General features: G+C 44.7%; 6 protein-coding genes across 11 annotated transcripts in view; 4 read left to right on the top strand and 2 right to left on the bottom strand.

Moving 5' to 3' along the window:
* The window catches only part of dnajc13 (DnaJ heat shock protein family (Hsp40) member C13), a 26,998-nt gene extending 25,584 nt beyond the window's left edge, over positions 1-1,414 (bottom strand). For all 5 annotated transcript variants that reach the window (XM_076080208.1, XM_076080207.1, XM_076080209.1 and 2 more), the window contains exon 1: positions 1,253-1,414. The gene's annotated coding sequence lies outside the window, so the exon portion shown is untranslated. The remainder of the gene's footprint in view (positions 1-1,252) is intronic.
* A 2,466-nt stretch (positions 1,415-3,880) lies between these two features.
* lztfl1 (leucine zipper transcription factor-like 1) lies at positions 3,881-9,604 on the top strand. Its single transcript, XM_076080485.1, has 10 exons — positions 3,881-4,126; positions 4,423-4,547; positions 4,717-4,911; positions 6,839-6,896; positions 7,330-7,401; positions 7,498-7,563; positions 7,663-7,740; positions 8,024-8,200; positions 8,363-8,466; positions 8,635-9,604. Exons 1-10 carry the CDS (start codon positions 4,124-4,126, stop codon positions 8,651-8,653), a joined length of 897 nt encoding a protein of 298 aa, XP_075936600.1. The 5' UTR covers positions 3,881-4,123; the 3' UTR covers positions 8,654-9,604.
* Positions 9,605-12,350: 2,746 nt separating this feature from the next.
* Positions 12,351-18,289, top strand: LOC142937669 (C-C chemokine receptor type 9-like). Its single transcript, XM_076080718.1, has 3 exons — positions 12,351-15,211; positions 15,335-15,405; positions 16,884-18,289. Exons 1-3 carry the CDS (start codon positions 15,208-15,210, stop codon positions 17,934-17,936), a joined length of 1,128 nt encoding a protein of 375 aa, XP_075936833.1. The 5' UTR covers positions 12,351-15,207; the 3' UTR covers positions 17,937-18,289.
* Positions 18,290-45,848: 27,559 nt separating this feature from the next.
* Positions 45,849-114,804, top strand: gli3 (GLI family zinc finger 3). Its single transcript, XM_076080425.1, has 14 exons — positions 45,849-45,981; positions 62,166-62,405; positions 76,436-76,541; positions 92,740-92,945; positions 96,098-96,259; positions 99,598-99,799; positions 101,185-101,404; positions 102,424-102,537; positions 103,543-103,683; positions 109,546-109,695; positions 109,821-109,985; positions 110,101-110,388; positions 111,469-111,862; positions 112,418-114,804. The coding sequence occupies exons 1-14, from the start codon at positions 45,849-45,851 to the stop codon at positions 114,802-114,804; spliced, it is 4,908 nt and encodes a 1,635-aa protein (XP_075936540.1).
* Positions 114,805-117,537: 2,733 nt separating this feature from the next.
* Positions 117,538-125,398, bottom strand: prpf4bb (pre-mRNA processing factor 4Bb). Of its 2 annotated transcripts, none has more exons than XM_076080378.1 (16): positions 125,247-125,398; positions 124,026-124,110; positions 122,492-123,621; positions 122,228-122,404; positions 121,860-122,018; positions 121,625-121,706; positions 121,313-121,514; positions 120,464-120,537; positions 120,261-120,351; positions 120,015-120,162; positions 119,757-119,894; positions 119,496-119,649; positions 119,298-119,412; positions 119,063-119,214; positions 118,857-118,943; positions 117,538-118,744 (listed from the first exon to the last, which is right to left on the bottom strand). In XM_076080378.1, the coding sequence occupies exons 1-16, from the start codon at positions 125,303-125,305 to the stop codon at positions 118,541-118,543; spliced, it is 3,057 nt and encodes a 1,018-aa protein (XP_075936493.1). In that variant the 5' UTR covers positions 125,306-125,398; the 3' UTR covers positions 117,538-118,540. The 2 variants fall into 2 exon arrangements, with proteins under 2 accessions (XP_075936493.1, XP_075936494.1); XM_076080379.1 differs by having other exon boundaries at positions 122,492-123,624; positions 125,247-125,395.
* A 7,891-nt stretch (positions 125,399-133,289) lies between these two features.
* pxdc1b (PX domain containing 1b) lies at positions 133,290-140,745 on the top strand. Its single transcript, XM_076080720.1, has 5 exons — positions 133,290-134,006; positions 139,641-139,732; positions 139,865-139,982; positions 140,073-140,184; positions 140,602-140,745. Exons 1-5 carry the CDS (start codon positions 133,751-133,753, stop codon positions 140,723-140,725), a joined length of 702 nt encoding a protein of 233 aa, XP_075936835.1. The 5' UTR covers positions 133,290-133,750; the 3' UTR covers positions 140,726-140,745.
* The last annotated feature ends 2,139 nt before the right edge of the window (positions 140,746-142,884 follow it).

The raw sequence follows: 142,884 nt of genomic DNA, 5'->3' as shown, positions 1-142,884 counted from the left end.
AGGACAATGAAGACAATGTAAATGAAACCAGGCCCAAAGCAAACGCACACATTTACATAATAACTTGCTCCAGACAGGTCTCACAACTTTTCATAAACTTTAACAGCTTTGATAGGGTTGTGTGAAACCTCTAAATAGGATATATCTGAACAAATGAAAACAAACTGTCAACTGCACATTACTGGTTAGGTACTGACTAACTAGATTACAGCCACAGGTTATATACTGGAAGTAGTGTCGCGACAGTTCACTCTTGATACCGTGTGAAGAGCTCTTTTGCCTATTTATGTCCATCCTGTTTTTCCACCGCTGCTGGGAAAAAAATAGTTGAATCACCTGATTCCTTTTGAAAAAGAACAATATAAAGAATATGAAAACTGCTCAAGCATCAGTGTGGGTACAAGGGTCAAAGGATCATCTGCCATTACATCATTTTATGGTCCCAACCATTTTATACATCAGTTAAAATGATCTTGAACATAAAGCTGTGACCACAGTAAAAGCACATGATCATCTACAGGGGCTGACAAGGGCAGCTCTGGATGAATGACATATTAATCAGATATTCTATAGAGATTGAACATAGTCAGGAACATGGATGTTTTCTGCAATGTGGTTTTCCTCTTGCAAGCCTTGTCTGCACTTAAGACGTGTTGCAATGCCCCCTCTGTATTTGCCAATTACATGAAGCAATCTCTCTGGCCACCTTAAAGTCGGGCACTGACTCTACATTTTTCATGGCTCTGTCATGAACCACCTGCTTGCAAAATATAATAAACCTGCAGCTTTTTGACAAGAGATGTTAAATATAGATGTTGCACGAAATGGGTGAAACGTAAATCCTTTTGAGGATGCACGCGAGGTACCGATCTGTCAAGTAAATCCACCACGAGCAGTATTACCTGGATCTCAAGCGCTTAGCCAAATTCTGCTTGATTGCAGCGGGCCTACACGGTTTAACCGAGGCTAAAAACAAGCACGACAGCACCGCTTTTAGCAATGTCGACACTGCCGCTGCTCCTCCTAACTAGAACACCAGATAGCACAGACACGTATGTTAGCAGCGTTTGTTTGCCCGATGCAAAAAAAAGGGGCTGTGGCAGGCTAACGTTGGGGTTAGCCACAAGCTAACAAATCACTCAGGTTCCTGTGGAGGAGCTAGCTAGCTGCTAGCATTAGCAGCGGGGTTCAATCAAGCAAACATGGAGAAGATGGCTTCAAGGCAGTGGCAGGTGGTAACGGCTGCATTTACCTGTAAACTTGCTAACGGGTGTTAGTCGTAGCCGTCCCGCAGGCCCCCACCCTCCTCTGAGTGCGGTTGGGTGCTTCTCAGTTTCTCCCACTCTGATGCTGAAGGTGCTCAGTTACGCCGTATTCCCCCCAACAGGGCTCAGGACGTTGCCATATTCCTCATACCAAAGAAGTGTGCTACTGCGCATGCGTGAGGCCCTGCCTGTCATGCGGCTGTCAGCTGATTGTTTTTTGTCGGAACGCGGAATTGTCGAGATGCCGACCCGAGATCAGATTTTCATCATTTTTCATCGGTGTTTGTAATTGATACAGACAGCCAAAACTGACCTCGGAACAGCTGATGCTGACGGTTATATAGTAGAATCTTTTGTTTCCATTTGACAGTTTAAAAACTAGGCAGATTACACCAAATAAACGTCCATACACATCAATAATTTATCACATTATTATAATGAACTTTCTTAGTAATCTCTGTGAATTGATCTGATGAAATGGAAACTGAATTGCACTATTTCTACCTCTGCATAGTTTGCTTCTTGATATCTTGAGGTTGTAAAAACAGTTAATTCAACCTCAATTATTATCATTATTATAAGCATGACTATTATTATGGCTAACATTATTGTTCATTTGTTCTTTATATTTTATCATTTTACTTTTGCAGGTTTCCAGGTATCAGTAGCTTGCTAAGTATCTATCTATCTATCTATCTATCTATCTATCTAGGTAACAAAGAGGCACCTGGGGAAAGAAAGATTATTGTGCCCTCTAGGGGCACTGTCCCAACAATGCAGCAATATCTGTGCTATAATAGCAGTTTACACCAGTTGGGCCTACATGAAGACTGAGACCAGGACAAATATTAACTGGCCACACATACAGTTCTATACAGGCACATACACACATTTGTTCTATCACAGTGGCAAACAAAAGGGATTAAAATGATAGAAAAAGTAAATATATATATATTAACTATCGTGTTTTCCTGTTATGTCCTTCCTACTGTACTACAACAGCTTAGTTAAAATACATCAACTGCTCATGTTTGTGCAAGCCCACAATGTTTTATTGTAATGCTTTTCTTTTTTGTTTATTATACATGTTTATGCTCTCATTCAATTGTTTGCTTTGCATACTTTTACTCTCTTGCAATGACCCACATTCTTCTACGATCTAATAACTTTGACAGTTTGCTATAGTTGTTCACAGACCAGCTGTAGACATGACATCAACTAATCAACTAATTTTGGATCTGCCACAAGAGCTACGCAAATAATAAAAGTAACCACCATAGTCTAATTGACCACTGTAGAACATCCGCACCAACATATGGGATTATAACAAAAACTAAGAAGGGTAATCTATTACTTGAGCCCTCCAGAGTCTGGTGTCTAACATTATAAGTCACTCACCGCGATTGAAGGTAAAGGGGAAACATCTTGGTCTCTGTGGCTGACTGATGTTGCACAGTGAATTTGAGCGGGGCAGCACCGAGTGGTCACATTTTGAGGCATCTGATTAGGTGACCGACCATGTGCTGCCTGTTAGTCTAATTTAATTACAGCTAGAGACATGAGGGGAAACAACTTTTCCTTCTTTTTTCTGAGGAACTTCCTTAACAAAATGGATAGTGATGTCTTTTTGGCTTCAGTGACATGTTACAAGCAGACAATGCAACAGAATCTCTGTGAAGTTTTTATTCAGCTCTCGTGCAGTCATATTGGTTTTAACCGATGAAGAAGCAGCCACGATGAGTCCAATCAGTTAATCAATTGAATCATGTATTATAGCTGGGTGATTGTATTGTAAATATGCAAATAACAAAACTGCCACATGCTTAAAATAGTTTACCAAACTGCTGGCAGAGGCTTAATCAACCAATAGTAATTTGGAGCAATATGCTACATGATCAAACAATCTAAATCTTTTCTGTGGAAGTATTAAATCATTCTAGGGCTGGTTGCTAAAGTATATAAGTTAATGAGCTCTACATGCAAGGGCCTCAGGTAAAAAGGCACATGAAGAGTGTATTCTCTCAGTGTAGACTGCTGATGAGGAGCAGAGGTCTACGCCCAAATCTTCTCAGGACCTCTCACACTTCTAGCTCAATACTGCCATCTACTGCTTAATACAATACAAGCATATTTGCAGTTTAGTTACACGTGAATACACGTTGTGCATTTAAATAGATAGATAGAGAGAGAGAGAGAGAGAGAGAGAGAGAGAGAGAGAGAGAGAGAGAGAGAGAGAGAGAGATGAAATAGTAAGACTTGGTGGCCATCATACGTTGACAAAAATTAAAAATGCACCTTTTTATGAATGAGCCCTTTAATAACTGTATATATTTCTCAAGAAACAAACAGCTTCATGAACAGAGTGTGAACAGAGTTGCATTTTATACAATTTATTAAAGCCTATGATAACAATTACATGTCTGTGTATATTTATATGCAACTTGGTTACAATGACAATGTTGTTTCAACAACATATCTTATATTTTAGCAGCCATTCGACAACATAACTAGTTGTTTCATAATGTCCGTAGCGCCGCTGAACGCACCCCCAGTAACCTAGGCAATGACGCTATTCTCCGTTACCAAGGCATTCTCAAGGCAAACACTAGCTGATAGCTATGCTAGCCAACCAGATAATCTTATAGCTATGATATAACCTCCATGTAGCCTCTTCACCGAGCTGAACTAAACTCACAAATAGTTTACTAAAACCCTCGACTCCAGCATATTACCATTAGCTTCTTGTCTGTTCGCTGCGTGGCCTAAATTAGAGGCTGAAACACCCTTTTTTGCCCCCTTTTAGATCATCTCAGGCTACAAGCTAGCTTAGTAACGTTGACGTTAGCTGCACAGCCACCATGGTAAGTAGCTGCGATCATCTGCTGTTTTTTCTTTGGTAGCCAGGCCACCTGTTTGCTTTCAGAAGTTAGCATGCTAATCATCTCACTCAGTTTCATATAAAGACAAGAAGGCAGATAGCAGTCATCCCCACATATAGCACCTTGTTTGTGCAAGCTCATGTGAATAGGCCGTCACACATTAGCAGGGGGAAATCCTCTTCAAGTTAGCTCATAAGCTAGTCGTGGTTTCCATTACAGCCTCTCTCTCTCTGTCCATCTTTAACCTTACTCTTTTCTCTCTTCTTGTCTCCATGTAGGCTGAATTTGGGTTTAATGAACATCATCAGAATGAAGTCATCAATTACATGCGATTTGCACGTTCAAAGATGGTCCTGAGACTTAAGACCATTGACTCATGCTTTGAAGAACTCAAAGATAGCAGGTGACTGGTCATACTTACGTTTTTGTTATTCTTTTGTATGTAAATTCAACTTTTACTCACTTACCTCGAGACTCATATTCAATAGAGGGGGAATATATCATACAACGATGAAGGGCTTTTCGGTTGAGATGGAGCTGTAATGTTCATGCATGTATGTTTCTCTCTGAAGGCTGGTGGAGGAAACCTTCACAGTGGACGAGGTGAAGGAGATGCTGGACGGGCTGCAGGCGGTGGTGCGTGGGGAGGTGGAGATGGAGCTCATCAACACAGCTCACACCAACGTGCTGCTGCTCAGGCAGCTCTTCTCACAGGCTGAGAAGTTTTACCTTCGACTGCAGAGCGATATCTCGGAGCTGGAGAACAGGTGAGCATCGAGGAAGGAAGCAGATTCAGGCGTTCCTGCTAATTGTTTGGTTAATACACCTAAAAACACAAAGCAAACATTTGAAACACACGAAAGGCGACCTGGTCAGGTTTGCTGCCACATGAGTACATCACGTTCTAATTCAGATATTATACAGCGCCTCTTTATATTAAATTTGTATTTAGTGTACACAAATATATATATCTTGTTGCACCTGTGTGCAAAAAAAACATGAAATAAGCTGTAAAAACATTTCCAAATAAAATGATTTAAAATGATGTGATGTGAGTTCAAGGTCAAACAGAGTGCCACACCAAAGTAAGGAGTGCGCTAGGCCTCTAAACACACGATACCCCTTCATGTTCATGAGAATAACTCCTCCACTTTGTGCCACTTCCTCCTCAGGGCTGTTTAGGTTTAGATCTCGTGCATGTCACAGTATGTGTGCAAGGCAACAAGGTCATTGCCAAGCCACATAGGCAATGACAATCTAACCCTTTTTTCCATTACAATGGTTTCCTATTTGCAGTGACGTTGATTTAGCTCGAAAACCACAACTGCTGCCACATTGTTGTTTACATTTTAATGTCAGTTCACCCAAATTACAAAAATATCATACTTTGAGACTTCATACTAATACAATAGAGGTGAGTAGAGTGGTGAATGTTGATGAAACCCAAAAACTGAATTTAAAGAACAGAATAGCAATGTAACGCCCCACAATGTATCATCTTGAGAAACAAGGACATTGTTTGTATTTCTCAAATGAAATATTTGTTTTCGCCTCACAAAAAAATGTCTTTTATAGTTTGAGTGACATAACTCTTTAATCCTTAAACAAAATTTAATTTGCAATTTCAATATTACATATTTTTACACATTTACAATCATTTAAAAAAATGAAATTTCAAAAAAGTACATTTTTATTAGCTGGTGAAATGGTGAAGTCGTACAAAGTTTTGGGGCCAGATGTGATGAAACAGAATTACCTAAAAGGACTTTCTTGCTGTTGTTACCAAGCAAGGGGGCCAAGAGTGCCTCTTCATATTACAAGCCACCACATGCACGCATGTATATGTGAAACCAGTAATAAAGATAAATCACATTTGAACTGTTGTCAGGGGGTACATTGCACTCTTGGCATTTTGGTAAAGCATGTATTAAGGCTTTTTTGGCACAAATATAGTCAGTGTTTAAGAGCATAGAGGTTGTGATGTAGATGAAAAATGTCATAAAATGTGCACTTTGCAGCTAAATGTTCTTCACACGTTATGAACTAATACCTTTGGCCGGTATGATCATTGGAAAGCTCTTTGTTTGAATGTACTTCTATGATATTCAGGTGAACTTCACGCAACTTCTGACCTCCGTAACCTTTCACCTTGTTAAAACACTCAACTTGTTTTGGAGACGTTCTTTTTTGTAATATGCACGTAGTGGGTGGATAAAGAAGCCCTAAAGTGTGTGTTTTTTCTCTCACAGGGCTCAGCCCTACGTGACTGACATGGCGTACAAAGCAAGGAATACGCCCCATGTCACAGTCTACGTGTGTTCGGCTGCTTTTTAAAAACCACATATAAGCTTTCCAGAGAGCACTTCTGTTCACCACAAGCATAACACTTATATCATAAGTGCTAAACTGTCATCTAGAAAAAGGGCTGTTTACTCCTTGCCAAAGATACATAACTGCCAAATAGCGTTTTTTATTTTTGTAACATACAAAAAAAAACATTGTGGTGGCAAGCTGACAGTTGTGTGAGAAGATAATCACATCGTTCATATTATCAGATCAGTTCAAATCTGTGGCTCACAAAAATATTGACAATATTACCTTTACATACTTTGTATTTTATAGACAAATAGTTCAAGCTTTTCATAACTCCTTGCCTGTAATTTGATTAATTATTTTGCTTTTTTACCCATATAGGGAGCTGTTGGAACAAGTGGCTGAATTTGAGAAGACTGACTTTAAAACCACTAATAAGGTGAGTGTACTGTAGAGCTTTCCACGGCACAGTCAATAGCCATTAATCATGTGTTCAAAGGATATTTACACCCACATGGAATTCAGTAGCTAGAGTGCAATTGAAGTTGTCTTACATGTCGGGCCCCCTGCCCGTTCACGAGTAGCCGTGCGGTTAAGAAGTCACACTTCACTGAGGTTGGCGTGTGGTTTCGCGACGCACTGTTAAAGGAAAACAAATCAACTTTGTAATACTATATGCTGCTCTTTCATGGGTTTGACTATTCACATCTTACTTCTCAAAAGGTACACACTAGTCATCTTCACATTTATAAGGATATAAAAGCTTTATTTTTACCATTACATCTTACATACAGTAATATGACGGTATAAACAACATGTTTTAAGACTGTTCTGTCATTGTTTCAGTTGTAAAGTGTTTCCTTTATTCCCAGATAAACCAGGAAACAAGCAAAGTCAAGCTAGCACCGCTGAATGAAGGCGGGGTGTCTGAACTTCTTAACAAGGTAAAGAAATACATCACATGAATTACATATTGAGTAATTGTTGTAAAAGTTATATTTATACACTCCTTCACATCAATCTTAAATATTCTTTTCCAGGAGATAGTGAGACTACAGGAGGAAAATGACAAACTGAAAGCCAGGATGCGGACTTTAGAATCACAGGTATAACAATAAGCCGTGCATTTCTAAACACAGCCACTTTTCTTCTGATTCGTGCACCAGTTTACGTTGTAAACTCTCTGCTCTGATTCATTTTCTGAGGCAATGAGTGCTCTGGATGAGAGAACCAAAGCAGAGAGAGCCCTGAAAGACGTTCAGACGGTGCATGGTGACCAGCAGGTACTGTTTGGAGTTTGGCGTGGCAAAGTAGCGTCATCTTCATTTTGACTTTTTAAGTTTGCTCCCCATTCTACTACTTTTTTCTTCATTTTGTTGCATCTGAACATTTGCTGTCATTTGGTTTCACCTGCTAACTTGGACCTCGAATGGTACGTACCCAGCTGACCAAAGTGTTGCTTTGGTCTCTCCCTGTGAATAGGAATAGGGTGTAGATTCTGTAGTAACAGCAATGATTGCCGTTCATTCCTTCTGAACTTCTACGCTGTTTCTTTTTTCCTTCAAGCTGGCTGCTCAATCCCAGGAGATCAGCAGTCTCGAGGGCACGGTGGCGGCTCTGAGGGGTGACTATGAAAGGTCTCTTAGCGCCAACTCGGCCTCCCAGAAGGGTCTGCAGGAGAACCTGATCTCTGCCAAACATGATCTTCTGCGAGTGCAGGAGCAGCTGTCCTTGGCAGAGAAGGTGGGTCACTGTGGTTTTTACCTGCAACGGAGAGTAACCAGCATCTGAAGTTAACACACGTTATACTGTTAATCAAACATGTTTATAGAAACAGCTGGTATTGGTGCGTTCAGCTTCTGTTGCAGGTACTTTCATGTGTTTATGTATGTGTGGGGTGTGCAGGAGTTGGACAAGAAGTTCCAGCAAACTGCGGCGTACCGCAACATGAAGGAGATCCTGACCAAGAAAAATGAGCAGATCAAAGACATTAGAAAACGATTGCAGAGGTGAGCTTTAAGTGTAAAACATCGCTGGAGGAATGTTTTGTAAAACTAGCAGACACACCAGTATGGCCCTTCAAGTTCAGGCACTTTTGTGCTTGAAAAATTGGCTTTCATACAGAGATATTTGTCTAATTTCAGGTTGTTGACGCTGTTGTTGCTCGTCTGTTTCAGATACGAGCCCAATGAATGAGTTCTACCCAAGACAACAGGTGTCCAGAGGGTTAGACAGGAACGAGAAACCACCGGTTCCACTGCTGCAAGACAAGAGAGACAGAAAACAGCACTTCTCCGAGGAATTGTTTATTCATGCTTTATCTGGCATCTTCAGTAATTATCGGCTTTAGTAAAGAGTGCGAGCAGAGCGGGGGGGGTCGTCGGTACGCACCGCTGAGCACACTGATGAAGTAGTGACAAACGATAGCCTTCTCCAGCTGTGCTTTTTTTTTTTCTACGTCCCAGTTGTGGAGCTGACTTACTGTAGCTAGCAGACTTCCCTCAGTGCTCTATGCAATTACTATCACGTCCCCGTTTAAAGAGGCCTTGTGCATTTGCTGAACTGGACAGATACGCACTGTCTGCCTGAAGCATTGCAGTCGTATCTATCAGATGGTTATAGGTGATATTTAGCTTTCTAGCACCGGGTAGTTGATCGTTGATATTTTGCTGATCAGTCTTAATTTTAGCAGTTGAGTTAGACCCAAGCCGGTGTGTTTATTAATAGTGAACAGCTTCAAAGTAATGTTTACCGACCTTCTGAGGTCAACCCCGCTTTAATTTGTTTCCCGAAAAATTGTATTGCATTTCACACAAAGAATATTTCCAATGATGTGACATTCTGTGAAAGTCTGATCATCGAAAATATACCAAAACTTCTCGCATTTAGTTTTTTCTGCTCTTGCTTTATTGAATGACGTTGATGGTGATCTGGAATGACTTCCCTACACAAAGGGCATAGAGTATTTTTGTCTGGAATCTTTAACTGTGTACTTTTCGTATTGCTGTGGGTGATGGAGTGTAAGAGAAAAAAAAAAATGAATATATACATGATGTTCATGAAGTAATGCTCTTGTAGAGTATGATACATCTACCTTATATTACACTAGATGTTTGTATCGTGCAAAGTATGGGGTAATAAAAGCTGTTGACAAATAAACGTGTGGTCATTCTTAGTAATTGTTTTTTCACTTTAAGGTGTATTTAATCATATAAACACCAAGTACATTCACTGAAGACTGAAGCTTTCAGACCTAGGATGTTATTCTAATATGTTCTGGCTATGAAAATATCAGATCATAAATATGCCCTGTGAAAAACATGCCCAGGTTGGCTCTCTTCTCTGACCCACTGCATGCTGGGACACTGGCAATAAACAAACAACAAAAAGTTTGAAGAATAAATAGGACATAATGGATTGATTGTCTCGACTGACAACAAGGGGGCGCCAGACTGCAAAAATGCACATAATCTTAAAAGCCTCTCTGCATAAAGCATGACAAGCTGTGTACATGGGGATGTGTGATCTTAGTGGCTAAATGTGGCCTGAATTCAGAAGAAGATTACGATGAGCTCCAGGATGCCCCTGATACCTCGATCAGCATGATAAAGGTGGATGCAGACAGTGGGGAGTACAGTATGAACGGTGACTTCAGCAACAAAGAGAAAGACATTTGTAAAAGATGGGAGATATCTTTAATGGAGTTTTTTTCTCCTTTTTATTGGATTATATTAGGAGAGAGAGAGAGAGAGAAAATACAATAAGACAAAAAACCCTCCCCCTCTTGAACCGATTCAACTTCAAGAAACCACAGAGGGCCACACGCGATTGTGAAATACATCCTATCAAAACTCTAAATTAGCCAACCGTTTTATCAACTGCACTTGTTAGTGTAATTCTACACATTAGTTACTTCATCTGCTTCCTTAGCTGTTTGAAGTGCCAAGAGAAAGAGCTCATTGTTTTTGCATTGGTTGTTTTAACCAGAGTGGATAGAGATAGTGGTCACCAGCCCCCCCTGTTGTTTTCAGTGAAACTCTTCAAGCCACAGTCTGTCCTGAATTAAACTTGTGTTGGTCTTGCATCATGTGCAGGAGTTGTATGCATGGTGTAAAAAGGGGAGGAGGTGAAAGAAAACACATGTGGTAGGTATACAACACTAATGACAATATTCTTTAAAAACCTGTTTGCTCATAAAAGATGAATGCATGAAAAGATGTAGAATTTCTTATCAACCTGTTTATTGCATTTGTGTGCTTGTACGTGTGAATTTACATTTGCGTGCGTGCATCTGTTTTTTATTAGTAGCATCAAAAGGAGAGACCGTCATGGGAAAGTTGCTCATAATTTCAGATACGGATGCAAATGCTGAACAGTTGTCTATCGGTGCATGAAATAAATCACAGCGAGCAGGTACACAGGAAGCGGTGACTTGTGTCTCTCGGTACCGAACTCAATCTGTCGCGCTGCTGACAGCTGTGACAGTGACAATAATTTCCCACAATACGGGCCAACTGTTAATACATGTGAGAGCAGTGTACCCATTCACTGCAGCTTCCTGCAGGCATCAAAGGGCTTTTCTCAGTTTCACTAGCAAGACGAAAGCTTCTGTTTAGTTTTTCTCCAGAATCACCGAGTAAACTTTTTGCTTGAGGAGAAATAGTTTCTGAATTCAAGGTGATGTCTAGAGTGATGTATGGTGTTAAAAAACAATGGTGGTGTGGTAGCTTTAACCTTTCGGTCCTTCGGTAGAAATCCATATTGTGTGGCCAAAAAGCCGCTGTCTTCTTGGGTTTGAATATTTCCCTAAATATCAGTATCACAGAGCTTTATAAAGAAAGCGGAGACAGACTGTACAGTATATTGTGTCTTCACTTCCTTAAAGTGAGACCATGTACGTTTTGGAAAGAAATACCGCTTTCTTCCCCTTACAAATGTGACGTTGAATTCTTAGGTAATACTAGAAAAGCGCACTCTGTAAAGTACAGATTCCCGACCACTGCTTTAATGTGTCATTGAATAAACACAAACCATAATTGTTTTACTAAATCTAGAGAGGATCAGTTCCTAATCCCGAGCAGAAACAGGATTCCAAACTGAAGCATTTGTTGATCACTTGCGGCTCTTACCGGTTGGTTAAGTGGAGTGAGGAGTCAGCAGTCAATATCGGTATAAAACGGTCAATAAAATATGTTTTTCAAAAATTGTGAATCCCCACAACAGCAAGAAGTCCTGGAGCATACAGTCATATATGTGCACAACAAATATCAGGCTGATGGATCCAGCGGCAAGATTAGCTGTTGACAGACAGACAGATACACGTACACACACGACCTAACGCATGATCCCCTCATGGTTTACGCCTGGTGGAGATAATAAAATGTACCCTTGTGGTGTCTAAAGTTTGCAAACTTAAAATACATTTAGCTATATAACATACTTGATGCCTCTTCTCTACGCGTGCAGTTGTTACACTATGTCTAACCATTTACCACTGTTGTGTAATTGTAAATTGGGTTCACCGTGCCATGCAAAGTTATAGAGTCTCCAGTGACCCCAGTACCAGTATAGTACCATTTATACCTCTATATTTTCAAAAGGAGAAGTTCTGCGACAAGTATTCCAAGGTCAAGGATAAACTGCAAAGAACACATAGATATAATATTTGTGGTTTATTTTCCCCACAGATATTCTGTGATTGCCTCCATCTCTGTGACTCAGCCACTGGCTCCTCAGCTGTACCTCCCGACCACAAGGCCGTGGCTATATCCACGTGTGTTGTGACAGAGGCCCGTGCCAGTCAGGAGGCATGTTATTAAGGCTATAAAAGGTTATGCGAGTTCTCAGCTACCAGGAGCTCAATATCTTTTGATAATCTAAGTGTGCAACTTGCAGAAAATGTGGCACAGATCAGATTAACAGATATCAGATATTTCAGTCACCTCTGAGAATTGTTGCTCAATGTTTTGTGTTGTTGATCGATACTTTTCCATGAAATAGCATATCTACAGCATACCGTATACATTGAGTTCAGCAAATGACTCAACACTCTGAAGCTGGCTTCTGTATCATTTTATTTCTATGATGCTATGATTCAGAACTACGTGTGATTAGCATGTGATACCCGATGAAAAACTGCTGAATGAGTTGTGCGGGCTGCTGTTTGTGGGCACATGAAGATACAACTGGAGAGGTGTCATCATTTTCAACATCATTCGTGACCCAGTATCTCAAATAAGGACTGTACTATGTGATCAGTTTGTGAGTGTCGATCGTACCGATTTCAGGTTTGAGTCAGCATATACTCACCTCAGAGACATCAATTCATGCAGAGCACGTCGAGAAAACCTCTCACATTCTATGAAACCTAAAACAGGGAACTTATTATCTGTGAAACTTATTGACGTGCCTTTTTAAAAAGAGATGACGCTATAGCTGAAAATGCAACATACAGACTGCTGCACTAATTAGACGGAAGGTTTTCCCCTTTTGTCATCCTGCACTGCAACCTGTCAAGTAGCTAAAACCATACTGCTTGCATCGTCCCATACTGGTGACCAATTCATGGCTTCTCAACTTTTTCTCACCTGTGGAACTAATTTAGGCCCGAAAATGTTCACTACCCCAGCATTTAGAGAACTGTCAGGTCATACGAATTGACTGAAAACATGTATATCAGGAGGCATGTCAAAATTAAAGTTATATTATGTAGAATATGACAACAGTAGAGGTTGATCTGATGAAGAATTGCCCCTTTTTCTGTCATTGTGACTCTGTAACAGAGGCAATAAAGGCTTGTCTTATTCACACGTGACCGTGAGATCATAAGTGCTTAGTCAAATCCAATTGTTGACACAATTTTTCTCTCCATATATAAAAAGTTATACCAAAGACAGACCATGAAATATCTCAGTCAGAATAAGCAGTTCAAATCAGTTCCCAACAATAACTGTCTCTTTGCAAAGATTAAAATGCCTTATTGTGTTTCTATAATCTTCAACTTGGGACCTGAAGCTGCATCGTCATTTGTTTCTGCAAGGGAACGAAGTTGTGATTGTACTGTATTGTCTCACGCTGTGTTTTATGTGCTCACAGATCAGAATAATGAGGTCAATTAGCTGCGCTTCTGCAGTTAGCGATGCCCTGTGAGTGAAACCTCTCAGTCTACCACTTTCTTCAAACAGCTTGTTTCCAGAAGGAAAACGCTCATCTGATCATGACACAGCCGTTTCCCTCTGCCTCACTGTGAGCAAAACCGAGAAACGCAGCCGGCATTTGGTAAAAATCTGAAGAGCTGATGGCGCACACGCTTCGCATCTCCATCTTCACAATATGCTAAAAGCTATATCAGGCCAGGAAGTGAAACCGAGAAGATATCACCACACTCCAGTCCTTCACAAGGGCCAAAGCAGCCCCCCAAGAGAAACAGACACTCACAGGAAACAACCAGAAAAGTCATTTAAGCTCTTCTCTTGACTAATACAGACTTTAAAACCATGTTATCACTTTGTAAAGTCAGCTTTGTTTGGGCTTCAGGTTATGCAGTTGGTATGACGGGGACTTTCTACCTTGCCATGTTTTGAAGTGTGGTCAGCAATGTGACTACTTGTCATGATATTAATTTCCCTTGGCCTTTACTCTTTCAACACCAATGAACTTTGCATTTCCCTATCTTCACACAAAGTTCTTCTTTTTTTAAAACATGTCACATGAATGCAATTGTAACTTGGCAGCAATAGATACGTGATATTAGGCTATTGTATGTGTTGGTTTTGCAGTGCCTATATGCTACTGTATGAACCGGACTTTAATTTGACTTGGACGGAACAAACTCAAATCCAGGTTAAAGGCATAGTTTGACATTTTGGGAAATGGTTCCAGATTCATATTTACTCTGCAGACAGAGGATCGATCTTTTCATCCAACTCTCAGCAAGACAGAAAATAATTTACCAAAAGGTTGATTTGTTCCTTTAAATTAACTTTAACAAGTTGGGCACTTGATCTCATGATAAAAGGGGATGTTGTTTCGTCACCGCTGACTTGAAATAGAAATTACCCAGAAAATTGAAACGTCTCAAAAAGACTTCCCTCACACCGTTGACACATCTATTGAGTAAGACATTTCAAAGGAAAGATAACTGTTGCTTGGACAGTCGTTTTAGGCCACACTGTCTGAGCTGTAAGTGCTATGTAACTATGGCGCTGACAACATCTCAACATTGACTACCTCCTCCAGATGTGATCTTTAATCACACCTCATGGTTTTCAGTTTCATGCATCACTCATCTGTGGTGTTAAGTGCTCCACCTGTGTACACACAGTGTGTCAAAAACAGGCTTTGACTTGATAAAACTTAAAATCGGCTGTGGAAGGAATGTGGGTGTATTGTTTTGGTTCTAGTTTGATGGACATGGCTCAATGGGTTGAGTCTAAAAGTCACAGCTTCCCCATGAAAATCTGGCACAATGTTCAAAGATCGTATTTGGAAACAAGTTGCCTTTTAATTCAATGCATATTTTATATATAGCCGTGTTTAGGGTAAGAAATCTAGAGCACAAAGGGTCGTGTGTGGTTTTTTGTCTGCAGATGGAGATGGAGTGATATGATTCAGCACATGATCCATGTGGTTAAAGGGAAACCATATAAGCAAGTGAAGATGTGTCTGTATGTCAAAGTTACCAGTTGTACTATCCAGACAAAAAAAACAGAACTGTGACTGAGAGGCTCCTCCCTTCGTCTCATCACTCAATGGGTAAGTTATTTGTCGCACTACTACACAACAGTAGAGGACGAAGAGAGCATTTTCCATTTAACCATTAATATTATATTTCATTTTTACAAGTGTGTTGTACTAATATCCTGCTGTTCTTTGTAGATAACATGGAAGAGACATTTACAGCTTATATGACCACAGGAACTGTTTCTACTGGAACTGATCATGGAACTGTAAGTATTAATTTAAGATAATTTTCTGTCGCCACGACACAACAATGAACCAGTGGTATAGTAGATTTTGGTGTCTGATTTGTTTTGACTGCTCACAAATAGAGAAACAAACTTGCATGTGTGTTTGTTTGTACTGTAGTATTTACAGTATGCTTTTAAAGAACACCATATGGTAAAGGTTAATCTTCAGGTTGCTGTGTGCTGTTTATTAAATATGATATATTAGATACTTTTTATTATCTATAAATCACATGCTCCAGGTACACACAGGGGGAAAAAAGAATACAAGGTGTTATGATTGATTGTAATAATTAAAAAGTATCTGCCATGTGAAAAGTCTTGGAAAGATTTCGTGAAATAAGATGGAATATTTAGGCATTTCAAATTAAAAACAGATCTTGAAATTAGCTGGGGAAACTCATATTGAGCGATATTTCACTAGTATTAGGAAGAGCCATATCTTAAGCCTATAATGCCAAAAAGTCTCAAGTGTTTTTTCAAGATGCACCTCCTAAAACAAGTCTTGTCTCACTGCAATGTTACTTGTTCGGTGATTGTGTCTCATATGAAGTGTTTTGAGATATTTTGACTAGTAATTAGGCAAAAATACTTGGTAAGATTGCGTTTTTGCAGTGCAGTAGATGTACAGTATCTACAGCACACATCTGTAGGATACTCAAATGCCACATTCACAGCCGCATCAGCGTCAAATGTTCCGTTGTTTGAGAAAACCTAAGTCTCAGCTTCACTCGCTGTTTATCTTTGCCCTAAATCTAAACTCGATGCTTCTGGGGTACCGAGTTCTGCTGCGCGCCCCTTTCTGGAGCCCCTCAAGATCGGTTACCCTCACCCTCCCTCCCCAGGCTTGGATAGCAGCAGGAAGTTGTGCAGTGGTGTTGTGGTTTCTCCTGCAAAGACACAACACCTGCACTGAGAGCAATTTTTTTTGCACGCTCTGGTTAGCACGTACGTCACTGACTGCTTTTGATGTCATATCACTGTGTCCTCACTCACTAGAAGCATGTTATGTTGAGAAACCATGACAGCAGTTTGTGAGTTGGGTAACAAGGACAGAAAATGAAAAGGGAGAAAAAAAAGACAGTACTCTGATCTTTTACTTAAGTAAAAGTAGTAGAAATATTTACATTTCTATTTATTTTTAAATATATATACTGCCATGTAGCTTGTGGATTTCAGCAATAGTTATCTTTATCCATAATAATACATTGTACTTTATTTGGTTATATTTTGTATTATTACTCAAAATATGCAAAGTAATAACCAAAGGTATCAAATACATTTACTGGAGTAAAAAGTACAATATTTGCCTCTGAGATGTAGTGGAGTAGAAGTATAAAGTAGCAGAAAGTGGAAACACTCATGTAAAGTGCAAAGTACAGTACTTGAGTAAATGTAATTAGTTTAAAAAGAACTCTTTAATATCGAATCAGCTGATAAGTTTTTGTTTTCGATTGCAGGAGGACTACTCAGACGACTACGGTTCAGACCCGACTGAAAACTCAGGCATGTGTGACAGAAGCTGGGTCAGGGATTTCCGTGGGCAGTACGAACCACCTCTCTTCTGGATCATCTTCCTCCTTGGCGCCGTGGGTAACCTGATGGTGGTTTGGATCTACACCACTGTGCGCAACCGTCTGAAAACCATGACCGACGTGTACCTGCTGAACCTGGCTGTGGCTGACCTCCTCTTCCTGTGCATGCTGCCCTTCTGGGCTGTCGATGCTATCAAGGGCTGGGACTTTGGCATCGGTCTCTGCAAAATGATGTCAGCGATCTATAAAATCAACTTCTTCAGCAGCATGCTCCTGCTCACCTGCATCAGCGTGGACCGCTACATTGCTATTGTACAAGTCATCAAGGCCCAGAACCTGAAGAAAAAGAGGCTGTTCTACAGCAAACTTGCCTGCCTGGTTGTCTGGCTTGTCTCCACTCTCCTGGCCCTCCCTGAGTTCATCTTCGCCCAGGTGAAGACGGACCGAAACGGGCAATCCCTCTGTACTCTGGTTTACTGGAACAACGCGTACAACCGCACGAAGATCCTGGTGCTGTCCCTGCAGATCTGCGTGGGCTTCTTCCTTCCTCTACTAGTTATGTTGTTTTGTTACTCAGTCATCATTCGCACACTTCTGCAGGCCAAGAGCTTTGAAAAGCACAAGGCCCTACGCGTCATCTTTGCTGTGGTGTTTGTGTTTGTTCTCTCTCAGCTGCCTCACAATAGTCTGCTGATAATGGAGGCCATGCAGGCAGCTAATACTACTATCACCAATTGTGACATTATAACTCGGTCCGATGTAGCTGGACAGATCGCCAAGAGCCTGGCGTATACTCACGCCTGCTTGAACCCATTCCTGTACGTCTTCATAGGAGTGCGGTTCAGACAAGACCTCCTGAGGATTGTGAAGATGTGTGCTGGCTGTCTGGGCAAAGGAGGGCTCAGTAAATTACAGGCAGTTCCCAAACGTCCCTCTGTCATGTCAGACACCGATACTACCCCTGCCCTTTCCATATAAAAAGGCAGATTTTCCTAAAATCCTAAACCTGAGCCTAGTTCAACATGATCATCTACTTTTCTTCATAAGCATTAGTTGCTACTAATAGAGCAACGATAAAATGTACAACTTTGAAAGAAAAATACTCTTTGGAGTTTACACTCATATTCTGACGGTCACAATTACAATTGTTCTGGAGTCACTAGTCACTGTATAAACTGTATATTCGTGTAAATACATTTTTTTTAAGTGTTTGTATTCTTACATTCTTTTCATCATGTATTTGTCGTGTGCTGCTGTAACTGATTTAAAAAAACATCAATTGTAATTTAGATTTTCACATAAAAAACATCAATTAAAAAATGACAAAAGCACGCTGCAGATTTCTTGATTGCTTTTCTGCACAAAAAAAAGGGGGGGAACTTTTAACAGTCGTTACAAGCAGATACTACAAAACGAAAGCGGTGGTAAGTGATGACATAGACGGTTCATATCTACTATACGTGGGAAAGTATTTGAGTACTTTCAGTGGGGGAACTTGAATGTGGCCTGTTCAATCCACAATGTTTTCGATCTGACTAGACGTCGTGCTGTCGACAGACTGTGCAGACACTGTTAACTGTTGAACCTTGTCTGGCTATGACTTGGCGGTTTCACAGTGGATGCCAACGGATGCCCATTCAAACTGGCATGAAAGAGGTTTCCCACAATCTCCTCACAACGGTTGTAGCACAGAGACAGACATGTGTCACTGCCTGAAAAAAACTTTCCCTGTTCAGCCACAACTTTCCAAGTGACGGATTTCAGTTTCACCAACATCAAAAAGAGGCAAACTGAATCCTTGGAGGCATTGTTTTTTTTAGCAAAAGGCACACAATCTACACGAAATTTAACGCACAAGTTAGCAGAAGTTATTACTTGTCTGACATGTGCCGGCGAACATCAAAGCCTAATGCAAGGACCCAAGATATCAGGAGAATAAACAATCATACCATTACATAGCACCAGTTAAACCTGCCTCGGTATAACCATAACAGCATCAGGGAGTTTCAACAAGGCAATGAATCCGCTAAAAGAAAAATAGATAAAGGAAAAGCTCATAATTCAATTAAAGGGCCAGTGAGTAGCATTTATTGGATCTTTTTGTAGCTTTTTAGCATCTATTTGCAGAAATGGAATATAATATGACCTTAAAATGAGCTGTTTATATCTAGGGATGGAGCTGGTCCTCTTAACAGAGTCTGCTATGTTGCACAAACCAAACACTGGCTCTAGAGAGGGCCATTTGCATTTTCACATAGGCCACCGTAGTTCCTCTGCTTGATTGGCACACGGGAGCAATATCAGTTGGTTGCAATCTGCAACCTCACCTCTAGATGCCGCCAAATCCTACACACTGGCCCTTTAAGAGAAAATGTTTAAGTTTCCAAATTCCAATTAAAATCTGGCTTAACATTTTTGACAGCGTCACCCAGCCTATGGCGCTGTTGGTAGTAAACTCAGTCATCATAGCTACTCGTTAGGACAAACATCCAACAGAATCTTTACATGCAGAATTACATTTACACTGTCACAGAAAAACAATTGCATGTAGAGCAGAATTACAGTTACAGTTGATGCTTGGGCAACACTGTTCTTGAAACTTTGAAACTTTCATTTTTATTTGTGTCCAGCGTTCCATGTCTCTCTGACGGGTGAGCTGTGGGCGATGAGCCGTGTCATATAATCACAGTTTCATGACACCACCAAACAGAAGCGGCTGGCATCAATCTGATGAAAATCTGACATTAGGCAATACAAAGCTTCAACGCTGAGATTTGAGGTTGGGATTATGGCTGGTTGTGTTATCTCCATGACATAAAAAAAAAATAAAAAACCTGTCCTGTCTTGTTATACCACAACAAAAACTTTAAGCATTTAACCCACCCAAAGCATTATGCTATGAAGCCCCCACGGACCTCGAGAGGCAATAGTGAGTATCAAATGATACTGCCTAATGTGTATTGACGCATATAAAGATGAGGGCAAAAGACAGATGGAGGAAGACAAAAGAGAGGAACATCATAAAGTACATGACAGCTACAGTCTCACACATTGACTGTAAAAAAACAAAAACCCGGTGCTATTGTGGTCACTGAGGTTAGCACCAGACTACTGCAGCCTACCTGCTGAATTCAGGTGAGACCACAGACGCACATTCTTTCATTTCCCATCCTTGTACTGCCTCTTCATCCTCTCACGACAGGAAACCCTCAGTCAAGTCAATAACAACGTGCTGCTGTGTAAGTGCTGAGGCCTGGCAGTGAATGTCCGTGGGGACCCTGGCACACGTCTTGAATGTGTCTCAGTTGTTTCAATGTTGATGGCCACGTTACCGTCTAGCACACCTTTAGCATATTCTGAATACATTTGTGTATTCCAGTGTAATCTACAAAGCTGACTTTGATTCTTGTGTGTAAACTTAATATAAGATGTATCCGTTTGAATCCACCGTGTGGTTCACATCCCTCAGTTCATCTTGAGTCCAACCAGGAGAAGTGTGTCTCGTGACTTTTTAAAAAGGAGAAACTGCAGTGTTGTGCGTCTTACCCTGTTGCAAAATGCAATTTATCTTCTTGTTTCAAAACTAATGTTGACAGTAATCAGATTAGATGTGGCCTGTTTAAAATGAGACATGATAAAATGTGGTCAACCCTAAATGCTATTGCCTCACATTTGTATCTATTGTATTAGATTGCCTTCCATATCTATTTTGTCTGATGCATCTCATTGTCTATTACTGCAGAGAAAAGATGTATTGAATCCTTAATGTTCATTTATCAGGAAATAGTGATTTGTGAAATTGTTGTTTAGGCTTGATGTCTTTTTTTCTTTTCCTCAGTCTAGGTTGTATTTACCACAATATGGACTTAGAGAAACAGAATGACTCAACGATTAATCAATCACTTTTTAGGTTTCTGGTGACTTTTGCGCATGCACCTCCTGCATCACCGTCTGTATAAAAAGCATCAATCAGACTGCGTTAGAACACACAGCGTGAGCTTTCCTTTCATTAAATCCACCACACGGTGGCGTCGCTTGCACAGCATAGTGAGCCTGATGTGGTTTAGGATTCAGTGAGCCACCAGCAAACACACAGCTTGGAAATGAAAGTAACCCCATCTAGTGGCGGTCTTGAGGCCAAGTCTGGGGGGGGAAAGCGTTGGATGTCAAAGCTTCAAGTTCAAGAAGTTTTGTCTTGTTCTCGCAACACAATCTCCTTCCCGAAGAGCTAGACAAGCAGATTGATCGTATACTGCATTACTAATATTCCATGTTCCTCATTATCCCACAACTGAAGCACCATAGTCACCACTGGGGAAAACAGTAAAAAGTCAAAACCCAGCAGGTCTGGACTTCGTTGTGAAGAATACGAAAGACTCACAAGTAGAGCAGCACCTGTGGTTTGGGAGCATCCCATCCATCTTTTCTGCACAGGGGGAATTGTGAGTGTGAGTGTGAGGGGAGGAAAAAGAGGGAGGACGTGGTGGAGTCTATGAGTAATAGGAGAGACAAAGTAAGCATATGTGACCCATTGACATTGAGCAGGGCGGTTTCAACTGGCCAATGGTCTGATTCTGTGGACCACAGAAGGTCTCGGGGATGATGGCTTATGTATCAAAAACACACACGATTTACTTCAATAGCAAGTCACAAATAAGCCCATTAGGAAAGTTAGGAGTGTGGCTCATTAGCAATTGTGAAGCGTTTTTGCAGAGAAAACAATGATGCATAAAAGAAAGGAAACGGATAAGGAACGCTTTCCTTTATCCCCAGCACACAGGATCTTCATACCACTGCTCGGTGTAAAAATAAATGTAATAGAACTTGGACCTCCACAATTCCAGCCCAAACAGGGAGCCCCTTATCAGCCGCCATCTCTCCCACAGCTAATATTTCACTTCAGCTCCCGGGCCCACAGAATGAGAGACGTTTCCATTTCATGTCAGTCATTTCCAGGCCTGTGTGTTACCTGTGTGGTGATAAGTGTTTGACTGACTGGGAGTGTCGTTAGTCACTGTCCGGCTCCGAGTGACAGCCACAGATTGATGCTGATGATGAGAGGAAGAGGAGAGGCACGGTGTGTTCAGGGACAGCAGAAAACCACGGCTGGTGTAGGGAGAGGAGTCACATCTACACATGTATATAAATATATAACAAACGCAAAGCCGTATACACACACACGCACACACACACACACACACACACACACACACACACCAACACACACACACTTCAAGGTGGATTTAAAGAGAAGGCATTCTGTCTTTGTAATGACACAATCAAGAGACATGAGGGATAACATGCCTTCCTAATTTGCAAAACTTATTACAATTAATTTCTATTACCATCTACTGTGTCTTTAATCTTAAAAGGTGAAGAATTCCCATTCTCTTACATTTGCAATAAGTCACTGCTTAATAGTATGATGATTTAACACTTGTTGGAACAATTTCCTTGAATGTTTCCAGTAAAAAAAACAATGTAATTTGTTATTAAATATAGGGACAAGAAAGACAAAAGTTTTAGGGGTTAGTAAATTGGTTGAGTTATTTCAGCAGTTGTTGATTTCCAAGGGATTTTTATGTTTTTTAATGAACCAATGCTCAATTTTAATCCCAGTAGATATGAATTAATTATTGGAAACCTTATTGTTCCCTTGAATTTAATTCTCTTTTTGTTTGTAGAAAGTTACATTTTCTAATGTTCAGCTGACGCACTGAAGTCAAGACTCTTTAGGTTACACTAACATGTAATTTGAGTTGCAATTAAACACTAGTTTCCCCAATAATTAGTAATAAATTACGCTGAACGCTGAAATTTAAAGTTAAATATCAGTTTAGTTCTAGAAAATGCTTTAAAATACAACCAAAATACTTGACCCACAAATTTAAATGCTCCCGCAATGGTTTCATGGCAATTACTTCCAAAACTGGGCCAAAACACTGGGGGATTTTTTCCCCCTTGTTTACATCACAACTTTTACATATTTTTTCATAAATCATCAGCAGATAACAATGTTAATACAAGGCTTAATCCCAATAATCACGACCTCATAACATGTGTAGAGAAGCATGCAAACCACAGCTACTGTGCCTCCAAGACATTTGAAAGCTCGTGGTGCTAAATAACACACTACAGTCCAATTCATACTATCTGTTAGCTTCTACCGTGTAGCTGGTCCTGAGAAACGATGGCCTCCACCGTGCTAAAGGTGTAACTGATGCGATCAGCAGTGTTCAGTGCCAACACCTGGGCAATGGACTTTACCAAGCGCCTGCCACAGCAACAGGGGTTCATTTTGCAAGTTTAGTGTCAGTTATTTTGTGTGTTTGTTTGCATGGTTAATATTGAGTTATTGGTATTTACTTGTCTTTATTGTAGTCATGGGTTCTGTCCTCGTTAAAACGAGGTTGTTCAAATGGTTTGGCCAGCCAGTATATATGTTTCCCTCAAGTGTTTTCTCTGTTTTCTGAGGTTAGTTTGTTGAATTAAATTACTCTTACAGTTTTATTAAACACTTGTGAACACTATACTCTATACAATGCAGAATAAACCTAGCCCATTGTTGAACCTTACTTCCTGACCCCTGGCATGACGGGATCTTTAAATGAGCGTAATTATACGAGGCAGCGAATATATTAAAACTCTAGTAATGATGATGACGCAGATAACAGCGAGGAATAAAGTTTGCAACACAATTTCAGTCTCTCAAAGACAAGTTACAACTCCCTCAGTTTGCTCTCACCATTAGTCTCACTACGGGCCAACCCGGGAAAGAAAAATAGGAAATAATACAACACTACAAGACCATGAAGTTCAATCTCTGGACATCTCTGGAACATGTTTTCACCCTCACAGTCTCTACCCTTCCTTTTTTACCTCCCTCTTCCAAAAGCGAGGCAGTAAGCCGCGAGATGGATGAGCTGAGCGTTGCAAGGTTTTCCAAAAGCGAACAGAGTCTGACTGCTGCTCTACCTGAGGAGCGAAAACAAAAGAGCCATCTCTACCTGTAGGACTGTGGGAGTCGAGGCTTTGATCTGGACCAGAAAGAGAGAGTAGTTTGATGAAATATTGATGTTCTTTTTTTTAACTGTGTCCTGTGGGAGCTCAGTCTGCTCTTAGGATGTGTGTGCTGATGCACAATACTGCTCCATGCCTCGCTAGATGAGAATGGACTTGTCTACGCGGCTCAAGGAGTCTTATCGGTCCAAATGGGCCTAATGATGACCCCCCACTCGGGGCCTGTATCGGTCAGGGACTTTTTTCTTTTTTGCTTGATCAAAAGAAGAGCTACTTTTAATCAGTCAACATCAATTGCAAAATACACACACAAGTGATGTGAGAGTCTGACAGCATCTTTACAGGATCTTCACAGCAAAGCCTGCACATGACTTAAATCTGTATTTGGTGTTGGATGAGTAATTGTTTGCCCTTGAAACAAAGGTGCAACAGCTTTCAGTGTACATGTTGTATACTTTAACATGTGCACTCATAAATGGAGAATGCCTCCCTTAAAACGCATCAGCTTGGACTTAATTTGACCTAATTTGATGGTAAAGGTTTTTTTTAAACGGGCTGACGACTTGCAAATGAAAATGTATCACCTTGAAATAACTCTAACAAATAAATAAACACTGGAAAATGTGACTCTTTTTGGCCCAGTGTATAAAAATATCAAGGCCTTGTTGAGCCCAAATCGGACCATGTAATGTGATTTCAACTGGCTGCTCGGAAACTTTGATTTGAGTTTGTATGAGTGACCCACATTCATCAAGCAACAATGATCTCCATGCCAGAAAAAAAAAAAAATCTGAATATTGATAATTGCCCAGAGTGCTTTTGTCTGAAAGTTAAGAGGCCAACACACTACAATCAAACTGGAAAATAGGTTGAAAGATGAGGGGGGGGGGGGGGGATTTATCAGCGTCCCATGCTCACGTTCATACACAGAGATAGACGGCGGGCATAATGACTTCTGCGGGGGGAAAAAGCAGAGCGATTATTTAAACTTAAAGGAGAAAGAGGCAGAGAAACGGGTCGAGGGGGGGAGGAGGGAGGGGTCTGAGGAGGAGCCAGGGGCAGGAGATAGTCTGGGAAAGGTCTCGCGTTAAAGTGGAATTAACATGCCTTTCCATTGGAGTCCATTAGATAATCATATTCATACCACACAAGGCTCCAAACCCTCTCTGTTTCATTATTCCCTTTTAATCCAGCCTGATAAGGGGGTGCAGGCACATGAAATCCCCACGGGATGTTATCACGGGGAAATTGCTTAAATAGCCCAAGTGGATACAGTTTGGCATTTATTATTTCTGACGGATTCAAAATAACTGCAAATATCCTTTTCTGATTATTGGGGGCTGAGAGTCTTATCAGTCATTCACACTAATGGGCCCACTCAAGCCACCCGATACCTCCGGCGGGGGGGGGAGGAGGGAGGGAGGGAGGGGAGTGCTGTGTTTAGTGTCCTGAATGTACAAGTGTGTACACAAGTGCGTACAGGTACAGTACATGTGAGAAGAAGGAGAGGGAGGAGGAAACACCAGCATGAACGAGGCAGAGGGAGACCTTTTGAGCTATATGTGTACAGCTTAAGGATGGATAAGAGTGGACTGCAGAGGTCACGGAAGGTCTCCTTTGTGGTGTGTTTGTTTGGTCCCAAATCTCTGGTCCTTGGCAAACAGGCCCAGTGTGAAGGTGCACTTGTAGTACTTAGATTAAGAGCAAGTAAAACACTTTGAGAGCAAGTAAAACACAAAGTGCTCCTTTGTGGGTTGAGAAATTCTCCTACGAAACCATTTAAAAACTCACTGAATTATCTGAAAATGCACATTAAAAGATGACAATTGGGAGATAAATGGTTTTCAAAGGACAGCGACTAGGACACCAGATCAAGATCAAAAAGTGTTGAAGTAAATCTTTCCTTATTTTGTTTCCACCATCTTGAACTTGGACGTGGAAATGTGGAAATATTGATATACAATGAACTGACTGCCCTATTTGATTTACATCTTAAAGGGTCGGTTCACCAGAAATACAAAAAAAAAGCTATCAAGCCATGCATGTAGATTTAGATTTTATTTGTCCAGGTTTTGAGATATACTTGATCAGGTACAGTGAGCTTTTATTCTTTGTGACATTATACTCGAGGTATTTTGTCTTTTTCTTATTAAATAGCGTGCAACATTTGCATTTAGACTTGGCCACTCAGAGTAAGATTATGAGATGCCAGTGAGAGAAAGTGACAAAGTATAATTTACTCAAAGAACTGTACGTAAGTATACGTTTGAGGTACTTCTTATTTAGTTGAGTATTCCCATTTCATGTTATTCTATATTTATATTCCACTACATTCCAGATGAAAATACACACTTGACTGCTTTAGTTACTGCAAGTCAGGATTTTACATATACAACCTTAGGGTGAAACATTCGGATAGAATAAAATCCCCAACAATATATGTGTAAGTCAAAATGATCTCCACCATGACTGCCTTATAATGCTGCTTACACATTTAGAAATGAGATATTATGTATATATGATAAACATAACACTCACAGCGACATTCTGCATAACAAGTACTGCTCCTTGTTATGCATAAAGTATGTTCTCCTGCCAATATACATTTTCAATGCAAGACAGTTATTTGCTAGGTTGTAATGAAGTGAAAGACCTCAACACCAACTGAAGACACGTCCAATGTCCCTTTATCTTAAAGCACTGCCTCTCTGCTGTGAAAGACGTAGCAGCCTCTGTCATTTCTCTGTTCCTGCAGCCAGTGCGTTTCCAGCAGTCACATCTGTGTGGATATAATATGCCTATTCTGCCGTATCCATTTCACAGTGACATCTGTCCAGCGGCGAAGAAATAAAGGCAAAAATCCAAATGCCTACACAACATTCTGCCAAGTATTGATTTACTGTTACTCGTGTAACATACGTGGACACACTGAGCACCACATATTATTTCTGTGAGATCATGGAAACACGCTCTGTCAGTTGGTCATTCTCAAAAAAAAAAAAAAAAAAAGAGCACAAGACGCAGATGTTGATCTTCAGTGCACAGCATCTATTGTTGATTGTGCTGTGAGGGAAGAGTGACATTGTGTGTGTGTGTGTGTGTGTGTGTGTGTGTGTGTGTGTGTGTGTGTGTGTGTGTGTGTGTGTGTGTGTGTGTGTGTGTGCTTGTGATTGGTTATCGTGTGTGTGTGTTTTTTGAGAGCATGCCTGAGTGAGTACACCTCCCTGTCTGTAGATCTCAGGGTCTGGAACAAACAGTAGTTCCTTCTTAATTGGGGTGAGATCTGGGGCTTAAAGGGGGCCAAGAAGGGACCCGAACCCCCTTTTTTTTCTCCTCCAGAATCGCTTTGGCAACAGAGGTGCTTTTGATGTGTGCTTTGGCTCTGCGAGCCTTACTTTGGAATATGTTCTTGGGAGACCATTGGTTACTTGCCTCCAGGCAGAATCTCAATCCCCAGGATCCTGGCCCTCTTTGATGAAATACTTTCGGGAGCCGCTAACCCTACTGATGCCCATGTGCACCCCCTCCTCCCTCCTTTACCCTTATGTTCTCCCCCACCTTACCCCCACCTCCACGTTCCTCGGATTCTCTTTGAGAGATTCATAACAAGGACTTTATCTCTGTGTAGTCCAGGCCAGATGAGCACCGCCTGACAAACTGACAGGAGAATTAGTCGTGTCTTACAGAGCACCTTTGACTGTCTCCTCTCTCGGCCCGTCTTCCTGTCGTCATGGACACATGCATTTTCATTGTATTGATACTGATTCATCTCACAGCTCATATTCCATCATTGTGCATGTGTTTTTTTGAACTTCTAACATTAAATATTACGTCTCGGTTATAAACCTTTGTGCTTTTATTTTGAGATTTTATCTGTATCTGTAGATTTATTGATGAATATAGAAACTATTTGAGTTAAAGCACTGTAATATTTAAAATGGCTCCTCAAAGACTCATCCTAGTCGTCCAATTTTTACATTGAAAATCCATCTTCATACTCGGACAAAATGTGATTAAAACATTTGGGGGTTTATTGATGACAAAGATGTTGACAGTTGTGACAGAAGATCTTAGGCTCTGATTGATTAAGGCACTAATTAGTCAATGCAGACTTTATTTGCATAATAAGCGTTAGAAAAGTGATTACAAAACATTATTTTTAAAACATTAAAAAAAATCCTTTTTACAGACTTCTTTATTTGCCGCAGCAGCTAATTGGAAGTGTGTTACAATCAGGATAAATACACTAACTGTGACTTGATGCACTTGACCTCTCGGCCACACACACACATTCAAATCTTGGTTAAGCGATTAACCGGTGATTTTCCTCTCCAAACTCCCACCTCTTCATTGATTGAAACAGCACTCTAAAGACCTTTCCTACCACATCATTTCCCTGTATATTGATTATGTATATTGATTATAACCTAACCCTACAGGAAGGCTTCCCTCTGCTTTACCGCAGCATTAGCTATCACTCTGACGGCTGAGCCCAGGAGACTATTTTAGCTCTCGTAAATCGACAGCTTCAAATATGTGAGCTCCATAATGTAAATTGGGGTTTTTAAGGTGGATATTTGAGAAAAGGGCCTGTGCAAATTTAATTTAACTACTAATATAAAACGTTACATTTCACCTTATATACACTATAATTACAAAAGAAATCCACATATCTTCATGTTACTATTCTCACAAGCAAATGAATCAAAAGAGTTGTCACGATGCAGGACTTTCAGCAATATAATAAAAAAATAGACATCATGATTTAATGCAGACATTATGCTGAATGTATTGTCACATATTAGTCTATATGGATTTATGTAAATGTGCACAGAGCAACGTATTTATTGCTCTCCTTTAAACTTTTGTGAAAAGTGGCAGTATTAATATAAAACAGAGTCCTAGAGTCTTTGATGTGATCCATTGACTACACAGTTTAATACAAACACTCATAACTAAGTTATATGGTTAGACAAGGAGAAAATAAACAGGGAGATAATGCCAAAGATTTTCAACATCTAACTTTCTTGTCAGTGTAAACACATTTTTTCCCTGAACTTGGATCAGTAAGACACTTCCAAATGTGCTACAAAGGCCCATAAGGAAGAGAGAGAGGTGGGTAAACTGAGTAATGTGGGCGTATGTACCATGAATTGTAGTGTTAGTACTAACTAGGATTAAAGTAAAAAAAAAAATATGTTGGTTTAAAGAAAGAAAGAAAGAAAGAAAGAAAGAAAGAAAGGGGTACCGAAAATAAAAAAGGAGGGAGGCAGTGAGGAAAGGAGGGAGCAATCCGAAGGGAGGAGTCAAGCGAGGGAAGGAGCAGCTGGAGTCCCACACTTCGCCCTCTCTCTTCTCCTCGAAAAAGCGCACTAAATGTAATAACAACTCTCCATGCGCTTCTCTGACGCCTATGTTGGTTTTACGCACATCTGCGGTCTGCTATCGGCAGATTGTATCGGCAGGCGGTGGTTGTACACAGAAAACTGTGAGAAGGAGGAGAAAGACGGTCAAGAGGAAAAACTCTGGCAGCGCCGCTTTGGAGTTGGAGTTGCAGCGTAAAAAAAAAAAAAGTCCCAGGCAACTCCTGAGGCACATCTGCAACTCAGGCAGACAAGAAGCCGAAGAAACAAGATAAAGCACTTTTTTTTCTCCCTGTGAAGATAAGAAAAAGTCAAGAATTAGAGGGGGAATCACCCAGAAAGAAGTAAGTAATCTATTTTACGCACAGGCGGAACATTGTTGCGCTCATGTGCCTACTTTTAAAGTTTATAGGAGCCGTTTGTGAAGCAGCAGAGGTTTCACGTTTCAAAACGATGGAACTCCATACGAGTTCAGATGTAGACATGAAAGTGGATTAACGGAGGAAACACTGGTGCGAAACACGATGAAAGCTTCGGTCTGGGATCCCCCAAAAAAAAAAACAGCCCGAAAATGCAGCACAGCAGACTTGTGTTACACTTGGCCTGGGTGTGTGATTTATGCTCTGTGAAATAAGTGTTGGTTGTTAGAAAGCCCGGATGGCACACTTTACAACTATCCGACAGACAGATGTGCATTTTAAAACTAGTTTGAAGTTGCATAAAGTTAGGCAGTTATGGAAAACTCGTTTTTTTGGATCTTCGGTGTGTTATAAGACTGAAGGAACACGTGCATATCTGTATGGAGGTTTGAACTGAAACTTTATAAACTTCTGCAGACATGTAACTTTATTGGACTTTTGCCTAAAGAAACGCGCGTGGGGTGAGAGGGGGGGGGGCAATGCATATGTATGTGCATGTGTGATCATATTTCAGGGTCTGTTATTGATTTAGTTTATTCTGTTCAGAGTCTGAAGACGCATTGAAACGTTCACATAAACATATAAAAACACATTTCTTCATCACTAGTTTTTTTTTAGTATTTTCAAAACTTAAAAGTCAAGTTGAGGCCTTTTTTTGATAAAAACAGGAAATATTTGCACTGCAAAAAAACAAAGTTTATTCTAACAACTCATTCAGTTTTGCATTGAGCTGACATTTTTGAGTGAAATTTGCAATGTGTCACTGAGGTGAAATGTGCTCTTTCATTTTATTTAAGTGTCAGTATCTGCAAACATAATCCAAACACTGAGAAATAATTATAAATTATTATGTGCTTCACTTTAAACAATAAAAAGACAAATGTGGAAGGAAACATTGTAGCGTGTTTGAAGGCATGTGCTCAGAGAAATTTAAGCCCATTGCAGGGGGGTCTGTGGCCCTGCAGGTGTCCATGTGGGGAGTTTTATGGGGCCCCGAGCTAAATTAGAAATGGTGTGAAGTCACTATGATTTAGTTTATTAGAATTCACTGGATTTATCACAATTAAGAATGGGCAAGAAGGACTAATACAATCACAGGTTTGTCACATTCAGAGACAGCCCTTCATTTAAAAACAAAATCAACACTAAAATAACAAACTCTCACATGGGCTTGTTCAGGGTGAAAAAAAGGAAGTCTATCAAACAGAAGTCTGTATTCATTTTTGGGGGTCTGGGACATGAAAACGTTTGCGAGCCCCCGAGCCTCCACATGTGCGGATATTTGTTTGAAACTTTCCCTCCTGTCCTCGCCAGCTGTTCCACATTTTATCTGCTTGTCTGCTCTCGGGTTTCATACAGACGACGAGGGTCCGAGGTGCTCAGCCATGCGGTGCAGCTCAAATCCTCCTTCTTTTTCTTTTGACACTTGGCAAATTATTAACGGAGGTCTGGCCGCCTTGAGACGGAGTAGTGATGGAACACACCTAATAAGATGTTTAACAGCACAAGTTCACACAGATAAAAATCTCCTTTTAGCTATTTTTACGAGGCGCTTCCATCATTCATCTTGGCTGTGGATTTGGCTTTGAGCAGAGGTCTTGGTTACATTTGTCTAATAAAATAAAAAAGGAACTGTCACATGAGCTGTCACTTGATATGTCCCTTATTTTATTTATGATAATAAAATAACATTTCACATAGGCCTACAAGTAGGAAGTGAATCACTGTCATGCCAATGATTCTGCTCAGTTAGCAATGAAAAGAATGAACAGACGCTTCAGGCCTCATATTTTAAGCTTAATATTTAATATTTTAAAATGACATCATGAGAATACTTTGTTATTGCAATTTTCTTTATTGCGATAAAACAAACAGGGCTGTACATTTCTGCCCTATATGTTTGGCTCTTTGTGGATTATTAATAATTTTGAAATAAAACTGATCATTAAAAATACCATATGATTGTCTCTATATCATTTTTATTTGAGGCCAAAGAATTAGGATGGCATCTCATTTTATTTGTATAAAAATACAAGATATGATACATTTTCCACGAGCCTTAAATTAAATGTAATTAAATCAAAACTCAGTGACCGACTGATGAAAGAGAAATCTGTGACGTTTTAGGATTTAATATTCAGGGGAACAACTTTAAACACAACCATGTTTAATATCCGTCTTTAGAATGTGATATATAATAAAACATAAAACAGCTTCATATTAAGGAAAAAAAAGAACAATGCTATTATTAGTATTTATGAATATTGTAGAAGAACAGAAAATGTTTTTGTACTATTACATTTTACCTCAAGGAAACTACCAGAGGGGGAGGGGGGGGGGGGGGGGGGGGGGGGGGGGGGGTACTGATTTCAAACAGGTGCACCTTTACCAAAAAAAAAGAAAAGAAAGGACGTTGTCTCATTATGATGCAGCAGCGGTGATGAATGCAGCAGTGTTTAAGATGCTAATCTGCTGGAATGAGATGCACAACTCAGAGCCACTCGCCTACTGTAGCCAGCAGAGATGCATCATAGAGCCGCTCTCTGCTTCCTCCAGCTCCGCGCGCGAGGATCTCGCTTCCCTCCGCGTGAGTCAGTCCGTCAGATAGCGGCCGCAGCACATTGGTTTATCTCAACTTGAAGCACTCCTTAAAGTAAAGTTATGCATAGCGACGCAGGCCCGGCTCACCCGTGACCTGGTGACCTGGCAGAATAAGGGGCTGCCGTGTTAATGCAGGGAGATGACATGCTATTAGCTTTTTGAGGTATGGCCCTCTCCTCTTTTTAAGGGCCTTGCATTCACAGCTTAAAGCAGGTTCTGTCCTCGGCCCTTTTTACACCCCGCAGGAATAATACCTGTTATCAGGTTTGTATGCATGAGGCCCTAATGAGGTGTGTTGTTGTGCTAATGCTGCGACATGAAGCCCTCAAAGAGGTGGCAGATGTTTTGTTAAAACGACGGTAATGTGAGGAAGTTGTTTTTTCTTCAAGATAATGAGAACTGTAGTTTATTTTTAGTGTTAGCTCGCTTGCCCTGCAGGTTTTTCTGCAGGTGTTGTGTGTTACAGGAACCGCAAAAGAGGTGTAAATACGTTTTAAAACACACAGAAATAAGTGGAAGTTTGGAGTAATTCCCTGTATAATATGATTAGCTGTTGCTTCCCTTGCATGTAACTCGCGTAGTTGAGTAGATGGACCCCAAAAGAAAATCTCTCACTTTGATGATTTAGTACTTTGATATGTTGACATTAAATGTAACAGACACAGTGGGGAAAGAAAGAGGACAAGTCAGACAGAGGTAGTGATTGAGGAAAAGAAAAGAAAAAAAGGCTGTGCATGAGAGCGGGTGGAAATGTGTGTGCGTGTGTGTGTGTGTGTGTGTGTGTGTGTGTGTGTGTGTTCGCCAGTGCGGTTTGCGAGGAGTGCTATGAAAAGTTGGGCTGAGATGGCAAACCTGAAAAGCGTCAAAATGTCTGGATGCATTTGCGTGCGAGCAGAGACAAGAAGGGGTCTTCGGGCTCGCAAGGGCTTCTCCTTGGCCTCCTAATCCCCAGGCCCAGCCATCCCTTCAGGGCATGCCTCAGATCTGGCTCTCTGGCTCTCCGCGCGGACGACCCAGCTCCGCCAGCAGATTTAATATGCTATGTGTTCCTGCTCCCCCGGCTCCCCTCCACCTCAACCATCATTGTCCCAGAGCGGGACCCCCGCTCCCCGCTTCAACGAGCCTGCTAAAGGCACCTTTCAAGCCGGGTGATGTCTTTGGATAAGGCGTACGAGGATGTGGGGAAAGTGGCGATGAAGAGGGCGTGAGACTCGAGATATCGCACAGTAATTTTAGATATGTATATTGCACACATCCAGGAATCTTAATGCACTTGGGGCTTTTGCAAACAGCATACTGACACATTCATACACCCCGCCGCACTCAAAAGTGCATGCATGTACATGTAATCTGCTGCTCATTCACACTTCTCTTTCTCTTCCTCCGTTTCTTCTTCCCTCGCTCATACACATGCGTGTTTAGAATTTATTTAGTCTTTTTTTTTCTTTTCCCCTCCCTTGTGGAAGCAACTTTTTTCTTTTTTTTTCATTTGTCTGAAGAAATACGAAATGGGAGGGAAAAAAAGTGGGAGCTCAAGTTGCCTGAGCAGAGGGCTGGGAGAAGGCTGGGTTGTTTTCCATGGCTCTGGCCTGTTGGAAACTCCAACTGGACCTGACAATTAGTCTGGTCAACTGCTCTCCCAGAGCGAGGCACCGAAAACGGCCATAAAAAAAGAGGGAAAACAGTAAAGCAAATTTGCATCAAGTGAGTTGAATTAACGATCGATTAAGTCGTGTTTGACTGCTTAACATAAGCCCCGTTGTGGGTCGTGGTCAATTTTTACTGCAAATACGCTGGTTTTGTGTGCGAGAATGCAGAGTGTGCCAGCAAGCGGCCGTGTTTTCTTTCTCACACACTTGAGGAGAAACAGGACAAGTCACGCCTGCATGTGGGCGCCGCTCATCCCCTCCTCTGTTTGCTGTAGCCGCCGTAAAAACGTCTTTAAGTCTGCGGTGTGAAGTATGACAGCAAGAGGTGAAGTGCTTTGGGTTTTGGGGCCCATTTGCTCGTGGGCTGCGCGTAAAGTTGAGCTCCTAAAGACACAGCGTGTCCCGGGGCCGGGGGCTGTTATTGCACATGTGGCATTGTGTCAGCTTTGACGGGAGCCGGTTGTGGCATCCGTGAGGGGGTCTGTGCTTTTCTCGGGCCGCGGCGCTGATTGGGGGACAGATGAACTGGCCGCTTGCTGTGAACAATGATCTGTCACTTACCCCTGCCTCTTGATGTGTGAAGCCATGAGTCAGGCTCTGTCTGCACCGAGATACACCAGTACGTACACTCTCCGTGCAAATTATCTGAACTGAAAAACGCTTTTCTGTGCATTTTTTCGAAACAAAACTCCTGCCCTCACACCAGTAATTAAGTTATGCATTGTCATGCAATAATGCTCACAATGTGCACCCCATGTGTTTGCAATCCCATGCTGCTTAGTTGTCTTTCAGTGGGAGTTATCCCTGAGTATTGCTGCATCCTGGAGCGCAGGTCAATGAGGGGGTCTATTGTTTGAATGTCAAATGTAAATCCCAAGGTTAATACCCGAAAGAAGCACATGCCCGGACATTCTCTCTCCTCTCCAAACATGTTTAGATGAGTACCTCTTCCCCCACTCTGCTCCTTCATTTCCGTCTGCTGCGGACTTGGGGCAAGTTGGAAAGGGAGTGTGTGTGTGTGTGTGTGTGTGTGTGGAGGGGGGGGGGCATACCGTATAAACCCCTCTAGTGTGTTCTTCTCAGCAATGAATGCTAACAGACCCTGGCTCTAATAATGCCTCATCTTGGAAAAACAAAAGGGGGAACTCTACTATCTGAGCAAATTTCTGTCCCAACCTGAAAGAGCCCTCCTTTTGACAGCGGAGCATTTGAAGACTAATCGTTTTTTCTCATGCAAAGCACGCTGTTTTAAGAGCCCGGGCTTCGGAAAAAAGAGAGGGGGCTGTGTTTTAACAATACTCCGCAGGGAGTGAGGAACAGGGTTCGGGGAGGGGAGGTTGGGTTGAAGGGGCGGGGGTATTCCTCTCTCCTTTGCTCCTCAGACAAAGCCCAGTTCCTTTCAGGGTTGCATGGGGGGTAGGGTGCATGAGGAAGAGGAGGGAGCATCCAAGAGTTTGAGTTCCTTGAAAGAGAAGGACTCCAGCCGGTTTTCATGACAGTTTGTCATCATGGCTCCTCCACCTTGCAGGAAAAATGTAGGTCCGGCCTTGCAGTGACAGGCCTGGAAAGAAGTGGGCCCCGAGAAAATTTATAGAGAAACAGAAATATTAACGTGTACATGGGGCCCTAAAACGGCTTTGGCTATTCCTGCCAGACTTGTGTTTTTATTAAGAGGGGTCGACATGCTTTGGAAATATATCTTATTCATGAAGAAAGCCAGGTTAGACTTCCCAAAGAATTCATTATATTCCCCCAGATGCGGCTTTGCGGGTTGCAGCCGTCCCTCGGAGGACGTGGAGCGTGGAGCGCGACATTGTAAAGCCTCCCTCAGTGGGCACGGGAGTGCGAAGGGTTCCATTTGTCAAAGGTGCTGGAGTCTTTTTCCCTCCTCAACACTTTCCCGGCTCAGTCTCAAACTCATTGTCTGAGCCAAGGCAGGACATTAGTCACCGCAACACCACGGGAGCCCGCGGGGCTAAGGACCAGCGCTCTGGAGCCCGGGCTGGGACAGAGGGGAGGAGAGAGGGGAGAGGGAAGAACGGAGGGAGGGAGGGAGCGAAGGATAAGGTGAGAGAAGGGCAGGAAAGGAGGAGGAAATGTGGGGTAGCCGGAAAGTGAGGAGGAGAGCGCAGAGTATGTGTGTGGGAGAGGGAGAAAGACCATGGGGGGGTTAGAGGGAGTGGAGTCTGTAGCTCTACCTCAGGGCTCAGTACGTAAGCCCCTGTCTACCCCCCAAAGCTGCTTTCACAAAGAGATTTACAAGACAGGTCTCCGGTGTGCTTTGCTGCACTGCATTATGACTGAGTGAGTGTGTCAACGTGTGTGTGTGTTGCTGAAATGGACCTTTTTTATTTTCAGGACTTGTTTTTGCATCATCTATGCAAGAAAGATACTCACCTAAAATTACCCATCTGGGCAGGTCAGACTCACAACAGCCCCAGTGGAGGAGTGTGAATAACCTATTCCCCCTGGTGGCAGGGTGTGTGTGTGTGTGTGTGTGCATTCATGTGTGAATGTATTTCACAGATTCACACATACAAGGGATCCTGTTAGCTTTTGGAATTATTTATAAAGCCTGGCTTTTGTGTGGCGCTCTAAGTCGCTGTCTCCTCCCATTACTGCCTATGACTCTACCTGGGCTTCCCTCAGCCAGCCTCCCAGCACAAGGAACTGAGTTTGGTGTTATATCGAAACCCTTTGCAGCCACTAGTTTCCTGAGAGACTCACTTTCTTTTCTCTCTCTCTCTCTCTCTCTCTCTCTCTCTCTCTCTCTATATATATATATATATATATATACTGGCTAAAGATCTGCTTCTCTGGAAAAATAGTGTTCTCATTTAGAAAGTCATAATCTGTGGAGACAATCTATACACTTCACAGAGACACACAAAGTTATACCGACCCATCCCATATGGCCCTGATTACCCTATAATCCAGGAAAGTTTTTTTCCCCCCTTTTTCTTGCACGGACCGAGCCGGGTGAAGGTTTTAGTGTGTTTGAGATGGTTTATGCTAATGTTGCTTTTATTGAAACAAGCTGGGATGTGATTATAGTCCTGCTCGGTGCATACGAGCGGTGAACTGCTCTAGTTTCCCTTATCTCCCTCTGGCGTAGAGATCAATGCAAACCAGCTAACGCGGGGTAATAAGCCATTAGTACACACATTGTTGGAGAGATTTACATACATCGACCGGCGAACTGATAAACTGGGTTCCGTGTCCTAGAGGTAAGAATTATTGTGTGTGTGAGTGATTAGCTGTGTGTGAACCGTCGCCGGGTGATCTCTTCCCTCCGACTGCCAGTCCTGTGTGATAGGTGCCAGATTGCGTAGCTGGGAGCCAGGTTGTCTCTGCTTGTCAGGGGAGCAGGGGTGGAGGAGGGGAGATGTGAGGGTGATTACACTGTACACTGTTCCTCTGATCTGATTCATCACTAACCGTCTCTCCTGCAAAGGCTGAACTTATTATCCCTGTCTCAACTTCCACCGTGGAGCCAGCTGCTCTCCATGCTTCCCAATTAACCCCAGGCTCCCGTCAAACGCTCCAATTAAGGCCTCCTCCTCCTCCTCCGCAAATGTATTTGCCTGCGTTAGCGGGGGCCCGACTCCGGTTGGGATGCTCGAGCGTGCGGAGAGGAGTGAGTGAGTGAGCCGGCAAGCGTTGAGCATGTTTGTTTGGTAGCTGTCCTAAGCGATGGTGTTACAGCTCCCAGATTTATTCGAGGCGGGGTTGCAAACAGCTGAAACGAGTAAATACGCCCAGATGTTTGGCTCCCTCGCGATCGAGTCGGCGGGCCTGAGGGGGGCCGCCTGTCTAATGACGGTCTTGTTTTTAGGGGGCCATTTTGTGACTGTGCTCTTTGGAGTTTATGGGAAGTTTTTTGTCAAACACTCGGCAGCGCTGTGAGGTTTATGGCATCTCATTCCAGCGCTGTGTGGCGTGCTATCGTCTCGGTATTTGAGTTGCGTGAGTCGTTTCTACTGGGAGAGTGAGTGAGTTTCTTCCCAACTCAGCCTTTCAAAATCCCCCCAAAAAACTCAGCTGCGTGTTTCTGATGAGCAACAGCATGCGTGTGTGTGTGTGTGTGTGTGTGTGTGTTTCGGAGTGTTGCTGTAGGTGTGGTACAGGTTTTGCAGCACTGGCAAATCCTCTGAGACTTCCTGTGCGTGCGTGCGTGTGTGTGTGTGTGTGTGTGTGTGGAGCCGGCGCAGAGGGATGGGGGGGCTCTGTGGCTGATATGAAAGTGAAGGGAGAGAGTTGTCTCCCGACGCTGCCGTTGGGAGAGCCGTCAGGGAGCTAGAAGTCTCCGGGACTCCCTCTGAGCTTCAGCTGTCTTTGATCTCACACCTCCGCTGCCGTATACTCCATACTACTATAGAACACACTCTCGCCAGCCGCCAATCCTGCAGCACGGACCCACGGGTCACGTGGATGGGACTCATAACTTGTATGCTCCACTTACAGACCTGCACACAGGGCCAGTGAACCCATTCAGTGCTGTGGTTTCACATGAAAGCACTACTTGCACAACGAAGATCGATGTGAACTTCAGTAACTGCAGGAAGAAGAAAATATTGAGCTGCAACAGCTGACTGCTTACATCATCAGTTAATCTGTTTCCATTAATTAGTAAATAATTGAGTGTATAAAATGTCAGAAACTAGGGAAAAGTGCCCACTTGAAGTTTCCAAAACCCACAGATGTCCAGTTTACAATTACATAAAACAGAGAAAAATAGGCAATTTTCCCTTTAGGAGCTGGAACAGCAAATGTTTTGCATTTTTCTTGATAAACGACTAATTGATTCAACTTATCAACCAAGCGTTTCAGCACTAGATAATAAAAAAGCTCTGAATAATGGGAAATCGACCATGCTGATGAAAACAGACATATTTAATCACTGTTTTTTTACAAGTGTGATTCGTTTCTCTGTTATTTTAAGACCAGCACAGCCACCTCATTAAAGGCATGCACTTTGTGTTGAGCGTACTCCCCCCCCCCCTTATACTCCTGTCCATCACTGACATGTTGAAATAAGGTTGGAGTGCTGATAGAGTGATCTTATTTTACGGTATGTTTCAACCCGCCTGATGAAAGATAAGGAAAACGCGAAGATACAATAGAATCATTTAATTTTCTTTGTATTTGTGGAATGTGTGACCCAGTGTTACCCTTCTGGATCTATTCCCATCCACACAGGAAGTCTAGCATTAAAGCAATGCCATTTCTCCCTTTTCTCTCCCTTTTCCTCTCCCCCTCTCCCTGCATTCCTCTGACTGACTGCGGCACATTTCAGGACAGCTTCATTCAGCATTCCTTTACATGCCGATTTGATTGCCCTCCCCTCTTAGTTTTTTTTCCCTCCCCAAGTCTCCCTCCGTTTAGGTCCGGCTTTATCACGCGCGAGCCAAACACCAAGACGACTCCATCTCATCCAATTTTCACCCCTTTAATTCGGTTTAAATGGCATGGCCGCGAGGGCCAGAACGGGAATTAATAAGAGCCAATAAAGCTCGCCGCTGGGGCATCGAGGCCAGTCTTTAAGTAAACATTATGACTTCTTGAGGGGGGATTCAGGGGCAGCACTTGATGAATTGTGGCGGAGCTTGGGAAGGGCTAATTTCTCACTTAGCCGTCCTGATGGGGCTAGCTAATAGGCCTTGCGTTGCCCGCCTGTTTGTCTGCCGGCTTTATTATTGTGCATTATCGCGCTGCCCCCTGGCTGTTGTTAGCGTTCGGCCCCGAAGAACGCCAGGGCCCGTCATTAATCACATAGCAGCACTGACTCACTCCGCTCCAACACTTATTCCGGTGACACAAAGGAATGAAGGAAAGGGAGACAGAAAGGAGGAGGGAAAGGGTGAGAGTAGGAGAGGGAGTATGCATGAAGTAAGTGTGAGGAGAAAGGGAACTTCCAAGTATTAGCAGGAAGGAAAGTTTCACTTTGACTCCGTAACCTGTAGCTGTACAACCTCCGGATTGTTGAGTATAGTTCATTTGCCTCAAGGACTCTTTGTTTTACGCTGTTAAGTGTGAAAACCTTCTGTCGAAGCCATACCTGCTGCCACTACACTCACACAGGACCATCCATCTGCCTGATTCTTCTCAGAGTGCACGTGTGAGGAAGAGGAAAAGGAGGAGGAGGAGGAGGAGGAGGAGGAGGAGGAGGAAGCAGAAAGAGTTGTGTGCGAGGTTTTCATCAGTAAAGGAATTTCTCATCCTCCACTCATCCCCTCCCTGGGGTCCCCTCTCTTATTTATGTTCTGCACACAGTGATCGCACTTGCCTACTGAGAGGCGTTATAGAGCACCTGGTGCATCCAGCTCCTTCCTATACACAGCGCCACGCTGCACGACTCACACACTCTCAAACACAGTCCCTCGTCCTCCCTGTGCCACGTTCACACACACACACACGCACACACACACACACACGCATGCATTACATAGGAACTGTGCTCTCAAACAACGCAGCACGCCGCATAACATGTACTCTTTCGCTGTGAAAGCACAGTGAAGGATGTTGTCGTCGCGCTCTGGTTGTGGCATCGTGCAGAGCGCTTTCTTAAAGCCTTGTAGGAAGACTGTTTTCACTGGAGATGAGAGGCCCACTGACAGGATACAGACCTCACTCTCTTTTGCTTTACAGTGGGTGCCATGTGCAGGGGCCACTCAAGTGGAAACCTTTGCTGTAGAGTCTGTGGCATGCGCTGCTGCAACAACTGATTTTATAATGAACTGAATTTGGATACAAAGTTAGAAAGTAGGGGAAAGTATTTGCAATCATGCTAATCTTAATCTCTGCATGTTCAACGCAAAAAAACTTCTGCTTGTTTTTTATTTTCCTCCCAAGGACTTTCACGCTATTTTGCTGAAGCAATAGGTTGCATTGTTTGCTCGGTCCGCCAGTAAATGGCTGAACAAGCATCTTTTCCTTCTTCTCAAGAATCAGGGAAAGTGTCCGGTCAAACAAAGGCTCTACGTTTTAGCATGGGGAGAAAAAGAATACAAGTGGAGAGCAGGGGAAACCAATACCGCCTAACTGGGCCACCAGTGCAACAAAGCCGCCTGCATTACCCATTGTCTTCACTCCTCACAGCCCCACTTGCCCTGACACAAGTGGCTCACGAACAAATGGAAAGTCAAAATAAATAAACAATCTAATAAGCAGGGGCCTGTGGGGGGAAACGCTGAAGATTTCCATTGTGGCGCGTGCTTTATTTGCCCCTTATCTACTGGGTAGCGAGCGCAAAAGAAGCATCGTGTAAGCATTACGATTACATCGTTTGGGTTTGTTACCCAGGAATGTAAGATGCACTCAGCTCATTCTGCAGTGCAACACACAGGGTCCCTCACCAGCCCTCCAAAGCATCTCAAGTGGAGGGGTCTGAGGGACCGAGACGCACGCGAGGATAATCTTATTAGCTCCGCTGAAAGCTACTGATAGGCTGTGTTGTTGTTTGTCCTTGACAAAAAAAAAATACAAACACTCCTCATTTGCACAGGCTTTTCCTATTGAAATATTGTGCAGTGCACTTGTGATAGCAGCGCAGATTGTTTGCTGATGGAACGCTATTACGATTCTGGACCTCAGGTGTGGAGATAAATTAAAGACAGGAAAGGTCCTTTGTAAAATCTTGAAGCAGAAAAAGCATGAAATACGCAGTCGTTGCTCCGTGCAGTATCCACAAGATGATTTACGGATTCAAAACACGGACCAATAAATCATCTCAATAAATGCATCAACTTTAATTTTTACAAGGTAGCAGTAAAAAGTGGGACTCACACATGATTGTGGGATGATACAGAAACATGTCGATGACTGACAACCTGAATAGGTCGGGCATGTCACACTACACAAAAGGGTGAGAAGGCCTAGCACTAAACCAGTTTGCATGTGCATATGTGTGTGTGTGTGTGTGGCGGGGTGTGACTAATTCCTGCTAAATGGCCTTTACTTGAGGGGCTGGTCCCCATCAGCTGTAGGCCAGACTTAGTGCCATCTGGGCACAATGTTAAGTTTCACTGGTGAATGGGAGCCACAACCACCAAATCGTTAGTCCCCCCCACCCCCAACAGCCTCTTCCCCTTTGCCTTCCAGGGCCAAGGGCGAGCCATAAGTGCAGTGTTGAACACAGCATGGAAACCTAAGTATGTGGTTTCCTCTGAGAGCCATTGAGTTTAAGAACACCTCCTCAGTGAACCCGCGACAGGTCCTCTAACCACCAGCGAGCCCTTCCACTGTCTCCTTAAGGGGGCCTCATCCCCGCTGCTGACCTTATCCAATGCAAACACATGCAGCCTGAGCCAGCGCATTCTGTTTTATTGCTAGATTCAGCTAATCTCGCTGAAGGGCTTCCGCTCCTCCTCCCTCTTTGCCCCTCAGTGTTTCAGTTGTTCCAGCTGTGCAGGAGCCCTTAATGTTGTTGGCATAGCTGCGAAAATGTGCGAAAACACACGTCGTACACACAGGAAAACATGTGCAGGCATGCAGGGGCACAGTGAGGTGCACACACATGCATGACACACACACACACACACACAGTCTCGTGCTCCTCCCTTCCTCCATTCATTTTCTCCCCCTCTTATCCCACTTTTGCTCACAATCTCCCTCAATCGTCTCCATCTCCCATCTCTCCCCTCCCCTCTAACTCGCTGCGCTGCGGTGCGTTTGTGCCACGTTGATAAGCCTAAGATAGCAGATCTCGGTGGTCGCTGATGTAATGATGATGAATGCTGTGGCGCTGCCAGTCTCCCCCCTCAGGGGGCCCTCGACACTGAACAGTCGCCCCTAATGAAATGAACACAAATACAGTACCCCGTCTGGGGGGGGGGGGTTGCCAAATCTAAGAAGACACTTCAAGAGTTTCTATAAAAATGTCCCTCAGTTTCTGAGTGTGTATGTGTGCCTTGCATTTGCAAATGGAGTTGTACAGAGGTACACCTTAAGCAGTTTCATAGAGTTAAGCTTGTAAAGATGGAGCCTTTAAATAACAAAAGGCGGTGATTTTTGATAGCAGCCGTTTAAGCTTGCATGAAGAAAAAAAAGAAGAAGAAAAACAGATTTTTTTCTGTCAAAGGCAAAAGTTTATTTTAGTGTTTCACTTTGATGTGTACAATTTGCAGATGACTTTCAACTCAGTGCCTTTGTCACCAAGGCGTATAATTTATGTTAAATTGATTTGCTTAATGTGCTTATAAAATAAGAACGTTTTTTTTTCTTCTTTTTTCCGAGGGAACAGTCTGAATTGTGGTATTTTAAACCTGTTTAATCGCCTCCCTTTCTGTGTGGAAGGATTACAGTTGAGCACAAATAAAGATACACCCTCTTTCTCTCTTCTCTAATTGGGTGTAGGACAGACATTTCATAGGAAAGACATTAATATGAAATTAACATTTATTTTCAGTAACAACAGCAACCAATGCCTAGTTGTAATTCCTTCTTTTGTGCCAGGCCTCTGTGACACACCACTGATGCAGGGTCTGTGAGGTAGTCCCCATACAAATGCTTATTTCTCTGCTGTCTCATGTAAATGTCTTTTCAAAATCTGATTTCCGCGTCTGGCTCGTGAGCACATTCGTGTTTCAGGTTCAAAGTGCTGAATGGAAAAGGACATTCAAAGTAGGATCTCCGTCCTTTGATTTTTCATCTCGAGGATAAAACTTTTTCACATCAAGAAGCATTCTTTCCACACTGTCTCGATGTAAACACAGATGGAAAGAATTGTCTTGGTGCCGGTGAGTATCTTGAGTTTTTTTCGGCGAAAATGAGCAACAGAATGAAAGCAGAGACAGGAACATCTGCAGGATTGGGTGTGGGCGTCCAGGTCAGAGGGATTATGGGTGAAAAGGTCCTGCTTTTAATTGCTGCATTGCTGCTTTGGAACTGTGGCCTGCCTGGTGGAACACAAAAGACCGGTCAGACACGCTTCAGCGGCTTGGACTTGTGAATATTTGCCCGACCAGAGGAATGCCCCGCTTTCTCCTCACCTCCCCTACAAACCCCAATCCTGCCCCCCCCCCCACACATATTCACTGCACTTTCAGCTCTTTTATTTTAGGTCTGACTCACCTGGGGGCAACAGGAAGACAGACACACACATGTATGCTCACTACCCACGCAAAGCATGTTGGGAGCCATTCAGCAACAGCCTGAAAGTATAGGTTCCCTCCCGTTTCTTTCCCCTCGTTCACTGCTGTTGCTCAAGTTCAGTCGTTAGAATGACATCATGTCGAAACAGATTGTTTCAGTTGCCGCTGATGAAAGTAAACGAGTGGCATTCATGATCAGTCGTCATCGTAGGAACTTACAACGCAGCATGTGCAGACGTATACGCGCTCCGCAAAGTATTCTGACCATTAACTCGCTCGCACTGCAAAGAAATGAAAGACTATATCAAACACATGCGGCAGTGAATTGAGATGATATCTATGCACGTAGGACAACAAACGTCTTTGGTTGGGGATGATGGCTACACGTGTATTCATGTGGGAGTGATTAGAGGACGAGCTCTTGTTTAATTCTGTTTTGATTGGTAAGGGAGTAATTGCATTGTTTTTTTTCCCCCCTTCTCTTTTCTTTTTTTTTGTCAGCCAGCAATTGCTTACAGATGTTGTTGTCGGGTCAGAATGGATGACAGACTCTGGTTTTTCAGGGGGTTGGGAAAAAAAACAAACAAAGCACACAGTGTTTGTCTGAAGTTTACCCCTCACCACTTCCCCCTCGCCTTCCCTCCTCGGGGAGTTGGTGAAAATCAGCAGCACTCCTCTGTTTGCATTATAGCTGACTTTACTGCTGGCCTTTGTATCCATGCATGTTTATAGGGCGGAGGACAATTAAATAGTACAGTTGGGTAATTAGCCGGTCTTTATTGGAAAGAAAATGTTAGTCAGACTAAATATTTCCACTAATTATCCATGAATTATGGAGTCTAAGTAAAGGCTTTGTATTGGACCAAATGAAGCCGTCCTGTACTTTGTGTAAATGAGGGGTTGTGGTGTTTCACCGTGTTGTCTCCATAATCAGAGACCTCCATGACCTAGATAGAGTTGAGTTTGTAGACAGCCTCTGAGGTGCTGAACTGAGCAGCATGTCTGCTAGACTGTTGGCTGAACCCCTTCTAAACCCACAGACAGTATTAACTTGAACCACCTTTATTCTTTGAAAGAAAAATTGCCCGGCACCATGATATTCCCAAAAGGGCCTTCAAACAACCCTTGTTTTTTCAGGACTGTGAATGTTTCTCTCTCTGTGGTATCCCCTTAGGGTTTCTCCTTTCTCTCTGGAAACACTGCTTGAGCAGGATTATCAGTATATCCACAAGCTGCCTTTACTTCTATTCTGAGATATAAAACCTAGTCAGGATGTCCTGCCTCGCTGGATGTTTATAGAGCTTTTCTTTTTTGACGTGAAGTCAGAAGTTTAGTGTGGTATAGTTGAAAATAAGGTAAGCTAAATTTGTGTTGTTTTTTTTAGATATTTAACCACAGTTAGTAAGGGAGGCAGATCAGAGCCCAGCAGGCTTGAGTTAAAATAAATCAGGGTGAGCTGGTGGATTGACCCGTGGTCTGCTCTGGGCATCATGAAAAAGGAGGATTGGATCTGAAGTTCTCACTGGGTTCTCGGTGTTGAAGTCTTCTCTTGAGGTGCTCTATTGTTCAAATGTTTAACTTCAATCAAGCAAGAAGATACTTAATGTTTGTAACTTAATACACAAATCAAACAAAAACAAAAGAAAATGATGTGCTTCATGTCTTTTTCGCTCACCCATTCTCTCTGCCTTCTTCTTCTCCAGAAGTTATCCCGTCTCCATGAGGTGTTGAGGAATGAGCGATCGCCATGGAAACCCACTCCCAGGCCAGTTCAGCAGCTGAGAAGAAGAAGAGGGTGGAGACCATCGTGGCGACCAAGGGCTCATCAGCGCGCAATGACATCAGCGAGAAGGCGGTGGCCTCCAGCACCACCTCAAACGGTACGCGTCACCTCTAACTGCACACTCAGCCGCTGTGGTTGATGTAAATATCATTCTGGTCTGTTGGAGTACACCCAGTTCTGAAGAGACTGGTCCAATAGTCACCAGTTGAGTAATGGGAACATGCAGCACGAATTAGGCACAGGTAAAAACCACGACACAGCTGATATTCAGGGGCAGTAAAGATATAATGACGTGTATAAAAGTTTGGATTTTGTTGGTGACTTGCTGTGTTTTTGCGTAGCTGCACGTCCGCCTCATGATCATAGAAGTGTGGAGAAACTCAACTTTCTCTCAGCAACCTCTTGTCGGTCACATCTGTTAATCGAACTTGTGGGTAAACATGGCGCTGAATCACAGGTTTCATCCATTTGTATCCTAAATTTTGTCACAAAGGCTGAAAGCTTCTCCTTCTCAGGCGTTTTCTCGATGCTTTCCAGACCTCTGTGAGCTAGAGACGGGGGTGTGGCTACCATACGTGGCAACATATTTGAGCGTTGGGGCCACTGACCCACTGGGGACGGAGGAATGTTATTTTTGCCAATGTTCTCATTACTTTGAGATGAAACTAACTCCCAAAAGCATGATTTAAAGATCTAGACACACACATATCCTCGCTCACGTTACGTATGTTTACTTTCCCCCTTATTCTTGCGGTGAGTCACATACAACCCTCACTGGTAGCCAAACTTTTGGCATGTTTTCATAGCAATGTCTTTAACACATGCTATTAAAAGCTGTGTGGAGCTTACAGTTCATCAAGCCTGTCGTCATTGAGGCTTTCATTCTTAATTCAGATGCTGGAATGAGGAATATTAAATGGCGATTTTTTTAGTTTTGTTGTTTGGCTGGAAAGCCTTGGAGCATCAAGCTAAAGTCATAATAAAACCAGAGTTGAGATTATCGCGGTCTAAGCTGCAGCTGTGCTCATTAGCAGTGAGGGGATTTGGAGTTTTTTTTGGGGGGTATAGTTGGCTCTTATAGCTGGAGCTGGTGGCCTGTTAGGGAGTTTTCTGTCACTCTACTGATGTCAAATGTGATCATCCCGAGTGCGAAGAGGAGACAAACAATCCAGGAAAGGTTTATGGGAGTTATCACAGGAAGTAGGTAAGGTAATGCATCTTTAAGCATCTTACTCATTTCCAGATGGCCCGCACTGCTTTATTAATTAAAGGGGCAGCGATGGAAAAAAAAAAGAAGTTTGTTTTGGAAAAAGCATGGATGTGATTTGGCTCCGTGATTGTGGATCTTTCTCCGTAATGTGCTGGTAATTACGGCTCTGAACAGCATAAAGGTTTGTCTCCGACACTGACTCAGCCACGCCACAAGAGACACTACAACGTTAAGAAATGTCGCACTCCCCTAAAATACAGTAGTCTCATAATTCACTCGACGAAGGGAGGGATGATACTGATCTGCAGAGAAAGGTCCCTTTTAGATCCCAATCTCCCTCTTGGAATCAGAAGATAGCTTACACATTCTTTGTGTTGTTATAATTACAGCACATTCCCAAGTCGGCCCCCAGAACTCATAACCTCTTATCAGGTGTAACCCTACACTCGCCTCAACTTTAACCCCCGTAGCCCCGGCCCCACCGCCTCCATTCAAACAAAAGGTAATTGTAAGCAGCTGTGGAACCCCAGTGACTGGTTCTTCTTAGGAAGGCCCGGCGAAGTATTTCCCCCCGTCAGGCAGAGCAGCGGCCCCTGATCTCGGCGCTGCGGAAACCCTGTGGTGCGCCCGGCAACGGCGTGCTACGATAAGTTGTGAAAAGTGGAGAATATGTAGGTGGAGTGGATATGGCAGATGTTTAGCTTTTCCAAAGCTAGAAGATTTTCTTGTGATTGGGATCAGCTTGCAAATTGATCAGATCTTGCAGCCGGTTTGTTCTGATTAGTAAACTACTCTTCTGTCTGGAAACAGATTTAGCTCTAAAATCTGCACCTTACGTGCTCTACGGAGAAAATGCTCCTCCACTCTGCCTTCCCCTCTTGTCCCTAAGTTTTGTCCAAGTTGAGCAGGCCCAGAGTAATTATTAAGTCCTGGTCGAGCGTTCCCACATGGTTGGCTAAATGGTGGCTTCATCCTGTGTGCCATTCATCTCTGTGCCCCCTCCTCCTGCACTGACAGCTCAAAAGAGCCGACTGTGCCACAACAATGCTGTGATTGGTGCTCTTTAGGAGGGGTTCGGGGGGGTGTGCTCTCCCCGCTCTTCCCTCCCACCCTCATCATTCGGCAGGCAGGTGGACCACAAAGTCCCCTGATTCTTTTGTTGGGTCCCGAGCTTAAAAAAAAAAGATGTCCGTGCTCCGTGGCTGAATAAATCCTGTCGTCATGGGATAATTTGCTAATAAAAAAAGAGGGAGCGGGGGGCTGAAGGATTGGTTATTTGCAAAGGAGAAAAAGAAAGGGGAAAAGTTCCTGGTTGGTTGGACTTTTCTGATACAGCGTGAGTGCTGCTGATCTGAGGAAAGAGAGGGAGTGAGTGTAAGTAATAGGATGAGAATTGAAAAATGGGGAGCAGAACAACTGGACACAGTTCAGAAAATTGTCATTATTTAAACATAACACATCCTCTGTGAAGCAGGTTATGAAGTGGGAGAATTGGGACCTTTTTAATGGTCATGCTTAAAAGGGCCAGAGCAAGGGCCCTCAGAGGCAAACAAGTTAAGCCTTAAAGGGCAACGCATGTTAAGGCCTTCGTGTAGGTTACCAGAGAAATCCCTAAGCAAATGGAGAGCGTGGCTAAAGTGTTTAAAGAAGAAAAGGAACACTTGACTGCTTTGATGGGAAGAGGAGGAGGAATGATACAGAGAGAGGGGAGAGATAGAGGAGGAGTGAGGGGCCACCTTCTTTTTTTTTAAGGCAGCCATTTAAATGATCAACAGTAAATAGAGGGGAATGTCATCTGACAGAAATAAAGTTCCCGTTAACAGCGGGGATGGAAAGTAATTTACAGATACGCTGTCCCCGCCATCTTTGTGCCTCCCAGATAAGGTTTCATTTCAGAAACGGATAGGAGACATTTTCACTTACGGGCCCCCATTCTGGGACACCTGTGATAACAGCTTGTGGACCCCTAATTGAAAATGGGTTTCAAAATGGATTTTCACTTTTCTTCCACCCTCATTCCTCCTCCCCCCCCCCCCCTCCTTCTCCATTCCCTCCCTCCCTCATGACTAACCCCCCTCCACCCCCGTCAACACCCAGCTCCATCCCTTTTTTTCCTTGGCGTTCCCTCGTTGTTGGCAGAAGGAGGCAATATTGGAAGGACAGGGAGGGAGGAAGAGAGGAAGGGAGGGAGGGAGGCTTGGGGGAAATGGAGCACTGAGAGCGGATCATCCCTCAGCCCGTGTCACAGCTATGACAGCCGCGTGATCCGTCTTATTAATGAAATCATTGATCACTTGATGGGACTCATAATCAACTGTTTCTCCACTGTGTCCTGCCCCATCTCCTCCTCCTCCTCCTCCTCCTCCTCCCTCCTCATGCTGCCACCTCTGCTTTTATACGTTTTATCCCTGTTGTGTCTCCCCTAAAAGATGATCTGATCTTTCTTTTGTGTAACTGAAGACAGAAATGATTAATAAATACATACATAAAATTAACAAGAACACCCAGACGCTGACTGACAATAAATGCTGACAAGTGATTCAGCATGAGGATTTAAAAATGACAAGAATTGCAATAAATATATCAGCTTACTTCCTTAAACTGGCCTTTTCTTTTCGACAAAACAAGTATTTAGGAAATGCACTGAATAGTTTGTACAACACCGCTGCTAAAAGGTGATCTCTGTCATCTGTATTTGTGCTGTATGTATTTCATGGGGACCAGAGGAGGAAGCAGGGGCCCCTCTGTGTTACCCTACTCTGGGCTCTGCCTGTGGGGGCTAATGAGAGAGGACTGATGGAGGGATAAGGGACCTCATGGGAGCTCTGGCTGGCCCACGGGTCAAACAGCACAATGGAGGAGGCGTTATAGAGCCTGACACACAACCCCACACAGGAAAACTGGCTTTTAGTGTCAAAAGACCCCTGTATGGTACATAAATAATACATTAAATTCATAAAAACTTATAATCCAAGCTGGAATAAATAGAAGAAAACACTCATTTATCCACAATATGGCTGTTTTCATGATAGCACACCATGTGGTTTTAGAGATATATAAGTATCGCATATAAAATCTACCTGTAGATTTGGGTTTGTAAAGTCACTCTGGCCCCATGTGCACACACTGTGGATGTGCTTTGCCTTCACTGGTGAGCGATAGCCATTTCATGGACTTCTGCACTGAAGGCAATTTCCTGCAGCAGCAGGGGGACAGGCTTTGGCAGAGCCACCACACAGGGGCCTGAGGCGCAGGATTAGCTTAGCCTCGCCGCTACTCAGGGCGGAGGGGAACCTCAGCGGCCCAGCCCAGCCTGGCCTCTCTTGTCTGGCACACTTCCGCGGGCCCAGATCCGCCTGCCGGAGCTCCGCTGCTCCGTCACTGTTGGAGGATGCACATAAGCTGCCGCCTCAAGACTTTTGCACGCTGTGGAGATGCAGCCAGAATGTAGCTGTAGTGGAATTGCATCTTTGTTTTGTTTTTTTTGGTCAGTGATCATCCTACTTGTTTGCCCTGGTGGATGTAGCAAGACATGTGGCTTTGAACCTAAAATTGGCCAAGCAAGCCTGAAATGTCAGTCCTGTGTTGGAGAACCGGACAGATGCACAACTATGTTAAATACAGCAGGTCACAGTTCAACCAGGAATTCAGTCCGGAAACTGTGATGGACGTTTGCAACATACAGTTCGGTTGATAAATGTATTGCTCGCCTTGTTATTTTTTCACAATTTGGGCAGCCTGGGAGTTTATTAGAACCTGTATGATCGTGTTCCTTGCTTGGACTTCCTTGAAGCGATGATGCCGCACATCCAGATCCCGGCAGTTCACTTGATAAATGGGATTATTAGCAGTAGAGATCAAGTCCGAAATTACAAAAATAAGACCCAAATTGTAATTTCCCTTTAATTTGACTCAGAATTCATTCAAACTTTCTCAATCTGACATGTTGTGATAGTTCACGCTGACCATCACAAAGGCTCCTCGGGAGAACCTGAGATCATTTTCACTGACACGCTGAGAGCCAGAATGGCCTTGGAGTCAGAGGTCACCCGGGTCAGAGAGTCTCTGAGCCAACTACCTAGCCTCACAAAGACAGATCCGCCTGCCCCGTGTGAGGGGATCGAGGGTCCAACCGACCAACGTGGCCCTGCTGCATCCCAGCAGCACTGCGGCCCTGCCGGATCTCACTCCTCTCAGGGAGGGAGGCGACCAAGGGCCCCATAAACCCGTAAACCCATAAAGTGGGGAAACAGTAGTTGATTATTCTACCACTCCGTCCATTTGTCGGGAGGCATCAGTGGCCCCCCTCCCGCCAGGAGGAACAAAGCAGGGGTGTCCTGACCCTGCCAGGAGGATTTATTGTGGTGTGTTCTTTTCCGCGTCCTTTCTGTTTTGTTCGCTCGCTGACGCCTTCTTACCACAGTTGGATTCTTGTTGAATGGGATGAAGTAGCAACTAGTGGCCGTGCCACCAGGGTTGGAGTTCATAGGAAGGACTAGTTATCTTTTGCATTCTGTTCTCATAAAGACACTGTAATACTATGATACTGTACACGTGGTAGGACGTAAAAAGAGTAATTCTTTCTCAGCGTGCATCATTACAGTTCATATACATTTTTTATGTGTAAATTACAAGAAATAAGATACAGCAGTTTACTAAACATATTTTAATATTTATGTGCATGTCAAGTACATTTTTCTTTCTCATATGTTGGCATAGTGGCAGCTGTTATTTAAAATGATAGATCAACATGAACAGCATGCATTATAGTTTTAAAGTAGCAGCATGTGAGTCTGCTGTACAAAGGTCAAATGAAAATGTCCATCAAAGTCTTTGGTTAATGTCCAGTTAAACAAAGCGTCCTGTATGTTTCAGGCCACTTTCTGCTCTCTGCTCAAAACTCACTGGATTAAATCAGGACATGCTTTCGGGTTTGAGGGAGCAAAAAGGCCCCATACCCCGTAATCTCTCTCCCCTGACCTCCACACCCTCTGGGCCTTGACTCTCACCCTTCTCCCTGCTCCCCCTCCCCTTTCCCCAGCTCTCTCCCTCGCAGTGCGAAAGAGGAGCTAGGATCAAAGGCCACAAACCATGGCAGTGATTTCTGGTGATTGATTAGAAGCAGAGGATGAGAAGCAGCAGCTCTCACCCCTCCATTCTTCCCACCCTCTGGTGCTGCGTACGCGTTCTCCCAGGGCTCTCGTAAATAGCCCATGCTTTAAGTGTGAAAAGAGTTGCGGCGATTGGCAGACAGAGCCCAGAAACACATCCGCGCCGGGGCGGCCGGGCCAGTTTTTCTGCCTCTTCCTCCTGGATGGCAGGGGGGGGGGGGGGGGGGGAGGGGGGGTGTCAGTTGATAAGAACCATTTGTTGTCTCGCTCGGATCTGGGGAGGGACAGCAGTGTAATCCCCTCGCCCTGGTCTGTTCGCAGAGCTGGAGGAAAAGAGCAGAGGAGAGGAGGAGGAATTGATTTTCAGAGAGAGGGCATGCGGAGAATTGAACTCAGATGTGTAGCAGAGACGGGGTCTGAAAGAAACATTCTACTTGCGGGGAAACAAATGTCTGTAGCTTACAGCAGAAGGGCCGTGCAATTTGAACTTGAGCAAGTCCTTCTAATGTTAATCAATTGCATAGCTGTCTTTCACCCTTCTCTCCCCGCCTCCTCCTCCTCCCCCCCTGTCCTGAGCCCAACTCCGCCTGCAGGCCTCTTGACGAGCAACTGGTCCTGTGAAGGCATTTTAATGGGCCATGTCCGTTCAGAGGCATTGAGATTAATACTTGAACCTAATCTCCCACATGCACGCTTTTCGCACAGAGACACAAATACACATGCACCTCTCTCTGTCGTTCCTACCCTGCCTGATCTCACCTGGAGCTGCGAGTCTAATGATGTTTCGGAGTGTGGGCCTCGCAGCGACAGCTCCAGTCCCGCGGAGATGTGTCTCATGTCAGACTCCGCGCCAGACAGACTCCAATAAGGGAAAGGGGGCCGGTGGGGGGGTGGGGTGGGTGTTCTTCAACGCAGCTGGAGCCAAGCCAAAACTAAAAGTGCAATTCTCTGAAGGTTTTGTTTTTCCTCTGTGGTATTTACAAAGTGATTGAGCACATTTTTGAGTGTCATGGAGTATCTCATTACGCTCTTAAAAGCTTTTTATCCATCGACAAGCTTTAAAATATGTACACATGCGGCGCATACTGTAGATACCATTCATGCACGCAAACACATAATCTCTCATTTTCTCCCACTTTCCTCGACGGCACCAAACTGAACCAAACTGTTCACACACACACTCGGTACAGCTGGAGGATGGGCCGTCGTTATTAACTGTTTGGCGACCTCATGACTTCATCTTCGGCGCTGTCAGAGGCGGCCCACGTTATGTCTCCGCTCGGCTCAATGGGCTCTTTGTTCTGGCTTGGCTCTGGAGCAGCTCAGCATGGGGCTGCGTGAGTCCAACAGTCCCACTGCGGCTCTGGAGGGGAGGGGGGGGAAAGGATGGATGGAGGGAGAGAGGGAGGGAGTGTGCGAGGAAAGAGATGAGGGGAGATTGAGGAGATTAGGGAAAGACACGGGAACTGGGAGAATGTGGGACGATATCAGGAAACCAGGAGTGAGTAACGAGAGTTTAGTGGGAATAAAGTGTGAATAAGATGCAGAAGGTGCAGAGAGGTAAGAGAGGGAGGATGGAGAGCGAAGGGAATGCTACATGCCACAGGTGAATCCGAAAGTATAGGCTTGAACAGCCTTTTACTATGATGATTTTAAACTGTTCTCCTTCCATCCCACCGATTCATTCCCACAGCAGATTGCGAAGGCAACGTGTCATCTGAGCTGCACCGGCCATTCTCGTGTGGAATGTGGGATTAATGGCAAAGTAATGCAGAGATTAGAGAAGGAGGCGAGAGGTGAGCGGGAGAGGAGGATTGGACCGGCGGGAGTGACAGGAGAGGTCATACATGAGGAGAGCTCATTACAGGGAGGGGACAGTAACAGACGGGGGGGAGACGTAGGGAGGAAGGGAAGAAGAAAGTGTGAAAGGAGATGTATGAGCTGCCAAAGGAGCAACTTTCACGTTATAGACTAACGAAAGCTTCTTATTTTATGGTGCCATTATCTGGCTGTGTCCATTTCAATTTTCATTGATCGCATTTTCCCCCATTTTAAAATAGTATAAACACATTTCTTTTAACATTTTCCCCTCTCAACAAATGTGAGATTATCTCTGATATATGGTCACTTGATTGATTAGAAATAGTACAACTTTGTCTCTTAGAAGCCAGATTGGTATGACGAATGTACCTAAAAGTGAACTGATTCGAACTGTTGGCTGTATTAACATGGCTCTTCGAGGTGTAACCTCCCCGTTAGTGGTGCAGGAAACACAACTTTAAGCTCAGCAATTGGATGTTTCATGCTCCAATGCTGCTTCAAAGTCGTTGACTTTTTAATCACAGAATCAGATTTCCTTTAGAAGGTAGGTAGTCAATTTATACGCATTTGATTAAACAGAAATAATTTCATGGCAAACCAAACCTTAGAAATCTTGGACATCTCAAGATGGACTACAATGTCCACTCGGTGATCTAACCTGCGGCTCCAGCCACGAGTCCATCATACCGTCTAAACCTGTAGCTTTCATCCTGCATTGTGCTCTGCAGAGCCACTTATCAAATCACATAGAAAGTCTGGTGCCTTTTCCTTTCCCCCCACTCACCTCCATCCCCTTTCCCTGCAGGCAGCGGCTAAGTCTGTTTGGCCAACATAGCAGATCCTCTAATCTGCAGAGCTTTCCCTGCCTGCTGCAGACGCTGTAATGAAGGGGTCCAGGTCTCACCTGTACTTTGAGGGGGAGAGTGGTGAATTACACCCTGTTTATTAAGCGGGAGTCCCATTCGTATCACACGCTGGGGGGGCGGGTGAGGGGCAGGTCTGGGGTTTCGCAGCCAACCGTCAGCCGTAATGATGATAGGATGTTGGAAGGCACGTGCTGATTGAAAGGTTCATAAAGAGTTCTTTGTGAGGTGCTTTGGCACCTTTTAGGTCTCGATGAAAAAACAAATTTGTGGAAAATGAACTAATGTTATTTTAGATAATTAATGTGTCAAGCTGTACAGGCAAAAAGTTGATTTAATAGTGTTTTTTAGTTTTTTTTAACACGAGGTTGACTTAATGTTTGTGCAGAACAGCCCCTCATTGTGGGAGCAGAGTGAAGGTCTCAGTTGAGTTGTGTTATTTTTATGGCATTTGGCTTGTAGTTCTGAATTCTGATTGTCATGCTCTCTGGTAAAAAGACCTTATGTCCAAATGTGACGGGTTAGAAACTGTAAGCATTACCAGCTGCAGCATCAAAGACCCGTGCATGCTGTTCATTTAACCCAGATCCGTCACACTCATGTGTAGCCCCTGATTCAACCTGTAATGTAGACATTCAGCAGAAGGCATTAGACTGAGACTAATATAGAGTTATGGATGCAAATTTACTCCCAGCACCTCTCTACCTGTAATATGTAATACTCTATAGTTGAATGTATTTGGCTAGGGTGGTGTTATTGCCGTAAATTAATAGGTTTACAAATAATATATTAATAATTTAACCTACAATTTCTGTGACACCCGTAGATAAAGATTTTCAAAAATGGTGTCCAGAGTGGATGGGTATAAATGGCATGCATTTCAATATAAATAGAGAAAATCATTAGGTAAGCCTAGTCAGGGAGTGTGTCGTAGTAAAGTTAAGAAGCCAATCCAACAAACCAAAGTCGTTCTTTGCAGACTGAAGAGAGATGAAGAAGACTTTCAACCATTTTCTAACAGTTTACACATTTCCTTGTGGACTGAGGCCTTTACGAAAATGACCTGGAAATGTTATGCTGGCGTTCACACTTAAACAGCATTTTCAAAGTTTGCCTGCTTAGTGTTGTTCAAACACTGCTCCTTTCCTGAGCTGCATAGCAGGTGTGAGAATAGATCAGCAGCAGCAGAATTAGACAGACAGATCTGAACATCCACAGTCCTAATCACCACAGAAGAGAGAGAGAGAGAGAGAGAGAGGGAGAGAGAGAGAGCGTCCACTCTGGACTTAGACGTTCACCAGTCATTGATAAAGTGCTTAGCAGCAGGAAAATTAATGAATCCGGCCCGACTGGGAGAGGGGGTTTTGGGGTTGAAGGGGAGGGAGAGGAAGAGGAGGAGGGCTGGTGTGCAGGGGGGGTAATCCTGTTCCAGCTAAATGGCTGATCCCTCTCATTCCTTAGATATCAAATGTCAAGAGTTAAATTAGCCTGCTAGCCTCAGATAGGAGTTAACATGCTTTTAAATGGGGCGGGGCGCTGCGATTCCTGCCCCTTCTGGGATGGCGGGCAGGTGCCTTTGAAGTGTCTAATTATCCAGCTCCCAGTAAGTGCAGGCTAACTGTCTTAATGGGGGCCTCTATGCCTCAACGCAGCGCACAGTTATGCACTTAACACATGGACCAGAATGTGTGAATGCACATTTTTTACACAAGCACAAAACACATTGTTTACATGAAAGCGTTTAGGGAACAAATGCAACATAGATGTCAAGTTTGAACTGTTAAAAGTTTCTATACCGTAAGGTGGGAAACATCAACAGTGGCATTTTGGATCGTTTTTGATGTGCTTGAAATTGCTGTATTATTTTTTCTATTTTATCCAAACTGTTGGCTCCGTGTTTCTTTGCTTTGGCTGGATATCCATTTCTCTTGGCGAGCCGTTCCTAATCTGAGTGCCACAGACTTGGTCCGGATCATTCTGGTGTCAGAAGTGGGATTCCAATGCTGAGGCCCAGTGGAAAGCTGGCCCACTCTGGTCTGGTGGGCATTGTGCCCAGATTCACCCTAAAAGACCCACTATCCCAATCGGACATAGTTCTGCCCTAGTCTGCCCTAGCACACAATCATTTTACATTGTTACAGAGGACAGTATACATAACTAACAGGTTATGGCTGATCATAGCTGGCTTGTGACTATCTGAAGCAATGCTCATACAGTCTATAAGCCAATCAGAGCACTAAATGGCATTTTTACGCTTTGAAGCCTTGATCAAATGCGTCTCTTGGTGTTTGATTCCTCAAAGAATGCAGGCCAAGGTGCCCTTTGAGTGAAAAACCTTAAAAGCCATAACTATCCATGGTCAAAAATGCATCAGTGTGCTTTCAGCTCTCTCACTGCAATCCTCATTGCTCCCTCACAATGTGGCCCTGATGAAATGGTAGTGGGGTTTCGGGCTGCTCTATGGTGGGCCTGCGCCCCTAATGGGTGAATAAGGGGTAGCTGGGGGCAGGCGGAGGCTTGGCACGATACAACCCTGCTGTGAGGCTGATTTGAGGTGAGCGTAGGCAAGAAGGAAGGCGCCAAGCAGGCTTTGATTTGCCCCTCCCCAGCCCCGGGGCCTGGAGACTGGGATGGCGAGATGCTGAGCTCTGGGTGCGTCCCAGCAGACCCCTGGCGGCAGAGGGAGCAGGCTGGGACTGCGGGCTGTGGAGCAGGGGGTTGGGGCGTGGGCTGCCGAGAGCCAAATTGAGATGTGGGAGTCGTCGAAATTTGCCTCGATGAATATTGAAGAGGGCATATGCGGGCGCTGTGTGGGAAATCAGCCGCTGACAATAGACTGCTAACCAGGAGAGGGAACATCCTGACCTGCCCATGCCTCTCTCTGCAATTCGTCCAAACATCAGTCACTTGCTGATGGTTAAATAATGTACCACCACGGATTCACTCTGCAGAGACGGAATCAAACATGAGCGCAAAGTTAAAGGGAGTGAACTCTGTGTATGCTGAAGTTCTCCAGAGCTCCGTCAAATAGTTTGACTGGGGATTGCTAACTACCCAGCCCACAGACATCAGGCTAATGACCTGATTCTGCCTTCTGACATTCAGAAGATTTGTTCGTCAAGGAGTTTCTCGAATGTCACCCTTTTTAGGCAGATTTGGGAAGCTCCATTAGGACTTGGTAATCTTGCATAATGCAGAGCTGAACTCTGTTGTGGGGAAGGTACCCATCTCCAAGTGGCTCCGAGCACCGTCGGCCAAGAAGTTGATCAGAAAAAAAATACCTCACACAATTGCAGTAATCCCCCGTGCTCTTGTTGTGTTGGGGTTTGGTGGAGTTTGAGTGCTCTCCCTCTCCCTCGTCTTTCAGCCTGCGCTAATCGTGAATGATTCCCTCTGTCTATAGCGCCAATGCCAGGGCCGGTGAATCAGGTACATAAGCCTAAGCCGCTTGGAGAGGTGCTCTTATTAAACTCTAGCCAGCTGCTGGAATTTTTCTTCCCCCTCTCATTGTTAATTGGGGAGTCTTGAGTCTTTCCCGGGAGTTGATTTGCAAGAGAAAGAAAAAAAGGAGCAAGAGATTATTGCACAGGAGGAGAGGAGCTTTGAAGAAGTGTTTTGTGATTTCACTGTATATCCTCCTCTCCTCTCCTCCTTGTTCGCTCTCCATGTGCTCCCCAGCCAAAACCTGTTTGTGCCACTGACAACGGTGCTTTGAGAAGTTCGAAGGTGGAACACAGCATATGTCTGGCTTTGGCTCAGAGGTACAACAACACCTCCTCTGATGTTCAGGCTTTTAGGAAAGGCGGCGAGGAGGGGAAAGAGTTGCAACGTGCAATGGCCCTTTGTGCATCCTTGAAACATACATCCCGCAAGTTTAGAGAGTCTGACTGACTGAATGCAGGCCGGAGGGCAAATCGGATGCTTGAGAGACAAGGACAGTCAGGCATGTGGAGGAACAGCAATCCTTGTTTTTAACCTCTGCCTCTTGAAAATACCTTCAGAAACAACTAGCCAAGGGTTTTGTTTCACTTTTAATTTCTTTGAATTGCCTTGGCACCCTTAACTTTAGCCCCCCCCTTGTCCCAGAGCCCAACTCTCAGAGGAATTGGCCCCACTCCATATCTCATTATCTCTTTTTAAATTTCATTTTGCATCCACGCTCTCTTTTACGCCGCCATATTAAAGGCCTGCGTAGGGTTTTCTCTGAAGGTATTCGCACCAGAGTCTTACAATAGAGACCCCAGACAAGGGGAAAAGAGGGAGAAACCTGGGCTTTAGGATTTAATGAGTGGCTTGCTGGGGGTGAAAGAAGGATAGAAAGCAAGTGGGGTAGAGCAAGAGAGAGTGCATTTGTAGAGGGTTGGAGAGAGAGAGAGGAGAAAGAGTAGTAAGGGAGGAAGAATGCAGGAATGGTGCACCAGGTACCATAATAGTGGCAGAGAAAGCTCCTGAAATACTAGAGCTGGGGCGTGTGCTCTGATCAGGACGGCAGTGAGCACAATTACCTTCTTTTCAAATCCTTCAGTGACACTGCGGGAGGAAGGAGGACTTTGAAACTTGAAAGGCAGGAGCCTGCTTTCAACCTCAAACGCGAGCAGGAAAGGGCTCTGAAATTTGTTCAGTGCTCCCCATCCACCATTAGCTTGTTTCTTCCTCTCGCCTCCAGGCATTTAAGCGCTTTTTGAAAAGATGTTAAGAAATTCAATCACCATAGAGAGAGAGCGGGATGGTTCTTTTTTCAGTTTTTTCTTTTTTTTTTGAGAGGCATGCTTTCCTCTGGTCCACAGAGGACCGGCCTGCTGCTTTTGTATTGGGCTGAATAGACCTACAAACTGGTGGAGGAGTGGATGCGGCAACCATGGGAAAAGAGAAGAAAATAAAAGAGGAATGAAAAATGAGGGAGGGAAAAAGGGAAAGGGTCTGTTGGGCTGATGGTCAGAGTTAGAGGAGTGTTGCATGGTTGAACTTTTCAAAGTTGCATGTGTTTACCTGCGTCTGCCCTGTCTTCATTAGCCCTTTTTTTTTTTTTGACATGCCTGACATGTTGTAAGGATACAAAAAGTTTCCACCGGCAGGTACAGAAGAGAAACATCACGAGAGATTTCTGGTTCTCTTTTACCAGTCCGAGGAGTCGATTGACCCTTGTGCTGCCTGAGTGTTTGTTTAACCATTTAAGGTGTTGTAAACTGAAGCAATGAAGCCCCTTAAGGTGGTAAATTGTAGAATGATGAACCCCCTCTGTGGTGACTGGAGGGGGATGGTGGGACTGTGACACTGCTGTGATTGAACTATTAGTCGCTTGACCTCCCTTGGAGGAGCGAGACGTATCTAAATAGCAGTGGGGGTCAGTGGAGAAGGAGTGGAAAGAAAGGAAGAACAAGAGGGAAAGTAAAATAAAATAGTGAAAAAATAAGAATACATAGTGTGTCTCTCAAAGTAAGCAGTTGAGTCTCCTTAGTAGTTTTTTTTAGTAAATTCTGCAGAAAATGTTTTAGTGCCCAGTGGCCTCCTAAATGCTACGCTATCAGAGGCCCCAGGGATGAATCTATTTCTAAAACATCAAATATCTGTATAAGGGTAAGAAAGGAGCTCATAAATATGGACACAGTTTTTTACTTTCCCACATAATGCTAGATCTTCTGGATGTGAAAGAGGACGCGGTGGAAGCGTGTGCTACACACAGCTACATGCTCCACCCTTAGCAGTGCTCGCTCCCAGCATAGTTTACCGTCTCGACTTCTTCCAATCCATGTCGGGAGATGAACCCAATTTCGAAATCCCTTTATGTTAATATTGCGCTTTTGCAAGAGCAGACCTATTAATCCAGCTTTAACCGTATAAGTGCCATTATTCCCTTAATAAGATCACTGGCTGCGCAGTATAGGATTAAATACTTATATCATAACTAACACTGTCATTTCCTGCGGATGAGAGTGGCTTGCCTCTCTGGCTGTCAGTTCCGCGTTAAGAATTCTTGAATGTGCTGCCAGTGCTGCGCATGAGGCACGGCTGGCCCCAACGCCGGTAATGGATGTGGGAGAGTGAGGGGAATAAAAGCGGGACCCGTGGGTTGCTCTCTCTTCTTCGCCTCTCTCAATCTCATTCTCTCTCCCTGCGCCTCTCTCTTAACCTCCCCCTTTCTGATCGCTTCTCTTCTTCTCTGAAGTGGTACAGCGTCATGGCGGCCCTCTTCAGCGCTTAAGGTAGTGCTCTTTAATCTGGCCCCCTCCTCTGTTCTTAATTGGCAGTTGGATGCTGTTGGGCTGCAGTGCGTAGGGGAGCCTTGCACCGCTCGCCTGCTAATACGGCAGAACCTCTGGCGCCGGCACAGCGGCATTTTGCCAGGTTCTCAGTCATATTCAGGCGGGAGTCAAGGCCTGAATAGAGACTAGATCAGACTGTCTAGATAGGTTGATTTGACGACAAGTAAAGCGCCTCACTCTGCAAATTATCAAAGTGAAGAGCACAACACATTCAAAGGCATTTTGTAGCCTTCATCAGTACATGCTATGCCAGTTTCTGACTTAGTCTATATAGTATCCTACTACAGAAAAGACTAATACCAGGTCAGGAGGCTAGCTGACCTTTATGCATGTCAGTTCAGAGTTCAGGCCAAGGGTCAAGGTTCATGTCTTTCTGGTGGAGATCAGCCCTTGAACTCAACTCCACATTTATCCTCTTTACCCAGCATGCCAGGAAGCTTTCTCCAGAGACTCCACTCCTCCTAATTTTGCCGTCAGAGTAAGACAGATTTAGTTTGAGAACAGAGAGAGAGAGAGAGAGTGGGGAGAAGGAGAAAATGAAGGAGGGTGGGGTTCATAAAACCCATGACGCTGGTTAATGGGCAGCTTGGAATGCAGGCTGAAAGCCTGCGTTGCCTCCTCCATGGGAATCCATTTTTTCATCCATAATATCCATTTGCTCATTCACCGTCTGCCTCTGAACTCCCACATCTGGCGCCGTGGACGGCAAACCCATAATACCCAGTAGGTTTTAAGCATACAAAGCTGATCTCCAGCTCCTCCATTCACCTGCCTTCTACGTGAGCTGACCTCCTCACCATGTGTACGGGTGTTCAGAACATGCTTGTCTTTGGCTATGTGTGTGTGTGTGTGTGTGTGAAACAGGAAGTGAGTGAGATTCTCACATCTGCTTCTCCCAACTTTTATTCTTCAAATAAATCTGCAGCTCATTGTTTTAACATCAGATTCCCTTCCTCTCTCTCTCTCCCTCTCTCTCTCTCTCTCTCTCTCTCTCTCTCTATCATCCCTTGCAGAGGACGAGAGTTCAGGCACGCCTTACCACCGCGAGAGGCGCAATGCCATCAGCTCCCAGGCGCCCCGCGGCCCAGACAGGAGCGTGAGCGAGGAGCCCTCCACCTCCACAGAAGACCGGCCCTCCCTGCTCAAGAAGGAGCTGCACGGGGCCCTGCCCCACCTGATTGAACATGCCCTGCCGTACCGTGGCACTCTGTTCGCTATGGACCCCCGCAACGGATACCTAGACCCACACTATCGTAAGTCCACTAGCCACAAAATAGTAGGTATTATTTATCTTTAAAGTGTAAAACTTGTAGATTTTGTTAAGAAAAGAAACTACACAGCTCAAGGGCATGTTAGCAACCCGACCACTGAGGCCAAGTTTGTCTTTTTACTGTAGGCGAGAGGCAGGACTGCCAGATGCTTGATTAAGTCTGACAGATTAGCCTCTCTTGCGCTCACTCTACACACACACACACACACACACACACACACACACCTTTGTGAACACATGCACGCACACTTGTCTTGTTTTGTGCCTGGGAAGTTAGTATGGGGAACGGCCAGCATAGCTTCTTAATTCCCTCATTAGGGGCCTGTCTGAACACAGTGCTCTGCTTTCCCTCATCAACACACACTTCAAAGCCCCAAAGCAGCGCCGCGTCAAACCTCACCACCCCCTACTCTCTCTCTCTGGGACTCAGAGACTGTGAGAGAGAGAGAGAGAGAGAGAGCGAGAGAGAGACTAGTGGAGATGAAGCCTGAGAGATTGAGGTGAAGGGAGAGATGTGGCTTGAGTAAGATACCGAAGATAATTTGCAAAAAAAGGTGAGATAGACAATAGGAGTTAGATGAAAGCGAAGCTGCGTGTGTGTATGTGGAAAGAGAGAACAGGAGATAGATGATTGGGGAGTAAGAGGCTGATTAGGAGGTTAATTCAGCGGCCACTGTAGCCAGGACTTAGCCTGCAGACAAGGATTTGATGTGATAGCTTGTTTAGTTTGGTTAAATTGGTTCTGAATTGGGGCAGACAGAGTGGGACAGAGCGATTTTAATCCAGTGGCAGTAATGAAAAGTCCATTAGACCCCAACAGTATCCTGTAACTCTATTTATTCAGCCAGTTCATTAGCTACTGCTCCCTCGTGCTTGGGTGCCTGGGAGTCACCAAGGTGCCTCTTTAAGGGAAAGGTTACTCAAAACCAGTGCTGTGGACAGAGCCCTCGAGGGCAGAACATTACTGCCCATTACATCCTGACCTAACTCAGCAACACTGCCACTTTTCATTTCGTGTGTGTGTGTGTGGGTATGTGTGAAGGAGCTCTGGAGGTTCCAGACCACTGAAGCCTCGGGGTAGGAGTGGGGGAGCAAGGGGGGTCACTCTGAGGCTTGGGGTCATGCGGAAAATTCACAGTCTGAAATGGAGAGTTCAAAAGCAGCAGGAAAAGTCAAAAGGGCCGTGGAGCTTCAAGAGGCTTTCTTTGTGCATTGGGGCTCAAGAGGCTGGACGACTTGCAATCATAAGCGGCAGAGTGGAGTAGAGCACAGCGATGCTCGCTGAGAAGCTGCAGGCATGATGAACATAGATTTGATCCTCCTTCTGCACTGATTCTTCCACATTTGAATATAAAAGTATGAAGTGTTAGTGCTGGGATAAAAAGTCGATCAATTTATCTGCAATCATTTTATTTTATTTAGCAAAAAATGCCAAACATTTGCTAAATTGCAGCTTCTTAATATACGATAATTTGCTGCTTTTCCCTTTTTGATATCATTGTGAATTAAATATCTTAAGGTTATTGGTCACGCAAAACAAGCAGCCTCACGATGTCACTTTAGGCTTTTGATTTTTTATAACCATTTCATAGACAAAGTTATTGATAAATTAATTGAAAAATTGTTGTCAGAACAATCAATAAAAAAAAGATAATTGTTAGTTGCAGCCCTAACAAAACCCGTACAAAAAAAGTTAAGACTTGATTTGCTTTAAGGAGAAATAACACCAACAAAGAAGAAAATAACACTGAAAAACACAAAGTCCGAAAGGCTTCTAGTGTTTTTCATTGATGTCAATTCTCTGATCCAGACTCTGCTCAGGAAGACTTATGATCTGAGATGAGAGCATTGCTGTGTAAAACACCTCCTCATGGCCCCAGGTGTTAAGGACATGGGGTGTCCCTAAAGGCGGCGGTCCCGTTCTGTCTGATTGAACCCAGCACCAGAGCTCAATCCCCATGAGCTCCAGTGGTCTGAGGGTCAGCAGAACCAAAGGGTTCCCCTAAAAACCTCCACTTCCCCCTCCCTCCCTCCCTTAGCGGCTTTGAACCAGAAGCCTGTAGTGTATGTCGCCACTCCTGCACCACAAGGTGTAAAAAGCCACCGGCTCCTGTTCTGGTGTCTGGTTCCATACGCATGTGAGCACACACACACACACACACACACAGCCCTTACTCCACCAGCGGTAGTCCCTCTCCATGAGGGCTTTGTCACCTCCTAAATTCATCCCAGGTGTCTGCATGTGTGTGTGTGTTTGTGATGGAGAGGGGGCCCTAAGCCTTTGTGCTGTGCTTGCATAGTGTGCCACGCCACGCAGCAGACAGCCAGGTAAATCCGATTACTCTTAGCGCTGGTGTGTGTCAGTGCTTAATGTGCCTAAATGCGACGGCACCTGCAGCTTCCCCACACCTGGTCGCTGGGTCGTTAGCGTGGTGGCGAAGCTCTGGGAGGCGTAGGAGTCGGAACAACAAGAAGAGAGCAAAAAGGGGTTTATCTTCCGGGGGCCCCTGCTCTAAATCTCTGCTATTCACCCAGACTTGTGATCTCCCACTCCTCTCCCGTCCGCGGCCTAAGACTGTGTTTACTCTGGTTTTTACACCCACTTCAGTGCAGAAAGGAAGAGGCGCTAAGGAAACATCGCCCCTATTGTTAGCATTAGCTAATTGTGGTGATGCCTGAGCCTTAGCCGCTTTTCTTGGGCAAACACTGGATAAGAGTCCACACATCCTTCTTACCACAACACTAATACACGGGGCTTTGCTGTGGGATAAGAAGAAAGGATTGAGATGCGGATTAATGAGGGAGAAGTCTTTTTTTAATTTTTTTAAGATCTTAATTGTGTAGAAGTGTGAATGGGATGTGCGGCGCCGACATCTGTTTACATTGTGCGCTGATTAGCCGTCAGTGGTCCTGCAGCAACAGTGAGCCCACTTGCTGGCAAAGCATCTCTGCTTCCTCCGAAGGGGATCTTCTTCTTTAAAGTGCTTCTTTCTTAAACACTTGCCCTTCTTTGTCAGACTACACACATCCGTGGAGGGACTTAAAGTGCAGCCTTTTTCCAATGGCTTTCTTGCAAATGTTAAAAACTGCTCTCAGAATGTTTATTGAAACGAAGGCAACGGGAGGAAAGTAAATTTGCCAAGCTTTAGAGACAATGCTTAAGTATATTGGCGCAGAAGTGACATAAGTTTTGTGGCTGCACTGTATCTGATACAGTGAATGATTGTAGACACAACCCATTAAGTGTGTCTCCAGGCTTTGATGGCTGCCTATCAGCCCGATAGTCTTTGGGTTAGCTCCTTAAAAAAAATCTAACCCAGATCTGTGCTGCTAGGGCCTAATCCCCACACCAAAGCCTTTGCTGTCCTTCACTGATCTCAGAAACCATGCCTGCTAAGCTAGAGGCAGTGGAGGTATGGATCTCTTGGCTGAAGGATTCCTTCACATGCATCACTGTAACCCTGCTCTCTGAGCCTGGCAGAAGGTGACTGCTACCTGGATCATACTGGCCCTGTGTCCTGGGAAAGCTAGCGGGACCACTGAGCCATAGCGCCAAACCAGTCCCGGGGTTTTATGATGTGGATGGGGAGGGGGGGTTGGTGGGTGTCCAGTCACAGGGGTTAAACTCTAAACTGCTGTGCAAGGCTGATCTCAGGCCTACTGAGCCGTAGCACGCGAGCCGTTGCCCCGGCGTCAGTCTGTCTGCCTCAATATCAAAATGCAGCTGACCACTGAACTGAGTGAGCTAGCTGTCACCAAACTGAACGTGATCCGCACAACAATGGCCTCTCTACTCTCCACACTTAATTACAGTGCTCGGTCTTTCAGTTCATATGGACTGGACCTTTCCATATGTCTTGAAAGAGCAGGAGCGGCAAAGAGAGTAAAAAAAAAAAGAGCAATTATAAAATGTGTGTGTGTATATAGGAGTAAAAGTTACAACAGAGCAAACTTTATGGCCTCTTGTTGGTTTAAACATGACAAGTGCTGGCTGGGATACAGGTTCAAACACCCTCCCCCCCAAAAGAACTGGGGAGTACAGAGGAGAGCCTGGGGTGAGAAGACACGTGCCTGTTTCAAGGGTAAGTGTTTGTCTTTGTGATTGTTTCAATATTGGCTTTTAGAGCGCGGTGGCACGATGTAGTCCCCCAGCGGTGTGCCGGCACAGAGAAGCCCGGGGCACACTGCAGGCAACGGAGAGGGATCCCTTCTACCCACCTCCTTTCATCAAGAAAGAACAACATGGGCCTGCGCTCTGCTGTGGCCCCTTGGTCCAGCGCACCAGGGATAATCAGATGATCCCCTTTTATACAGCTTATTAGAGGCATCTCATGCTGTAAGATAGGCCATATTCTCACATGCATGTGCCCCTTTGTAGCGCATGATGATTTAAGGGGGTTAAGCAGAGTTTGAAGTGCGGCGGGAAAAAAACCCATCTTAGGGTCATGTGGTGCTCTCGCCACAAAGCTGATGCGTGTGAACGCAATATCTCCGAATAATGGCGGTTCTTATTAACAATGACAAGATTAAATGTGAAGGGGCTAAGAAGAATTAAGAAGAATTTCCAGAGAACTTAAGATGTTCAAAGAAGAATACTCAGCATTTCTCGGTATCGTCGTCTCAACATCTGTCAGTGTGTTTTACTTCCTTTCAAATGAGATTGGTTAATCAGTCGAGTCACAGAGGCAAGCAGGAACAATAGCACTTTCCTGATGTTGTGACGGCTTAAAATGAAGATTTGCTGCATCTTGTCCACCCAAAAGGAGAATCCACTGCAGCAAACGCCACGGGCAACGATAACATTAAGCACGATACTTAAAAAAACAACAAGACGAAAAGCTCATGGGGGCTTTCTCTCCTCAAGTTACCCGGTATAGTCTCCAGTAGGATAATCACCTCTGTGTGCTACGGGAGAGTTCTTTCATGCCTTTCTTCATGTTTGCTTCCCGTGTATCCAAATCTCATCGCTCCTTTTTTTGTATTTGCATTCCTCTCACATAGTGGCCAAAGATAAGCGCCCTCATCCCTTCAGCCAACAACCCGTATCTTGCTCTCGTCTCTGGAGGTTCGCGGGTATATATTGTTCTACACGGAGAGGAGGCTGATGAACACAGTGTAATTAAAATGTTTCTAGCAGCCTGGTGAAAATGTAAGATATCGCTGGAGAAAAAGAGAAAGGAGTCAGGGCTGAGTCTGAGGGTAGAAGTGAGACAGAGGGGTAGGAAAAAGAGAGAAGAGCCAGAGAGAGTGGAGGAGGAGGAGGAGGGGGGGTGTAACAAAGCAGAAAATGAAGAGAGACATAAAAGAATGGTAGCTCAAGGAGGTCAGGCCCATCACAGGCTTTAGTGTTGCCTTTAAAGATGCCTGGGACAGGTGGCAGCTCCAGACAATCTCGCACCACAGAGCAGCATCCTCTCTGGAGGAGATAAGGGATTCCTCCATCCAGGCGCCCTCATCTCCCTCCTCCCACCTCTCCTTCACTCACTCTCTCTCCACCTCCCTCATGCCCACCCGCCTCCCCTTCCTCCCGTCTCCGGGTCCTTCCAGACACTGCCGCTTTGAAGTGGCTCAGTGTGAGCGGGCAGCTGTAGGCCACGGGGCTGCAGCAGCGCTGCTGGGCCACTGGGCCGGCGGACCGTTGGGAGCCGACTCGAGCGCGGCTCAATCAGTGGGGCCCGGCACTTTCAGGTCTCATTAAAGCGCTCCGGCAGGGTTAATCCTCTTTAAGGTTTACACGGGCCCCAGTTTGTCTCTCTGCCCAGGCTGAGGGAACCCCTGGGCGCCACCTGCGTGACAAAGACTCAAATCACTGTGACACAAGTTCCCTCCGTATGTTGCCGCTCTCCTCCACTAGACTTGTATGTTCTCCTCTCCATTCCCTCTTCCTCTCGCTCGCCTTCCCCTGTGCATTCTGCCTCTTCTTCCCTTGATAGTACCTAGGCCTGGTTGTAAGTCTTTTAGGATTATTTGGGTGTAATGTGTTGACAGGGGTGCAGTAAATGGATTACAACTTTGTCCTTGTTTTGGGGATGCTGTGAGGAGGCAGAGGGGAGAGATCAGGAGGATGCGCTTTGAATAATGAGAGAGGCAAAGAAAAAGAGATAGAGACAGCGAGCAGGATTAACAGAAAGAATTAGGAAGACGATGCAAGAGTGAGAGAGCGAGAGAGAGAGAGAGAGAGAGAGAGAGAGAGAGAGAGGGTGAAAGAGAGGCGAAGGTGACTGCAACGCAAAGAGCACCGAGATTGGAAAAAGGGAGAGAATCAGAGAGTTCTGGCTGTTGTTGCACTCACAAGACCTAATTGGTCCAGAAGCATCGACCTCTGTCTGGCCCTGCAGAGTCCAGCAGCCATTCGTCTGATCGCTGTGACACTGGGCTTTGTCTTTGCTCCGTGACACACAGTTTCCTCCATTAGCCCAAATAATGGCCACGTACCTCTAGAGGCCTGCACAGACTTTGTCTAATGCCTGTATGGGTTTGGTGGAAATTAGAGGAATAGACTTACAGGAGGAAAATACCATTTGAATGTCAAACATATTAAAAAGGAAAGCGCTGGAGGTTTTGAATGCATGACCATTTTCCGACGGTGAAATCCTGGATGCCCTTGAATGCACCACTTTTTTTTAAAACAGCCCCTTCTTTTAACCACATTACCATGTGATAATACGCACTTCTGACATAAAAATAAAGGTGACAAAACACTCACTGTGATGGATTACCAATCTTAACCAAGCTGATATTCATAGCACACATTATGAATAGAGAACAACTTGAGGCTGCATGGGGATCTTTGGAAAGAAAATTACATTAAAATGACCGGCTTTGGTCAGCGGCCTCTCAGCATGATTCAGAATTGAGAAGCTGTCCGGTTTCCCCAAGCAGCCCAGAGTGTTATTATAATGCAGGTGTATTAGCCTCACAGTCACTATCACACAGCCACATGCAGTTTTAGTATCACCTTCATGGCCCAGAGAGGAGCGGTGACACGGGGCTATGGAGGGTCAGTCTGTCATGCGGTAGCCTGATACAGCTGTGGCAATCATGAACACTGTCACTGATACGACCGTGGCTCATAAATAGGTGTTGTAGTAAATCCGAATAATTTATCATACATTTATGATACAGGCATTTAAAGGAAGTCTTTAAAAAACAGATTGTGGAAAAATTGCATTTTTTTTTTTTGGGGTGACCCCAATCCCTAAATATAGATCTCAAAAAGGATCAAACCCTAAAGCGGCCTTGTGTTTGAGTAGAATAAATCACACAGCGGGGAGTTGAAGCAAAATAAATGTAGCAGAGTCGTGGTGAGTTAACCTGAGGTTTAAATCAACTCCCTTCTCTCTGAGAGGTATCATTGTTTGGAGAGGAGGAGATAGACAGATGTGAGAGATAAAGAGAGGGAAGGGGGAAAGAGGTGTAGTGCAGTGTTTCAGCTACTAAACTGCTGTGTAAATCTCTCCCGAGCTGGGTGGGGGAGAGGAGGCTGGAGGGTGGGGTAGGGTAGAGAGAGGGTGCTGGAGCGAGGTTGGGGGGGCGGGGGGGAGGAGGGCCAACGCACAGCGCTTTGTTCTGCTCCCCAGCTTATCCCAATCTGGAGGAATTCACCAAATGTAGGAGATAGATTGGCGCTCCGCAGAGGCCTCGTGAAATAACCTTCACTCCCTGATTCACACTGGGATACATGGGGAGGAAGGGAGGCGGGGACGGGGAAGTAAAAAAAACGGGGTATAGCTGGGGTTGGGTGGTGCTGGGGGGCCCCTGGAAGAGCAGTGTGCGTGCTTAGCTCCACTCTGCAGCAAGGCGAGGGTCCTCGTGCTGGCGTGCAATTTGTTAAGATTGACTCGGCTTGCTAAATGTCTTGCAGATGCTGGAGCTCCATTTAGATATTTGTGTGACTTATGGAGAAGGGAAGGGAGCAAATGCTTGGAGCACAGCCTACTTCCTGGTCGCTGAAATCAAGGTTTCTTACTGTATGTTATTTCAGATAAATGTCCCACGAATGGATGCTAATATTCTCGGGGATACGCATCTGTAAACTTTTTGATGAAGCTTGGCAGGGAATCGTTGCGGGTCAAGTGGATGCTATGAGCAGAAGTGGACGATTGAAAAATGATGCTGAACTTAACTTTGGCACAAAGATGGAGATAAGCCGGTCGAACATTAAGTCCAAGCGCAAATAGACGTGTAGAACCATGAAGAGAACGGATGGGCATTCGCCGACTTGTTCAGTCTAGACAAACAAATGACTTCCGACAGCGAGTAGCGGTGGAATGTATACGTGAACCGGGAGCCTGTTTATCGCGCATAGCTGACGTTTCCCTGCTTCCTCTTCTTGTGCTCTGCTTTTCTTTTCCTCTATGTTAATTACTTTTACCCACAGAGAGATGGTTGGTGTTTAAGGGTGTGAGAGCGATTGAGCAAGAGAGACAGAAAGCGAAAACAGAGGAGAACACAGCGGAAGAGAGAGAGAGAGAGAGAAAAAATCTATTGATTTACAGAGGAAGGGCAGAGTGTGATCTGCCAGCCTTGTTTATATGATGAATGGCAGACAGATTGGCAAAGCAACACTTAACATTCTTCTGTTATTTAACCTCTCTGCTTGCTTTCTTCTCCCTCCTTCGTGCCGTTGCTCTCTGCCGAAAATAAAAGCTTTCTCTGTTCTAGCGCCCAAGCATCGCATACAGTAGAGAAGGCTCTGCACGGCAAGAACATTAGGCTAATTTATACGGCGGTAATTAGGCCATTAGACCTGAAACAATCTGGGACCCCGTAATTAAAGCAAAGCGCTCCAAAAGTCAACAGCAACTCCCATCGAGCTTAGCTAAACAGTCTCCGAAAGTGTTATTTACATGTCCAAACAGCTTGAGGTCTCAGTGTAAGCAAACATGATGAGAGAGGGGGTGTGAAGGGATTGATCAGAGGGAGAGTTCGGCTTCACAAGAGAGCCGGCGTCCAAACTCCTTCCACTGATAGTCCGCATGGGGCTTCTCCGGCTCCTCATATAGTTTGTAGTTTTAGCAAAGTACAAGCACATGATAAATACTCATAGTCTGTTATGTCACATCTGTGTTTACTGAAAGATGCCCTCGAGCTGAAGTCTTACTCAAAGTGTGATTCATTTGCTCTTATTTCATGACGATGAATTGATTGATTGATTTTCCTGTCATTTTTCTAAAAGGGCCAGTGTGCTGCAATTCGGGGTGATCTATTAGCAGAAGTGGAATATAATATTCACAACTATGTTTTCATTAGTGTGTCATCACCTAAAGCTAAGAATAGTTGTGTTTTCGTTAGCTTATGAGTCCTTTATATCTACATAGGGAGCGGGTCCTCTTCACAGTTTCCACCATGTTGCATCGCCATGTTTAGAACGGACAAATCAAACACTGAGAGACACGGAGAGTTTTAAAGTTACTTTACATCAGAGTATTTGCTTTTTTGTGAAATATTAAATAGTTTTAATGCATATTTCATTGTCATTTGCAAATTGTGCTGGTGTACATTTAAAGCGGTCTTTAGATTTAATAGTTGGAGACCACTACTACAAAGACCTCGAGGTGACACCAGTAACAGAATACGCCCAGATCAGCATTGTCACGCTCTTTGCAAAAAGTCACGTATACATGTCCTTGTTTTCACTCCCAGAAAGGAGCAACACGCAAACAGACCTAGTCTGGAGCATCCTTCGCACGCTCTGCGAAATGTTGCAGTGTTATGGTGTAACTGCGGGCCTCGGTGCAGACGAGCGTGCCTGAGCAGTGAGATCATGAGCGGGGAGAGAGGTGGCATAATGAAATCTGGCAGTCGCAGCCCCGGCACAGGCTTCATATGTTCCACATTAGCAATTCACAAACCTCTGGAGCAGGGCCCCAGCAGCCCTTTTCTCACTCCGCCTTTAGTCGCTTATGACAATCTGTCACTGGCTCTTTGTGCTATCGCAGCGGAGCGTCGACGAGAGGTGCAGTGTTTGCGGAGGAGCGCTCGGGCCTCGGCTGCGGGTGACACTCTGTTAGAGCGGAGTCAGTGAACCCTCGCCAGAGGAGAGGAGGAGCCCAGGTTTAGCAGTCAAGACAATACACTCACAATGCTGAGTTGACAACAAAAGAGGAAGATGAGAAATTGTTTGTGTGTTATCAAAACCCAAATCAGACTTGTGAGTGACAGCTCAGATTCTCCTAAAGTATCACATCACATGCGTTCCGAAGATCCTTTGTGGTAAAACTTCGGTTATGAAAGGAGATTAACCAATAAGGATATTGCAAATGATGTGCTTTAGGCTTTATCCTCCCCTTGTCCTCCCCCCTCTTTTGAAATTATTCAAGTGTCCAATAAAGGACAAGGCAATTACCATCCTTTCTTTAATGAAGGGGAAGCTGGCTTTTGGTCTTGAGCACGGTGTGTTTGTGTTGAATTAGAATTAATGAGCCTGGTCAAAGTTTGCCTCTAATTGCCCTTTCATTAAGACCCATTTGTAATCATCTCTTAATGACTTCCATCTCTTTGCTCAAAGAATAAAAAGAAAAAAAAAAGGAAAAAATGTACACCAAAAATGAAAACTGCTGCTCTGGAGTCATTAAAATGTCTGCGGAGAGTTCTGAAGAGCTGCTGGATTGGTCGAGAGCTGCACAAAATGTTTTATATTTCCAAAAAAGTTTTCAATCTATGACATGCGGTGTTCGTGACTTTCGGTGCTGGGTCGGCTGAGATGACTTCTTCAACCCCTCTCACTGTGCCAGTGGTGGTTTACCGAATGCGCCCCGGTACAAAACCGTCGTGATTACACTTTTCCCCAGGAATGCTGGAGCTGCTGTGTGTGCGGCCGCAGTGGGAAGGTAAAAACTGTGGCACGTGTGTCAACTTCCTAAGCGCCCTCCAGCTGTATTCTGTACTGGAGAGACGAGAAAAACCGTGAATATCCAGAAGAGCAGGAGCAATTTAGTCCCGGAGTAAACAGTAAGGAGTCCCTACAGGAAATACTGGAGATGGATTGCAGGATGGAGTCCCCCCCCTCCTCCTCTCTCCTCTGCCCTCTGTTCTTTGCGACTGTATACATTCCCTCTAGTGACATAGAGCTGTTTGCCTCGCTAATGGAGAGCTGTGCCGGCGTAAAAGAGGTGGCAGGCTCTATTTAGATAGGGCCGTGGTAAAGTAAACTTCAGAGTTTGATTTAAATAAACCTCGGCAGAACGCTTTGCCATTCGGCCGCGGCGAGAGGAGGGAGGCGGGGAAGGAAAGAATGATGAAGGAGCAAGAAGAAAGAAGAAAAAAAAAAAAAAGAGTCCAGTCCAGGCGCAGGGCTGTGCTGAGTGAGGAGCTCCAGAGACATAAACAGAGGGGGGATCTGGGTAATTCAATGAGGAGAGGCGGATGTGGGATTGTAGGTGTGTGTTGCGGGGGTGAAGGGGTGGCGTCTTTAAAATGATTTCACAGTTAGTAATCTCTGGAGTCATCCCTCATTACCTAACAGGACAGAGGTTAGTTTAAAGTTCAGTGAGATTAGAGAACATGAGGCTTTTACTCCAGGCGAGCCAGAACACAGAGCGTGGACCTCGGTGAACCTGAAGGTTCGTTTCCGACTCTGACAGCCAAGGGCCGACAGCCTCGGAGCGGAGAGTAAACAAAGCAGATTCTACCACCAGCCCATCGCTCTATCCCATAAACCCTTATCCCCCCCCCCCCCTCAGCAGCTCAGCCGAGGTGAGCCGAGCCAAAACTGAGTCATCAGGAGGAAACTATCAAACAGACAAGAGGCTGAGCGGTCAGATATTTGCCAGAGCTGCTTGGAGGAGTATTTTTGTATCTTTGCTATTAAGAAAATAAGATGAAAACCCATTAAAAAAGTTTGCCTCAGTTTTATTTTGACTCATTTCAAGCAAACACTATTGTGCAATGTGTAAATAATATATGGATAGAGTTGTTTGTGCATTATTTCTCTTGATTCCTCATCTGAAAAGCCAACCAATCCCCTCCTCAACAAGTTATTCCCTATTCATTGTATTCAAGATCCACATTCAGTAGATTGGGCCAAAAAAAAAAGCTGCTTTCTGGTTCATCAACACAGGGAATATGGTTAACTGTTGCAGGGAATATGCCTCTTTGCTACAGGTGGGTGGATGTTGCTGTCTTTACGCACGCTGTAGGGAGCCAGTGTTGTAGACTTAAAGGGACACTCCACCAACATGTCAAATTCTATTTTCTTATCATGGGGAGCCCTATATAGCGTGGGAAAACAGATGTATAGTGTTGTATTTGGCTCTGGAGCAAGCTTTCCAAAGTCTTAGAATGTTACTCAGGTTACATCACCCGCGTGTCTCGGTTTTAACTTGGAGACCCACATGAGGGACTAAAAGTCGGGGTATCTTGGCTATCTGCTTCTTCTTCCATAAAGCCCCCCAACTTTATTGAAGCACAATAGTCAATTCAGAGCATTAATATAGCAGCAAACAACTATTTGCTGAGTAAAGATATAGTGGAGTAGTGTCTATCTGAGCAGAGAATGAAGTCGCTCTCCCTCTGTGTGTGTTGTTATCCGAGCTTCCCCGTTCTTTGTTGACATAGCCGGGCCGGCCGTGCAAGCTCTTAGTGCATGTTTGTGCATGCAGAAGTGTAGCACCTACCCTCCGGTTCCCCTTTAGGTAAACACTGTTAGCTCCGTCAGCACGTTTGCTGTAGTTCGTGCTGTTAGCACCGTTTTGCCGGTGGCTCAGGTGTCGTCATGTTGAGAGCCGTTGAGAGGCAATCGGATGCTCCGACTCTCGTTTTGTGCACCTTTAAGACTTGCATTCTAACAGCGCAGGATTACCAACAACCCCAAACTGATCCCCTTTTGATTGTAGCTGTGTCGGCTCAAGCCGGCAGCAGCCACCACCAAAGAATGACTTAGCGATGAGGTAAGCACACCTGAGAGGTTCTGGGGGATCAACACCTGCTGCGTTGCCCAGCGATGCAGCTGCGCTCGGCGTGGAAGCAACACTCGGAGAACTGTCGGGCACCCCGCCGTTTGGCCATCCGCCCTCTTGGCGCACGCTGACAAATGTTTACAAGCAAAAAAACCACATAGCTCGCAGCCTCAGAGACTTGCTGGGTGAAGGTATGCAGATGTTGACACATGCTTTGCCTCAGGGTGGTGATACGCAACTTGGCAATGGTGTCAGTCGACAGGCAATAAAGTGAAGTGTTCTGGCATTGAGTCCATATAGTGTGTGAATGAAAAGGCGAATTGTTGCTCTGTTGACCCCTGTGTTGCGTGTTAGTCCGTGCAAGTTTTAACTCATTTCAGTTTCACAACTCGACCCTCAGGTAGGCAGCGTTTCAGCAAAATTCACGGTTCGCTCGTTGCAACTTGTCCAACAACGGATGCACGGTTGCAACACAAAATTCCGACTGTAGTTTTTAAAGATAGTCGTGTGGAGTGCAGTTAAGGTTAGGAGGTGAGCGCGTAAAGATGTGAATTCAGTCTGGTGGCAATTTCGGGGGTAAAAATAGAGAACGGCTTGGAAGCTCATATTATGCAAATGTTTCAATGTTTTATCTGGAGGGAGAACAAAAAAGAAGCCTCTCGATTCTCTCTGGCAGTTGTGACTAAACACTGAAACGGAAAAAGGATGTTTTTGTTCTCGCTTTTGTACGTTTCATCGGTTGTACTTAGACGTTATCCTTTGTGCGAAACCATATTATGCTTGGTACGGTGAGGAACATGCCATTTGGCTGCTTTTCTTACGGTTATTTATCGCTGTTTATTGTGAGTTCCTAGCAGCCTGGAGACATTTGCAAAATACTTCCTCAGCGAACATTTTGGAGCAGTGCAGCTTTTGATGAGGTCTCATTTGGGCGGGTCTGCCCGAAAGATAGCCATCATCCACTGCCTTTCATTACAGCTGCTATTTAGATTAGCTGAGGAGGGAATACAGTCACATGACGATGTCATGTTTCAGAGGAACCAGGGCTCTTGCAAAGTGTAAAGAAAATGTCTTATATTTATTTTTCTCTTTCTCTTCCTGTTATTCTATACAGCTGCGCCGCAGTTCTTCCCCACCTTCCATCCTCCTGTGCCAATCGACGACAGACATACCCAGGGACGTTACATCTACGAGCCTTCCCCTGTGCCTCCTCTTCATGTGTAAGTCTCTCAAACTGCTCACACACACACACACACACCAAAATACCGCCGATCATACCTGAGAACACGTTTGATTCAGCTGCATCACACGCATCACTGGCGAGCTCCCCGCTCCCCTAATGGCGATACAAATCAAGCTCCGAAACTTCCTTCCGCCTGTGGGCGTGGAGCATCCTCATGCGTGGCTGCTGGGCGCCTCTCTTTGCCTTTCAGGATCAAAGGCCACGGCCCCTGTACGTGAGCAACATGATCCGCATGTCAGAGACACGCAAATGAACATGTGTCAGAGACGCGGAAATGAGAGCAGGGTGAAGGGGGGGAGCCTGGGAGCGTGCGATCCTCATAAGAGCAGTGATCAAGCCCTGTCAGGAGAAGGAAGCCTCCGCTGACATCTACCCGTCTCTGACAGACACAGATGGGCTCCTGACACACAAGCCGCACACCGCTAACCAGCCCGCCTCATCCAATCATGCGCATGTGCGGGCTATCAAATATGAAGTAGAGTAAAACATGGTGTCATGCCTCCTAAGAGAGAGCGGTAAGTATTTATAAGCAGGGGAAGTTCTTATTACAGTAGTCTCGTATTTCCCTTCTGACGGTGATGTCCAGGTCAGCAGAGGACTTCAAAGCATTCCATCGGCTCGCTCACTTACATACACTCATGCACAAATTACTCTGCAGAAATACTCTTTCTGTCTTCTACTCCTCTCCATCATTTGTATTCCTTGCGTCTGACCGGTGAGCGGTACCACTCGGAGATGCCTCATCGTCCTTGCGGCGCTTGTTTCCTACCCGCAGACACGGAGGAAGCGATCACGGCGCGACGAGGACAAATTGGATGGGGCAGCTACTTGGGCCGCATTATGTTTGATATTCTTCATCATTATCAACTCCCCCCTTCTCCTCCTCAGGAGTCATATCTCTCCCTTGCTGATGTGCCACTAAGCGTAATGAATTTTTTATGTCCCCCCCCTTCCCCTCTCTGCCTCCCCACCTCCGGCCCACCCTACCTCTCAACCCCTCATCTCCTGCTCAGGGGCTGCAGCAAGGGGGGGGGGGGAAAGAGGGGGAGAGAGAGGCGAGGAAATAAAAAAAAGGGGAGGTGATTGATGCCCCGTGTCACTGCAAACAAAATGGCAAATATAATTTAGCATTTAGCTTATGCAGAGATAATGGGGCGAACACGCGCCGGCAACATAGGCTTGAACAAACAGCCTGGCTTGTTATCCGTCAGGAGTGCTTTGGTACGATGTGGAGCACAGGTTAGGGAGGGGAAGGGAAGAAATGAGGAGGGGGTGGAGGGACAACATGGAGCCGGGGAATTGAATTAAGGGGGAGAAGTTACGCGGCACCGGTGTCTTCAGTCACTCTGTCCGGACAGGCGTTATCTATGCGCTTGGTTTGCTGTCAGTGGGAACACGGCCGTGCTCTGCCATGCTACTCATGGCCTATTTATCCAAGCCATTAAGCATAGAGCTGTTTAATATGACTCGCCACGCTGAGGGAAACTATTTGTCATTATTACAAGACGGCTGTTTAGTGGCCAGCCTTATTTAAATCTGTGAACTCGCTGTCGCGCACGTTATCTTGCGAACTTACGAGGGTTTCATGCAGAAATCCTCGAAACTACTTTGGAGTCTTTGCGCAGGGAAGCAACAATATTGGCTGCTTGATTAAAAAAGCGGCACCGAATTCCTCAGCGGGAAGAAGCACTCATCAGTTATTACAGCTGGGTCCAACCACCTGACGGCAAATTGCAGGTTAATTACACTTCCAGGTTCAGCTTTGTGCAAGTTTCAGCCAAACTTTGGGGCCGAAGAACTGCAGCCAAAAAGTAAACTGAGGATTTAGAAGTGATGCATTGGACTCAGTAATGTTGCTTGTAACCAGGCCGAGCAAATAGAGGCAGTCAACGTATAGCTGTCGCCTCAGGGAAATGGAGGACAGGAGGCGGCTTATGGAGAAATATTGAATTGTTTTAAGACAAGTTCTCCTCGGTGAGCAGAATTAATCGTTATTAGCCCTCTCAAAGATATGCCTAAGTACACAGGGACTATTATTGCAGTACTTCCCCATGCAGCCTCTCATTACGGCCTGTAATTACAGTTGGGTTGGCCCTGCGGCAGTTCCATCAATCCAGCCAGCTTCCCCCCGCCACGCACGCAAGCCAGTCACCACTGGGCGTCCGTGTCCGGAGAAAAAACACCGCTGAACGCCCAGCAGCTTGTTTCCTCTCCGCCACAATGACACATCCACCATCCGTACGCGGCAAATGAACAGAATCATATCCTATTACTGTGAAGGGCCTAATTGAAACATGTTTATTTATGGGCCCCGTTTTCAGGCGAGGAGCGAGTGTTAGCAGCGCAGCTAACGGGCTCCAGCGATACGAGGCGGTAGAATTAAATTAAAAGCTCATAAAATGAAATATGCTCCATATTAGCTGCTTGACACTTAATTTGCCTTCAAATGAGCAGAGGAAATCACAAATTAACTGTCCTTTGTTTTTTTCCCTCTTTACCTCACCGCCCCTATTAGGCAAGGGAGAGCGCAATTACAGACAGAGGCTAATCGTTTAGTTTATGAATTCTTGTGGGGAAGGCACCAATGTGCCATTCAATATTAAAGCCTCAGGGTCAGGAGGGGGGGTGGGGGTCTCTTCCTGTGGATGCTTGCTTTACTGAGGAGCTCGTATATTCACATGGAGGAGAGTTTCAACAACCCCAGTTTAAAATGAAACCAATGCCAACTAACAACACGCTGCTTCTGCGTTTCCACAACCTCACAACTTAAGCAAAACCTTAATGTCCTGTTCTGATCCAGGACCAGCAAAGGTCTCTCCTGCGCGTTTTCATCTGCTGGCCTCTGGTCTGGAAACATCTGACCCTCCAGTCTCAACCTAGAAGGAGAAAGAGCCGTTCGTGCTCCAGAGAAGATGCTTCCTGCTTAAATAAACACATTGATCGGTGAAGAGCAGGCTCTCCATGGGAGCTCTGGTCCCCTCTGCCACCTCCATTGTGCGGGACTGGCTTAATGGGAGTTTTTTTTGGAGGGGGGAGGCCGGGGGCCAAGAGAAGAGACCGCTCCTTTCATTGCAGCTTTATTGCCTGACCACGGTACACAAAACAAAACAGGCCTCTCATGCGGCTCAGCGCCGGCTCTCGGTCACCCGGAGACCGCTCAGAACAAACAGAGGTATTCGACACAAGTCAATTATCAGCATCGGGGTTTACTCTGGAGTCCCGGGCCCTCGTGCTGTGAATGGGGGCCACTAAAACAACAAAACATTCTTATGGGATAAGCAATTGACTCCCAACCTTTTGCACAGCTATCACATGTGGATTTAGGAAAGAATTAGTCAATAAGAGAGTCCATATAGGAGTTTGTAAAGTTGTACAGCAAATAGAAAGCATTGAGCTTTGACTTGTTTTTCACTGTGATTGTGGATTTGTAATGAAATACTTATCTATACAATACAACAAGATTGAAAGGTTTTGAAAACAAACGTATTTGCGGAAGCATCTGAACTTGTGAACAAACGTTTCATTTCGAACCACAAAATTTACATTTATCTAGGGAGGTAAAGTAAAACATTTATAATCCAGTCTTCACTTATTATATACCAAAACACTAGATAGCTTATATACTGGATATATATATATATATCTTTCTGTTCTGAAATTATATACAGAACTGCGTTAAGGATTTAATGTGTTTAACAAAAGCGATAATCTAAAACTCAAAGATGGCAAAAAAAAGTTCAGAAATAGAAGTTCTCAGTGTGACTCATGAATAAAGTCATGGACTGTATGTTCTGTCAGTGTGGAGGGAGAGTGCAGGTGGGGGCTGTGAGGTTGTGTGTGTGTGTGTGTGTGTGTGTGGTTATTTCATTCAGGAGTGTGTTTATTCAGCTGCGGGCCGCGGCCTGACTGGAAGGTATTCTGGAGGCACCGGGGGAGAGAGCTGCTGCTGCATGTCTCTGTCATCGCAGCGCAAACCTCAGCTCTGAAACCAAGAAGCAGGAGGGATTTAATTGACTTAACGGCTGTGTGAGCTGTTGCATCATTAAATGTAAAAGATTGTACCAAAAAGCAAGGGAATCACCTCGTCAACCTACCGACCTTATTCTCTGTAGGCACCCGACATTCTCACCGATTTCACACAGTTTCCGTACAGCAGCTCTTCCCCGTCGCTGTCCTCTGCCTTTGGCGGAGAGAGGGTGCTTTTTTTTCTTCTTCTTCTTTTTTTTATAAGATGTGCGCCGTGTTGTTTTGTTATTTACATAAACTGTTGTCGCAGCGCCCAATCTGGGCACAGAGGAGCGGCGTGTTGCTTAGCATAAAGACCGCGGTCTTATCTCAACACCTCCTTCCAGATGGGACGAGGCCGAGCATTGCAATACAGGCACACACACACACACACACACACACACACACACACACACACACATAATGCAAAACAATGGAAAGACAAAAGGGTCTACTGTAGCTTTTATAGAAGCTAGAGGAGACATGTTCTGTAAGTGTGCAGCTTCATCAAGGAGTGATTTGACTTTGCATTGTTAAGGCCTCATTTAAGGTTTCAGGCCAACTTCAACACAATTTGTACAAATTTTTAGTCAAACACTGGAATTTGTAACTGTATAATATTTTATTGTTTTTATCTTGAATAGAAACCACAGTCTGTTTTAACGATTTGCTGTTGATATTCACATTTGAATATCGTCTAGACTAAAACAGGATGTGGAACAGGAGCCATAAATTACATTAAGAATTGATGATTATTTCATAATCGCATCTGATAATTTGTGTCCAGATATGGCCGCTGTCACCGGAGAGCAGGGGAGAGAGACGAAGGCCACTTTTTCATCCTCCCCTGGAACTGTCCAAAACCCGTTCTGTGTGACTTCATAGGTCACCCCTCTCTGGTGCAGTCACTGGTTTCACTCCCTCCCCCCCACTCCCATATCCTCCCCCCTCTTTAATACTTTCTCTATGGAGTAAGTCGGGGGGACAGGCGGTCACGCAGTAGCTGGCTTCATGATTAATGGTGTTTATTCTTGACAGAAGGCTCCTTTATTTATCTGCATTGCAGTTTCACTGATACTATCAGTCACCTGAATGAAAAATATTCAGTCATACCAATTTTGCAGTATAATTGAGTAGAGTCACTTCCTTTCAGTTTCTCCCCCCCCCCCGTTCTCCTCTCCCTCTCTATCTGGCAGCCTTATCATCGCCACAGTAATTTTCGCGCTGCGTTGTTTGATATGGAGAGGCTGGCTTTAGCCGTATTTGACATAAAGCCTCTTCAATTTTCACTGGAGGGAAAAAAAAAAAAAAAGGGGGGAAGAAAGAAAGTTGTGCACCACTCTGTGAAAATGTGCAAAGAGGGGGGAAAGTACCGCTCCCCTTTTTTTTTTTTTCTTCTGAGGCAATTTCAGGATTTAGAGAGAAAGGAGATAAATGCCTAAGCAGAAATGTGGGCAGATTGAAGTTACAGTATATCTATTTTTTTTTGTAATACACCAGTTTCAGAAGCCTAAATGGGCAGTGTAGTCTTTTTTTTATTATTATTCAGCCTCTGCACAGGGCCGTGATATTTTGAAGGCACCTGTGTATTTTGAGAATGATGGATCCAGCAGGTTGAGAGGGTGAAAAAAAGAGTTTGGCACAGCAGACATTTGACAAGACCTGTAAAGGTTTTAGGGTTGAGAGACCCGTGGAGATCTGTTAAGACATGTTCCAAAAACTCTACTCACCAGGCTAGGATTACCTACACCGAGGCTGCTCCTGCCGCCGTCATTGTTTTTTTTTTTTTGCTCCTTGCTAAATGGTTTAATATATCTTGCCGGCAAATAGTAATCTCAACTAAAGATGCAAATTCATAGTGTTTCTAATCTACAAATGATTCCTGACATAACACTTTTTTTTTCATGCAAATCCCATCTGATTATTCACTCAACATATATCTCCTGTTCATTGTTATTTCCTCCGTGTTAGTCCTTTGGTTCAATTTAATTTTAGGCTCCATTATAAATGTCTTTGAAAAAAAAGGTACATTTGGATAAAAGAGGGGATACATTCATCTCTAATACGAGGCCTGTGAATTTGCACATGTAACACATTAGTAGGATTTGATTTTCTCTACTCGAGTCATTTGCCCCCTCTTCATGTTTGAGATCTCAATTTGTAGCTCTCCCATGGAGCACAATGGAAAACCAGGTCTGAGGGGAAGAGATAACAGGCAGGTGCCAACAGCTCTGCGCTAATGTGTGTGTGTGTGTGTGTGTGTCAGCATGGAGGCACTCACACACGCACGCACACACACACACATAAGCGCAGGCTCGTTTGAAATATTTTCTCGTCAGTGTTTGAGTGCCGGTTTATTTATTTCACTGTCGTTTTTTGTTTGCAATCCTCCACCGTTTATTTTTCTTGTAAATATGAAATACATTTTCCTTTTTTTTAAAATAGTAAACTTCTTACAGTTCAGATCGCAGATATTTAATAATGTATGGTTTGCTAAATAATTGTTTAAATAATTATAATATGCATTATACATAGGGCTGAACCTAATTATTATTTTATTATCACTTAATCTGACTGTTATTTTCGTGATTAATCATTCTGTCTATAAAGTGTCTGTAGTGTAAAGTGAAAAATGGCAAATCACGTTTTCCCAGAGCCCACGGTGACGTATTCATAATGCTTTTTTAAAAATGCAAAAATAGTCCGTTTCCAAAGATAAGAAAAGTAATAAATCCTCACATTGGAGCAGCTGGAACCAGACAAAGTTCTGCAGTTTAGCTTGGAAAATGTCTGCAACAATTTATGCAAATAGTTGCTGATTCATTTTATGTCAATCGTCTATTTAATTAGTGAACTCATCTTTTCAGTTCTGATTCCAAATAACATGGGCAGCAGCACTGAACAACATTTAATCTGCATGATGTATTAGACTCATAAAGTGCACACACAGTCTTCAGTGGTTTCGGGATCTTACTCGATGGGTGTGGCGGGCTGTCACTTTTATGGGCCGTGCCGGTTCTTAATTGGCTTTGTAAAAGACCCTCCTCTCATTGGCGAGGAGCTATTAAAGATATTACCCACGCAGCGCTGGCGGCGATCCGCCTCACATCATCTCCACAACCTCACGCAGCTGCTGACCTCGCTGCCCGACGTCCGCTTCTCTTCACAAATAGAAACTAGCCTCATTAATGTCGGAGGAAATGCTGATTTCAGAGAGGAAATACTTTGCTCCTTACCTAATGGCACAATTATCAATTTTAGCTCTTGACTCTGAGTCAGTTCTCTGCTTTTTTTTAAATTTCTTTTACTTTGCCCTACAGACTTCATGCTGTAGCAGTGTAGAAATGTGGAATTTCCATTACTCTGATCTCCGGGCTGTGGGCTCCAGACCCTGCGATCCCACTCTGGGGGCCAGTTACAGCGAGTAACGAGACCGGGGGAACAGGGTCATAAATCCTCTCCAGCTCTCCTCATTTTCCATCCTCCCTTCGTCCCTCCCTTTCCTTTCCTCCCTCTCTCCATCTTTCCTAGTCAAGCCTTAAATATGTGATTTACAAAAACCTAAATGCAACATTGTAAAATATGAACACATGCCCCCTAGTCCAGCTGAAGTCCAGCTAAAGACACTTTTAATGTAAGAGAAAATGAGTTCATTGCCTCCCTTAAAGCTTCTGCACCTCCTCTCCTCCCTTTTTCCATTTGTTTATCTTCTAAGTCACAGTCCTTTTACACTCCCCCCCACCCCCCCACCAATGCAAATTAATTCATATCACATAAAGCGATTCTATTCTCTCAGACCTTTCGTTATTTCCCTTATCAGATGCGGCGTCCATTTCATCTGATAGCGTGATGGTTTCATCCAATAATGCCGTTTGCCAAAAATGAAACCTACTTCTGTCCCCCATGATGCTTCACTTTCTCTTTTTGACAAGGGGTCGGCACAAATATGTGCAGTCATGCACGCAGCTGCAGGGTGACCGCACTTGTAAGAATACAGCGAAATTCTTTTGTTGTCCGTCAATCATCTGTGTGTGAGTGATTTTACTACATTTGCTTATTTAAAATGGATTGAATAAAAGCTGAGACAAACTAAATGTTTCCCCAGAACAGGCTTATTAGGAATTCCCTCCCATTCATATCAGTTTTGTGTCACTCATGTAGCAGGTTTGTGAAACATCCTCCTCTGGGTAAATCCAGAATGTACACAGGTCTGTGTTTAAGCCTCCCAAAGCTTCATCAAGCCCAAGCTTGGCACCACCACGCACTCAGCCCCCTTCATGATTAAATATCAAGGAACTCCACATGACATTTTATTAGTCCAACAAGATGGATGAAATGGCCAGAATAAAGTAGGCTGTGTCTTTTCACTTTCCCACCAGCACTTGCCTTTCTTCTGTCCCAATTTTCTCTCCTTCTCCTCCTCTACAAGAAGTATGTATTAGGAAAACGTGATGGATTTCATTCTGAGAAAAGGAGATTTGCAGCGCAGAGAAAGAAACATATATTCTTGTTTCTCGTACCTGATGCTCCTGCTCTCCTCCCTCTGTGTAGCACTCCCTCCCTCCCCCTCCTTTTTTTCTTCTTCTGTTGTTCCACCTCAGATCTCTGTCTGAAGGATTAACCATCTCCAGCAGTGTGTCTCTGCTGTCTTGTAGCGTTGTGTATTGTTTGTGATTTGCTCAGGCCCATCCGTGCGGTTGCTCATTTCAGCAGCCCAGCGTGACGTGGTGAATTGGGGGGGAAAGGGGGGTGGGCAGCCCTGGGCCACACTCAGTCTTCCTCACCTGAGATGGGCTGCACGCACGCGGACCCGCACGCTCGTTACCTACAGTTGTCGGGGTAGCGGAGGCGGTGGGGTGTGGAACCCTGAACCCTGTTTAGCTGCAGGCGTCAGCTGAGTTTCTGTGTAAAGGCATCGGGGCCATCGAGACGTTAGTTGAGAGGAAAAGGGAAGATAGATGTGCTTCCTCTCTGTTTTCTCAAGTTTAACACTTCAACACCCAGGAGTCCCCTCTCCTGTCTCCTCTGTAGCCCGGGGCATGCCAGAGGAACTCCAAACACTGACTGAGAACAGCGCTAATTCCACTTACTTTGAAAAAAAAAAGCAGCAATCAAGATGAAAAAGAGGAGATGAATGTGGAAAGGCCGATGCAAAACAATCGCTCTGTTTGTAAAATAAAAAAAGGCAAAATCATGCATGAGAGAGAAACAAAAAGGAACAAAAAAAAAGTGTTTCTTTTCCCAGCCCCCTTGAAATTACAGGAAAAAAAGGCAGCCTCATTTTGTATAATTTCACTTTCATGTTTTCATTCCCTCGCTATACACTCTGTTGATTCGTTTTGGTCGCCATTCTTATCTCGATGGCTGAAATTACATTTAATTGCAGAGTGGGACAAAAATGGTTGGGAAGAAAAAGAAAAAAAAACTCCTGCTGCGTGGCAAAGCCAAACATAAACTTTTCATAACGCTGATTGCGTTCGGTCGTGATTTGGAACCAGAGCGAGCGGTGAGAAGATGTGTCGTTTGGTTGAAGTGGAAGGAGTGCCGAGCAGACTTGATCTTAAACAAAAAAGCGTTTTTTAAAATGTGTGACACACCGTGAATGAGTTCACGACTCAGCCAGCAGTCATAACCAGATCCTCTTGACACCTGGACCCGTTTGTTATGACTGGAGCTTGTCACACTCGCTGGCTCCTGTTGATGAACACATGTTATCACTCCAGCAGCGTGGAAGTGATACGTGCCCACGGGGATGTTCTGTGTGCTTATATGTAGACAATGTGAGTGTGACCGAAACACACAGGGGGGAGGGGAGGAGACTGAGAAGCCGAGGGGGGAGTCGTGGGTATTCAACTGGACAGTGTGTGAACTGACTCTGCAGTGTACGGGAATGTCTGGCACGCCTCCAGAAGTATCCCGCAGAGAGAAGGGGATCCTGCTTGATGTGACCGTGAATAGAAAGCCCACCTCCCTGAACCCACCCAGGTCCTTTGATGTCAGGGGGTCACACAGAGCCCTCGCAGCTCGCAGGGGGAGGAGGGAACATAGCTACCCTGAACGCCTGGCAACCTCCCTGTGCCATGCCAGGCCCGCCGTCTGCTCTGCCCAGCCAGGAGGGAAGAGGAAAAGCAGAGACTGTTAACGGACGAGCTCCGGAAATATACCCATCGGGTTCTTTTTGAAGTTCATTTCAAATATGCAGCTCCACAGATTAGATCTCTGCAACGTCTGATCTGTTAAGGTGCTTACCTGGGAAAGCTTCAAATATAGTAACTGCATCCTCTGTGTTTTTGTAAATCAAAAAAAACAAAAACGATTTATCTAAAAGTTTGATGCCTGCAGTGAAATGCCAAGATGATAATGGCATTTAAGCGAGCTCCATTTATAGTCGTGAGTTAAGAGGTTACGACCATAGACTGTATATTTCAAGTGATGTCCGCCATTGATTTTTGCAACCAGTGAACAGCAGTGACCATATTTGGGCTGCGGAGGAGTGACGCCATGGTGCAGATGCTGTATCGGCACCGTATACGGCTCTGGTAGCGACCTGTCAATCACAAGGTAGCCCCGCCTTAAAGCATCCGCTGCTTTATGGTCTATTTTTACTCTAAAATTGACTAAATTGACTAAATGAACATCATGTTGTATTGAAGAAGACTTGAAACTAGAGATTGAGACTATAAACGCATGATCACAATGTTTACTGAGGTAATAAATCAAGTGGGAAGAAGGGTCATATTCTCATAGACTTTTATACAATCAGACTTCTTTTTGCAACAAGAGAAGTCGCCCCCTGATGGTCAGGAGAGAGAATGCAAGTCAATAACACTGATTCACCAGATGTGCTGCTGGCTTCATTTCAGCATTCAAGTCCACTGAAAAAAAGAGCAAATGAGGACTATACATGCGACTGGGCGTGTTTCTTAGCCGTCCTCACAACCCTGCACATGTTGATACTTTGTTCACGTTCTAGAGGGACTTTTTTAATTCCCAGACGCACTTCAGCCAAAACTCTGGGGTTTAGCTACTCTTTAAAGCGTTCATGATAACACTTACAGCTCCACGACCACTGAACAAACTCCATCTGCTGATGAAGACCATGGCATACGCTTGAAAGCTTGAGTAAGCCAACTTCGGTTCGTGGTAATTTTGGGCTGTCAGGATTAAAACCCAAATCTCTAGCCTATTTTGACATTAGAAACTGAAAGAATATGCCAGTGGCAACTCCTGTAGTTTTTACAGCTTATATAGAAAAACAAAATTAACAATCAAGAGTTGAAGGTTAAAGAAAGTTGGCTTCCCAACATGTTTCTGAAAGATTTATGACACAGTAATCATCTTTTATTTGCCATCTGCATCACAGCATGTTTCCACATTGGAGTATTTTCAAAAGGAAGGGGGGTTGGAAATTGTTGGCTCAGGTTGGAAAAATATGTTTTTTTAATACCTATCCACCTTTTGTTTCTTCATTTTTGCCAAAGCAAAAATGTATTTTAACTGCTGCTATTATTGTCATCGCTAATGTGGAAAATGAAGTCATTGGAATGGGCTTCGGTGGCAGAACTTAATGAAGACGTTCCCGTTGAATCATTAGAAACCCAGAATATATATCTGCCTTCCTCTGTTTGTGTCTGTCTTTCAGTCCGTCTGTCTTCTCTCTTCTCCCCTTGTCTCAGCTCCCTTTCCTCTCTGCTTGGGTCTCAGCTGGCTCTGTTCCTGTGGCCCTTTGATCTCGGTGAAAGGGTTTGGAGCTTTAAAGTGCTTCTGTTTCCGCTGTCAGGAGCCCCTCTCTTCCTCCTCTCTGGTTTAGGCTTTCATAGCGGTGGCAGCCTTGTGCTGTGGCTGGGTGGGGGCACGGGTTTCTATGAGGTGGAGCTGAGGTTGGAGGGGGGGGGAAATGGCTGTGTGATGCTGTCAGCCTCGGTCAGGAGAGGACCTGACACCCGACTCATCCGAGTTCCCTCCAAAACCCTTAGTTCCCACTCACTCAGCCCCTCGCGGCCACAGGGGTGATGTGTCAAGACAGATGGGTCTACATAGGTTGTACTTTTGTCCGACCTCTTCTTCATGTATATTTCCCACACATGAGGACATATGTTGTACATCCTTCCTGGTCAAAATCACCTTGAAATATAATGCAACCTGGCTGCAACAGCAGGGTTTTGTCAACAAAGGACTTCTTTTACCAAAGGTGCTATGTTTTGCATTTGTGACTATTAGTCACTTTCAGTGAGCAGCATGGGCATGAAGGAGCCAAATGCAGATGACGGTGGAAAGACAGGACTATAAATACTCAAGAAACTAATCAGAAAACAAGACACAGGTGGGAAGACGTGAGGGCAGGCTGAAAGCTGATTGGTGGATGAAACAATGGGACCGGAGCAAGGCTGACGAGACTAATACGACACAGGTGATGCACCGAGAAAAGGAGGGAAAACCGCAAAGACGTGGAGTCAAATAAACAGGACTCTTGACAATATTGTTACCACCAATAAATGTATAGAATGGAAGTTCCTATTTATAGCGAGTGAGTTGTTTTTGTGTCAGAGAAAACCGACCTTGTTTTCCAAGTGTTTTCCAAAATGAAAGCCTAACTTTCCATTCCTATCGCTTCCTTTTGCAAAGTGGAAGATAGAGAGGTCTTGTCTTGGTGATTATTAATAGCTGTTTCTCAAGGTGGACTTGGGTCAGTATCGTGACTTCTCAAGCTGTTTTTCCTTTTGTTCAAATCTCTGCCTCGGACCACTCCAGCAGCTGTTCATGAGAAACTGACGGTCTATGAACATACACAGTCGCTGGATTATTGGATTTAGACTCACCAATTTCCTGTATACCCTTCTGTGAAGCACACATTTCGATTCCATTTCATGCGCAACCATTTCGTGCCCGAGCTAAAAGTATTTCGCAAAAAGCACGGCCCCCTGTTTTAGCAGACCGCTGTGTCAACACCGCGAGGTCTGACTGCTGCACCACAATGATACCTTCTGTCCGAAGTGAAGTCGTTAACCTTCGCCGCAACTGTGTGTTTCTACTGCAGCTTTCGCCCCAAAATAAATTATTAGTGTTGATATAACCTTGTTCCAAACAAAGCCTGTTCCAAGGCCTGTTTACACGAACATGCACCCGCCCATGAAACCTCAAAATCTTTTGGGGGGCGTATTTACACTTGGCAAGTGTGTATTCATCCGGTGCAATAAGACGACAGACTGCCCCGTGTAAACATGTGATATCCTAAAGAGGCGCTGGCTGGTTTAAGCGGGGCCACGTGAAAGGAAATGGCTTCCATATGTCAGGAGCTCAGTCTCTCCTTGTGCCCTGTTTTGTCTTCTTTGAGGGTTAATAGGAATTATGAACCTACGAATGGAAGTAGAGGAGAGAAGAAGTTTCTTCTCTCTCTCTGGTAAGGCAGAAACAAGCCTGCGGTACGGCTTTGATGTAAATCTTAAATCAGGTGTAACTAAGACGCCACTTCTCTGGCGCGCACACCTACTCGGCGCACACACAGGGCGAACATTCCTGCACACACGCTGCCAGATTACTTCCTTTCGTCATGTTGATTAATGCACGCTGGCAGATGCTAAGACGATCACGGCCCTGCAGAGAGCAGCTGAGCGCCGAGGATCGGACACTCTCGCTTTTTTCTCTCACGAGCACCGAGACGCACGCCGCACTCCCCCAAAAACCATCCATCTCTCTGCTGTCCGACTCAAATCCCCTCACACCTGGCTCTGCACCCCGGAGACCTCTTTTTTTACCTCCCTTTCTCTTAAGTCCTCTCTGTCCGCCTTTCCCTCCCATTTCATAGTCCATATCTTCACACGCTCCCTCCTTCTCCTCCCCATCGACTACTGTTCCTGCTCTAACTGTCTTCCTCCCTCTCGGCAGCCCTCCCTCGTGTCCTCTCTCCACGCCTTTCTCTCCCCCTTTTACCCTTCAACAGGCAGAAAACTCTCCGTTCCACCATTGCCACCGTCTTCTTCCCAATCAACACGTGTGCTCTCTTTTTCTTTTGTCCCCCCCCCCCCCCCCCGGCCTTCCAGTAGGGCTCTACTCTTACTCCCTAAGTTAATTGGAAAAACAAGCCAAGCAGAGGCATTTAGCCAGGGTCAGTGTAGGGAGATGCAGCCGACGCATGACAGGGTTAATCAGTGTCATGGCAGCCAGAGTGGGTGTCTGGATCTCCTCAAAAAGGCATGTGGAAGGCCAGACGGGGGGAAAAAAACCGGCATGAAATCTTTCTACCTTCCCTTCTGGGGTCTTGTTTCTACATTGCAAACGTTTAAAAACGTCATATGCAGCCATTTCAGGGACACAGACTGTATTTGTCCCTTACTTTTCCACTGACTTGTGTATAAAAATGTCAAGTGCAGGATGTGATTAAAACTTTTTTCTGCAGTCATCATTGATAAAGCATGTTTTTTTGTGTTTTCCCCTCAGCTGCATGTGCACGTGTGTGTGTGTGTGTGTGTGTGTGTGTGTGTGTGTGTTTGTGTGCGTGTGTGACGCATGGTCAGCCATGTGGCATCAAAGTGAGCGTCGCTCCGCAGCTGTCTTGTTGATCTGTGTAAGCGAAGCATGCGATGCTGGCGTGCGGGCACATGATAAACACACCTGTTGCCCTCAGCGTGACTTGTGCTCGGTGTGGAGGAAGTAAAACGATCTCTCGGGAATCTTCTGACGGGTCGACGTGCAGAAACACAACAAATGGAGGTGAAACAAAAAAAAGAAAGAAGAAGTTCCGTGAGCATTGTGTTGCAGTGTCCTAGACAATCCCTTAATCTGTCACCTTTGCACACTTTCACAATGAGACGTCTGCTCCTCAGAGTGTCTTTTGCACAGAACACCTGCTTCAGCATCACTGAGACGTGTTGTCACACACTTGTGAAAGCCTTTTAAAAACTCATCCCATTGCCCCTCTGGGCTCATTACAGAAGACACAGTTCGTATGTGTGAATGCCTGTGTGCACACATATATGTCTGTCTGTCTGCTCCTCAGTGCTCATTATTTGCCCTGACCTGAGCTCTTTCATTAGGATGGCTGTGGAGTAGAGGGACAGAGGGGCCGGTAGGGGATCAGGGGACGGGGCGGAGGTCGTAATTGGGCTGTTCCGCTCCCCTGGCCTTGCTCAAGGTCACTGTGAGACAAACTCCGGGCCAGGTCTCGCACTCTTTCTTCCCCCTTTTTCTCTCGTCTTTTCCCAGCCTCTCCCCTCCCTCCTCACCTCTCCTTCTTAAACCCCAACTTTGTCTTGCTTCGCTCATCCTCTCCTTCTCCCGGGGTCTTTTGTCACAGTAGACTGGTCCACTGGGGAGCCACAGAGAAGTGGAGGGGCTAATTCGGTCTAATCTCTTAGCCTGTTAATGTCTGGCTGATATGTGGATTTCTCCACGTCCTCAGGGGAAGGCCTTTGTGGTGAAGGCCATCATTATAAAGTTCCCTTGCCCTCCCAGCCAATTATAAGACGGGAGAGAAATTAGTTAATCTCAAACTTGGCTCCGAAGAAGTTTTCTTGATTCTTCTCAACTTTATTTCACATCTCATAGAAACAGTAAAGGTTGATAGTGCTCATGTTTTCTATTTAAAGAAAAAGACTGTGCATCTTGTGGGAGAGACCTGCTGATGGATTTTGTACAACATCGCCTCTGCCATGTGAAATTCCGTACACGGTTTCTGCTCAAAGCCAAGTTAGAAGCCATCTGAGTAAAGTGGTGTAGCGTTGCTTGTCTGGCGCTGGCCAGCGGTGAGCTCGGTCTGACGTCTCCCTCTGATTAAGATGCAGTGGTGAAAGCTGCCTTTGATCTGAGGAAATGTCTGCGTAGGGAGCAGTTGGAATGCAGCGCTCTCCTCTCTGGCTTGCAGATGGAGGCAGAGAGATAGTGTCACGGTCCATTTGTCTGGCCTTGTCTCTGTCAGTCCACCCACGGCCGTGGAATCTGGACGGGGGAAATGAAACTGTGGAAACAACTGGATTATCGATGTTTTGTTTACACAATGTTGGTGACATAATAGCTTCATCAAAGCACAAGATCCTATTGTTTCACACGTGGTGTTGTAATTAGCCTCAATCAAACTTTTAAATGTCCAAATATGAGTCCTATAAGCATCAGTGTTGACGCAACCACGTGTATTCATGCTCATTCTGTATTTTCTTCTTTGTGTGTCTCCACAGGCCTCCCGGGCTGGCGGGCAGTCCAGCTTTCTCCGACATCTCCCTCATCCGGATCTCGCCCCAGAGGAACCCCTCTGTGGGGGCGGAGTCGCCCTTTCACCCTCCGCACCCTTACATCAACCCGTACATGGACTACATCCGCTCGCTCCACAGCAGCCCCTCCATCTCTGTTCTGTCGGCCACCCGGGGCCTCAGCCCTGCAGATGGTGAATAAAGTGAAACGTACACCGACGCACAAAGCATGACCCACACAGACACACACACACACACATACAAAGTACATATGCACACTCAGCACACACATGCCGACGGAGCAGAAATGGGCGACAAAGCCTCAGCAGACCCTTAAAAACGGTTGTTAAAATTGATTAGTGAGGTTCGATTGCTATTAGCGGGAATCTCGATTCTCTGGATCAGTTTAATTCCTGTTTGAGATCAGAAGAGGTCAGGTGAGAGGCAACTAGATCCATCTCTATTAAGACCCAGGGGTTGGTGAGATGGTATCTGAGCGAGGGAGGAGGTGGATGGGAGTATTATGAGTGCGCCGCGAACTGTGTGGGTGGGGGGGTGCAGGTTGGAGGGAGGCTAATCCTTTTGATCTGTGAGTCATGTCAGAGACCTCTGGAGGATGCATCAGTGAGCGGCAGGGTCACGTACAGTTACAGCGCTCACGCCGAGGGAGGGGCGGATTCAAGTTCAGGATTGGGGGGGGGGGGGGGGGGGCGTTGTGTTGTGTGTGTGTGTGTGTCCGACACACAACACAAGCATTTGTTTCATGAGATCTCACGATGGCTTTGGACCAGAAAATCTAAAATGGACGCCAGGAAGAGTCACATAATAATTTTAAAACACTATTAAAAAGGAGAACTCACACTCTAATAATTATATATTTTAGCAACTTAGTGTTTTGTGGTGAAATGATTGGATGCATTTGAATGATGTGGTTCTAGTAATTAGTAGTTCTGAAATCAGAGGAACTGATTAGGTCATATAAAAAGGTTTTATTAATGTATATATATATATATAAATATATATATATGTTTTCTGAGATTGTCATTTTTTCCCTTAGACATTTTATAGATTAGATCATTAAGTTGTTAATTGCAAAAAATAATTACAGAATAATCAAGAATGAAAATAATTGTTGTTTGCAATCTTGTTATATTATTGTGTGTTTTTTTTATATTATGCGAAACAAAGCTGTACCAGCCAAAGGTTAAACCCAGTACAGCAAACTGCAGCAAATGACCAAACCATCAAAAGTACATTTATGAAAAAACTTATTTCGCATTATGCATTCACCTTAAAGGTCTTGAGATGGCCCGATGACCTATTACGGCCATCAGCCTTTTGGCGCTTCAGCAGCGGAGAGTCACTTTAGCTCCTCACCTTGTGTTGAAGTGTTTTTCTGCTACGGCAGATAGCCGGGGCATTTCCTCCACACCGGCACGCACTCGACTCCATCTCCTCCAGGTCTGTTAAAAGCTGTGTCTAAGTGAAGGCCGAGAGTCTCACTCAACCTCCTACTCTCCTGCACTCCCAACAGGAAGTATATACTCAAGCTCAAGCTCTGTGCACTCCAATCTTCCATCACCGCGACATAAAGCGCACCAGTCTCAGCTTGCTTTAAATCAAAATAGTGTCTCCAACCTACCACATGATCCCCTTTCAGCTCATAACGCTGTGAATTGCGAATGAGGCACCTAATTACTCCTTTAATCAACGCAGTGATTAATTAACCCATCAGCTTTTGTGTTGTTAGTATAGCACCACGCTTACAGGGAGCCTCCTTCTTCACTATGCTATTTTTTTTCCTACCAAAATGTACATTTGAATAATGATGAATTAATTAACAGAATCTAATGGAGATTTAAAGTGGGTGGGATTTAGTGCCACCCTCTTGCTGCCACACATTTGCTTTCACATCTTTTTTTTTTTGTGCTCCTCCTCTCGCACACTACTTCTCTCTTCTCTACGTGAGACGGGGTTCAGAGGTAAGCTTGCCCTGATCCTATTGTAATGCTGAAGGAGCACCCGGTGGCTCACCAAGTCCTGAGGCACATCTCTGCCCAAGTGCCACACTGACAGCCTGCCCCCCCCCACCCCACCCCACTCCCCTTTTTTGCCCCCAGGATCGATCTCGGATGCCAGCATTTGTGATTTAGAAATTCTGCAAAGCCCTTTTCTCTGCGTGTTGGAGACTGAATGGGCCATATTATGGTTGAATGCAAAAGCAAAGCTAAGGCGGAACAGCAGAGACAATTAAGAAACTCCCCCCTTCCACTGAAGACATAATACCCAGATCGAATTAATTTAGATTTTTTTTTTTCTTACATTCATTCCACCAATCAAGGATGCATTTTGCAGGCATACAGGCCAGTCTTAAGAGGAAATCTCCTCATACAGTGTTCCTTTATTTATTTCCTCTTCATTTCTTCAGATGAGGGGGAAAAAAAGAGCCGCAGCACTCTGTAGGTCTGAACCGATTCTATATTTGCATCCAAAACCACAGTGTTAGTCTTTTCCCTCTCTCTTTCTTGGAATATTTGCATAAGGAAGCCCACCACCAGATGTTTATTTTTAGGATCTGGTTCAAGGACTTACAGCACTCTTTAACTACGGGAATGACTTGGAAGAGAGAGGAAAACAGGGCGAAAGTGAGGTGGAGGCAGAATCGTTTGCTGTATCTTTATGCACGCGGATACGTTTGGGCAGATTTAGGCCTTTTGTCTTCCCGTTGAGTTTAAGGGAGCACAGTCGAGGAGCAGGTTGCATATCTGCAGACTGCAGCCCTGATGTGTACAACACACAAGCGGCATCTCTGGCAAACGATGTGTCAGCCCACATACTCTTACCACACACACACACACACACACACATATACACACAGTCTCTTCAAAGTGATCAAGAAACAGTAAGAAGAAGAGAAAAGGCTGTTAAAGAATTGTATTGTAAGACGATCTGTTCTGCTGTGCTCGGCATGAGTGCATCAATCAAACACTAATACACACTCACTGTAATCTCTGAGCAAGCATCCGTTAATCCCCAGTGAGGCTCTCCACTTCAGGTGATGCTCCCTGTGCAGCTGTTTTGCTTAACTTGATGGTGCTGCTAATGTGCTCATTACTGTTCTGCCGAGCTGATTATCATCTGATGTAAATGAACGCAGGTTTTGTTTGTAAGGCGGTGCAGGTGCTAACCTAGTCGTGTTTCTCCTCACTGCCTCATCCTTCTTATTGTTCTTTCTCTCTACTCTCTCTTCTTCAAATGCTCCTCTTCTACCCACATCTTCGTCTCCTCGACTGTCACCTTCACTTCTTGTTTTCCTCTTTGCTGACCTTTCGTTCTCCCGCTCCAGCCCCTCACACAGGTCTGACCACGGCCGAGTACTACCACCAGATGGCTCTGCTGGCGGGCCACCGTAGCCCCTACGCGACCGACCTGCTCCCGTCGGTGGCGTCCACAGCCGGCGTCAGCAGCGCCACCGCCCTGCACATGGAGTACCTGCAGGCGATGGAAAGTAAGTCTGTGCTGATCACACACAAGACATGACTGATGCACATCAGAGGTGAGTGTGAGATTTACAGATCATGTGAGCTAAAGCTCAATAATGGCAGGTTTATATATCAGATCTTCACAAAACCTGCCAAGTTGGATAAAAATAATTTTTTGTTTATTCATAGAGACCATTTTTTTTATATTGTCAAAACCATGTATCTCCAAATTGTTCATGTGCTATAGTAAGAATACATATTATATATATACAATAATACAGCCCTGTTTTCAGCTTTGTGACAATGCATATTTAAAAATATTTATCAGAAGTTTAAAAAAAAGAATGTCAAAATCAAGTTCACCAAATTTGGAGATATGTTTTTTTTTCAGCAGATGGCAACGATCAGCATTTGGTGAATTTTTTTATTTATTCCATGAAGCATTGTTACGCAAACCAGACTAAATTCAACAGCATTTAAATCTCAGCATTTCAAAATGCCGCATATTTTAACTACACATTGAAATGTAATTTAAATTATTTTCAAACAACAATTTTAAATAACATATCAAAACAGGATTTTTCAACCAGATGTAGCCCAGCAGGTGAAAGGACATCCACCACATCATCGCCTACAGGGATTAGACCTTTAAGTGCTACGAGTGCATCCCTGCACATTACAGCACGGGTGGCCCCGGTGGGAATTGAACCTCTAAAATGCACCTTCACAATGCACCTCTCTTATACTATATATAGATCAAGCTACAGCTCAACCGCGGCGAGGAGGGACCTGCAACTTTACTTTGACATGATTTAAATGAGCTTTTGTCTTAATGTGTCGGGCTCAGGACTGTGTGCAGAGGACTTATGCTAATGAGTTATTTTAAAGTGTAAATAGGAAATTAAACGCACACTGAATCTTTGAAAGGTCAGCCAGCCTCACCCCGCTCCCTTTGATGAGAATGTATTTAGTCAGGCGGGCGCCGCTTTCATGGAAATCCGGGGTGAAGTTCCCCCATTCCTCAGAACAAACTAATTAAAACTAGCCAAACTTGTGCGGGTATCAGAAAATTAATTGCTATTAAGTGGGAATTGGAATGTCCCTCCATTCATCACTGGAGAAATCCTTTCTTCTGTGTCACTTTTTAAGATTAATAGACTGAAACAAAACAATTAGGGCCAAATTTAAGTGGAGATGCGATGCTCCTCACTTATAAAAAAAAAACCCCGCTTGTGATCATTGCCGGTAATAACTCATCATGTTTCAACAATGTGTGTTCCAACGCCGGAAAAATTAACACTTTAAAGCTTCGGTGGATTTCAGAAAAAGAAAAAAAAAAGAAAATGTACAAAGAAGAGAGTCAATCAAGAGGCTTTGGCTGATAATCTGGGCTACTATGTTACTGCGGCTATTTTAGTCTATTTCACATCAGTGTAATTACCTTCAGAGAGAGTTGTGCTAATGAAACAATGGGCCTGTCCTGCCTATTTGTGCTTTAATGGGCCATTGTCTATGTGCCTAATTAGTGCCATAGCTCTCATAGATCCCTATGCTAAAGTCTGTATTAGTGCATTTTAATTTCCCTGCTATTTTGTCTACTGATATGGTGTTTTTTCTTATTAATATTTTCACTTTTAGTAACGTTTTTAACACTGGAACTCTTGTTTGATACAAACACACCATTTCTTTGTAGTTATTGATTCTTCTTTTGCTGTAATACTGTTCAGCAACATTTACTAAAACGCTTCCACAAACTAAACGTGACATATAATCTTTAGAGAGGAATAGGATTACTGTCATATTTCCTCCAAAAGCAAGTTTTCTGTTACGCAAAAAAGAATCAGCCCTCCCCTGTGATGGCGTGCGTCCCTCTCAGGTGGCCCCAAATTGCATCGGCGAGGGTTCAATCCCAGTTTTGCAACCAGTTTTTTTATTTCCAACGCCGTCCATCCGGCGTGTCTGAACCCTCCCTGGCCACAAGAATTAATGACGCGGTGCGTAACCAGCCGTCCCATCCATAAATCAAGAGGAGATTAGAGGGACAGTCCCGCTACGAGCCGGGACGCTCCTCTCTCCGTCTCCCCGGTTGGCCGATTTATCATTTTGGGCTGTGCATTAATAAACACCACTCCCATGAGGCTTTGCAGTGGTGGGACCGCTGGCCCCGCTCCTCGGCAGAACCCCCCCCCCCCCCCCCTCACTTGTGGCGAATTAGGAGAATTGGGCTTGTTTAAAAAGTGTCAGGTGTATCAAATGTTGTCCAATCCAGGAGAAAAAGGAGGATTTTTGGTTTCTTTTGCAGGATTATATATTTGGTTTAAGCTGAATGAAATAGTGAAAAACCTAAGGCATACAAAAAGACAGATTTTCCATACAGTGACAATGTAAAGGGGGCGTTGCTCTCCATACAGCTTCCCGCGGTAGTGGAAACTCAGGCCTATGTATGCCAGAACACCACCGCAGCCACCACCAAAGAGGCGTCCACACACACACACACACACATTCACATCCACACACTCTGATTACCATGTGAATGGAGCGTTCTGTAATCGTTGGATGTGTCAAACGAGAGATGGAGCATTTACGTTTGGGAGATGGATGGATTGTGGGGGACGTAAATGTGAAGGGGGGGGGGGGGGGGGTTATCGGGGCTGCGTAAGCTGGTTTTGTTTGCCTTTATGAAATAACTCAAAATGTTTTATTTGCGAGTCTTGAGTCACAAAGTCATTGTGTCAGTTCATGCACAAAGCGCGACATCCCCTCAGAGCTCCCCCCCCACCCCTTCCGTCTCCCTCTGTTTTTCCCTGTCTTGTTTGTGACATCTCCATGTGAAAAGACAACAAAAGTCATGTTTTAATCTCTACCCGTGGCTCATTGTGTGCGCAGAGAGAATGGTGGCGCCGTTTCCGCCTTTTACCTTTTCAAACCCCCCTTTTTAGTATTTCCAGTCAACACTGATGCATTTGAATAACGAGTCAAATTGGACTTGATTAAATATTACCATACACAGTCAGAGCATTTCTCCAACATAAAAGGCATGTTTTCTCATGGATGAAATGCAAGCAGTGCATCAAGTGACAGCTGAACACGCATTCAGAGAAGCCCTTTGTCTGATGATTGACAAAAATGTCATCTGTTAGGGTTAGATTAGGTTAGAGTTTGGATGAAGTCAAACAGAAATCACGTCAACGTTCCTTTTTGATCCGTATGAATTTAGCTGATGCTCTTCGACGAAAAACATACAAACGAGGGAGCAGATGAAGTTGAATTTACAGTTTTAAAGATCGTTTTTCCCCTCTCACTTTCACAATCATTCTTTTCCAGCACCTTACTCCCGATCTCTTCCTCTCTCCTCATCACGCAGACTCCCGTTTCTCGAGCCCGAGGCTGCCATCAAGGCCCAGCAGGAAGCGCCCGCTGCCCATCTCGCCCCTCTCCGAGCACAGCTTTGACCTGCAGACCATGATCCGAAACTCACCCAACTCCCTGGTCACCATGCTCAACAACTCTCGCTCCAGCTCCTCCACTAGCGGATCCTACGGTCACCTCTCCGCTGGAGCCATCAGGTAGTGGACTGTGATTTGCAAATTGTCCTGCATGAATATTTCTTAAAGGTTGTTATTATTATTATGTATCTGGGATTGGGCTTGGGATGTAAATTTAACAGAAAGCCTGCGTTACAAACTGGAAGTGTGTGGTTGGAAAGAAGTGAGTTTTAGGAGGTAGAGAAGTGCATTGAAATTTTCTTTCAATTTGCTTTTTGGGAAATGTAGGATTCAGTTTCTCTGGAGCTTTTATGCACTAACTTCTGCTGTCAGGATGTCTTTCCGGAGCTTTGATTGACTGTTTCTCTCGAGGTGGTCATTCAGGGACTCAAATGTGCCAATGATAGAGCAAACAGCAGCCTCTCCGCGGGGGAAATTATGTTGTAAATCATTTTTCTAATATCATTGATCCGTATTTAGGCACCATGATATTACTGTAGTTACAATAGACTCTGTGCGAGTGAAAGGAAGCGTGTGGTGGAGCGACTCAGAGTGTGCGCCGTCCATGTCAAAACCCCGTGTGGGTGACGATCTCCCAGCCAGCCAGTCAGCCTGCCTCCCCGGCGGCTCGTGTCAGTCATCCGGTACACCTCATGGAAACATCACATACATCACGCCGCGGTACCAGAGGCGAGCACAGGGAAGCAAAAGAAAAGGAAGAAGAGAAAGGGGGGAAAGGAAAGATCCACGGCCCCACCCACAGCCATTGATCAGCGATCTGTAAGCGGAGCCTGATCAATCACGCTTGCAGGCTCGGCCACTGTCCCGGTGACAGGACCCAAATAGCCAGAGCCAACAGACTGATGAGTGATATGACAAGCGTATGGGCCCCCAAATGTGTCTCGGCCCATTGATTTCCACTCGGCTCGTAATAAGATCAGCAGACATATGGGCCGTGGCGCGAGCGGAGGCGTCAAGGCGCAGGATGAATGGATGCCGCTGCTGTCGAGCCACACGGAGCCGTGTTTATCTGGCGGTTCACCTGTGGTTACGCAGACCCCGGAGGAGCTGTGGTGGCTTCTGGGATTTTTTTAAGATAAACAAAGTTTGCTCAGGTTGAGGGGGACAGGGAACTGATTTAGCTTTATTTACATGGCTATACGACACACTCCAGATTTGTTTATCATCTGTATCGTTTGCCCAGTGGAAGAATGACATACTGCCTTACACAGAACACATGGTAATTCACTGTGTGTTAAACAAGCTGAACATTCATTGGCAGGGATTTGCCGGCAGGCCCGTGGTTCCAGCATTACCACACCGTCTCCTGTCAGATTGTCCTCAGGGAGGAGAAGCTATCCAGAACAATCCATTTATTCACTGTCTTTCCCCCTTTTTTTGCCTTTGCAACTGATGTTTTAGTGAAGTTTAATCTTTTGATTATTTTGCCTTCCTGCTCTCTCCAGCCCAGCGTTAAGCTTCGCCTACCCTCCAACCCCGGTGGCTTTGCACGTGCACCAGCAGCTGATTGGCCGTCAGCAGGGCCTCGTGGGCTCTGCCTTTGGCCACAGCCCGCCACTCATCCACCCGTCGCCGGCCTACGCCACCCAGAGGCCCATGCCTGGCATCCCCCCCTCTGGGCTGAGTGCCAGCGAGCGCGCAGCCCTCTCCAACGACTCCTCACAGGTGAGAGTGGCGGCGGGCGCCTGTGCGATTCATCATCACAGGTAATAGATAGCGGCGTCGCATGCCAGCCACGTCTCGGAGAATCGCAGCGAGCTAACGTGGTACAGGCAGCCCCACCCCACCCCCTCCACAAGCTCATCTCCAGGGACTTTCCTCCTACTTGTGTTGTCTCTTGATTTTAGACTGCCGAGCTCGGCACTGAGCGTGCCTGCAGCAAACAACAAGGGGCTTGTTAGCATAGAATCCCACTGCTGACTCCATTAATCACTAGAGAGAGAACAAGGATATAGAGAGGGAATATTGACATGGATGGATGGATCCGAAGGGGCTTTTTCTCTCCATCCCCAACCCTTACTCTATGTGCGGGCCCGCATTTGAAGTAAATATTCAATGTTTATTACCCGTCCTCCCCGCTGTTTCCCCATCCCTCGGATTTGGTGTCATCGCGAATGAGGCCTCATTCAAATTGGGCACACCAAAATTGCCTTTTCCTTCTCCTGAATGAACAGAATATTGCTTTGGGGCCAAGGCCGAATCTCATTTGTTTCTGCGAAGATAGTTACATGTTTAGGAGACAGAAATACTCACTACAACTCTGAGAGTCCTGTGAAAAACAGCAACATTAAGGGAGTTCACATTTACAAAACCGTGTTAATTCTTTTACTCTTGTGAGCTTTGGTTGCAACAAGAATTCCCCCAAGGGTGTATTTAAGCCAGGGCCAAAGCCGGGTCATCCATTGGTTCAGTAAATGGTTCATTGAATTGGTCCATGAGTTTGTTTTAATTGCCGTGATTAGAGGAGCTAATGTGATTCAGTGAATTGCATAGTTTTTCATTTGCACAGTCTGGGACTGATACGGAAATCATTATGGTCATTAAGTAAATGATTCATTGACTTATAAGCATCACATGCATTTTTAATGATTTTATCAAGGATAACGTAAGAAAAATAAGTAGTATGACATCAAATCATCTATATAGGAGAGCTCGAAATGATGAAATATTTCCCGTTTCCACAGATCAAACCAACAAGTGAATCTGCAGTGAGCAGCACGGGAGACCCGATGCACCACAAGCGCTCCAAAATGAAACCAGAGGAAGAGTTGCCGAGTCCAGGCGCAGTGAGCGTACAGGTGAGGATCATCTACATTCATCAGCATTATTAAAACATATCCGTCAGCTGCAAACTGCAAACTGGTTGGTAGATCCCAGAATTCACCAGCCGGGTTTCTGATTCTTTCGATTTTTGCACTAGAATAGGAAGCCCACAACATGACAATAGACAAGCTTACCAGCCACAGAGTGTATTTATTTACCTGCATCTGGCTGTTTCTTGGTGTTTCCCACCCTGCTCTTATCAGTCGCTGTTTCCGAAAGCAAAACAATTCATTGATCTTTGGGAGACTAGGAGGAAATTGTTTTTGCTTTTGTTTAATCAAAATTTTAAGTGGCTGGAAAAGAGAAATGTGATAACAGCAAGTGTTTGCATCTGCAGGAAAAACCTTATTAGAGTCGATATGCAGGCGGCAGCACATTCAGCCTGAGGTGTGTGTGGTGGGAGCCCAGACTCTCCTGTTTTTGCCCCCACCACCTCGCCGCTCCACTCGGCCTGCTAACTGTGATAGTGAAATATGTCTGGGCTAATAGAGCAACCTACAGCAGGAAAAGGGGGTTAGGTTCCTCAAACGCTCGCCCCGGTCCCGGTCGTATAACAAACCCCCAAATACAGAGCGGGGCTTTCAGCGCTACGTTTCCGCTCTGCACACTTTTTCCTTCCCGGCAGCCAAACAAGGCCAGATTCACAGGGGCACTGAGGCCTGTGACCAAATCATTTTTGGCTGTGCCTTAGATGTAAACCAGCAGGGCCGTAAAAAATTACTTAAAAGATTGATGTTGGGCAGAGGGAGGCAGTTCCTGCAGTTTTTTTTTTTTCTTTTTGTATATCTATATATATATATAGATATACTGTATATATAAGTTTTTTTTATTATTTAACTTTTTTCTTTAGTATATTATAATTTTTTATTTAAAAAAATACTGTTTCATTACTTAGTATTAATCATTTTTCTTTTCTTTTTTTACGTTGGCATCATGTGCTCGGTTGTTGAACTGGAACCTTTTCTGCTGTTGTTCCTCAGGACCATCCGGATGGGATGACCCTGGTGAAAGAGGAAGGGGACAAGGATGAGAGCAAGCAGGAGCCTGAGTTGGTTTATGAGACAAACTGCCACTGGGAGAACTGTTGCCGCGAGTTTGACACGCAGGAGCAGCTAGTACATGTGAGTATCGCACATTTAAAAAAAACGGTCCAGCAACAACGCTTGATTGTCTACATAAAGCTTTTCTGTACAACTCCGAATATACAATTTCAATATCCAGAAATACTGTGAATTGATATAAACAGTTAGGGTTAGGAACACAAAAGAAACCCTCTTTGAATCAAGTGCTTGCTTGCTGCTGTTTAGCAGATGTTTCACAGTTCACTTTCTCACGTCCTGTGGGCAGAGAAGTGTTCACACTTGACTCCAGTTGTTCTCCAGGACCAGAGTTTATTGTAGGGAAACAAGGAGACACAACAGGGTGTGTCTAATTTTAAGATGGGTGAAGACTTACATTGAAAAAAACAGCTTTCCCGGTGCAGCTCCAAAAACACACACACACACACACCAAAACTACAAGGCCTCTTAGTTTGTATGCTGCGAGAGTGCTCAGTGTTTCTCTCCTCAAGCTCAGTAGATCCTTGCAACATCAACCGCAGCTGTGCTCTTCTGCACAATGCCTCCTATCAGGCCACGACCCCTGTCTGTGTGTCTGTACGGCAGCAGAGCTACAGTGGAGTCAGAGCTGCAGGCGTTGACTGATACTGCTGCCGGATTCCTGATTGGATCCAGGGACGGTGGTAATGGGCTCAGAAGCCGGAGAGCACATCTCGCAGCTGAACGCCGCTAACTGATTTGGCGGGTTAAGCCTCCCAGAGACGGGACGTGAGCTTTGTGTACAACACTGGACCGGCCTTCCTCCTGTCTGTTATCAGAACTCTCACACAGCCCGGGAGATGGATGGCTCACTCGCTCTTAAAGCTAAGTATTAATGACATTATGGTCGCGCCCCCCCCTCTACTTACACTGACGCTATTAGCTCTGCTGCTCACTCGCGGCCTGTGAACCGCTCACATGTCGGCCTACTGAGAGAGCACACTGAAGTTGGAGAAGTGGTGGAAATACACCAATATGATGCCGTGAACAAGGGACGCCGGAGTGTATCCACACACACACACACACATGAAACACACATCAGCACACATCTGATAGAAAGATCCTCAGCTCTCCACAGCTGTCTATTTGCCGTCTTGACATTGCAATCCTCAGCCGCGGTGGTAACCCCTATCTATAATTGATATCCTCAGCGCGGAATGGGCTGCCTCCCGTGTTTGAAGGGCTCGACTCAAAGGTTGAGAATCTTGACAACTTCTTGCCCCTGTTTCAGGGGGCGGGATGAGTTAAGGTGGTGGGAGAGGAAGGGGAGGATGGCTTCTTAATAGAGGAAAAGCTCGCTCGCATCCTCCCCCTACTGTAGTCACACCAGGTGGCCGTCTGAGCAAAACAATGTCCTCTCATCCCTCCTCATCTACTATCCAGCCTAACCTTGCCAAGCCGCACTCACTATCAGATTCGCGTGTAGACAGACACCAACAAAACCCTTATTAGTTTTACATTTCTTTCTTCCCCCCCATCTCGAGAATTTTTTTTTTTTTTCTTTTCCTGCCATTTGACTTTCTGATATTGCATTTTATTTCTCATTTTCCATGCACATGCAGATATGCAGAGAGATGCCAATAAAAGTATTCGCCTACAGAATCCGTGCCCTCTAATTCAGCAGAGCGGACGAGCAAATGCTCTTATCTCTCCGCACCCCCACCCCCCTCAGTAATAGGATAAGTACAGTATTTGGACCACAGTGGCTCTCCCCACACACTGGGAGGGGTTTGGGGGTGGGGATTTCCATATAACCAAACAATGGAGCATCCCTTCCCCCTTGTACTTGTCTTCTGAAATGGCTTTGGGGAAAAAAACATGATGAGCAAAAAAGAAAAGTCTCCTTGGTTTGTAACTAATTTAACCAGCAGCTTTTTTTGCACAAAGTTTATACATAGATTCATATTCAATGATTAGAATGTGGTACTGCTGTGTTGACAGTCTGCGTCATGCAAAAACATGTTTTTGGAAATATCAAAAGTAACAGCTGCACTGATTCAAATATCCCTTTTCCTTTGTGGTTGGCCTAATTTTAGAATTAAGCCTTCACGCCACCCTCATCGCTTTCCACCTTGTTCAAAAGCACTCCTGCCGCGCTCTTCGTGCATATTTTTTACACTCTCAAGCGTGCTCTCACCGTGACGTGCCACGGCGTTCCTTTATCGTCTGCGTTTAAGCGCTCTCGGTGCAGCCGATAAGATAAACATCAGATCTGTGCAATTTAGCTCACTTATCTGGCCTACCCAGTCAGCAAAAGCCAGGCGGGTGTCAATTCTAGTTTGCTGTATTTATTTCATTTATTACATTTCAACTCTCTATACCTCTCCACTCAGCTCCACGTTCTTTTGCTATCCCTTTTTTGGGCATAAACCTCTCCCTCTCTCATTTTCTCTTTCATTTTCTCTCCCTCCCCTCTTTCCCCCTTGAAGGGAGTACTTTTAAAGATAAGGCCTGGTGGCTTCTTTAATGTCTCTCTTGAAGTGGGCTTTGTTCACTCGTTTCTTTTCCTTTGTCGCTGGAGATGCCAACCCCACACTCCCATAACTGCCTAATATGGCCTTGCTCAACAAGCTTTTATTTTACTCATTGATGTATTACTGATACTGCGCTGTGGAGAACTCTAAACGGGAGCTCTGCATTGGCAGTGCCCCTGTACAGGTATGATGGTAGAATTCATGGAAGCCATATTGTGCTCTTGCAGTATTTGTTGCGGTCGTTGAATAAAAAAGAAAGAAGTGGGGCCAAATTTGAATCTGCATTAAGTTGGTTGTTTTTTCACCACATGGATTTGCTAAATAAAATAGCATAATTTGTAATTCTTCATCTTCTTCTTCAACTGCTGAACCAACGTGAGAGGTTCAGGTTCTGTCTTGTCATTGAAGGCCTGCTAACAGACTGATCTCCCAGGCTGTTTTAGTCCATTAGGGGGGTGTCTGATGGGGTTGGTGGTGTGTGTGTGTGTGTGTGTGTGTGTGTGTGTGTGTGTGTGTGTGTTCTCACTGCTCATCAGGTCGTTCCCACCCTCCACAGTCTTACCGTATGGTTCCAGGTCATCTACATAGGTGGCGCTGTGATGTCCTTGTTCTTCGATGGGGAGCTGGCTCTCCCCGTGTGCAGCCTAGTTGAGCGGGCCGCTGTGCGCCTCCCCGGTGTTAAAGGGAGATAAACGCGGGCGCAGTCTGAAGGCAGCCCCCCCCCCCCCCCCCCCCCTCTCTGGCTGCTGGCGCAGGCTTTTAATTGGTAAAATGCAGATTTTTCTTGATCAGGAGAAGGATTAGGCCCCTTATCTGTCAAGAGTATCTTACTCTAAGATGAAAAGACTGTGCTGAATTACACATGCCAATTCTAGCTCCCTGCCCCCTGCTCGCTCACTCACTTACTCTCATCCTCCCTCCTACCTTCGCTCACTCAATTTTTCCCCCCTTTTTTTACTTCCTCCCTCCTCCTTCCCTCCCTTCTTTGCCTTTTTTCATGCTCTTTTTTTCACCCTCTCTTTACACAAAGCACTTCAGCAACTGACATCACAAAAGAGCATATGATTTATTAGGCGGTGTTTGATAAAGCTAAACGGTGTTGCGGGTCCCACAGCTTAGTGAAATTGCCTTGTAAACAGGCCCTCTTTTCATGCACGCTTGCATTCTAATGCATGAGGGCTGTGTCCCAGAGAGAGTTTGATAAGGAGACATGGAGACGGATACTGAAGTGGGCAAATGCTGGGAAATAGGGGAGAAAAAAAGATAGGATTCTGTCTCTTACAGTAATGTGTGTCGAGATGGGTTTGAGCATAGAGGGACAAAAATGATTTTAAATCGGAGGATTTCATTTTTTAGAAAACCTAAAAACAAGTGTTTCTGTGATTTAGTAATATTTATATTTATGGATGTTTTTGCCTTGATGAGTCCGGACCAAGAAAACAGTGCCTACACCTGCGTGTATATATGTGTGTGTGTGTGTGTGTGCACCTCTCATACGTCACAGACGGCCTCAGTGTCCCCTGTGTCCGTGTACCCGGCGCTCCCTGTCGTGCGACTCCCTCCTAAATCCATCTTGGTGGCGTTTTTACAGTTGTTGGCCGATAAGCTGGCAGGGAGAAGATGAATAACCTGCCGCGCCGCCGCTATCAGCACCTGTTTGTCGATTTAGCCGGCCAACGGGGCCTGTCTGCTCAGCATGGAGATTATTGATTCAATAAGAATTGCCATTAGATCATGCCATTAGGTTCCTCGGCGGCCCCTCTCCCCGTGCTGTCTGTCCCCCTCTCTGTCAGCTCAGAGGCTCATGCATCACACCCGTCAACGACCGCCTCCATTTGTACAAACAGGGTGCGAGTGTGTATCCATCTGTGTGTGTGTGTGTGTGTGCAAGTGCGTGCATGCGCTAGTGTTGTGCCAGCCACCCGCGTGATCCGACACCACGACGCTCTCCCATCGCTCTCAGCCGGGGGATATTGAACGCTGCTCACGGCAGACCGATTGCTTGCCACAGGGATTCCCTCACATAGAGGAAGAAAAAGAGAAGACGAGTCAGTGTTTTCTGAGGCTCGGACCGAGGTGGGGAGGAGATCAATCTTGGGGAAACTTCACTAACATCTGTGGTCATCCAGTCCCCAATCATTTTCTGTGGAATTAGTCTTGTTTTGTCACTTTAGAATTAAGAAAATGTCAAGTGAGAATAATGGAGGTCCTGGTGCGGATATATTAATGTCAATTTTACTCTTTGCTTTTGCTGTCGCACCCTGCTGTTACTGCGCTGACTCATTTGTCGATACTCCCCCTTTAGTACCACTGGGAAATGAGTGCAGTGGCAGACTTAGGGTCAAAATGTCTAAGAAATAAGAAAATGGGGCGCTTTCTGGTAGATGTCACGGTTATGGTTATATGTGGGGTCATGATCTGGCCAGAGGGCAGGGTGCAGGGAAGGCACAAAGATGCCATTGTCAGAGCCGTGTCATGCCTGGAGGGGGAACTGTCCCTGAATGCTTTATTTGCTTTGGTGCTGCATGTTTTATAGCCCAACAATCTTGCGAGTAAGAGCTCAAAGAAAGCATGTTTTCCCCAGACATTTAAGAGCATTCAAAGTCAAGTCTCTATTTATCTCCCTTCCTTCTCTCCCGTTTCCATCCGTCCCTCTTCATTCAACTCCGAGGTAAAAAGACTCTTCTCCGCTGCTCAGGAATGTAATAATACCGGTTTCTACTGGTCAGGATATTGTGTCTGTCTCCCTGGGTTTAAATTGCTCCCTGAAAGGCACTTCAGAGGCCACGATAGTATTGTCTATGAAAGAGAGCCAGATGTTGACTTTGTCCCCAGAGGGTCTGCATGACTTCCTTGCATCACCTCCTTCATTCCTCTGTAACATCTACCACTACCGTTTTACGAGATAGTTTAGTGAGGAAAGAAGAAGAAGAAGAAGAGAGGAGGGGATGGAGCAAGAGAAAGGTGGTGCTCACAGAGAAAAATAAATGCTTGGCTGGAGTTGTAAAGCCCTCGCATTTCAGATGCCACGACTGAACTTTAGATTTCTCGCCCTGTCTCCTCACCTCCCTCCCTCCCTCCCGCCTCCCCTCCTTCCTAAGCCTCAGATTGGAAGTTGCCACGGCAGCACAACTGTCAGCGCTTGTCATGGAGGGGCGAGGGCCCAATGTGATACGAAGTGACAGGGTTTTATTTCAAAAATCCTGTTCTGATCGGACACTGAGGCTCACGAGTCAACACAGTGAGGCAGAGAAAGAAGGAAAGAGTTAAGAGAGAAATTAAATTGAGAAAATATATACGTGAAAAGAAATGGAAAACAGGAAAGGGAATGTTATATTTCCCTCTCATGTTGCAGAGCAAAAAGAATCCTCACGCTGAACAACAAATCAAGTGCCTTTATCTTCTCTTCTAGCACATCAACAATGACCACATCCACGGGGAGAAGAAGGAGTTTGTGTGCCGGTGGGAGGAATGTTCTCGAGAGCAGAAGCCCTTCAAGGCGCAATACATGCTGGTGGTCCACATGCGCAGACATACTGGGGAAAAACCCCACAAGTGCACAGTAAGGAAACTGCCATTTGCTCAGATGACTTCATTTGTTTGCAGATGAAAAGCTGTTTTACATGTAAGCTGCTAACAGGAGATTCAGACCGCATGAGTGAAGTCCTCTTCTCTCTCGTCCTGCAGTTTGAGGGCTGTGCCAAGGCCTACTCCCGTCTGGAAAACCTTAAGACTCACTTACGCTCGCACACCGGAGAGAAACCTTATGTGTGTGAGCACGAAGGCTGCAACAAGGCCTTTTCCAATGCCTCCGACCGGGCGAAACATCAGAACCGCACACACTCGAATGAGGTACTGAAAAACCTGATTCCAGGCGATGATGCTCCTACAACTTTGCTGCTTGAATGTGGTGTTTACAAGCATCGCGTTTTTTCTCACTGCTTTATCTGTCTCCCTTCATTCTTAGAAACCGTATGTGTGTAAAATCCCAGGCTGCACCAAACGCTACACGGACCCCAGCTCCTTACGCAAGCACGTGAAGACGGTGCACGGGCCGGAGGCGCACGTCACCAAGAAACAGCGCGGAGATTACCCGCGTCCTCCGCCCCAACGGGAGCATGGGGGCAACAGCCAGGGCCGGTCTCCAGGGCAGCTGCCCCTGGGTGGGTACACGGACCAAAGGGAGTACAACCATGCTACCTCAAAACAGGACGAACGTCTGCAGGTCAAGTCCATCAAGACAGAGAAGCCTATGGTAAGACTTTATTTAAGGCCGACAATGATTCTTTTATATACTTTTACTACTAATATAGCTAGTTTAAATGCCTAGTATTAACGTTCCTGTGGGATTTAACATTGAATTGGGGGCATGCCCATTTAACACTGACTTCTTCTAATGAGTAAACTTTCTCTTTCTATCCAATGCTTCGGCATTTCTCTCCTTCCCTTTCTAAGGACAGTGGGTAATCAGGTGAGATAGGTATCCCTTCACATTGCATTTGTAAAATATTCTTTCTGAGTCTCACTGTTTCCCGTCTCGCTCATAGTTTAATCGTCTTTTCTCATCCCATCACAACTGCTTGACTTTCACCCAAAACACGGCAGATTTGCTCTCATTGTAAGTTTCCTTCATCCCACACAGTCATAAAAAAAAGATTATTCTACTCATTTCACATCGCTTTGAAGAGTGGCAATGGTGTTTCCCAAAGGGAATGCGTTTTTCTTTCTGAGCAATACCCATGCCTTTGGGCAGAACTGTGAGGGCACTGAAAGTATGCCTGATACTGCCCAGGGCTCCGCTGTGCAGCCAACTTCATTCAACAGTAAACAGGGTGAATACTCGATGCCAAAAAAAAGTAATTCCATTATTCCTCAGTGAAACATAGTTCCTAAAACTCAGTAAACAACTTAATTATACTCTAGCTGGTGACACAAGAGGCCTTTTATCCTATTTGCCTATCCTCTGAAAACAACCCAAACATGATTTCTCTTTTCTCTCTTTTGAGCGTGTCTGTCCGGCCCGGCTCACAGGGGGGGGGGGGCATTACTCATACTCCAATAATGTGCAAAACTTGCTGCAGTTGGTTCTGTGGTTTGTGCAACCGGCTCAAACTGCCGTGATTACGCAAGATGATTATTATGCACGTGAATTGTCTTTCATAATGGTCTGTCACTTGTTATGATCATTGTCTAATGTCATCGGGAACACATCCTTCAAAAGATTACATTGTATCATTTGTTTGTGACACGTGACACTGTCTACCTTCCCTTGTGTTTCCTGAAATAAACTTGATAATCTTACGTGTTTTCTTCTTCCCCGGCATGTGTCTGTCAGACGTCTCAGCCAAGCCCTGGCGGTCAGTCTACATGCAGCAGTGACCAGTCCCCCGTCAGCACCTATCCCTACAGTGGAGTCCAGCTTGCTGTGAGCGCCGGACGCTCGCCAGGGGAGGGGCTGGAGGAGGACGAGGAGAAAGAGGACAACGAAGAGGAGGTGGAGGAGGAGTGTGTGGGTGAACGGGCCCCCATCATGGACTCCACAGTCTCTACGGCGACCGCGGCCATGCTGACCCTGCAGGCGAGGCGGAGTGTTGGCCGCCCCGTGCGCTGGATGGAGCACATCAAGATGGAGAGGCTGAAGCAGGTGAATGGAGCGCTGCCCAGGCTGGGGCCCCTGTCCCCTACACCGCCCCCGAAAGGTTCCACACTACCCAACATCCTGGGGAAGGGTAAGGGTTATCTAAGTTTCATCTTGTTTATAAATGATTGAATTTGATGTCCAAGTGGGTTTGAGAACCTTTTTCTGAATGCTCTTAAAAAGTTTTACCAAAGTCTACAACCCTCACAAATTCACAAAAGCATGTAGTATCTTTATTTCCCCACGTGGTTGAGCTTGTGTGGCCATCTTTCACAGTAAAACAGCAGCTGTACACAGAACATCACCACAAATGTGTGTTCAAATCAGGCTTTGAGAAATATATTATCCTGAATTCCATCTTGCCCCGTCTTGGCTGAAGCATTCAGGCAAAACAGATGCTTAAAATGTACTGTTCCACTGGGAAATGGTATCAGAACCATATCAAGTCGTATATCATATCAGAGAAAATAGCATGTAACAAGGTTTCATGGTCAAATGCTGCCTGTTGTCTCTGGTAACATCTGTTTGAGGAATCTCTCCCCACTTACACGTATTTGGCTCATTCTCTTTCATCCTCCTGTAATCGGCCTTGTTTACTGTCCAAACGTTATTCATTCCTTTTTTCCCTGTCTGTGTTTCTCCCCAGGATCCTGTCCGGGCAGGCAGTGGGGGGTGTCTGCTCCTCAGCCACCTGCTCATGCTGAGCTGGGCAGCATAGAGCTAACAGTGCTCAATTTGCTCCGGGACCGGCGTGACAGCAGCGGTAGCGCCACCAGTTCAGCCTACCTGAGCAGCAGTCGGCGCTCCTCCGGCATCTCCCCCTGCTTCTCCAGTCGGCGCTCCAGCCAGGCTTCCCAGAGCGAGGGCACGATGGCAGCCGCCCACCACCGCCGCAACCACAACCTCAGCTCCACCGACTCTTACGACCCCATCTCCACCGATGCCTCGCGCCGGTCCAGCGAGGCAAGCCATTATGGAGGTGGGACAGGAGGAGGGGGTGGAGGAATACTCTCAGGTGGGGGCTGTGGAGGTGTAGGAGGAGTAGGTGTGGGAGGAGGAGGGGGGTCACGGGGGATGCTCACTTTAACCCCAGCGCAGCACTACCACCTGAAAGCCAAGTATGCAGCAGCAACTGGCGGTCCACCTCCCACGCCTCTTCCCAACATGGAGCGCATGAGCTTGAAGACTCGCATGGTCATGATGGATGAGGGTGGTAGCAACCAGTCTTTGCCGCCTCTAGTCAGGCCACAGTGCTGCGGTGATGGCACCAACGGGTACACCAACGGGTACACCAACGGGTACACGGGACATGCAGGTTACAGGAGGAGGGTCCTCTATCCCGGCGAGGGACCACTGAATGGGAACCGGAGGGCCAGTGACCCCGTGCGGACGCAGGCTCGTGATATTAGCAGTCTGCCCCCAGTACAACGCTTCAACAGCCTTAACAACCTCCACCCTCTTCCACCTCTGTCTCATCATTCTACACCTGAAACTCGCAGCTTTAGCCTACAGAACTACACGCGCTCAGAGGGCAACCTGCAGAGAGGCCTGCAGCACTCACCGTACACTCCGAGCATCGCAGAACACGCGGCCTTAGAAGCCCTGGCCATGGAGGACGAGCCTGGCCTGTTGCTCGGGGATGAGGATATGCTCCCAGATGACCTGGTGCAGTATCTCCACTCCCAGGAGCAGGTGGACGGTGGCTCCTACATGCACATTGAGGACCAAATAGCTACTAGCCAAAGGGACACCTCCCATCCGCCTATGGAGGAGATAGAACAGATCCAGACGTCAGGGTTGAATATGGGCTTCGCTGGGTCCCACAGTCTCCAGCCGCAGCCGACAGCAGAGAAGACGAGCCCCAGTAAGCTTCCCATCCAGTGGAATGAAGTGAGCTCTGGGAGTGCTGACAGGTCCCCTCAGAGGGAACAAAACCACCAGACACAGTGTGGAAGGTGGTCGGGCGCTGAACACGGACCCGTATCTGCGCCTTTTGGCAGGTTTGGAAACATGGTGGTTCAGCAGCAAGTGCCCCTTGATTTCCAGAACAGTTGTGCCCAGGCTAATCAGTCTCAAAGTGCTTGTTGTGTTAACCCCGTGGTGAAGCTAGAGACACCGCCCAACTCCTGCATGGAGATGAGAGGTGACAACTCTACAAACACCTTCGGAAGGCCTAACTTCGCACAGATTAGCAATGGGCCTCCTCAGCAGGGCTTCAAACAGCAGGCCTCCACTGGACCTCCGAAACAGAGCCACTTCCAGCAGAACCACAACAGTAACACCTCTTGCCAGATCGGGAACAACCTAATCCTTAGCAGGGCCTCTTTGGACGTCCTCCCCAGCCTCTCCCAGGGAACTGCTCTTCATCACAATCGGCAGGTCCATGTCCCTCGCCCACCCGATGGTTACAGGAACTTGGTCAGGACCCAGCAGTACCTCAATCCAGAGAACTCTGGTGAGATCCAGGCTACTCTCAACCAGCAGCAACAACTGCAGAGAAGTGGGGACCACTGCTCCCTTGCACATCAGGTATCTGGGCTGAAACTGGAGGCCCCAGACCATGGGTACTTGGAGCAGGGCTTTGGTGACTGCCTCTCTTATGAACCATTAGATTGCAAGGCCTCCTCGTTCCCTGTCCTGGAGGACGAGTGCTTGCTCAACTCCATGGCCGAGTCTGTGGGCCAAGTTGTTGGCGGTGGCAGCGGGAACTCGGCCGCCCTTCTCTCCCCTGGTACAGACCAGGTGACCAGCACAATGGAGGGCAATGTGCCTGGTATATTAGAGGAGGGGGTGAGTCTGGACTTTGGCGCCATGCTGGAGGATGGCTATGACCAGGGTAGCCTGGTCTCAGGTGTGTTGAGTCCCTCCATCTTCCAGGGTCTGTCCAGGACCTCATCGCGCCTGACCACCCCTCGAGCATCCGCGGCCTTCCACAGCGTGGCCCCCGGCTTAAACAACATGGCGATCGGGGACATGAGCTCTCTCCTCACCACGCTGGCTGAGGAGACCAAGTTCCTTGCTATCATTCAGTAGCTGCTCTCTCTCTCTCTCTCTGCTTTCTCCTCCCTTAGGAAAAAATGGAAAACAAAGGAAGAGAAAAACTCTGGTGTATGTGAAGATTTAAGACCAAAGTGGCAATTATGAGAACTTTATTATGTACTTAAAAGTGTTGTGGAATAGGCAGTTGCCAAACCCATTTATTTTGTAAAAATGTCATCCCACACAGAAATGGGGATGTGTCAAAATGATGTAAAGATAAATAGTTGTATTCCTTTTCTGGAATGTAGGCTATTTTTGGAAGCTCTTCTGTTTGTATTTCTGTGTGAAGGTGAGCAAAAGTTCACTTCTTTAAAACAGTATTCTGTGTATTGTCACTGTTTTTGCTGTACACACTGTCGGTAAAAATGCATGTATTCAAGGTTAAACATGAACACTGTCTATATGAGTACATAGACCAGCCCGTGTGCCAAGTATCTACCCTTCTCATCCCACAGGTACATGCCCATACTTGTAACAGCAGGCGGGTCATTGATTTAACAGGCCCTGATGATAACTTTATATATCATAGGTTTTTAACAAGTGGTGTATTTACATTTGTTGTCATTTTGTTTGTACGTTATTTTTGTGAATCTGTAAATGTTTCAGTGCTTCTACCAAGTTTTACCAAGTGGTGTTTTTGTCAAGAGTAACTGCGGTATGGTATCGAACACATCCGAGTCTTCGAGGCGCCGTCGATAGTCGTCTCCTTGATATCTTGATTTAGTTAGTCTGGAAAGGTACTCACAAGTGTATATAACAGTGTTTTTTATGTTCTGTTTGTGATAATCTGATTATTGACGTTGGATTGCACGGTTGTTTGGAGCCGATATGAAAAATCATTTCCTCCTCGATGATCAAAGGTCCCATTTGGTGCTTAATGTACGCTTACATAAGTAGATATGAGTACTTCACGTTTTAACGACCAACGGCGGTCCACAGCACATGAATCTCTCTCTTCATTATGATAAATGCTGTAAAGTGACGTGTTTCGTTTTATAGGAAATCATCTGTATTGTTTTCTCCAAAGCTCTTAAAGTCAGAATGTGTACTGCCGTCGAGTATTGCAGTGACTTTGTCAACAGTGTTAGTATTGCCTTGCAGTCTGATGTGACTGAAACACAGAATATTGAGTAGTTTACCTTTTATTCAGCGTCAAAGCAATGAGGTACAAATTGTTTTATTGTTCTTTGGTACTTTGGTTTGTAGCTGTGCATTATTATTTTAGTTTGTTTTTTTTCTTCAAAGAAGTAGAAATCATTTCCTTTGAAAGAAGGAAATCACATTGAGGTATGTGCCTTATACGTATCTGCCTGTCGGTAAAGAGAAAGATCACTGCCAATCTTCCATTGTGAATTATGAAAAAAAAGAACATGTAAAGTGTCTTGTGAGACCTGAAAAAAAAGATAAAAATGACAGAAAACATTTATATAAGAAAAGTCTGACTATCAGAAAAGTTAAGATTTGCGAAATGCATTCTACTTTTCTTTGATTTTGTTTTTAAGTTTTCACATTTATTGTGCTCTTTTATATATAATGTGTAAATACAGTACTCTTTCTGTAGGTTTAGCAGAGGAAATGGGGAGCATCCTGGGGCCAATAAAGAATTGACTTTGAAAGCAGGGATTCCCAGGCCCCGGGGCAGAGGCCAGACACATCTGGCTCAGAGCGGAGCTTCAAGTGCCCAGCACGGCCCCTCCGCCAGAAGAGCCACTTCGCTCTTTTATAACTGACTACAAATGTTTGTATGGTTTTAATAAAAATGAGAAAAGAAATTAAAAATACATTTTATTTTAAGTCTCTTTTCTTCTTGATACTGGTTTTAATAATAGATGAGTCATAATAGTTTGAGTTACGGTTTTTGTATCTGGAGAAAAGAAGATACTTCTTCAGTAATTGTGCACACATTCCTTATATTACTATAAAACTTTATCAACCCACATTCAAATAAACCCTGTTGTGCAATTTAATTGTATCAAATGATTTAACTTTTTAGATTTTCATTAATAATAAAAAGTTCCGAGGTCAGTCACCAACAGTGACTTCATGAATATCTAGAACTTCTGACGCCCTCTTCTGACCGTCACGATAAACTACAACTGCATTGTCCGACGGGAGCTCTGCAATGTGTGAATGTCCTCATGAATTTAATAGCGTGATTATACAGTCGTTTGGTTACACATTCGCATTAAAAGCCCTCGTCTCTGTACGTTGAGATTAAAGCCAGTCGGCGTTAGTCTCCCTGCTCATTCACACGGACCTCTGTAGCCCACATGTATTTACAGGCCGGCAGCCCCATCCGAAGTCCTTTTAGTGCGCTTCGTGCAGGCAGAGAGCTCTCGCATCATTCGCCCCAAAACTTTCCTAAGTGAGTCTCCCATTATGCTTTTCAGCAGCTCAACGCAAGTGCCATCATGCGACACCGTTAAGACTTTCCACTTCGGAGATGGAGCATTAGCGCTGTAATTTATACCGACTGGTCACAAGATGGACCGACTTTTACTCCTAGTGCTCTGAGGGAGCAGCAACGTCTCCTCTCACTCTTTTACCATCTTCAGAATGCACTTAGTCGGGTACAAGGATAAAAAAAAAAAAGGCAATTTTTTTTTGGAACATCCAGTTCCATGACGGCTTCGCTTCTGATAAAACACTTCATTTCATAAGAAGTTATTGATGTACAGGACATTACGTCATTCAGCACGTGTTGGGGATCAAATGAAGAAAGGGGTGTCATATACAATAGGAAACATTTTATTACTAAAAAGTGTTCTTATACTGAAGGTTCTTTCAGCAGCGTTTCCACAACTATTCTTTATTGAAATCACAAATTCTTTTTTACCACTTAATGGAAAAAAAAACCAATAATTAACCACAGATGAAATGACAGTAACTATGGACTATATACAACAATGGGAGAGGAGGGTTACAGGTGTGGCTTTCAACAGGCCCACATCGTTGGGTGGTGGAACACACTAGGCTCATACAGGAGGCACTTGAATGTGAGAGCCTTAAGAGCCTTAAGAGCCAGGACCGAGCCAGAGTGCTGGAGGGGGAGGAAGGTAAAAAACATGGAAATGTCCAGCAACAGAAAACAATGACAAAGAAATATCTGGTTTCAAGGAGTACATAATATGCATCTATTCCTTCAATTCAGACCCCAAGGCCTGAAGACTTGGTTAGAAATGGGGGGTGGGGGAGACACACAGAGCATTTACACAGTTCTGCACCACAGAAATCTAGAGCACAAAGGGTGCACATTCAAAAGCATGCATCGCCCCACAATGACAATTGTGGTTAAAGAAAAGAAAGAACTGATGTACTTTAGTCTTCTGCAACTACGACGAGACTCAACTGTCTGCTGCTTGAGATGCTTACTGTGATTGACATACAGTATTTACAGGAATTACATTTTTCTTTTAAACATCCGTCACTCCAATGGCAGTTATTAAATCAAAAAAAATAAAAAGTCCATAACTGCATTTGCCGGGTATGAGGGGCCGGGGGGGGGGGGTTACAATGATGAATCGCAAAATCAATGTCTTAAAGAATGGCTACCATTTCAATGAGCTATTTACAATAAAACAATTAGGAATCCATAAACAAAATAAAGTTGAGGGAGAAAAATAAAAATCCTGTCTGTGGGTTGGCTGCTTCGCTGCAGAGTCAGGTCCGGTCAGAGCTGCTTTAGTGGTTGGTTCTGTGTCTGCTCTGAGAGTGTGTGGTGTTCAGGGGGTCAGATCTTTTCCTGGATAAAGGGGTGCTGCAGAGCCTGGTTGATGCTGATGCGTTTGGCTGGGTCCAGCATCAGGGTGCCATCCAGCAGGTCCTTCAGCATCATCACCTTCTTCCTCTGGTCCTCGGGCAGCCGCTGGCCCCCGATCATCTCTATCAGCAGGTCTTTGGTGGGGTTGATGGTGCTCATCAGCGTCACCTTCTCCTGTTGAATCAATGACCAGAATATTCTCAACATGTATCAAACACTGGGCGTAAGACCTGAACAGCCAATAAACAGAACATTTCATTCATTGAAGAAAGTAGGAGCACCTTACCCTTTCTGTCACTTTGTCTACTTCAATGTACAGGAAGTTCAAATTCTGATCGAAGTGCTGGTCTTTGAAGAGGCCTTTACGGATCATCTGAGGAAAGAAATCCAGGATATTGCATCAGCCGTAGGTTCCTGAGCACCGCATGGAAGAGCAACACAACTCATCTCGGAGAGGGAAGCAATATCCGAAATGATATGATGCAACTTTACCTTGTTGGGCATCTTGCCCTTGAGGTCCATCGCTAGCTTGATCATCTGATTGTTAGAGGATCCGGGAAACAGGATTTTGCCAGTGTAAAGCTCGTATAAAGTGCTGCCAACGGACCACATGTCGATCCCATAGTCGTACGGCTTCCCTATGACTGGGACGGAAAGAAACGGTGAGCGAGGTCCAGTTTGAATCGCTACTGATCAATGGTCGATTCATACAAACGATGCCACTCACTGATCTCTGGAGCTCTGTAGAACCTGCTGACCAGGTACGGTGTGATGTCGTTGTCAGCGACGTGGGACGCAGAACCAAAGTCACAAAGTTTCAGAATAGTCTTTGACTCATTCACCTTTTAAAATGGGACAAAACATCAGTACACACAAGATCATCATTCTATAAGCTTGATCTTTAGATGGGGTATTTATACCGTACCAGGATGTTGTCGGGCTTGATGTCAGCGTGGAGTATGTTGCACCGCTTCAGCAGCTTCAGGGCCAAGAATAGCTGCTGACTGTAGGAACGCACAGCCTTGATGTGGAGCCCGACGTCTTTACCGTACTTCTTCAAGACCTCCCGCAGATTCATGCTACGGAGGAGAATACAAGAGGTAAGTAGGAAGCGAGGCCGTCGCATAAATGCTGCAGCGGGACTGAAATGACGAGAGGGGAGGAGGAGGGTTTCCTTTTTCAGTACCTGAGAGGCTCAAATACCAGACAAAGATGCTGCTTGTGGTAGAAGTGCCTGAAGAGGCGAAGGCAGTGGAACTTGTCATCGGGATCGGCGTCATTCAGCTTCTTGAGGAATTCTAACTCTTTCAATCCGGTCTTCTGCCTGTTGACCCCAAAAAAATCATGTTGTTCATCAATACAAATTCAATCAGGAGTGGCATCTATACTTGTTTGGATATACATTTTTGAAATTCATGGAGAAAAAAAAACAGGGCTGACTCACATGAGCTCGTTGTTGCGGATGATCTTGACTGCCACCTCCTGGCCGGCCCTGGCAGTGTCCCTGGCTCTGATCACGTTGCTGAAGACACCGTGGCCCGTGTAGCCATAAACATCATAGCGCTTGTCTAGTGTCTCCCCGATGTTCACCCCTAAATAACAAGAGATACTTGTTACAGTCCACCTCACAGGTTTGCCTCCGGACGACAGCTGTCGGAGAAAAGAAAAGGATTTGGGAGGCAGCACTTACGGTAGTAGCCCTCAGCATCGGTCCAGTTGTCCCTGAGGTTGGGGTTCTCCTTGAAGTCCTTCCCTACACCCGCTGCTCTCATCCGGGCATTCTGCAGAAACGACACAGATATGAGGTCAGTGGCTCACAACAGCTGCTGAAACTCTTAAAAGGGGTTTTCTCTCATCATCTTATTTCCCTGATTCCCGACAGAAAACACTCACATCAAAGTCAGCGGCGAACATGTCGTCTGACTCCGTAAACATGTCGGGGGCTGAAGGCTTCTTTGGGTTGGCTCCTGAAACAAACAAACAATAATAAAACAAGACAAAGTTACAGCTTCTAATCATCCACCATGTTGTAAAACAGAAGAGCTGGAACGTGTTTGATTCACATACTCTGCAGAGATCAAAACATGCTGCAGGTGGCAGAGACACTCAGGCTTTGGGTTACAAGCCAGCAACTGAATGAACACATGATAGAAAGAAACAACATTAAAACCAACTCTGCATTTCTCACACAAGTCAAGCCACCGAAAGCTATTTTCGTTCCGTATAGACCGCCACTCTTTGGTCGGTCAGCGTCATCACAGTGTGACATCGGCCACAAGAACTGCAGGGAAGTGCAAAGTAAAGCACTTTTAGAGTGCAATTTGTCTTCAGTATGAAGCTGAGCCACTTCTCTTTTCTACATTTCAGAGGTTTAAGTGGAGCTGTAGTTACCTGGGACAAGCTGGCCCCATTCAGCCACAGACCGCTTATACGGAGCTGCTTCTGTGCTCAACTTATTCCATCGTCACTAAGATGTGGTTACAGTGAGAGGAACGATGAGGAAGCGCCACTTCTGAGAAGTGTTTGGACGATGATTGACATGTGTGAGCGCCAACTTACACATAAATATGAACTATTCCCCGGCATATATTGGAGATATTCCGCAAGCCTCCACTAATAATGATAGAGGAAATAATTGCACGTTGACACCCGTAGTTAACTACGGCGCGCGCACGCCTGACCGCGTACATTCAGTTGGCCTCGTGTGCCGACAGATTTGGATCATTCTGACCAAGACATTACCGTCTTTCTCCTGGGCGATGAGGTTGTGCTTGGCTTTGATGCTGGCCTCAAAGGTGTTGAGGTTCTCGCGTTCGTACTCCTTGACGTCTGCGGCGACTCGCTCCAGGATGTCGTCGGGTGAGGGCGAGCGGCTGCGTGTGCTGCTCTGAGGGCTGCTGGGCTCCGACCCCATGTTGGTGTCGTCGCTCACAGGCTTGTATTTCTGTGGCAGGAAGTGAGCGACCATGAGAATATACAAACTCAAAACATGCTCAGCCATGGACATAGTGACTAATAAAACCCAGGTGTGGATCAGCACAGATGTAAACAGACCTGGACGATGGCCAAACGTTGCTGCCGGCGCTGTTCGATGAGAGCTTCTTCATCTACCTCCTCTCCATCAAAGTCCTCCAACCTGCGAAACACAAAATGCACTTTCCTGTTATTATCAGGGCCAATGGGCCTATAATTGGGTTAATAATTAAACAACAGTGTGTAGTAGATGTCTATTGTTTTCCTCTTAAGTATGACCTGCAGGGAAACATAAAGGCTAACTTCTTCTACTCACACTTCTTCCCCCGAGGATTCCTTGTCGACTTTCATCCCCTCTGAAAGGCTGCCCTTAAACTTGTCCTCGTCTCTGCTGCGTCTTCTTCTCCTCCCCCGGTCGCGGGACATTGAGCGTCGGTACTGTCGGAGTCTTCCGTACCGGTCTCTCTCTCCAGACCTACAAGGCATGGATATCAAGGAGGGGATATTTTATTACCTCGGTAATCATTCAACATGAAAACGCCTTGACACAATACTGTATACTCCAGTTGCAGAGAGGGAAGCTAACATGGAATTTAAGTCAAGACAAATACCAAAAAACAAATGCCAGACTACATACAACTCAGAGAAACATCCTCTAGTGAGTTGTGTTTAAAGCGCCATCACCTGTGTCCCAATGGAGACCGGCTCCGTCTGCGGGGGGAAGACCGGGAGCGCCGCCGTGGTGACATTGGTGACCTCCGTCTTAAAGGCGAGCGACTCATCCTGCGGCGAGCGGCCATTCTGGGACTGTTCTCGCGGGACCAGTCTCTGCCCGGCCCTGCATCTGGCCGGAGACGCTTCCTGTAGAAACATCAGGAGCGGACACGCAAGCTGAAGTGGACATTCTAAATCATCTAAAGCATTCATGAATGAACTGTGATCACCAACCTCATCGGCGAGTCCTGCCTGTCAGCATCCCTCCTCCTGGGGTCTGGTGAGCGGCTGCGGGGTCTCCTGGGGGGAGACCTTATTTTGGACGGAGAGTAGCTCGGTTTCGATGTCCTGTCCACGGCAGTAGCCGGGGGGTGGTGGACGTCTCTGTGACGAGGGGAAGCGCTGCGTTTCCTCATGGGGCTGTGAGGCCCTCGTCTGTGAGGGGAGCGGTTCTCCTTCCCCGACGACGCGTCCTTGGACGGGGACTTCGCGGGCCGTTTGTCGGCATCTGAGCGACCTGGTCGTTCTCGTCCAGGTGATCTGGACCGCCGGGGTGCTCTCTCCTGGTTTGGTCTGTCGTCCCGCTGCGGGGAGGAACGTTTATCAGCGCGGCCGCCTTTCTGCTCTCCTCTCCAGGTGGTGGGGGAGTTGGACTTCCCGGCTCCCTCCTTGGACCTATCCATGCTGTCCGAATGCTTTCTGTCTTTCGACCGGCTTCTGCCGCGGCCTCTGTCTTTAACGGCTGTGTCCTTGGTGGTTTTGGTCACCTTGTCCTGCTTAGACTCCTTGGCCTGTCCCAGCCTCTCCGCCGACTTACTCCGACTGCGACGCTTGGAGCTGGACTTACCCTCTGTTGAGTCCCGTCTAGATTTCCCTCCTTTCCCCCCTCTGGGTGATATGGGTTTACCTGAGCTGCCCCTTTGACGTTGTTCTCCATTTCTGATCCGACCTTCTGCATCCTCTTCAGATCCAGAGTTGTAACCCTGGAGGATGAGGCCCATTCCCGACTGGACCTTGCCCTCCATCAACTGGCTGTCCAGCTCAGCTTTGATCATGGCCCTCCGCTTCTCCAGATCCTCCAGCAGGGCCCGGTCGTCCAGACTTGGATTTCCAGAGGAGGGAGAGGACTCAACTTTTTTGTGGCCAGAGGAGGCAAAGAGGGCGGCAGCAGAGGGCGACACGACCTCTTTGCGTTTGTGTTTCCTGTGTTTGTGGCGATGCTTGCGTTTGCGGTCCTTGTCCTCATCAGAGGCATGCTTGTGTTTTTTGTGCTTACTGCGATGCTTGTGTTTTTTCCTCTTGTGTTTACCGCTGCTGCTGTGATGTTTGGGCCCATCTTCTGTCTTCTCACCATTAGCCTCCACCTGCTAGGACCAGACAACATTTCAGCTTGACAGCTCATTCAGGTCTAAGATTATTTCAATGTATAGATGTCTATTCTCTTCTCGTCACATGGTCTATTATATGGCAAGATGACACATGTGATCATAACAGCATGAATATCGGTATCATTGGATGTATTTCGTCATGAGTTGTTATGCTATCAACAACAATATGTGGAAAAAAACTGCAGGAATATTAAATGACTGACACTGTTTTTTGTTAAATTGAGCAGAATACCATCACAGTGCAGACATGAAGCACTACGGTTTGAGACAAACTAAATTTAGACTGTTTAAGTGAAATCAAACTAAGGTAGAAAGTTCATATCAGAATCATGGCATCATACCACTGAAGATATTTAGGTCTTGCTGATGTCCACCCCTACCTCTTCCTCTTCCCCCTCTTCTTCCTCCGACACGTCTCCGCTGTCCTCATTTCCACTTCTTACGTGGCTCTCCAGATCCTGCTTCCTGTTTTAAAAAGAGTTACAATCTTAAATATTGAGCACACACCATTACACAGTAAAGGACCAGTCAGGATGCGTTGATTGATGGGAGTAACTGACAACAGTGTTGTAGGAAACCCTGGCTGGTCTAATGCAAATCGTATGAATCTGATCAGGTATCAGCCATGACATAACCGGTCCATAATAATGCAGTTTCTATATAACTTAATCACTTATTTGACAAAATAATCAGTGCATTAACTGATAATGACAATAATCGCTGGAAGCTTTCTTTTATTGTCTCTCCTCCATCACTTGCAACCATTAGCAACCAGAGTGTTTATACATTTGTTGTCATAAAAAAAAATCTAAACTTTTGGTACTATGGTGACTTTTTACCTTACAATACTCATTAGAGAGGCCACTTCAAATACAATACAAATATATAAAATATGTTTTTTATATTGCCTAAATTACACCATCGAAGACTGCTCTCGTCTTCCAGCATTCATTGGTACACCGTGGTTACGTAATGTGCTGAATTTAGCTATAAACTGGAGCTAAAGCTGAACAGCAACGCTAACAATAATGGCCCCAACTTTCAGTGAGATACATCTGCTGATTAGTGTCGCAACAACACTTATTTGTCACCATGCACTCGTTTCCCCTGAGCACGACCGCCAAGACGATTTTCCTCCATTAGCTCGACTACGCTAACGCTAACTGTTCTTAGCAAACTTGGAGCTAGCGAGCTTCATCCTCGGGTAGCGTTAGCTTGTAGCTATGTTAAGCTATGTTAGCTCGTAGCTATGCTAGCTTGCTCTACAGGATCGGTGCGTGCGACCAAAATACGAGTGCTTAGACTATGTGATCGGACAGCTCCATATTATGGAGGTTAATATACAACAATTCTGATGATGTACACGTCTACTCCTTTGCTCAACTTGATGCTAGTTGAGCTAAAGAGCATTAGCAAGTTGGCGAAGAACATTAGCCAGCCGTTGCTAAGTAATTTAGCTAACATTAGCCCCGGTAACAACGTGAAGCTGCTGCTGTTACTCCGCATTTGTAACTTACAGAACATCTCCCTTTTAATTTCGGACGGGGAAAGCCTTCACACTTGACTAACAAGGACATCTTATTTTAAATTAAATGACTTACACGTGTTCGTTGCCATTATTCATTCTTGTGGACGCGATGTCCATCTCAACGTCGGCCATTTTCCTCAGCTGAGGTGCCTTCTTCTTCTTCTTCTTCAAATATTTTGAACACAAGATTGTAATGGCACCAAAATACCGATGTTCCCTCTGTTGGGCTGGCGTGGAACTGCAATCCGGATTGGTGGACTAAGTTTAGTCTTTTGTCCACCAGGGTGTGTGCTTGTATATCTTTACAGTACATGAACACACAGCAGGAGGCTTTAATAAAGAAGATGACAGCCAGCTGTGGAAGAAGTATTCAGTGGTGATACCACAATGGAAAGTAACTAAATCTGTCGAATAATTGAACTGGAGTAAAAAAGTACAATATTCCCCACCAGAATATAGTGGAGTAGAAGTATAAAGTAGCATAACATAGAAATATGCCAGAAAATACCCTAGAAAACTGTACTTAAGTACAATACATGAGTAAATGTACTTCCCCCCACTGCTGACAGCTGACATGAATTGACATATATTTGTATTATTATATCTGTGTTTAAAAAAGTTTTGGGGTTTCTAAACCTCCAAAAAAACATATTTCCTTGAATGAGAAACTCAATCTATCTAAAATTACACATAACCTGAAGAGTGTTCAGATTTTGCTTGAGTTTTCACAGAGTTTATCTGCAAGCATACAGTCTTTTACCATGTTAAATACTGAACTATCGCACCAGGAGCCCCGGGCGCAGCCTTTGAGACGCAGAGGAAAAACAGCAAAGGGCGGATTCTGGGAATTTGCTTCGTTTTCTCGTACAACAGGATGGCCCTGGAAGTCAATTAGTGGTTTTTAAGAGCCCATTGTGCATCATGGGCTGCATGAGGGGGTTGTGCTCCTCACTGTGCCCCATTGGTATGATAAAAACAAATGTTACATGAGTGCTTGATTTAAATTTTCTCTTTCATTTGATCTTCTGGAGAATATATTTTAAGGTATTTATTGTATGGACTGTGCACAAGACAAATAGTTTCCTGAAATCTCATATTTTAAATATGAAGTTCAGTGTTCCATACTGGACTTACAAGAGTAGAAACCCAATATTTTTGCTACGGACATTTGTTGTTTGTATGCAAGATACATTTGAATCCGCTCTGCACTCACAATGAGATATGCAAGTTCCATTTCTGGCATATTAGTGTGATCGCAGCCTCAGCCTTACGATACTCATCTGACCTGCTGAGACGTACACATGCAAAGTCCATCATCAAATATGTTAATCATTCTCAGAAGGGAAACCACACAATGTGATAGTTACCCGGAAAGTGTATAAAATATCAAACACCACATCTGATTTGGTGTTTTTGCCTCGTTTAGAGACAATCAGATCTGAGACATCGTGCTGCAACGGAAAGAAAAGTTTAAATTTAAGAACTAAGCAGTCGCTTCTAACACAGCTCGGTGAAATCACGTGGCATTCAAGGTTGCAAGTGCATTCAGGGGATGGTTATTATCCTCACTTGACAGTGTTATATGAAGCAGTAAATCGTGTTATTGTGAGGCACCTGTGGTTGCTTATTCACAGTGAAAGTAATGGAGGCGTGTAGCTAGAACAGCATTAATGTTGACATCCAGGCAGATGGGACACGTGCTTCTGGCAGATGATAGTCCTGCAGGTGTTACCATTATCATTAAGTGTTTTAATGACATCTTACTTTGTGTAGGCTGGACTAAAAAATGTAAAAAAAAATATATTTCCTTTGATTAAGTTTCCCATTATAAAGCAATTTATATAAAAAATCGAACAGGGTGTAACTCACAGCCTGGGCGCTACAGTGTATCTCAGATTTATATGGTAAAGTTGCAAGCTGGAGGTCTCACCGCAGATTAAAGTGTCGGTCATGGAGACATTATTCCATTAGTTGAGACCTCTGTCCCAGTATGCCCAGTAAATCATGGACCTGTACAGTGGTTAATGGTGTGTGCTGCTGAAGACAGTGTCTGACTTTGTGTCATACAGTTTATGATTTATTATGTTGCGTGACCAGTTTGTTAAGATGAAGCTTGGGCACTTTTGTTTGTGCAATATATGCTTTTTCCTTCTTTATATGTGTGTTTTTTCATCTTTGGTTTTGTTTGGGTTTTCTGTTGTTGGGTGTTTTTTTCCTTTTCTTAGGTTATTCATTCCCCTGTCTCTGTATGTTTCCTGCCTCTCTGATTATTCACACCTGTCCTCAATTACTCACCTGCCTCTGATGTTGCCATTAGTCTACCTTGTTTATATGCTCCCTGTTCTGCTGCTGGATTGTCTTTGTTCAACCCCTGTGCTCATTGCTTTCCAATAATTCACAAGTGTAAGCGATCTGTTTTTGAACTTTGCCTTGTTTTCAGTTTTTTTTGGCTTTTGCCTGTCTGGATTTGTTTGCTGTACTTGGATGGATTACCTGTGTATGACCACCTGCTTTTCAGTGGAGACCGAGCCATTTTGAAACCTGCCTCGTGTCTGTAATTACATTTCTGTTTGACCCAGAACTTTTCCAAGTGTCATAAATCGGGAAAGAATAGTTCAACTTTTTGGGAAATATCCTTAGTCACTTACTTGCCATGAGAAGATTGATACAACTCTCATGTTTGTACCTAAAGTATGAAGTTGGAGCCAAGAGACAGTTAGCTTAGCATTGGCACTGGAGGAACCAGCTAGCTTGAATTGAAGTCACTTCTCCCGATCAAGAAATAACAGCCCAGTGTCATGGCGGGTTGTGACAGTCATGAAATGTATTTGTGTTTAACTTTTTTTTTTTTTTTCTTTTTTTTTAGCTCAGGATGAAAATAATGCCAAAGTAAATTAGGATCCTTTTTCGTGGTGGACACACAATGCAACATTAAATGCATCCATGTGACGAAGCAACAGTTGGAGCAAGTGATGTAGTTTTTAATATCAAAAAAAGATTGCTTATGGTGGGCGGAAGGTGGATGTTCCAACAAATACCTGACTTTCAACTGCGCCATCAGACACAGCGGTGTTTTTGGTTGCCTAAACCTAACCGTCATTTTCAACGTAATGTAGTCCCAAAACATATGAACAATTCGTGTCCCTGTATAAGAAATCAAATTATTTTTGCAAAACTGCTGCGAGGCACATAATCAGTTTTGTGTCTGTGCACTTTCTGCTGAGAATAGTCTTTTTTCCCCCCAAATGTCAATGTTCTTTAAGTCCTCCTGAAACTTTAGCGGGTCCATTGGGGAAACTTTCTTTACAAACTCATTGTGTGTGTGGTCAAGCATTCAAACATACACAACTTTCTTTTAAATTGAAAATGGAGATCCCATGTGTCCTGGAAACGGATAGTTAGGGAACTTGAATAAATCGATGCACATAGAATATTTCCACATGTTGTAATGGTGCAGTTCATTTACATTGAGCAGCGTTACCGAAGTGCTGGAACAAGAAAGACAACAAATGCACATAAAGATGTGATTCATGACTTTTGTTGTTGGAGCTTGGATCTCCATAGAGGGGAAATAAAGCAGGCAGACGTTCGGTGTGCCTTGACTTTTAGGGCCTCTGCTCTCCAAGCTTCGCTGGAGACACAATAAGGATGAGGCCATAAAACACTAGGTCCAGCAGATGCTCAGTGAAGACAACCTCAGTCCATTATACAGCCTGTTAAAAACACTCAGGCGGTTCGCTAACCCACTTTCACCCCAGCTCCTGCACTCTTCATTGGGTTTTGTCTGCTGTTGTGGACGAGGACAGAGTTATGGCTCCAGAATGACTTCCTCAGAGCAAAGCTCCGCCACAACTCCCAATACTTGTCAATGAAAAGGGAACGCCTGTTTCCATCAACGCAGATGTTCTTTGTTCACTGACAGATGTGTCCATCTTTCTGTTTCTCCCCCTTTTCTCTTCCTTTCTGAACAGTCTTGCTTTACGAGCCTCTGATGTTTGATTTTCTAAAAGAACGGTGGGCTGGCATAGGATTTACAAGGGCAGAGAAGCAGGCTTGTGAGCACGGCCGAAGCATACGGCCTTGTCAGTGGTTGAAATTGATGTTTGCTTCGAGGGAAGGGACGAGGGTTTGCAGGAGCAACTGGGGTGGAATGACTTTGAAACTGGCGGTCATTTCTCTGTTGTTCACAGGTGATTTTCATGTAGAAATCTACAGAAGTTCTTTTAATTTGGGGCATCATTTAACACCATGACTGTAGGTCTAGGGCGTGGCAGAAGGCATTGAGGGAGTGGCATATTAGTAAACAGGAGCTGTAGAAACTCTAATTTCCCTTCTCTCAACTGCATAATTAAACATGGGTGTAACATTTTACTAGGGTGATAATCAAGGCCCAAAATATCAGCCTTTGTATGTTGTTGGTCCACCACCCAAGTTACAAGCTAAACATCCACTTTATATAGACCCCACTGAATGCGCCACTAAAAGTTTTTTTCGTTAGCTTTTCCTTCAAGGTTTCTTCTCGTTACTTTCTTTTTAGAAATGAGTTAACACGCTTATAAGCGGCTGTACCTTCTGGCAGATTCTTTTTTTTTTTTTGAACCTTTGCGTAGAGCCAGGCTCGCTTTCCCCCCCCTGTTTCCATTCTTTATGCTAAGCTAAGCTAACTCTCTCCTGACTCCCGATTCGTACTTGATGGACAGATGTGAGAGTGGTATCAGTCTTCTCGTCAGCAAAAAATCAAATGTGAATATTTTCCAAAATGTGAAACTTTTTTGAAAGGTCTTTAGTGTCGTGAGGTCTTAAATGTTGAAAACTAAAAAAAAGTTCTTAATCCTGAATTAATCCTTTTCCTACCCTAAGCAAAATCATTATTTCAAACCTAAACCCAGTTGCTAATCCTAAATTAGTCCATTAAAAGTGCAGACTGGCTCCTCAATTTGGAGCGTTTTTTCCTATCCCTCTATCACACGAACAAACTGTCCTCTATCTGGTGACACATCAGCCTCTCGTCAAACAAACCAACCCTCAACGATTCCTCTCTCTTGCTTTTCTCCCCCACAGGGTTTTGGCCTCGGCTCTGTTGCAACGAGAGACAAATGTGTTTAAAAATTCTGCACGAAAAGGCCTTTAGGGTTGAGTGGGCAAAAGTCTATTTCTCCATTTAAAGCTTATACTCTTTCTGAGGAATTATGCTGGAATGAGGTATTGAGACAGAATGTGCTGACTCTGTAAATGTGGGCAAACCACAGATTGAAGCCCGGTTCAAAACAGACAGATCGTATTATTACACAGGGAGAGAAGGGGTTTTCTGATACTACTGAGGCGGTTTTTCTGTGTAATACAATCATTCTGTAATCATTCGAGCTTTAAGTGCAGCGAAAGCATCTCCATACTTGGAAAAAGTCAAACTATAGTGTCAGTAAGAGAGAGATTATTTCACAGAAGGACGTGCTCCCATGTTTTCGAACACTTTAAAGTTAGGGATGGGCTGTTTGTCTGTTTAGTATCTTAACAGCTATTGTATGGATTGCTATGAATACAGACATTCATGGTCCCCAGAGGATGAACCCTAATGACTGTGTTGATCCCTTGACTTTTCATCTAGCACCACCACATTTATTTTTCAGTGAAATATCTCAATAACTATCGGATGGATTGCCATGACATTTGGTACAGGCGTTCTTGGTGCACAGAGGATGAATCTGAGTGTGTTTGGTGTTCCTCTGACTTTTAATCTAGCTTCATCATCACGTCAAAATTTTGATTTGTCCAGCATGTTGGTTACAATCAAATAATAAACTAAAGAAACTAATACTAATTTGTGTTTCGTCTGAAACATAAATGTTAGCACACTAAACTAAGATGCTAAACATCAGCATGTTAACATTGCCATTGTAAGCATATTAGCATGCTGATGATGTTAGCATTTTGCTCAAAACGCTGCCCCACGGAGCAGTTAGCTCGGCTTCATTTACTTTAGTTAGACTTTTGCAACGTAACATAAAACCTTTCAGATGCAAAGCTACTTTGAAAAAACACATCTCTTTTGTTCAATAAAACCTCAGTGCTGCAAAACTGCCGTTTGGGAGAGCTGAATGGCAAAGAAGTTCATTTGGACCTAATTTAAAGTTGGCAGACAAAGGCCAACAGATTTATCATTTTGGAGCATCAGCTAGGCTTACTGGCTGTATAGATTTCTCCTCACAGTTTGATTCTCTCTCTGGAAGCCAGTCCGATGTTACTCAGAAAATCGTGGTTCTTCGACGCGGTCCGCTGAGGTTGAACTCACTCACAGAAGCGTAATCAAAACCTCAAACCTCGAACCTCACTCTCTATCTCTTAATGTCTCTGCTTTTGTTCCAGTAAAGGCCGGCCATATAGCAGAGGAACGGTAACGTTTGGGGTTTGGTTGCTGTTCAGTATGATTCACCTCTGTCTCTGTAGGTTTATACAAAGCTGCATCTCACATCTCATCTCACTGTATGACAATTCAACAACAGCTATTTTATGATCACAGCGCATCACAGTCATTTTCTTCCCACTCTATACTTTCTGCCGTAATGATACAGGTCACTGTGCACACAGCGGACAGGAGCTCTCTGTAATATTCTGTTCTGCAAGCAAACACTGAGATGGCTGATCACGTTTTGCTCCACGGCATTCTTTATGTTTCCCTTTCAATATTCAATATTCAATACTCTCACAAAACTACCAAAGTATTGTATGTTTAGTATTAGTCAAGCATGTTACTTCAGACATTGTTCTCATAAAGCAAGAAGTAGTTAATTCAATCGGTCTCATCTCCATTTTAAAGTCACCAGTATGAGGAAAGATGCATTTAAAGAAGCTGCTTATTAGGGAATTATGATCACGACTACAAATCTGGTTCCACCATAGCCTACATAAAACACTGTCAGAAGGGAGTTTACTTTTCTAGACAATAACACAGAATAGTACCGGGAAATAACATGAAAGGTCAAGTGCATAATGGAATATGATGAGGTGGAACTTTCGGAGAAGCAGTAGTCCCTCACTCTTCAGAATAGTTCCTATCTTTTCATCTATGTTTCCCTATTTTCTATCTTGTAACATCTTCTGAATGCAGACACTTTGACAGCATCACCATCCAATATGCCACCTCTCTACGACGCAACCAGGAACTGAACGGGCCGAATATGAAACTGCCACACGTGAAAGGAGGACTCTTTGCACAGTTTTAAGTCTGGCAAATTCACACTTTATATTTCCCCCGACTGGCTGCATCGCTGTGTTTGGAGTCGTAACATTTGCAATAGCGAGACTGAAACACTCACAAAGGTGCAATTGCGAGCTGAAAACGTGCACGAATGCAGAGCTTTGCAGCAGCCACCTGCTCTGTCTCGTAAAATGTAATGTGCACATTACAGCAGGATTGCTTTCTCTAATCTCAACAGCACAATACTCTGTTTTCTGCACAGCTCTGTGTGCATGTGTGTGTCTGCCCAGTGTTCTACAGCTTGCTTTTACTTGCAGTGAGCATGCTACTTCCTGTATTGCTATGAATTGCTTTTACCAGAACCATTTGCAGTAGTTCATTACAGCTGAATCACCATTACTTGACTCAGCCATGACCTCCTGTGAAGCTCTTTTGCTGGTGAAACATTAGTGTGCCGCTCAGTCATGCAATGCAGAAACAATCTGCTCCTTTTTTAGTCTCACTGACAGAGGACATTATGCTGAAGTGCATCTTTTTTTTTGCTGTGGCTAAATATTGGCTAAAATACTGGTATTTAGTGGAGACGTGAGTTATGTGAGGTCAGAAATGGAGACGCTTGCACAGGCAAATGTTAATGCTCCTTTGCTGGCACAAGAATTTTTTTTTCTGTGGTTATTATTTCCAAACAACTCATTTTCAGATTAAGTATCCAGATTTAAGGAGCGACGTGGCAAATGGCATCACATCCAGAGGTAATCAGAGTTGTTTGAATAAAGAAAAAGAGCAAACATAAGCTATTTCTCCTACAAATAAGGAGATGGACAGTTTAGTCTTTGCAGCCCTTTGCATTCTTTGCATAATAATACCCTGTTGTCAAGGAGAGAGGAAGGAAGGAGGGAGGAAGGAGAGGGGAGGAAACTGTGCTGGAAGAAAAGCTCATCCAGACAGTGTGAAGTGACATGCTCTGGATTTTAGGAAACTAAATGCGCACTGGAGGAGGGAGCAGCACTTTATACTTTCAGAGCTCTTTGGACTTGTTATTTTGAATCTCGTCGACGTCTTGCCAAAGATGACAGAAAAGTAAACATTTGTCGGATCGATGGGCAAATCAATTGTTGCAGGGGCGGTATCTATGACTCTAAAGTCTGCTTTTTTGTTTTTTTCAGATCATGCCACGTTTGAGAGATGACGCCGTGTGATGGGCTGAGCAAATCCTCATCCTGCTCGTGCGTACTCACAGCTGCTTCCAGAGCGAAAAGTTACTGAAGTTGTCTTTCCTTCCAGATTTTTTATTATTATTATTATTATTATTATTTTCAAATCCTCCGACTCGCCCTGCTGTCCGCCGGCCCGCCCCAGCATGCTGGACTGACGTCTGAGGAATGGCATCGGCCGTGTTTGAAGGCACGTCTCTGGTCAACATGTTTGTCCGGGACTGCTGGGTCAACGGGATCCGGAGACTCATCATCAGCCAGCGGGGAGAGGAAGAGGAGTTCTTCGAGATCCGGACGGAGTGGTCCGACAGGAACATTTTATACTTGCATCGGAGTTACGCCGATCTGGGGCGGCTGTTTAAGAGACTGGTGGAGTCCTTTCCTGAGGACAGAAGAGAGCTGTCCAAGTCTCCGCTGATAGAAGGTGGGTCTGATGGGAATGTGACAGTTATACGACAGGAAGGTGGTAGAGTATTTAAAACAGTGACAGAGTGTCACAAATGTTGTTTCTATTATTATACATTTTTAGGGTTGAATTCGGATCAAAGGCGTAGCTGCAGATTATGGGGCCATGGGCAGGAGGTGGCTGGGGGCCCCTCAACTTTCTCTTCTGCTCTAGGCTACTATATATAATTGGGCTGCAACAAACAATTAAGAAGGAGGAACTAAATACCAAATATTTGCTTGATAAAGGACTTAAATAAAGGCAAGACAAAAAAGAAAAATTGTTTTTATGCACTGATCAATTCCGTAACATTTGTTCTTTCAGACTAGTGGGAAGAAAACATCCAAACACATTTAGGTGTTTATTTTATACTTGTTGTCTATTTGCATCTGCAGATTTCACATACTTTAAGCAAAAGTAATTTTTTTTAAAACATCTGTTTTGAAAAGTGCTCTATAAATAAAGTTATTAAAAGTTTGCATTAGATAATGCCTCATTTGCATATTTAAACGACACATTTCAGAAACTTTCCATACAAAAAAAAAAATCGTTTTAATGTAAGTTATCAACTGCAGAAGTTTCATGATGATATCTATTATTCACTTTTAGTTTAAGTTTGTGTTGATCATCACTGAAATCCTTCTCTTCTTTGCTGCAACACAAATGCACCTCATTGTGGCCTAAAAGTTGGATTCCCCACTGGAGAGAACTACCAACTCTGACTTCCATGTGGAATTTGCGCTCTGCATCTGACGCACCATAACTCTTTAGGGGGGGGGGGGGGGGGGGGGGGGGGATGTTACTGGGCGGTCTGAGCATGCTATTATCTGGTGCTCAGGAACTGACCCCAGTTCTGCTTTAATCAAAGGCGATGACAGATGTGTCCCTAATATCTAGCGGTGTGGGAGTGAGCCCAAACAACACAGGGGGAACTCTAAACTCTGCAGAGTAAAGACCAGAGCTGAGATATAACCAGCTGTGAGATGACAATTCTTGATTCTGTCCCCGAAAAAAATAACTTGATTTACAGGTTGAATGGCAAAGCTGCAGGGCTTTGTAGAGGGCAGTCTTTTGCCATATCTATCCTAAACCCAGGGCCCTCAGGGTTTGGACCTTTGACACTGCCAACAAGTTTGGCAAAGCTCCCGACTTGTTCCTGTTCCTTGCCACTTCCCTTTTGTCTCTACCCACTGAGCCTATACGAATGTTTTGGAAACATCCCCTCAGTGGTGACTGAAAAGCTTCGCTTCCTGGCCGTGCACTGAAATAGCCGACGAGCTTGTTGACAGCTCACTGCTCCGCTGCTGCCAGTGCAGTCTGCAGTGCATTTTAGGAAGAGACATTTTGGATCTCATGACTCACTTTTCACTTCTTTTTTTTTTTTTTTTTACTGTCTGTGTCACCCTTCATATGATGAATGGATCAGATCCGGCACTGAAGGAGACCTCAGTGTTACTTTAGTGACTCAAGCTGCTTTGACAATTTATGCGATGGATACCCAGCCACAGGGTTAATAACATTCTCCTAATGGCCTTTCTTTAATTCCTACCTCTGTTCAATATTTCATTTGCATCCCCTCTAATCGCCACTTAGATTGAAAGTCTCTTTGAAAAAGTGTGGCTCTGGCCTTTCTCATTCCGCTTTGCTCCAGTTTCTGGCTCCGCTGGTGTTTTTCTGTTTCTGTGCTGCGTCTAAGCAACAAGGAAGGCGTGCAGAGCTTCCAGACGGATGTCAGGATGATGAGAGAGAGGGAGAGAGAGACGGAGGAGTGGACTTCCCATATTTAGTCCCTCTGGTCGGCGAAGGCCCCTTTACACTTACCTTACATGTGACCCCCGGGTGAACACAGACAGGAAGCGTTTGCTCACATTCCATGTGAGACGGATTCCACCGAGGAATTCGGACACAAGCTGTGTCCGAAATCACTCCCTCTTACTCTCATTCACTACTACCTACTTAAGAAATACTCAACAGTGTGTTCTTGGACACTGATGAATCATCATCTCAGTTGGTTATTACAGCGCTAATTCCCACATTAACAAAGGAGGGTCACTGGACATTACATTACTCCTTCCCTCATAACAGATTTATGGAATAGATTACATTACATTCATAGAATTTACAACCTGAAGGGTGTTATATTATGTTATATTATGGCCACTGAAAATTAGTGCCAGTATTCAAAGAATAGTTTGACATCTTGGGAAATAAACTCATCCGCTCACTTGTTTAAGGTTAGATGAGAAAATCGATATCGCTCACATGTATGTCTGTTAGATAGGAGCTACAACCAGCAGCTGGTTAGCTTAGCTTAGCATAGCATAAAGACCGGAAACAAGGGGAAAAGAAATGCGCGTAGCCGGACACTCTCATGGACATGGAAGTTCACTGAGTTTGGACGTCCTCTGCTTGTTGAATGAGGCGTCCAGAAATACCTCCATGACAAAACTGAGCAGAGTTAGTGGTGAGGTGATGAAGCAGGCTGCCGACATGTGCTTATCAGATCCATGCAGGAGATGGCTGTGAAGCAGCTGATGCTTACCACATGCGATGACTCTTCAGATAATGTCTTTGAGGATGACTTGTACACAGTGCAGTTCCTGTTGTGCATCTACTTCTACTGTGTTATTTCAGCTAATACGTGAAGAAGTGGCTTGTCAACACGGCGCGTTGTCACACAACTAACAGACGGGTAACTTAAGTGTGGAATTACAAAGAAATACGAGACATGCGCATACAACAAAACTTCCATGTGGCATCCATGTACTGTTACTGAACATGATAAACACTGCCTCTTAAGCTCATTGGAGGTAATTTAGAGTGAAGGGCATAAAGGAACAACCGCATTTTGAAGAAGACCACACTAGAAGGCCAGACAGGAAATAGACCCTTTCAGAGGAAATTGGAGGAAATACACTAGGGACCCTGTTAGGAGAAAAAACAAAGTCTTTGAAGACATTATCCAGTGGACAACCCTGTAATTGTCACAAACAGCAACTCTGAGATAAAATATACACACAACATATTATATTTCGTAGTGTTTGGGGATGAAACTCGCTGTGTTGTGTGGTACTTTGGTTGATTTACAGTGGGAGGAGAGGTGCAGCGGGAGTGGTTTCACTTAAGTGGCACACAGCAATTTTGGTGTCAAGATTGATGGCATTATGTGCCGCCCTCCTGCTCGCACAAAGTCAGCACTGCTCACCCAAGTTTTCTGCCTTTTCATACACTTCATTTGATGGATGCGAGCCAGATAGACCTCTGCAGAAACCCCCTTTATTCAGTGTTTTACCTTCATCTTCAACCAGTCGACACGTCTAACCGCACAGAATGTGATTATGTTTATTGTAGTGATGCCAGGAATGCAGAGTAGATATCTGTCAGCCACAACAGCACATTAACGTCCCCTCTTATGCTTCGGATGGCAGCAGGTATATGCGTTGAATCTGATGTCTCTATTTAGGGGAGGCGTGCGAATTCAAATTACAGCAACACACATCAGATCCACTGTGGTTATTCGCGATTAAATCTTGCGCAACCATCACCGAGCCGTTGCAAAAAAGTACCACGCATACTTCTCTTTTGTACATCAAAGCAGGCCTGTTATAGCTCAGTACTCCACACAGTCTGCTAGTTTGTGCTTTTGTTTTGTTTTAATGCATTACAGCAGTTTTTAATGAATTAAAAGATGTTTGAATTGTCTGAGTCATGCATCCTTAAAAAAACCTCTGAAGTCTGAAATGAAAAAGAGACATCCTCAGTCTTATGCAGCATGTTTGAGCCTCTCTACTCCATGACCAAACTGTTAGTATGTCATGGAGGAGAAACAGCATTTTAAGGGGGTCCCTCACACACCCTCTGATAATACCATAATACATTCTTCCTGACCCCACCCTGTTTCCATGTGCACCCTGGGTGCCTGCACCTAATAATAAATAATGAGCAGTGGATTCATAATGTTAGAGTCCTACATAGCAGAACATAAACGTAACTAATGTGTTGACAAGGATAACAGCTAACACGACTGGGTGTAGTTTCTGTGGTGAAGTTCATCATCCTGGCTTTGTTTCCGCTTAAGACGTACACTGCTGTTAATGCTCCGAATCGACCATGAGAATCAGCCGTTTCACAAAATGGCCTGCATTGTATCAACATAAATTACACTAATGTAATGGTTTCTAATATTCTTTGTTGAGAATTGTTTAGTTTTAACTTCTGGTAAGTTTCTCCCACCGTTGAAAAGGGGGAACCACACTGTGACACACAGTAGGCCTGCTTTAAATATGCTTACAACATTAAATATTTAATTATTTTTATTTACATGACTATCTATATTTATATGCAAATGCAGATTGTGTGAGCAAACTTGACTGAATTTCCTGAAGAAAGTGTCTTCCATATATTTGGCAATAAACTCTCAAGCATCAGAAAAAAAACACTTGCCAAAACAACACAATATATCAGTATAAGCCTTTTAAACTTGTAATATCTGTCACATTTACAGGAAAAACCGTAAAAAGGGAGTTTAATCAAACATGATCCAGAGGCGGTATGAGGTTCAGACTGGGTGGGAGTCTCAGTCGGTTCCTGGCGATGATTAAACTGCCCAATCACTCCTCGCGTCCCCCTGGGTATGATGTCATCACCGCTGGCCATTATAAATGGATGAGACTGTGACTGTGACTGTGTTGCTTTGGGCTCTCTTACTCGGAACTTCCATGTAACAGTAACCGCTGTGTGACTGCGTTTTGTCTGCACCACTTACATCAGACAGAGACTCATCAGTGTGGCTGCCGTCTTCATCATTATTCTCCCCACCACTTCCCTTTGTCAGCGCGGCAGTAAATGATGCTGTGCTGACTGCTCGCTCACACGGGCGGCAGCCCTGTGCTGCTAAAAGTGCTGATTTTACACTCCCACTGCTTCTTAAATTGCATTCCTAGTGTTACGCAGGATTAACGTGTCATTGTGAATAGCTTTCCTCTCTATTTCTTCCCTCTGTTATTACTACTGTCTTACAAATGTTCGCAATTACTCTGGCAGTTTTACAGCGTCTCACTGTGTTCTTGTTCCAAAGACAATGATAAGAAGTCTGTTTTTTTCCCCTCCTCCTACTTTGGGTTAATATCAGGGATCATTGTTCATAAAAAGGTTACTGTACTAATCAGACCAATACCGTTTCACTTGCATTTGGAGCAACCTTTTTCAAGACTACAGGGATAAAATCAGACCCGTCTGGCTTTTTGTTTGGACAGACAACAGTCTGGTGGCAATAAAGGTCAAAGCAGCTGCCCTTTTTTTATCGCACAGGCACATAAATAGTTTTGATTCAGACTCTTTACTTGAGATTTGTAGATATTTTGACGTTATTCTTTAGGCTGTAGTTATTGATGCTGTTGTATTGTATTGTGAAAAGTTCAGGGGTTGTAAAAAACATCAGAGATAAAAAACAACAACCTTACAGTTGACACATCACCAAATCCTAAAGGTTACAGGCTTCACAAAGACGGGATTAATTGCAGAGTTGGTGTGTTGAATTACTTTTGATTTGAACTGCTTTTGAAATCCTCACACAAGATCGGATGATTTCAGACATTCACATGTATGTTTCAGGGCTGGTAAAAATCAAAGAGGCCAGCGATATTGAGGAGAAATTGAACGAGGTGGAACGGCTACTGAAGAACGCCATCAACATGCCGTGCAAGGTCTGTCTCTAACTGTTGCCCATCAAATGATGTCTTCTGTCTGTACTTTGTTAGCATGTCCATTGGGCAGCAGAAGGTTTTCATGAAGGTAGATGTTTGTAAACTAGATCGCTAACAATCCCGACTCCACAGTATTCCAGGTCGGAGGTGATGTTGACTTTCTTTGAGCGATCGCCGCTGGACCAGGTGCTGAGGAACGACAAAGTCCACAGAATCCAGCCGTGCTTCCAGAGTCCATACAAAATATCCGGTATGTATATCTAGTATACAAAAATGAATAAATAAATGGAGCCACCGTTGCTTGTCGTGATGACTTAACCGGCACTCTGGACCTTTTCAGAAATCATGCGGTCAAATGGATTCTGTCTGGCCAACACAGAGACCATCGTATTTGATCACAGTCTCCCCGAAGAAAAAGAGAGACCCTCCTCCACTGACTCTGTGGAACATACGTGAGTGTTAAGACCACTCCTCAATATTTCTTTCTTTTTAGTCAATCCATCTGCAAGATGAACAAATAAACTGCTTATTTTCCCACAAATATCAGGATTTCCATGTTTGCTCTTGAGTGTTTTGGTGAGTGGGGAAGTCCTTGCAATGTGACCCAACCACAGGAAGTGTGTCTGTGCACCTCTTCCTTCCCTGGGTGTGGGAAGGAAACAAAAGAGGAACACATTCCTTCACATAAAACAACACTTTACAGAACTCTTAAATAGACTACTTTTTTTCTTACTTGTACAAGCAATAGAGTCTCTATGGATTGATGTAGACCATTACACGGGGGTTTTAATCAACGCTTTTGATTCCTGTTTTTAGACCAACGGTTCCATCCTCTCCTTGGAGTAATGTGTCTTTCATTTTGTTGCCAGGTATGAGGATGGAACCGAGTTTCTGCCAATGGAAGCAGACCTGTGTGAGGAGGAAACAGAAGCGTATGTCACCAACCTTTCCTACTACCATCTGGTCCCATTTGAAACTGACATCCTGGAATGAACAAGTGATGCCTGTTGATGGACATCTGATGCTGCCACAGAGGAATACGTACTCTTAAAGGGAACCTGGCTATGCAACGCTGCACATAGCTGCTCCAAGTAAATGCTGCTTGTCCTGGTAAATATCGGAAAGACTGCAGCACCACTTTTTTTGCCACTTTAAGCGACCTCACCAGTGTGCCTCATTCAGAGCCTTACAAGAGTGTGTGAAGAAGAAGCTTGACAGGATTGTCTGCATGTCGGCTGCAGAGGGCTTTAATGTATTTCACGCAACCTGTGGCAGCAACAGTGAAGCCCCTTTCAGTCCCGGAGCAGATGCAAACAGCTGGAGAGGTTTCAGAAGAATTCATCAAAGAGGGGAAAGGGCCACACATCAACCTGAACTTGGAGTCACATTTACAGTATTGGACCTTTCACTGTTACTGAAAAACATAGCAGAATCAACCAGCACTCTGTCTTTTTTATATCTCGGTTGTCTTATCTTTTGGCATTCATTCTCCGGTTTGCCAGGAGGAACATCCGCCTGTCGTCTTCTCATTTAAACCTTTTCTTTGTCCACGGTGTCGCCACTCTGGTGTTTTATTCCTGCGGGAATACAGGAAGCTGTCACGAAGCTTTGGTGCTGTCACCGTTTGTTTACGGTGCGATTTTCACCAGAACTTTTTTTATTTGTAAAATACCAGCTTAAAACTTTAGCATAAAAATATGCGAAAATAATGAAGCTTTTTATGCTAATAGAATAAACATACAGTATACCGTATATGCGTGTGTTTTACTTGGTTCTTGGATTACTGTCAAATTACAGAAAATACACATTAAGACATCATTTTGCCACAACTTTCCAAATTGAGAACTTGATGCTGCCTTTTTGGATGTCTGTGATATTGTTTATTAGGTTTTGTCTGAATTATAAATTATAATATGTGTTTGTAATGTAGCTTGTGTGACGTTGCTTATTTTATGTTTATAAAGAAAAATGATTTGATATAATAGAGCGGGGAAACATTCTTGCCGTTATGTGGACAACTGGATCTTCTCACCGCTGTTGTTGCCATGTGAAGAGTGATGAAATAGGGGAAAGAAAGCTTTGTTTTTTGGGTCAACTGAGGTCACATCTGACCCGTTCGGTAAGATGACGCGTGTGGGTTCAGTCAGACAGCTGACTGGAGTCTTACTGAATGTGGGAGTCTGCAGCTCGGCCTGCGACGCGGGAACAAGTCCACTCTTTATCTCATAAGAAGACAAACGATCTTGCTGTACTAAAACTTTCAATAGGAAAAAACAAGTGTGGGAAATAATCAAACACTTGATTAAAAGTCCTGCCTTTTGAAGGTTTTCTGGGTTACTCTCACTTCTCTCAGTGCCTTGTTTAAACCGTGGAACTCATCGGAGCACAACATGTGTTTTGAATGCAGGTGAAAATTAAAACAAAATGTATATTTGTGTAGGGTTAACTGAAAGGAAGTCCATCTGTATTCATTGTTTTTAACAGTTTTGTCAATCAGAAGTCATTGTGGCCTTACAATGTGGGCTCACAGCATGCTTCCACTTTCCTGCCCCCCCCCCTCCTCTCCAAATACAAAAGGCATTGGACCTGAACAAATTTGGCACACGGGGCTTCAACAGGACCATCCTCCGCATGAGTCTGTTTAGTAACACAGTCATGATCACCATTCACCCCACGAGAAAGAACAGCCCTTTCTCACGGTGCGAAACTATTTCACGCTTCTTTTTTGTTTTTCTCTTTTCTCCAAGAATGACGGCTAGAATCCAAGGATATAAAAGTTACAGTTGGAAAAAGTCCCAGCATACTTAGTGGTATCGATCAATATGGTTCAATGGAAGGACATTTTGTATTTAAATTTGCATACCAAGGACAAATGTTCTCTTTTTCAGAGAAGACATGTTTATTAAATGCTGGATTAGTTCATATTTCAAATGTCTACTAAGACCTCTGTCTATCTTAGGACTCTTTGCAGGCTGGAGTAACACATAATAAATATTCTGCAGTCTCTGCGATGTTATGACTAAAATGACACTCATGCCAGCAATTAGAGGATTCAGTGTGATGGATAATATGGAAATAATATTACACAAAAGATTTTATTTATTTTGTAAACTTCTGCCACACTCTGTGAAGCTAACCATTTTAGGACTTGT

Source organism: Anarhichas minor, unplaced genomic scaffold (assembly GCF_050575085.1).
Source record: "Anarhichas minor isolate MPS153535 unplaced genomic scaffold, ASM5057508v1 ptg000074l, whole genome shotgun sequence".
NCBI lineage: Eukaryota > Metazoa > Chordata > Actinopteri > Perciformes > Anarhichadidae > Anarhichas > Anarhichas minor.
This window is presented reverse-complemented; position numbering and strand designations above follow the sequence as displayed.

What these genes read in the sequence shown, in the direction of transcription:
- lztfl1 (XM_076080485.1), top strand. An exon ending in ATCTCGGAGCTGGAGAACAG is followed by an intron (nt 4,912 to 6,838) that starts GTGAGCATCGAG and finishes TTACCCATATAG; the next exon opens with GGAGCTGTTGGAACAAGTGG. An exon ending in ACTTTAAAACCACTAATAAG is followed by an intron (nt 6,897 to 7,329) that starts GTGAGTGTACTG and finishes CTTTATTCCCAG; the next exon opens with ATAAACCAGGAAACAAGCAA.
- LOC142937669 (XM_076080718.1), top strand. An exon ending in CTGGAACTGATCATGGAACT is followed by an intron (nt 15,406 to 16,883) that starts GTAAGTATTAAT and finishes TTTCGATTGCAG; the next exon opens with GAGGACTACTCAGACGACTA.
- gli3 (XM_076080425.1), top strand. Translation starts at nt 45,849, where the DNA reads ATGGAAACCCACTCCCAGGCCAGTTCAGCAGCTGAGAAGAAGAAGAGG. An exon ending in TCTCCAACGACTCCTCACAG is followed by an intron (nt 101,405 to 102,423) that starts GTGAGAGTGGCG and finishes CCGTTTCCACAG; the next exon opens with ATCAAACCAACAAGTGAATC. An exon ending in CAGGCGCAGTGAGCGTACAG is followed by an intron (nt 102,538 to 103,542) that starts GTGAGGATCATC and finishes GTTGTTCCTCAG; the next exon opens with GACCATCCGGATGGGATGAC.
- prpf4bb (XM_076080379.1), bottom strand. Translation starts at nt 125,305, where the DNA reads ATGGCCGACGTTGAGATGGACATCGCGTCCACAAGAATGAATAATGGC. An exon ending in GAATCCTCGGGGGAAGAAGT is followed by an intron (nt 121,707 to 121,859) that starts GTGAGTAGAAGA and finishes TGTGTTTCGCAG; the next exon opens with GTTGGAGGACTTTGATGGAG. An exon ending in CTACAGAGCTCCAGAGATCA is followed by an intron (nt 119,215 to 119,297) that starts GTGAGTGGCATC and finishes TTTCCGTCCCAG; the next exon opens with TCATAGGGAAGCCGTACGAC.
- pxdc1b (XM_076080720.1), top strand. Translation starts at nt 133,751, where the DNA reads ATGGCATCGGCCGTGTTTGAAGGCACGTCTCTGGTCAACATGTTTGTC. An exon ending in CAAGTCTCCGCTGATAGAAG is followed by an intron (nt 134,007 to 139,640) that starts GTGGGTCTGATG and finishes TGTATGTTTCAG; the next exon opens with GGCTGGTAAAAATCAAAGAG. An exon ending in CCATCAACATGCCGTGCAAG is followed by an intron (nt 139,733 to 139,864) that starts GTCTGTCTCTAA and finishes CCGACTCCACAG; the next exon opens with TATTCCAGGTCGGAGGTGAT.